Genomic DNA, 102,395 nt, shown 5'->3' on the forward strand with positions numbered 1-102,395 from the left:
AAGATGTTGTGAGTGAGGTATTGTGATAAAAACAGATTACTGCACTGTTTTAGTGGTATGGTGAGAAATTGCACATGATTATATAAAAAATTTTGCACATAATGAGCCTGTTCCAGTAAGAAGGTTCATCTGAGCCCAGTCAGAAACTCTGGGTTAACTTAATCTTAGTTCTCGGTTCCAGATCAGCTGCTTTGAGTTTGTTCAATCAACTCTGAGTATCATTACCCAGAGTTAGGAACCACAAAAAAAACCATCACCGATACCTGGATTCACCATGGCAACCGCTGACAAAACGCTGGTTATTTTACCAGGTTAGAGCGAGAGGTTCTTATTGAAGCATACGGACGATACGTAGAAGTATTTGGTAAAGGAGGGAACATTGCTGCTGCTGCTAAGGAAGAGAAGCAGCATGAAGAAAACTGCTGCCTGAGTCAATGTGGAAGCTGGAATCCACTGATCCACTGACTACATATTTATTAAAGTGTGTGGGTTCAAATATTGGTGGATTGAACAAAATCTTAGTTTTATGGAGGTTCAATCCCACCAGGAAAAATACACATGGAGGCAACTAAAGATGAAGATTAAAGACGTCTTTTAGAAAGTTAATGTCTTACAGCATCTGAGCCTGTGATGCTGTGCATTTCAAGCTCAATACAGAATGTGGTACAGTCTATTTTTGTTAAAAGAACACATTATTTTCCATTTAAATGTCTCAGGCACTGAACCCTGTCCCAAATCGCACCGAGTCTGGCGGACTATCCTGATGTGAATGCATCCCAAATGTGCTGAGTTGCTGCCATGTGGTTGGGCAACTAAAAAGATGGAGCTGATAAAGTGACTGGATAGAGTATACGATATGTAAAACAGATAGAAAGTGAGTATTATCAAGTATTATCAATTGTAAAAACAAACAAACAAAAAACAAAACAGTTCCAACTGCCCACTTCTGAGATGCAACCTAAGCAGCATGAAGCGAAGCTGTGGGTGGAGATGAAGATGGAGAAGGCTGGATTAATTCCACTCTGCACTGGTACTATGACGATTGAGTACACAGCAAATCTGATTGGCTGATTGTCTTTGTGTTTTTTTTTTTTTTCCTTTGTTGGTTGTTATTTTAAACAACCACATTTATGCTCTCAACCCCTGAAAAGAGATACGACCGAAGATGTCCTCATTAAATCTCCCCCTAATGTCGATCCAGCTGAATCAGCTTTCCTCTTAAAATAGCTTCCACAGAAATGGAAGATTTCAACTACGTGAAGGGAGGAATTAGAGCTGATATGCTGGATTAAAACTGCATTTCTGTTTTTAGACGGCACTTCTGAAGGACCATTTGAACATCCTGTGTAGCCTAACATGTCACAAACACTTTAACCATCAACATCACAGGCTGGAAACGCTCAGGGATCACAGCCAGAGTGTTGTGGGTGGACCAGGGAGACCTGGAAGTCACAGGTGGCTCAGCTCGAGGGAAACTTATCACAGGAGACGATCTAAACTCCAGGGACCAGCTGTGTCAGTCGACCTGAGAAAAACATGTCTGGTGGTCATTATTTTGGGGGGGTTAGTTTTAGTTGGTGCTTTATCAGGCTGGGGTTGAGGGGAGCTGCAAGGATCATTATACTTTGACATTTCTTAACCTATCAAGTTTTACCCTTCATTATCATCGTTCATCTCACTCGCTTCCATAGCATAAATATGATGCAATAATTCTGTTACATCACCTGAGTACATGAGTAATTCATTAAGTCAACAAACACACCTACTAGTATGGAATAGCATGAACACGTGCTCATATGATACTGGCTCAGCGAAAACACATATCAGCACACTCCCACACATGCACAAACTTGAGTGTATCTTTGTATAAAACACTGTTGAGACACCGTGGAAGAAGGAGATGAATCGTTGATGCAGGCAAGTTGCATTCATCTTCTGCATGCAAGGCTGCTGCGTGTGTCTGTGTGGGTGCGTTAGTCCCCTTGGATGAGCACACACGGCTGAGGATGCAGCTGGGAGCATGAGTTCTGACCGAGAGGAGTATGACATGGTCTGTCAGAAAGCTGTGACCCTAATTGTTGACCTCTGCCTGCACAACAGCACCCTGTTGGATCCGAGCACCTGTCAGGATTTCCTCTTTGTGCTGACCAGTCAGGGTTCTGACCACAAGGAATTGGGTAAGTAATATAATTAATTCCTGCTGTACAGTATATTGTGTAGAAGGCAGTAGCTTTCCTTGTGTGCTTTGTAGGGCTCCACGCTCAGTTGTTCCCTGGAGGAGAGCTAATTGTAAACGATTTGTTGAATGCATTTTTTGGATGTGAATGGCAGAGATGAGCTGCAGTCAGCTGTTTTTGTCATTAAGCATGAGGTTTTCCTGTTTTCCTTTTGTTCACACGTGTGGTCAGAGATGCTTACTCGGACAGAGCTTTGATTGAACGCTTTAAGCCATTAATGCAACTTAATGAGTTTTCTGACCCTCGAGGGGCCGAGGAAGATATAAGTCCACACAACAAAATCACATTTACTCCCTGTTTACTCCTGAGAGGAGAGTTTCTGTAACCTTAACAGATCAGCTAGAGGCAGACTAATGCCAGATGAGGTTTTCCCAAACACTAAGACTTACACAGAAAAGAAGGAGAAAACAAACCCTTTTCAGGATCTTATGTTTCAAGCCCGTGTTAATAACTGTAAATATTACCGGAAGCAGCAAGGTTCTGCGTTTAATTTGCTCTGCAAAGTTTCAGCACCCTGAAAGGGATTTCTGACTTATTCATGAGGGCTGATTTACACATCTGTTGCAGCTTTGAGTATCTGTTGCTTTGGCACTTGTTGTGAGCTTCACCCTCTCTAAAAGAATAATCCCTCCCTTTAAGTGCATTTTAAATGCAGCCACTCTGCTGTAAGCCGCTGCACTTTGTGTCTTTAATTAATTACACTCCTTGGACACGGACAATGTTAGCTGAGTTTTTGCTGAAAGCAGAATCAGTTTAATTTGATATTACAATGCAAATAAAATGGTACAAAATATGACCAAAAGCTGTTTGAAGGACTGTACATGAACCTACAAAATATGTAGAAATTAAAATGATCCCAACATCAAACATTTACATATAGTGTGAAAAATGGATGCATCTCACAAAAAAGTCAAATTTATAGCTGCAGCTGTTTTTAGAACACAAATAGAAGCCAATCAGGATGATATCAAACCAATTAAGTGATTTGTTGCTGATTAAAAAATCAGAAACTGTCATCTTAAATAATTTTTTTATTACTCAGTTTTATATTTTCTTCTAACTTGATTTTTAGGTTTTGTATTTGACAGAAAACTAAGTCTTCAGCTTTGTCAGCAGGTGCACAGCAAAGACAAAAAATTATTCTTGGCAGCTTTTTTTAAAGATGGTTCCCTGTTCACTGAGTGAATGTCACACCAATCCTGACCAAATCCACTGTCACCTCACATCATCCTCAGCGGAGGAATTGAACGTACATCACAGTGCCAGTGGCATCCACTACTGAGCTGTGGGGACACTAAATGCCATTGCATGTTATGAAGTCACTGATGTAAATTCCTTCTGCCACGTGGAAGCTAAAGACAAGCTGCTTCTCATAATGTTGGAGGATGTGTAGGTTGGGGGGTTTGTAGAAAATGTCGTCTCGCATGTATTTTTTATGCAACAATGCTTACATCCCACAGAGAGCAAACCTGAGTCAGACCAGCAACGGAGGCTGGCAAGAAAAAGAGACACTGAAATTAAAAGGTTTCTACAGATTGGGAAGGTATGGCAAGAAACAGTAGCTCAGGAAGCATATTAGTCATCAAAAGTCACAGTGACACAAAGGAAACTATTGCCACCATTTTTATTTCCACAACAGAAAATTATAGTAATATAAGCCTGCTATGTATTTTAGCTGTTAAATAAGCAATTAAAGAAAAACAGATTATATAGCTCAAGACATGGAGTTGCACTAACCTTAAATAAAAACAAATTCTGAATATTTTTTTCAGTTGCATGCAACTTAATTATTTATTTTTCCTTAAAAAGGTATTTTAACCCTTTAATAGCCTGACTTTGACTAAAGATTTGTGAAAATAAAACTACTTGAGTCATCTCTACTACCTGGTTTGGGTATATAATTCAAGTGTTTGTTTTCTCATTACTGTTGTCATTGACTGTTATCTCAACAAGTAAAAGTAAAAGTAAAAGATATCCATCTCTGTTATTATTATCCAAAGGAAAAAAAATACAAAAAAACATTTTTCTCTTGTTTTTTTCTCAGTCTGAGCTTTAAAGTTTTAAGGAGGACTGACTGTGTTTTGCTTAGATGTGCTGGTGTTGTTCCTCAGTACTTTCAGAGCAAACGTGAAAAGAAAATTTGTACTCGCAGAATTTCAAAGGTAGAATTGTTTTGTTTCATCTCACGGTGCAAATTTCCCCCTTTGGTTTGATGGTTACCATCACAGATATCATGAAGCTGAACCTCGCTTCTCCACGCTGTTTGTTTTCTGTTTTTTGTTTTTTTTTTCTTTCTTTTTTTAAACCATCAGGTAACATCAGAAGAAAATATTAATATTCTTGTTACAGATTACTTATGAGTGGGAACCAGAAAATTAAGTCATGGCTTTGTGTTACTAATGCGCCAAGAACTAACTCATCCACGTAAATGGCAACTTTCATTAAAGTGTCAGAAAAATGTAATATAAAATTCTTTTTTTAGACTTTTTTCTTATCAGATCTTTTTAAAAACAAAACTATTAATAAAAACATACATTTAATGTTTTTATGCCCTTTTTGTCATAAGGAATCCTGATTTTTTACGGGAAAACACAGAAAATGCATTAAAATATGAAAATTATAGTGTGTCAAAAATATATGTTTCCAATGGGAGTCAAGGGGACAAAATCAGACCCTAGGTAGAGTGTTGGCATTATGCTTGTCTCCTCTTTTATACAAAATTCAATAAAGGGGAAAATGGAATTTTAAACAAAATTATAAAAGAAAATTTCTGGCCAAGTTTCAGAGCCATTTCTGACTCCACCAAACCGAACCTCCTCAACACGGCTGCACCTAAATTCTGCACAAAGGGCGGCGGGCAGAGTCCAACCCTCATTGGAAATGGATCAGGCTTACTGCTGGCAATGCGGATCAAGCTCTGACACCGGTTGCACAGGGACTTAACGGTCCTTATCAGAGGGTTTTACACGCCATCCTTCTGAAGCAAGATCAGGGGTGACAACTCTGGTCATCAAGTCCTGCAAGTTTTAGATGTTTCTCTACTCCAACACTGAATCAAATAAAACAGCTCTGCAGCTTGTTGTCAAGTTCTGCCCAAGCAGGGTGAACCATTTATCTGAGTCAGGTTCGCTGCAGCTGGAAACATCTAAAACCTGCAGGACTGCGGCCCTTGAGGACCACCTTTTCCCATCGCTGAGTTGGATCAGCATATTCATGAATCCGTATTTACTGATTAAAAAACAAACAAGCAAACAAAATAAAATAAATAAAAGAACAAACAAAATAAAAAAAAATGTAGACTCATACCCCAAATCCATATGATGCCTATTTGTTGAAAATTTATTTGTATAGCGCATTTCATGTACAAGACAACTCAAAGTGCTTTACATAAAACATTAAACGCATTACAGCGAGTTGCAGGAAGCAATAACAAATGCATTAAAAAACAAACATAATAAATTAAATTAAATTAAAACAGGAAGAAAAAGCTAAATTAAAATAGATAAAATGCAAGAAATAAAGTTCCAGTGAAGGGAAAACAGTACTAAAACATGATGAAGTTTAAAAATTCAAGCTTAAAAGAAACAGATGCAGATTTGGACTTCTAAATAAAAACTATTGGAATGCAGCAGAGAACAGGTGGGTCTTTAACTTGGATTTAAATATCCAAGATGGCCTTTAACATAAATAAATATTAAAGACCAACTTCCACCAGGTGCGTGTGCCCTGCGTTATGGCTGTTTGTGGCTGTTTCAGTCAATGGTTTGGTTCACATCAGAAGCGTGCCAGAAACGCCTTGATGAGCACACATCCCGAACGCGCCAAACTCAGCAGTTCAGATAGAGGTAGACAGGAAATCAGACACAGGGGCAGTGTAAAAGCTTCTGGTAATTTTTCAAAATGAAAGCCCCCAAGCAGATGTGTGCTTGCTGAACCAAGTAAACATGACATCATTAACCGATCAGGGTGTCTCACTGCTTTGTTTCCATCATGGACGATCAGCTGTTTATAATAGAAGTACATAATCACAAGGTTCTCCTGTGATTTTGTGATCTCGCTGATCCAGCTAGCGGACTGCACTCGCTGGTGCTCCGCATCTGACACCCCCCCGTGTGGATTGACCCGCCGAGGAGGTCGGGATGAAACCGCGGCGCAGCTGGAACACGGTGCACACGCACCTGGTGGAAATTGGGGGTAATAAAGGTGTATTTTGGCATGTGACCCAAAGTTTTTCATCATTGTGTCTTTAAAGCATAAATGTTTTTTGAATTTGACCTTTTCTAGTGCATAATAAGATACTTTTATTTTACCCAAGTAGAGATATTTGAGTGCAAAAGTAACAAACAGTAAAAGCAGTAAAGTCATAAAAAAAGAAAATTAGACATAAAGATATAAAGAATTACATTAAAAACTAGAAAAAAGTTCAATTTTCAAATTTAATAGTAAATATTATACTATACTTTATATAGTCATTTATAAAGCCTTTTTCTTTTTTAAAAAAGAATATTTTATCTCATTTATTGCCTTGGTGCATTTTTCGCCATATAATGCCAAATGTATCATATTTATTACCCCATAATCAAAATGCTGATTAAAATTCTGTTGTATACAGTTTGATATGTCTTCTGCCGCTCAGAGGAGGATTACTTTACTTCCGCAGTTAAAAACAATCCTTTGGGAGTCATTTTTAAAATACCTGTCTTCAATGGTTTTACAAATTGATACTCATAACAAAATGTTTGGGTTATATATATATATATATATATATACCATTTACCATTTTCTGTCTATTTTCTGACAGACAAGATTTATAAAACTGAATTGTTTCCATTAAATGAGCAGAAACATCAGTTTCACTTTTATGTTGTGTTAAGAAATGACTTTTTTACCCCTTTTTTTTCTTTATGACAGCCCCAAAAGGAGACACTTGACTGGCGAACATTCAGCTGGTTACATATTTCTGCAGCTATCATCTTCACATTAGGAGACTCAACCCACCATAGCAAATTTTCCCCACAAACTCCCCGCTGTTGGCCGAGTAACCCCTCACTTGCTGCAAACCAATTATGATGAAATGAGGAGGACTAATTAGAAAGCCGAGGACTTCAATTCCTTGTCCTGATGTGGCAGGAAGATAATAAGCTGCTGTCTTTATTGAGCAATTTGTTGAATCCAGAGCTGGCTGATTGTATTCCAATCAAGTCACCGTGGTTTGCTACCCCCTGTTAAAGCTAACACGTGATTCTTAAAGCCAGATGAATGAAAGCTTAGATCAGTGTCTCACACTCTGCTGAGTGAACATTTCCCACAGATCAAGCACCTGCCTTAGATATTGATATTCACTTCAGAGCCCTGATAAAGGTTACAAAGCCTATCCCTTAAGCCTGTGTAGCTTCTAAATGGCTGAATGCACCTTTCACCCCCTCCTCCAAACACTCAACCTTATTATGAATTCCACTTTCATTTTCAGCTGCCGTTTCAGGTGTGTGGGCTTGAATCGACGGGGCTTATTTGTGATCATGTTATTTCTTGCAAGCCTGGCTCATCCTCAGGTTTATTAGGCAAGACCTTAACTGGCAGAGGACGTTAGCATCAGCAGATCATTCATTTAGTTCCCACTGGTCTGCTTTGTAAGAACGGATGGTGCATTGCAGGTTGAATCCAAAACAGAAAAACAAGAACATCAAATTAACTGCGCTGTGGAGATTAGCCGAAACCACTGTGCCTCTCAATAATTCATGCCCACTGTCTTCTGTCCTGGTATTTTATTGATACAACATTTCACTGTGGATCACAAAAGAAACTGGAGACAGCCCATTCCTGTTATGAGAGATAACATGTAGAAAAATGTCTGTCTCAGCTGCCATGAAAAGACCACATGCCAGTCCTCAAAGGCTTGTGCTATTATTGCTGCAAACATTAGAATAGTGGAGCATATTTATGCACCTTTTGTAGCATTCAGCAACACTTCACCCAGCATTTAATCTCCTCTGTGCACCGTAAAGTGAGGAGGTATAAGATCATCTAATGTCAGGGTCTTTTATTGACCTGGAGTTAAAGTCAGTTAGACATGGCAGACATGGCAAAGCACTGATTTGGAGTCAGTGAGGCAGTTCAGTGGGAGGAGAAAATAATGATAGGCCATGTGGAACACATTTTTCATTCAAATTAATGCTCTAAAGACAAAAGTCCAATAGTGGCTGGAATACAAACCAGCTGCTGTGTAAGAGAAATCTGTGAACAGCATTATAAACGGAAACGCCTTTATCTCTTTCTCGGAGAGCTTCTTTGGTGTTTTCTTCCCCCACATTTTAATCTCGAAGCTCAAAGGCAGCATGGACGTCCCTGAAGGTGTTAATTTCAAGCACTGCTATCTGTTTCATGGTTCAGTATCTGCAGAAGGACACTGAATGTGAAGGAATCTCCATGAATTAATGATAAAAAATCCTTCTTCTTGGACTCGTTAGAAAGGGCAGCGGCACTTTGTCTCTTACTTTTCTGCAGTTTGTCACAGAACAGTGATTTCTACATGTTTTTCTCCCATCAACTTATTCAAGTCTGTTCTGTTTCTGTTGTTATTTGAATTCTTAGTTTCATGCATTTTTTTCAATAATGATCTTTAACTCATTTATTTAACAAGGTTTTTAGAGACTATATTTCTTTTCAGACATTTTAATTTTGATCACACTACTTTGTTTCTTAAATTATTGGTTGAATTGGTTTGTCTTCGTTATCAGATTCAGTCTCAAAGTTATGGACAGATTTGAATACGTAAAAGCAAAAGTTTGGCTTGACATAGAAGTGACATTTAACTGTGTGACTATCATGTCAACCAGCACCCAGTAGTTTTTATTGATGTGTAAGTCATGAAAAAAAATCCTTCAGTATTTGAGAAATGCTTTGTTGACTTATGAAATACGTTTTCTCATCTCCACTGATTCACTCACTGACTCGTCCCTGCTACCGTTGGCTATGGTGACCATATTTTTATTTCCAAAAAAAGAAGACACTTGACCCAGCCATGAAAGACTTTAATACTCTGTTTACTCCGTGTGGAAGAAGGAGGTCAAAGTTCTGATAGAAACATGAATCAAAGACCGCTAGGATCTGATGCAGCTCCATATTTTGCTCTTATGTGGTGGCAACAGAACTTGTTCTGCATTAACCATTCGTTGTTTTAGGGCAATATATCGAGATTTTCAAATATATCGAGACTTTATCAGACGCAATACAGAAGGGCAGACAAAACAAAACAAAACAAAACAAAAAAAAAAAAACAATACTTGAGCAAAAATAAATAAATAAATAAAATCGAGATATATATTGTATATCGTGATTCAAGAAAAAAGATTGAGGTAAAATTTGGTTCATATTGCCCAGCCCTACGTTGTTTATCTTGTCTCCTTCAATAATTGTCGATGTAGCTCTGCCTCTGGCAAAGACACTAATAGTCACAGTACAATGTGAAAGCAAATTTGGATCAAAAGAATGTGGCAACTCCAAATTGTACCAAGTCTAGTAGACTAATAAGTGTAAATGCAGCCTAAATGGAAAAATAAGAACATGTGTACCTGGCAATGCTAACAACATGGTGTTAGCTAACACAAAACACCTGCCAGGCATGGGGATATATGAAGAATGGTAAAGTGATTCTCAGTGGTTTTCAATAGTATTTTTGCTTGAAATGAACATGCCTTATCAAAACCACAGTCATTTTATTCAGTATTAGCTTAGTTTTGTTTAAGGCCCATTTATGATCGACGCAGAAAACGGATTCGCAGAGTTTCGTTAAAGTCCGTTTCCAGGGAGCTTCGCTATCTGTTGCTTGACGCAGAAGATACAATACCACCGGAAATCGCGGAGGCAGTGCTGAGCAGAATAGAGGACATGCGACCAGCGAAATAAACAAACCAGAAAAGAAGAGGAGGCTCAGGAAGGGGGAAAAAAGGCAGAAGAAAAATTAAAATGAGGACAACAACTGTGGAAATTGCATAAGCGTTTGAATAAAGACTGTATGCAAGTGTTTAGGACGCGTGGGGTGGTTGGAAACAACTTTATAGTGATGCATTACCACGGCCAAACGGTGTCTGAAACCGCTTGTGGGAGTGAAGAACAACCATGGCAACGCAAAAGATGAATGGAAGTATGAGGATGACAACGTATGACGTTTGAAACGGACGTCGCTATTTACTCATGTAAGGGAGCATAAATGAGCCTGTGTGCAACAGAGATGTTACACTGCAGAGGGTTGTTTTATCAAAACTTCCTTCTGTATCTCTTGTGAACAATAAGCTCTGGAGTTCCTCTTCTTCCTGTTAAAAAGTCACCATGTTCCTTCCTTGTTTAGGAAATGCCTTGCTACAGCAGAGAGGGACAAACCTTAATCCTATGAATGGGTGTGCAGGCAAAAATCTTAATAACTGCACATACAGACAGAAACCACAGGATGACTTTGGAAATGTGTAGCCCTAACTAGAAACCTGCTGTGTTACTCAGACCATCACAGTGGGCAAGGCTTCTGCTGAGCTATTGAGCAGTAACATCGGTTTATTGATAAAGAATCAGGCCCCAAGCGAGCAAAACAGTGTGAGCCAAAGAAGATGGAGAGAGAAACAACAGGGCATGAGAAAATTAGTTTTTTTTCCCTTACATTTGCCCTAATAGAGCTCAAAAACTAACAATAAGGTGCACATCCAGCAGCTCTCTTTGTTAAGCCTGTTGTCTGCAGGTATTAGTTCTCACATAGTAAGAATTTACCATTAAAAATCCTTGTATTTTTTTTTCCTCAGCATTTACTTCCTAATCTCAGACAGAGATGCACAAAGACAGGATTGTAACCTTTAAGCTTTTTTTCTGCTCATTTTACAAGCTTTTACACACTACACATCATTATGTTGCCACACCAAAAGCTGATGAGAGAAAATATTGTTGATAAACTTTTTTTTTTCATTTTACCTCATATGACATCCTTGTGTCACTCTCTGTGCACCTCATCTGTCTCTGAGTTTCACAGCTGATTCAGTTCATGCAACTGTTTTGTCATAACGACTGTTAAGCTGTCCGTCACGGTGAAAGCTTCAGGCCTCCGTGGCCGACATTCTTTTCATGCTCATCGGGTTGATGGCGTGGAAGTAGACGTGGGGTCTGCACACTTCATCACACAAATTAATGGGCACTCTTACAGGGTAATATCACTAAACTGCTGAATGCCAAAAGTGCTTTGTTGTTCCCAGGAAGACCAAAACTAGAAGTGACACTGGACAGACAAACCAGCACAAAAACTTGACGGATGTTGTTGAAAAGATGTATAACATGGGATATATTTCATAAAGAAAACATTAAATCCCTACATATGAGAGGCTTAAGCCAACAAATTATTTACTTTATAGGGTGTATAATTTTAGAGCCCAGCGTGACATACTTGATCCATACGTTTCTGAAATAGTCTGCTCCACTTTATGGTAAAAACTTTGCTCAAAATCCTGTTCTTGTCTTCTGCGCCCTAAAAGATACCAGCAAGCAAAGGATTACATTATAATTATTTTGACATATCACATAGTAATAAATTGTAAACCCCCCCCCCCAAAAATTTGATTGTTGTTGTAACATTTTGTTAAAGGGTCCAATAGAGACCTCATATTGAAAAACTTGAACTTTCCTTACCATTTTTTTCATCGTTGGGGCCTAAAAGACATTCAGATGGTATATCAATATATATATTTCCTCACCCACCCTCCCATCTTCCTTGGATAGGCATGGTGGCAGTTCATCTCTAGCTCGGGTCCTCCACCAAAGACCTGGGAGCTTGAGGGTCCTACGCAGTATCTTAGTTGTTCCTAGGACTGCACTCTTCTGGATGGCGATATCTCATGGTTCTCCAGGTTTCTGTTGGAGCCACTTCTCCAGTGTGGGGGACACGGCCCCAGTGCTCCGATGACCACTGGTACTACTGTTGCCTTCACCTTCTAGGCTTTCTCCAGCTCTTCCTTGAGTCCTTGGTCTTTCTCCAGTTTCTCATGTTCCTTTTTCCTGATATTTTCATCGTTGGGGATGGAAACATTGATCACTATGGCTTTCCTTTGCTGCTTATCCATGATCACAATGTCTGATTGGTTGGCCATCACTATTTTGTCGTTCTGCATTTGGAAGTCCCACAGGATCTTAGCCCTCTCATTCTCCACCATCCTGGGAGGTGTTTCCCATTGTGACCTATATATATATATATATATGTATATATGTATATATATATATATATATATATACACACATGGGGGAGATTGCTTTAAACATATCTTGTAAAGGAAGGACATCAGTTCTGATATTTCTTCCTCTGGATTGGATGTGCCAAAACTTCCTTCAGTTAAATAAAGAGGTCAAGGAAGAAAGATTAAAAGTCAGTACTCAAACAAAACTTCAAAACTAATAACCAAACTAGGACTCAGAAAAACAAGGAATCACACCTGAATTTTAGCAGTTATATTAAGGCCATTGTGAAGTCATCTTATTATCACTTAAAGAACATTTCGAGGATTAAAGGACCAATGACTCCTCAGGATAAAAAAAAATTGCCCATGCATGATATCTTTAGTAGACTGGACTATTGTAATGCTGTCCTCACAGGTCTCCCAAAAAGTCCATCAGATAGCTGCAGTTAGTCCAGAACGCTGCTGCTCCAGTCCTCACTAAGACCAAGAAAATGGATCCTAGAACTCCAGTTAGTCAAAGAATTGACTTCAAAATCGTGCTGGTAATTTACAAACATCTGAATGGTTTAGGACCAAAATACATTCAGGATCTTCTGGTTCATTATCCATTCCAACCATGAGCTCGAATAAAGGTATAAACACTTTTCCGAGCTAACTTAAAACTCCCAGCATTTACTAATGTATTTGATACTATAGATGTATTAGAGGTCTTTTCACTTTGGTCATCTAATTAATTAATGATGATTAACATATAAAAAGATAGCAAAGAATATGTCATTTGTTTCCATAAAATTAGGGTATACAACACAGTCCTGCATATACATTAAACACCTAAACTAAAAAAGTAAGCCTGCATTTGTCAATTGGTTATTAGGTCTAAGAAATGATCTTAGGTACCTGAACTTTCTCTATCAATGAGATTTGCAGCTTCCTCCAGCTGCCGGTGGCCAAGGATTCATCATAAGGTTCATACAAAGGGGTGTGTGGTTGTATGGCTCATTTAGATTCACCAATTAAGCCAAAAGGCATGCTTTTGGACTTTGGGAGGAAACCGGAGCAACAAGAACCCACACAAGCACAAATGTTTCCAAGTGAGCTGCAAAAATGTGCCTCATCAATTCAGTTTGGATGCAGTCTTTTCTTCTGTTCCAGAGTCTTGGTGTTTATTATTGTCCAAATTGGCAGGTTCACAGCACTTAATGATGTTTAAAGACATACAATTAAATTTTATTTATTACAATTTAATTTCACCTTTTTTCTATTTTCTTTTCTTCATTGTATAAATCCTTAGGAGTGTGGTCCAAAATATATTTCTAAATGTATCCGATGAAACGATCTTTTTCTTAGAGGAAGATCTCTCCAGTCATGAAAAATATAGTTATGTTCACGCAGACGGAAAGCCTTGAGACATCATGCTTCTCAACCAGATATAAAGTAAAACAGGCTTCACAGAAGTGCATGAAATCACAAAAATAGAGTGAGACTCATTTAATTTTCCACTTCGTTTGAGACAGCAAAATGCGCTCACACTGCCACATACCACAGTGATGGAAAAACATTTGACTGGAACTTCATTTCCAAATATATTTCTGTCATCTGCAGTTCAGCCTTAGACATTTGGTACTAAATGTTTAGGCCCAATGGCTACAGTGGTATAACAACCAGCCAGCTAGTTCATATAACAATCAAAGATCAAGATGTAATTCCTCCATCACATATATAATCCATAAACCCTGCTCCTATGAGGAAGTTTAATCAATATTTATTCATTCGTTTTTATGGCTTAACATTGGTGCGCTTCAGATGATAGAATTCAAGTGGGCAGTTGAAAGACTTCTGTATATGAGAGTATTTAGGGCGTGTTGGACAGTTGGAAACAACTTTATAGCGATGCATAAAGCGAACTCTGAGAACTCTGAGAACTCAGCCCTGCCCACTAGTGGAAGAAATGATGTTACAACCATGGCAACGTAAAATATGCATGGAAGATGAGGACGGTGACATATGACGTTTGAAACAGACGCTGCTATTTACGTATGGAAGGGAGCATAAATGGGCCTTACACCAGGAACACTCCTCAAGACCTGTTTTTTTGAAGATGCTCTGACCCATCTAATTACATAATTTAGCCCTTGTAGATGATCTGAGCTTTTGTGACATGGTGCATTATCCTGTTGGAAGTAGCATCAGAACATGCTGCACTGTGGTTATAAAGGGATGGACATGGTCAGTAATGATAGTCAGGTAGGCTGTGGTGGTTAAACCATGCTCAGTTAGTACAAAAGCCCCGTTTCCACCAAGGCAGGGGTAGGCAGCTCCAGTCATAAAGAGCCGCAATCCTGCAAGTTTAAGACGTTTCCTTGTTTCAACTCACCTTTTACTTTCAACCAAATTCTGAGTCTACCATCTGAATATGGAGCTGCTGTGTGTGAGAATCCCAGAAGATCAGATATTAGTGTTAACAAACAATTGAACAGCTGTACCTAATAAGGTGGCTGGCGAGTGTACCTCATTAGTGTTACTGAAATAGTGCTATTTTTACACGTGTCATGTGTGAGCAGAGGAAGTCTAGTCAACAGTTGTTTCATCTGCTGCCTCTAGGTGGTGGACATGAGGGGGTTTGCATTCTGGTGAATCTCTTACCACCTACTATGACAAGATAATGAGGTGGTGGTCTTATGTATTAAAACTTTACCAACTAATTAAATAGAGACATTGCACGCATGGAGGGCTAAGCAGAATATAAATATCAATGCTTAAGGGACAAACCAAGGATGAAATAAACATGCAGCAGAGCATGTTTTGTACCATGAAGCCTGCAGTGTGATGAATTCTGCCGCCATGTATTCTGACAGTGATTGAAGATGTTTTTCTGAATTTATTTTAAGGTTAAGCTTAAGGGGACAAGCAGCAATTTTGATATTAAACATTGTTTTAGTTCATCACACAATGTGTGGAATACCCCACATAGGTTGTAGATCCTTTTCTGTCTGTGTCAGTTCTGTTTGTGAGCTTTTCAGATAGAACATAAGGTGCCTTAGGCCCTCCTTGGGTTCAGACTGTATCTTTCCCATTTCCTGGAATCTTTTTGTTTTCATTTATACTGCCATTAACTACCCCCTGAGGTAGCGTGAGCCACACAAAGGGGGTGGGGGGGCAAATTGAATAACAACCTCATGACAAAAGATTGGGAGGCACAGGAAAACCGGTGTACACATGTACTTATTTTGTTTTGAGCAACTGACTTTCTTATGTAAATGTGCAGGATTTTATCAGTAGGTGTGGTCAGTGTGTCGACCATGTGTGGCTTTGGAACAAGGAGATGATCATCTTTCATTTTAAATAGACAGAATTAGATTTTTTTTTCCCCCTTCTTTGCGTAGAACAGAGGAAAAGAGGTGCAACTTCAGATTTGCTGTGACATTTCACCCCGTGATCGTATTAACGCCCTCTGTGAAGCAGCCACTGCCTAATCTGAAATGATGTTACCTAAGCTGACAAGAATTGATGGGATGACCTTATAGATTGTCCACTGGTGAAAAATTGCTCTGTGGTTTCACGTGAATGTCTGAAGATCAGAAAACAAAACTCATTTTACTTCCAATTAAAACTTAAAGGCTCTTAAAAAAACTCTCCAAGAGCTCCTTCAGTGAAAGTCTTCGGAAAAGTGAATTTATGACATGTTTTAGGCAACAAGTAGTAATTATTTACACACAAATGTAGACAAACACACACACTCTGGGGGCTATTTTCCATTATTCAGATGCTTCCATTAAATTACAAATTTTATTTTATTTATTCAGTGCAGGAAGGAAAAGCCACATATAGATTGTGTTCTGTGACAAAATGACTTAAAATGCATTATTTCTGAGAAAGACAATCAAGTTTTACCCAGAAAACTAAGTGAAAACAAATATGAGGCAAATGCAAATGGTGGAAGTTTAACATTAATCTAACCATAAATAATTTCCACAAAAGTCCTGCGACAGATGTGCTGAAAGTATAAAACGTTGAAAAGCAAGAAAACATCAATATAAATATTTTTAACAGTATTATTCAACAGAGAAATGAGGCTGTAGGTGCTTTTCAGTCTGGCTGTTTGTATTTAAAATGTGTTTTTTTCTTTGGGTGATGAGTTTTCTCGGCTGGCATTCTGACTTGTTAAATAATTTGTACCATTATCTTTTAAAATGTGGTATAAAATCAGCTGTGATCTACTTGAATAAAATCAAATCTAATCAAATTGAATCAGAGCTGATTAACACCTGCTGAAATATTACATCTCACTCTTAAAGTGTAAGATGTTTAAATGGCATCATTCAGTAGAATTCTCATCCCGGCCACATCCCATTTGATTATATTTTTGTTTCGTAGCTTGTAGCTTTTTCTCTTTATTTATTTATTTCTTTGTTTGTTTATTAAGGAATTTATTTTAATAAATTTTTGTACATTTCTAAGCAGTTACCTGCAGATATTGCTTCATCTTAGATATCATCCAAGAATCAATCTGCTAATGTTTCTCAATCCAGGCCACTGCCCTTCATGGTGAAGACATGTTCCTACTCCAACACACCTGAGTCACATTAGCGAACTTCCTCACCAAGTTCTTTGCAAGCCTGTCAGCAAGCCATTTGTTTCATTCAGGTGTGTTAAAGTAGGGTTACCTCTAAGCATCCAGGGCAGTGAGTCCTGAAGACCAGGTTTAAGAAACATTGTGCTAGATGATCCAGTGGATGATGTGTGATCTTTGAATAGTTGGAGGCTCAAGCTTCAGGTATGATCAAATTTACTGTTGTGTTCATTGACCATCGATCCTTCAGTGCAATTTACAGGAGGCTGAAATCATAAAAATATTATCGCTGAGCAGCACTGCTTCTTCTAATGCTGGACAGGTATGAAGCAGCATTAATCGCTTAGCCAGCTAGCACAACATACAGACTACTGTATGTACTTATCGTCATGGGTACCGGGACCATTTTAGTTAAATGTTTGTATTTGACGCTTTTAAGGAGGGTGTAAGTGTGGGGTTATATGGGGTGGAGATTGGAGTAGGTGGAGGGTGGGGGAGGGGGTCGATGGCGCCCTGGTTTCAAGGGTGTGCGGCTGGAACATCGGGGTGTGTGCTGGCCCATGTTGGGTTGTTGTCTGAGGGGGCCTGGTCCTCCTAGGCATGGTGCGGGCCCTCTACCTTTGGGGGGGTGGGGGGTGCGCCTCTGGGCTTCTGGGGCCCTGTACCCTTCACTCGGGCTGCCGATCTTGGCCCACTGGGACCTGTGTTCCAAGACCGTGGGGGGCTCTTGCTGGGGCTCTCCTTTGCCGCCCTTCGGGTGGGGCTGGAGTCGTCTTCTGGGTGGGGTAGCTTGGGTTCGTGCTCTGGGGCTGCTGCTGATGGCCCGGGTCTCTGGGCTGTCCTGGTCTGCATCTGACCTTCGTAGAGGCGTGGTCGCATTGGCACGATCTCACTCATCACTCTTCATCACTGATCACTCCTTATTCCTCAAACTCTGCATGCTGACACAGTCACTGAGTCGTCCAGTAGGTTTATACACTAAGAGATTTCTCTCTTTTTTTTTTTTCCCTGTGAGTTAGTATCTGGTTGTTGTTGTACTACTTTTGTGATATGTCTTTTTGATTTGGTTATTACTCTTAATCACTAGCAGCTCTGTTTTTCAGTAAAAGCTGTAGGAAATCTTCTGGTGTGTTCATGTACAGGTGTAACAGTTTGGTTGTCTGGTAATGGTGCTAATTGAAGGGTCGCTGCTTCTGTCTGTGGTGTTTTTGTCTCCTCTTTCTTCATGTTTCTTCTTTCCCTTTTGCTTCTTTTTGCTGTCTTCCTTCTTTTTCTGTCTCCTCCGGTCAGGTCCAGCAAGATTTCATAGATTCCATAATTCAAAGTAAATAAATAAATAAATAAATGAATCAGAGCATCAAGAGGAGCCTTACCCATAAGCCTCCCCTTGGCAGATCAAATTTGTTCAGCACGATACAGCAACCAGATTATCATTTTGCTTGCTATGATGCTGGACAGGACAGGTTAAAAATATAAATACATAAATAATAAAAAAAAAAAAGCGGATTTATACTTGCACAGTGTCTGCGTGCGGTCAGTTATGGCATAGCTGGCGCTGGTGAGTTTGCTCTCATACTCGAGTGTAGGGGGTGCATGTTGTTTTGGTGTCATGTTGCAGTTTCTCCTCCTAATCTGAAGGTGGCAGCAGGGGTGGTATCGGCCAGTAAACTCACCAGGTCGGAGTTCTTTTGATGGTTCACTTCAGTTCTGGTATTTTCTGTTTGAAAGCAACAATGGCGTCCAGTATGGTTCAGTGTCTTTATTAGCTCATCAACTTGATCCACTGGGTATTGTTTATAAAAATGGCATTTACTACACATATTCGGCTAGAAGATCTAGAAATCCTGAACTCGTAATCCCAAATTGACTAATCATATGGGAATAGTTCCTCGTAACCGTCTGCATAGCAGGAGTGCACGTCAGGTCTGGAAGAGGTGCGCATCGGGCCTCCGCAGAGCTACACAGCACCTACGGCGGTGAGGCAGATGTCACACGAGTATAAATCTGCCTTAAGTATGGATCAGACTGAGTGTAATACAGCTGCAGATGAAGCCTCTGGAGGCAGAGGAGAAGGTGTGGCACATGCATGCATGGTTGCAGCAGCAGTTCGGTAGGTCTCATCACATTGGTGGAATCATCCAAGCAGCTGGAAGTAGTTGATAGCGTGACACATGACAAGTTCCTTTCTTCATGTTATTTAACCACTTTATCATGTCCACTGTCCAAAGGTATCGGTCTATAGCAATACTTCACTGAAACTAGCTACTGACTGAGCAAATGTCATAACTTAAACATACACAGAGTCACACAACCTGCAAATATCTCCGAGGCAATGTCTCACAGCCGTAAAACACAGGAACAGATTCTAATTATGAAAATTTAGTACCTGTAGAAAAATGATTTTTAAATAATTATAAATGAAAAGGTAAATGAAAAGGCTAGCTCCTGGATGAGAGGGCCTGATTTGTGAATGGGCGGGCTTTGCCCTCTGTGCCCTGCTCACAGCGTCAGGTCTGCGTGGACCTTTAATATGCAAAAGTCAAAAGCACTCCCCAAAAAAATGGGTCAACAACATTCAGACTTTAAAACAAAGACCACAACGCTTTGGCCACTAAAATCCTGTCCACATGCGAGAACTGGCATCTACTTATGTGAGATGAACAGCCACTTATCGTGATATAAACTGTTTTCAGATAAGCATTCATTACACATAAAAAATAAATACCTGACTCATTAGTAGTCAACCAGAAATGTGTTTATTGCAATCAATTGAAATAACATTTTAATGAATTTCATTTACATGGGATTAGTATTTCAGCTCTGCAATTTCTACAGTGGATCAGTTTCATTTAAATGATTATGGGTGAATTGTGTTGGGAGTATTACAGAAATAAGACATCCCAATTTACAAGCTGTAAGTGATGACCTGGAGGTCACTTGTAGAAATCTGTCTGTGTACAAGGGTTTTACAGATGGTAATTCGTCTCCTGCCAGATCGAAGCCCCCTCTTTGACAAGCTAATCCCCAGCCAAGCATGTAATTAGGAACAGAGTTGGGTATGCTGGGAACACACTGCACAAGTGTGACATGACAGTGAAGCAGCAGTCTGCAATCAGCGAGGTAACTAATCACCTGCCACTTGATGTTACTGACCAAACAGAGCCACAGATGCCTTCAGTGAACCAGGTTTGGATAAAGACAAAGACGAGGAGCATTATTAAGTGATGAACAGAAAATCATTATCTATTCTACCTCTGACAATGACAGTCTGTGACATGGGCAGGATGCTTCATCTGCATGAGGCTGCAAGGATAAACCAAGGATAAGTCTTTCAAAATGTTACTGAAATGCCAGAGGGGAAAAGTGGTGGTTTGGAGTCTGAGGCATAAAGCTTTTACATTGCTGCATCCATATCATATTAAAATCGCTTAACTGCAGCAGAGATGGTGTGTGTGTATGTGGGGGTTTATCACAAAAACCTAGTCAGCAGTTTTCTTACTTTGTTACATTATGTTAAGATGCCTTTCTCTCCATTTACCTTACGTTTGGTCTTTATAGACAACTTTTCCTTTTCTTGCTGTGCAGCTGTGTCCGTCATAAAACTCTGCAGCAGAATAATTTTCACTGTAAACTAATGTAGTGTTTTTATTTTGTGTTCTTTCATTTGTTCTTAATATCTGACTCACTCAACAAAAAAATACTTTCATACATGAACATTTTATGTGTTGTAATTTAACTTGTGTGAGGGCCAAGTTGGCTTGTATTAAAGGGAGCTTTATGCATGGAGGGGGGGTCCAAATATTATGATGTTACCTTGATTGGCCATCAGCTAAGCAAGGCAACACTCCCGATGTCTGACCACTGTACCTGAACCCTTTTATTGATTGGGTCAAAATGGCACCAAAGACTCATTACAAGTCCCTGTGAGTATCCTATTAGATCCAGCAAAGTAATCTCTCAATATACAATGACCTGGTGGACCACAATCATCTTCTACTTTTCTTTAGTTTAAATACTGTAAAACTTAGCTGTTTTGGTGATAATGATGTTTTTCCTGTTGACATCTGTTTGCACTAAATGTCCTATCTAACAGACTACTAACAGGGACTACTTTATGTCTACAGGTAACTATAAATATGAGTAAACAAAGCAACCTGTGGAGTTCCCCAAGGTTCCATCCTGGGCCCACTGCTGTTCAAAAACTACATCTCCCACTTGTTCAAATTATGAAAAAGAACTACATATGAAACCATAATTATGCTGATAGGACACAAATCTACATAACCATCTCACCAGAAGACTATAGTCTGATCCAAACACTGATCAAATGCATTGCTCAAATTAAAGATCGGATATGCCAGAACTTCTTTCAGTTAAATGACAACTAAACTAAAATAATAGTTTTTGGAACCAAAGAAAAAAGATTAAAAGTCAGCACTGGGCTTCAAACAGTGATCTTAAAAACCAACAACAAGCCAGAAATTTAGGAGTAGTCATGGAGTGAATTTCAGCATCATATTAAGACAGTTGTGAAGTCGGCCTGTTGACTTAAAGAACAGCTGGAGGACTAAAGGACACATGTCTCAGCAGGATTTCTGCATTAATCTTTAGTAAACTAGACCACTGTACCACTGTCCTCACAGGTCTCCCTAAAAAGCCCATCAGACAGCTGCAGTTAGTCCAGAATGCTGCTGCTCCATTCCTTACTAAGACTAGAAAAGTAGATCATAGAACTCCAGTCCTCAGATCTTTACACTGGCGTCGTGTTTGTGAAAGAATTTACTTCAAAATGCTGCTGTTAGTTTACAAAGACCTGAATGGTTTAGGACCAAAATTCATGCAGGATCTTCTGGTTCGTTATGGACCAACCAGATCTCTCAGGTCATCAGGGTCAGGTCTACTTTCTGTTCCCAGAGTCAGAACTAAACATGGAGAGGCAGCGTTCAGCTTTATGCTCCTCACATGTGGAACAAACTCCCAGAAAACTGCAGGTCTTCTGAAACTCTCAGCTGCTTCAAATCAAAGTTAAAAAAGTTATTGGCTTTATTCTTAACTGTTCTTCACACTGTAACTTATATTTCTTACATTTTAACTTCTGTTTTAGCCTTTTCTGTCTAATTTAATTTTATCTTTTATTTTCTAGTTTTTAATGCTTCTTTTGGAACCCACAGTAATGCGTTTGATTTATGTAAACCACTCTGAATGGTCTTAAAGTGTGCTATATAAATAAACTTGCCTTGCCTATAATATTCCGTTAATACCAGTGAGGCTCCTTTTGTTATATTTCCATATGAAGGTGAAGAAACAGACATTGTGATTTTTCTTTTTTTTCTAACCCTGCAAAAAAAACAAAAAACAAAAAAAAAAAAAACAGGAATTTTCAACAGATGACTTAAATAGTATTTAAATTATGCTGCATTCCTGTCATCTTGTGGATAATTAACCAGCACTGATTACCTGATCTTTTTGTGATGTTACAGGATGGTTTTTCTCTGTATTTGGGAGGCCGTTCTCTGAGCTCTCTTTGAACTTCCCTGCATTTCTTTTACAGCGCCGGGATGGCAACTTGAAAAAAGTTGTGTGAACGTATAACATATTGTTTGTCAAGCGAGCTGATTATTTTTTTTTAAACCATCTTTGGAAACAACATAATGGGTACCATGTCTTTAGATCGATAAAAAAATGATAGCATCTGTTATTGCTTTACCATTTTTATATGGTGTAACACTGTACTTCTGAAATTATTATTATTATTATTTATTTATTTATTTATTTTTTGCATAACACTCAGATCTGGCTTTTCATTATCATATTGAGCCGTGTGGTCCCGACATTAATGGTCAAACAAATTAGTTGTGCTACTTGTTATTGTGGGGCAACAGGTGGAAGGCACTGTCAACACAGAACACACGTTTGGTCAATATCATCCTTCTTGGAACTGAAATAATTCCAGATAACTGACGTTGCTATTAGTCTTCGTTTTATGTTATTTTTCTCTTGTTCATTGCTCATTTTTCAATGATGATGCCCAAACGATATGAGTGCTAGTGCAGTGTGTGACAAAATCAAAGGTCAGTGACAGAAAAATGTCATTCATTCATTCATTTTTAGTCTATTATAGGTCGCGGGTAAGCTGGAGCCTATCCCAGCATTTTTAGCAGGTAAAATTGCAATTGTTTTGTAGGAGCTAGAACACCATTTGGGATTAAAAAAAAATATCTTAAAAGGTACATAGAAGACAGTACACATACTGGAAGTTTCAATAGTTACCTGTAGCTCAGTCATTGCTGCATCTGAGGCCTCTGGACCCACTCACAGATGAAAACATGCTCATGTCTGGAAGAATTTTGACCACTGATGGCCACCATCCATTTACAACATAATTTCTATGTCCATCTTTACCACTAGATAGCAGTAATTCTTCCACTCTGTATCTTTTTAAGATGAAATGCTAAATTTATGCTTTTAAGTAAGTAGTTATTTCATCTACATACCAGAAATTCTTCCACATGAGTCCAAAAGTGGAGACTGGTGCAAAAACATGGCTTTTTTGTTTCCCTCTGTTACCTTTCATCGCTCTGAAATCGCCAACAGGTTCCCTCATGCTGTATTCTAACCCCAGGGCAGCTTTATGCAGGTTGTCTTTTAAGTATTTTGACAATGTTTTTTCTTTTAACAACATTATGCAGCTGACAGTGACTGAATTCTCTTTCAAGGTCCGCTGCATTACAAAAGTACTCATGACAGAGAGTGGGCTCTGCATACCAACATGCTCTACATGGTTATGCATCTGTCTTTCAACATCCTATAGAGTGTAAAGATAATGTATTCAATAGGAAGGTGTTTCTATAGCTACTGCCTCTGGGCCTGTGTGGCATTTGGCCAGCACTGAGGGGAGAATGTGTCAGCGTTGGAGAGCTGCCCTGAATTCAGATCAGAGAGGGTCAGTCGGAGAGGAAATCTTAGCACTCTATGGGCCGCCCAAACCTCTAGAAGGAGAAGTCCTGTAATATCCGGCTTCTCCTTGACTTGATCAGGTGCTGATTTGTTCTTCCGTGGCTCTATAAAGAGCTTCAGAGCCTTAGTGTTAGTAATGAGAAAATCAGCAATTGCCCTGTTGGGTTAATTGGCTGGTTCCTATGTCTCACAAACCAGGGTTACCGTTTCCATTCTCCAGTGTCACATGCTGCAGTTATACTCATGATGGACAGATGTTACGGAAAGCAAGTTTTCATTTCCAGCTAAAATGGCTTTCACCCACTTTTTAATTTATTTTTTTATGCCTGGAGAATATTCAGATATTTATAAAATGTTTATTGTGCCTGTCATGGCCCAGTCATTTAAAAGTGGAATACAGACAAACAAGTTCATACCACAGAGACAGCAAAAGCAAGTTTGCTCCATTTATTCATGACTCCTGGCTAAATCCTGAATTCCAGTCAGGATCCTCTGATGCCCGTTGAGACACAGTTTAACCGAGCAGTTTACCCGACATTTACAGTTTGTTCAGTTTTCCAGTATCCTGAAGTAATCCTGGCAGCTGTGATTAACCAGTTTAACAAATGAATTTATCTTTTAATTTGTTTGTAGTTACTGTTATTTATTGCTGTTTTTTTTTTTTTTTTTTACTTTGGATTATAGGCATTAATTTATCTTGCTGTTTATCCAGCCAGTCTGTTTTCTGACTGTTTATTTTGCTAGTTTAATCTTTTTAAAAGACTGCAAGTCATGCTGTATTTCAAATAAGTGGGATGTTAAAGCTCTTTAGCCCTTGCTGCTTTTTTCTTTGCTTTTAAAAACTTTTATAGTTCACTTAATTTAAGAAAGAAAATGAGCTACTAAAGCTCTATAAGCAAGGGTGTTGGTCTGATTTTGATATTGGTAGGTAGGGGCAGAAAGGCGGCCACAGAAACCCGGGAACAAGGTTTGTTTTTTATTTTTCCAGCAAATACAGAACTATCTTTATTTTTGTAATGTTATGATATAAAGACATCTGGTCCAGTACGTCATCTTTATAGTTGTAATAATTTTGAAAAAACAATCTAAGGTTATTTTGGATCATTGCAGCTGCATAGAATTTGCAATATTGAGGAATATTCATGTTTATGTAATTTTTCTCTTTTTAATTTAAAAACATATTCCATTTATTATGGTCCAATTTTTGGAGGAATCTGTATCAAACAAATGTCTTTTTAAGTCTATATAATATTATGTGAAAGCCAGGTAAACCCTTCAGTATGCCATATTATAGTAATTGCTTAAATTTTAATTAATTATGTAGCCCAAGTGACTACTCTGAATACTAACGCTTACCTGCTGCTATCTGCGTGCTTCAGCATGTCCTCTTTTGGCAGCTTTGACTCTGTCACCAGACAAAATATCACTTTGCAGCATGCTAATGGTGCGTTTGAGTGGCCTTGGAATTCTGAGTGGCCGAGAGGGTTGTCATTACCAGGTAGCTGGCGTTCTAGTTGCACCGACTCGGAAAAAGGGGACACCTCCAAAACAACCAGTTTGTGAGCATCTACAAAGCCATATTAAACTAGAAAATCACAAACCCATTGTAAAAATGTGCTTTATGAGAACAAATACTAATTTTGGTGATTTTAATAAATCACATGTAATTATAACTCACTGCTGTTTACATTGGAAATTTAATGAGTACGAAATCTATTATAAAGAATGTAAATAGCTGACGCCGATTGCCTTCACAACCCCTAAATTCAACTTCAATAAAAGTGCTGCAACATAAAAGTCTACTTGAATGCTTTTAGAGTCAAAGTAAAGGGAACACTTGTGAAAATTGAAGAATAAGGGAAGACGGTACACAGCACAAATAAAAAAGGTTTCAGGCTTGCCTTTAAAAAAAAACTTAACACATCTATCAAACCCATTATCAAATCGTAGTAGCTACATTATAGGAACATTATCTCTGCAAAGGGGACAGTTCAGGCCTTAGTCTCCTCCAAAAAGGTCATTTTGGTCCCATCTGTGCCCAACTTCCCCAGATGGGTGACCTCATATTTTAAAAGGTTAAAATGGTTTTTATTTTTCTAATGCAAAATTTCTTAGCAAGTTCTCAGAGAATGTAATCAGTTTTTTTAAGGGAGAAAAAAAGTTTGAATAATGCTATAGTCACTATGTATGTCGTTTGGCAAGATTTGAGATTTAAGTAGGAAATATTTGTTTTAATTTTACACTGTGTTGTCTGTACTATTTAAGCATTCAACTCAGCTTTATTTATTCAGCACCAATTTATGCTAGAGTCATCTCAAGGCACTTTTAAATTCAATCCAACTCACTGCGGTCCAATTAAAATTTAATTAAAACAAATCCTTTATATGATCCACAAGAGTCCAAATTATAACTGTGCTTATATAAGCCAATTAATAAAAGATAACTGTCTAGCTAAGGAAACAAATGGATCGCATCAAATCTTATCATCAATTCAGTGCCTCATCCTGAGCTTGTATGTGGTAACAGGTAACAATGGAGAGAAAAAACTCCCATTAACAGGAAGGAAAACCTCCAGCAGAACCAGGCTCATATATATATATATATATATATATATATATATATATATATATATATATATATATATATATATATATATATATATATATATATATATATATATATATATATATATATATATATATATATATAACTGAAAAAAGGCAGCCATGAGAGACAGGAAAAACAGTGGTTGATATAGGAATTAAATTATTTGCTAATCACTTATTTTTATAGTTCTTTCACACAGTGTAATTTTAAAAGATGCAATTTTGCTTCTTTTTTTTTTCTATTTTTTTCCCTGCATCTTGAGTCAGTTTCTCCTTTAACCTTCATCTGATTTTTCCCATGTTAACGCAGAGTTCCAGGTCAGCCCTGCTGATGGAGGGAAGGATTTCATATTAAATTTCCTCAGGTGAATCTGAGAGGGGAATCACTGTTTCATTTCATTCTCAGCCTCCTTCTCTTTGAACTCGACTTTCGACTCGGATTTTCTCACTGAGCTACCGGCCATAAGCATTTCCACTGTGTTGCTGGGGGTTGAGACGAAAGGCGAAATTTGATTTATGGTTCATTAGGAGAATGACTTGTGCTGAGTGCATACCAGATGACCTTTGAACCTGGAATTAAGAGAGCTTTTGTGCCCCCAGGTTAATTATGTATTCAGCTTATTGCTTTTTCCACTCTCACCTGCAGCACGGGATTACGTCAACTTTCTCCAAGGTTTCCCCATGTTTACAAAAAATTCATATATTTATTAAAATTTTTATCCAGATTTTAGAAACTCAAAATATCTCGGACCCTGAAACGATTTCAGAGAAATTAGTAAAACAGCATCATAATGTCAAGTTTGTCTGATTTTTTTTTTTCTTTTTTCATTTTTTATTACACCAAATGAAAATAAAGCAAATTGTAAAATAAATTTGCACAAATGAGGTGACACAAGTGCACTATACTAAGAACTAATCACAGATGTGTGGATGTGCTTTCTCTCATCCTTCTGTCTCCATGTAATCCCAGACACGCTCAGTGATGTTGAGATTAGGGCTCTGTGGGGGCCATGCCCTCCCTTCCAAGACTTCTTGTTCTTCGTAATACTGAAGATGGCTCTTACTGACCTTGGCTCTGTGTTTGAGGCCATTGTCCTGCTGCAGAAAAAAGATTTGGGGCCAATCCTACGCCTTTTAACGGGAATATGTGTCGTGTGAAAAGAGAAGCTAGCTAAGTAGGCCTAATAAAGTGACTATGAGATTGATAAACTCACAGCTATACTGGTACTGGAGATTCCACAGTGTGTGTTCTTTAATAAAAGACCCTCATCAACCATATAAAGCCCGGCTGGACGGCTACTGTCTTACCATACATAATAAAATATAGCGACACAACACGTTTGTCACAACGAGGTTGAAAAAAAGAAGAGCTAAGCTCCCAAAATGTCTATCCGCAGTCCATGCATGTGCAAAAACGATCTGTTCTCTCGAAACATCTGAATGACATCATCATTAGTAGACGACCAAAGGTACCGTTAAAGGGCCATTCCACAATTACAACTGTTACAGCCTCCCTGATGGTATTGTAATATCTGTCTGTATTTCTCAGCATTGAGGACACCATTAATCCGGACCAAATCTCCAACTCCATTGTCCAGAAATGCAGCCCAAAACTTGCACGGAACCTCCACCATGCTTCACTGTTGGCTGGAGAGACTATTTACTGAACTGCTCTCCAGCCTTTTGCAAACAAACTGCCTTCTGCAACAGCCAAATATTTTGCATTTTGACCCATCAGACCAGAGCACCTGCTGTCATTTTTCTGCACTCCAGTGTTTTCGTGCATAGTTGAGTCGCTTGGCCTTGTTTCCACGTCAGAGTTCTGGCTTTCTGGCTGTAACTCTTCCATAAAGATCACTTTTGTTCAGACTTCTCCGGACAGTAGATGGATGTACCTGGGTCCCAGTGGTTTCTGCCAGTTCTGAGCTGATGGTAATGCTGGACATGTTATTTCGAAGGGAAATGAGCTTGATATATTTTTCATCTGCTGCACTAGGATATCTATCATTTACTACCATGTGATATATTAAAAATATTATATGGTTTTCTGCTTCTGGGTATCTATCAGGGGACAGAAGACAAGTACCAGATTGTGTTCAACAGGATTTTGAGCAAAGTTTATACCATAAATTGAGGCAAAATGTCTCAGAAACTGTAACATATATGTCACTTCGGGTTCTTATGGGTTAAGAACTGATGCTTGTTTGAAGGCAAAGGGAAGCAACATCAAATATTGATGAGATTTAGAGTTCTCTTTTTGCTCACTTTGCTTTTTTTAAACTGATAACAATAAACAATCATTTATATTTGTGAAAGCATTCTTAGTTTGCAGCATTTTGTCAGACCTGACTAAAACTTTTGCACATTACTGTTGAAACTGTTTGAAAGTGTTGAAACACCACAGCTTGTTTCAAATTTAAGTATGTGAGATATCAGCCCAATCAGATTCCTTCCTTATCATTCCTTTAAAAAATCAGAGCACACTTTGCAGAGCCACTCTTTCAGGATCAAGAGCAGTAAGTAGGTGAATGAGCCACAAGAGCTTCTCCCAAGAGAGCATCTGTGTTCATATGTGAGAGGAATCTTGTTGAAAGATTTTGAAATAAAAAAGCAGCAGAAAGCATCCTTTCATTTCTAGCCCATGCACGTATTCCCTGTGCAGGAAATACTTATTCAGTTGAAGAATCAGACAGGTTTAAAATTGGAGGAGGAATACACTGATAAATACGAGTCCCGGTGTGGAAGTTTGATTCTGTGTGGGTCACCTGGTGTTATCGGTGGTGGCTAGCAGGTGCAGAAGAGTATAAATGTTTCTCCACAATGTTTAAGGGAGAAATATTGTACCTTTTTTGTTATGAAAAGATGTGTCTTGGTTGTACAAATATTAAATTAAATTGCATTAAAAAAAGACGCTATTAGCATAGATAAGAAATTAAGTTTTGCTAACATGGAGTTCAGAAGTAGCTTCAACAAAAATGAACAATTACCACGTAATTGTTGCATAAAAATAATTGCTAAAAATGCTTAAGTTGTTCCAATTGGTCTTCCATATTTTCAAAATTGTAACCAGCCCATAACATATAAATAGATGAAATGTCAATATAGCCTTTAAAATATGCACCGATCAGCCACGGCATGTAACCTCTATGTAATGGTTGCTGATATGAGCCAGAAACACATCACCTCCTTTAATTTTACCCTCTCACAAAGCTATCTTCAGCTGTAAAACCACATTTTACCTACACTGAATGCCCATTCTGCTAATAAGAAATATGAAAAATACAAAAATGCTCCAGTGAATGAAGAAAAATGATAGAATGTGGATGACGTACAAAAAAAGCAAAGGTTAAATCATGGTTTTCTTTTTTACCGGTACAAATGAAAAATACTCTCTCTTAGGAAACTTGTCTAAAGAAGTTAACAGTGCACTATTCTTATTTTCATTTGTAAACATTTCTGGATGTAGTTTGCCAGGAAAGGGTCAAAGGAAGGACATGCAGCGAGAGGTCTCACGCTGGGATCTGAACCTGAGCTGGCTACATCCAGGAGCTTCAGGTTCTGTACGTGAGACCAGCTGACCTATGCAGTGCCTTAACTATCATTATGCGTTAATGTATTTTGATGAAATAGCTGCAAGGCCCAGCAACACTCACCAGACACCTTTATTAGGATGATCTTGCTAGTACCCCATTTTCCTTCAAACCGCCTTAATTCTGGGTGTCATAGATCCAACACAGTGTTGCAAACATTCCTCAGAGGTTTTGCTCCATTTTGACATGACAGCATCACACAGTTGAGGCATATTTGGCATTCCACCACTTCACAGTAAGGGCAGTACTAAGAGGACCAAAGTGGACCAAGAAAATATCCCCCACACCATTACACCACCAGCAGCCTAAACTGTTGATCCATGGCAGGATGGATCCATGTTTTCATGATGTTTCCACCAAATTCTGAGCCTAGCATCTGAATGTGGAGCTGAAATGGAGACTCATCAGACCAGCAACGTTTCTCCATCTTCTATTGTCCAGTGTTGACTAGTCTGTGTGAATTGTAGCCTCAGTTTCCTGTTCTTAGCTGACAGGAGGCACCCGGTGTGGTCTTCCGCTGCGTGTTCAGAGTAGATATACTGCATACTTTGATTGTAACCAACCGGCAACCTCTGGAAGTAAAAAGTGAAGCTTATGCGGAAGTGCAAAAAATTGCAGTTCACCCCTCATCCGCTAGGGGCTGGCTCTGAAACGGAATCAATCCCCATAGACTCCCATGTTAAAAAGACCAACTTCACAGCAGAAATAATTAAAGCCTGGTACAAAACATTTTAGGATTAATAGGTCAAGTTTACCTTCATGACAACTGTGAGGGGGGTGAATTTCTTTCTAACTCATCCGTTTGGATGTTATTTAATCTTGAAGTTAGGCATAATTAGGGGTGTTTCCGTTTGACAGGTGTCCAATATCCACGGCAAAAAAGGAGAGTGTAGCACAAACGCAGTTTTTAGTTGGCTAACAGTGCTTTAGCCCCCCTACCTCCTTTAGCTGGTTAGCTACTGTTGGCTCTGGGTTAGCTCGGTTAGCTCTTAGCTACAGGCAGCTCGGAGTTGGGTGGGTGTCAGGCATCCACCACCACCTTGTGGTTGTGAAGTATGATGGAGGTCACGTTTCTTGATAATATAAACAACCACATAATAAAAATTGTATTTCTGCAAAGAAATTTGAGAATAAAGACCAGCAGTGTGAACGTAGTCATAGAGTTGCATAGTAACTTCAGAAAGTACTTTAACTGCTTTGAGTACAGTTTTCTAATCATTTTTACATTTTTTTTTTGTAATTTTAATTAACTTTAATTGAATGAGTTTTACTTCTGAGTTTTGTGAGAATATTAACTGTCTTGTTTAAAATGACTGATATATGTTATGAAGTGAAGTAAAAAACAATACAGACAAAATTAGGAAGAGCACTATCACTAGTGAAAGTTTCGTCTTTAATTTCTACTTTTTATTGGTGTTTGTATTTTTTTGTTTGTGTTTAGTCCGTGTTTGCTTAAGCTCACTATAAAATTGAAACATATTGCAAATAACTTCAAACAGCTTGTAGGTCAGAACCAGAAAGAGCCTCAAGGCAAATGCTAAACACATCATGAGAAATGTCATGGGAGTGTTAATCAAATTTGAGGTCAGCAGGCTGATTAAAAAATGATGTCCTAATATGTGATTAGAGCAATAAAAGTGAAGTGAGAGAAGCCTTGCTTTTCAACATGCTGTGTTTCCTTCTTTTATCTCATGACTAGCAGCAGTGGTTCATAGTGGAAAAGCATGGCTGATTTTAGCAGCAAACTGTAACAAACTGCTAATTTGTGAGCATAATTCTGACCTAGCTGCTGGAGGAGGAGCTGTTTTATCAATAATGATGGTGCACAACAGGAGATCACATCAGTGGTCCAGTTTGTGTTAACGGCCATACTTTTCACTCCTAACTGAAAAACATAGACTAAATGTGTAGCTTTGTACTAAAATAACAAAATTATTCAAGGAGTTGGTGCTGGCATAAATATGGAGAATAAATGGTCTATTTTTGATCTTCCTGGCCAATTTATTTTTCTTTTATTATGTGTAGATTGTTTCCAGATTTCTTTTATAAAGCCTGAAGGGTAAAAAATGGAAAGAAAAGAACTATTAACTTGTAATTTGTGCAGATGCATTTCAGTGCAAATGCATTCAAATAGGTTTCTGCATTACTTGCAACCTGACACACATTTAAGAACATCAGGCATTACCCTGTGAAATTTAGCTGCTACTAGCAACGGACTGAGGTCTACACCTTGGAGCACAACAATCTGTGTTTAAACACCAAAATGAATTGTCTGTTGACATCTCATTACAGGCAAAGCTGAGGGGAATTTACTGATATAAAGCCACACCGTCAGCATAGCTGCGTTGTTACAGACGGCCACACCAAGGTACAATAACCCAACAGACTGGCCATGATTCCCAGCTAGAAGCAGTCTGGACAGATGCTCCTGAAGATTTGAATATATTTTATAATTCAGGGAATTATAAAAATGTTTTTAGATAATGTTACATCAAGTTGACTTTAACTTACAAAATATATCATATTAGCCCCATTTTATATATAAATTCTGATAATTGACTAAGAACTAGGAGCTAGTTATATTTACTTGTAAAGGAAACTTTTATATTTGGGGGCTGCATGGTGGTCACTGGTTTGAGCCTTGGCTAAGGAGAGGTTCGAACAGTGGCCTTTCTGGGTGGAGTTTGCCTGTTCTCACCCTGTCCATGCATGTGTTTGCTCCGGGTACTCCGGCTTCCTCCTACCGAGCATGTTAGGTTAATCGGTCACTCTAAATTCTCCCAAGGAGCGAGTGTGAATGTGAATGTCTCTCTGTGTTGGCCCTGCGATGGACTGGCGACCTGTCCAGGGTGTACCTGGCTCTCGCCTGTAAATTACTGGGATAGGCTACAGTTTCTCCGTGTCTCTGAATTGGAATAAGCCATATAGAGAATGAATTATATTTGGCTGTATGGGTAGACATCAACATTCAGTGACCTCTTTAATCGCTGGCGGTTTACTGTGTGTATGTAGTCAGACGTATGTGCTCAGGTTAGGGCAGCAGCTGGGAGACTTTACTCCAACTGTACCCAGATGTAACTTCTATGCTGTCTGACAGTGAAACTAACTTTCCATTTTAGTCCTCAGTGCTTGTCCTGTGTACTCCTCTGCACCTACATAATCATATATCAAATCCATACTTGCCCAGTTTCCTTAAATAAAACACTAGCATAGCTGTGTGTGTGTGTGTGTGTTTATGTGTGTGTGTGTGTTTTATTGTTTTCTTTTCTTTGGTTGCTGCTGTTTTTCAGTGATTTTACACTGTTGTGAATTTGCTTCAGTTATACATCGTGCTGTGCAGTCTTTTGTTGCAAAGCGTGTAAAATGGCATTATGGAGATGTTTTTCTCCACCAGACTAACAGAGAATATGAATGTATTTTCTACAACCATGGTGGTGCTTCTGTGATAGCTCTCCAGGATGTCTTTAGCATCCTAATTGCCAACCAAAAAGATAATCAAACACCTGCAGTTTGTTGTTGTAAGTTCTTATGTGAAGAGGCGGGGAAATGAGTGCTTTCAAAAGGTGAGTATCTAAACAAGTGATGACTGCATTTGTACCACCACTGAATCTACATACTGAAGAAATTTAGAAATCCAGAGGTCTCATTGAAAATCATGCAGCTTCGTCATCTCCAGCTCACGGGTTTTTCCTGCAGTCCACTGGGGCAGTCTGTGATGCTGTACTTTGCATCAATAATGAGAATGCTTGCCAGAATTATATTAAAACTGGGTATCATCCTGGGAAAGTTGTGGCAACCTTGCATAGACAGAGCAGATATTCTCTAAGCTAAGCTACAATTTCTTCCCCAACTGGATGCATGTTCATACAGTGTACATTCATATCCATTTAGATGTCAGGATCATTTTGCACAATACAGTTTCATCAGGGAAGTGCCAGATCACCTTATGATCACCCTGGAACAGTCATGTTGACAAGATAATGCAGAGAATGGGAAGAGCTATGGCTGTGATCAAATACTGCAGGAAATTTATGCCTAATTATTTCATTAAAAGAGTGAGACAAGTATTAGTCTTGTCAAATTCAGATTATTGTTCTGTAATTTGGTCCAATACAACTAAATGTAGCCTGGCCCAGTTGCAAGTAGCTCAGAACAAAGCTGCTTGAGTTCTGCACTATCCTTACCAGGCCAGTGTCAGTGTTATGAATCATCATCTATCTTGGTTGAGTGTAAAATGTAGGTTACAATGTTCACTGATATGTTTAATAAAAACGTAGTTATGACCAAAACACCTGAATTATTGTACAGAAGATTATCGTTCTTCTCAGAAACACACAAGCATTTAACGTCAGCAGCTCGTTTTGTGTTGCCTATATGAAGAACTAACTTAAAACAGAAAACAATGAATTACAGAGCAATGCTGGCATGGGATGCATTACCAGACTTTTTGGTTTTAGAAAATGAAATGAACTTTAATAAGAAGGTGAAATTACTACTGTTTATTCGGCAGGAATAATGTCTGTTTAGGGGTGAATTACTGACTTTTTTTACATTGTTTTGAGAGCGATAAGATCATGTAATTCCTTAGTTTGCAAAGGAAATGTAGTTACAATGCCATTGTTGGCTTTCTGTGTTATAGTGGTTAGTTTTGCACTTTGAGCAGGTGTGTTTGTGTTTGATGTTTGTGTGGTTGTGTGTATGTTATGTGTTTTAAGGAATGGATGTATTAATGATTTTGTGGAGACCGCAGGAAGAGTAACTGCTGTGAAATGACAGCAGCTAATGGGGATCTAATAAATGAACAAACCCTGAAGTTTGCAGCATGAATGCATTGTGTTTTCTGTTAATGTTGTGATAGATATCACCTGTAAACACCTGTAAACCTTATTTCTGTGGAAAATTATAATAAAATATAGACTCAAAATGCCTGGTGGATAGAAAAATGTCACAAGGAAACAAACCTGAGCTTTGTAATGATTTACAGAAGCTGTAAGATAGTCAAGTCATGATGTTTTCCTAAATATGGCCAAACACTTACTTTAAATGAAGATAAGTTTCTCAGAAGTTTCACTTTCACCCCTCCAACCTCCTTGCTGCTCTTCCCCTTCAAAACTGGTAGAAAAAGCTAGAATGACGTGTTTAAAATGTTCACATTTAAAATGTGGTAAGCTGCAACTAAATGGGATAAATAGTTTTCTGAATCTGACATCATGCAAAAGAAAACTGAAAGAATAAATTTCTATTTGTAGATATTACAACAGGATATAGAGCAAACCTTTCTCCAAATATTTTTACAACTTAGTTATAATAACCAAAGTAAGAGTCTGACTTTATCATAGTTACACACACCAGCTGGACATCAGCGTTTTCCTCAAGTTAAATTAAGACATTTTGGTTTTTAACCAAAGCAAATGGAAAAAATTCTAAATGTTTGATGTGTCTTACAGTGGTTACAGTGTCAATTTTTTCATTTTGGATCAATGATATTGGATGGTTCGATTAATTGTTGCTTTAGTGTGCACGTTACATGAAAATATATAATCCATAACTAAACCATGCATTTTTATCTTTTAACCTTAACTCTTTTGCAAAGAGAATAGTAGTAAAATGAGGAATCACAAGCAGGAGGGAAAGTGGAAAAAGAAATGGAACATTAGAAAATGGTCGGATCTCTTGCATGAGCATCACCAGACTAACACCAACCACTGCCTTGTGCTCCATAAAAGAGACTAAATCAATGTTAAATGCTGGGAAATGGACATGGGCAACATAGTTATGGTACTTAAGACAATGTTTAAGGGGCTTTTTAATGAAGCTGTAACATTTTCTGCTAATCACCAACATAACTATCATTCTTCCAATGCATCATATTGCTGTGTTCAACACAATGAAGGAGCTCATCTACTCTTCAACCATGAATCCAATCATTGCAACAGTGTTTCGTAACCATTTTGGGGGTGTCAGATCAAAGACCTTTTCTTTCTCAAAGACGTGTATTAAAGACATATGTTGTTCAGACTGAAGGATTTGTTGAAGCTTTCCTGTATTATCTCCGGTGCTTTTTCACTGTTCACTCAGGCATTTATGCCAGCTGCTGTGAAATCAATGCATGGCACCAGGGATCATATGCTTAAAAATCTGCCTCAGTAATCTATTCCGTTATAAGACTATCCATGTGATACTGGTTCAACATCAAAAACTGTTGTCACAACACATCAGTGGGATTTTGACTCGCAGCTCTGACATTTTACACTTTAGAAGTGAAATTAAATAAAGCATGTTTAAGCTGAACAATCAAAAGAAGTGCCTAATATTAAATATTAAAGAAACACTGATGCATCCATGAACTAGCGGTTCTCACGTCCAATCACATCACTCAGTTTCATGTGATGTAGCTGCTGCAAACAGCACACGCAACAATATCCTTCAACATTAACAATGCATGACATATTGGGTTAGAAGTAACGAAGAGCGTGACAATCAGCTGACAGCAGCTGGACAGGCTCTTGGTGGGGCATTGATGGGGGTAAATGGGGGGATAGTGAACCTCAGCTTAAGGTGAAATGCTGATGAGTGTTAGCCAAACAAATGCAAGTGTGTAAGTGTGCAAGTGTGCACTAAGTATGAGCCTGTCAGACAAAGAAGAAATGCTGTCCCAAACGTGCTTGATCTTCAATTGAGGGATCACACATGGAGGCTGAAGGGGACGTAATTAACATTTTTATAACTTGGACATGACATCTCAGACGTAAGCAGCCTTATTTTAATTAAATTTAGACAGACATTTTCACTGTGTTCTGGATATAAAATGACATACTATGGTCTTTTGGGAAGAGAGTAATTAAAAGCCGAATATAATTTTGACTTGGCAGCGCGGTGAAGTGTACATGTACATGTATATCCTCCCGGATCACAAAAAACTTGTCTGTCTACTTATAGTGGTAAAATAAAGGGAAAATAATTAAATGTGCACACAACCTTCATATCTCCTCTTATAACCCGTTTAATGTCTGCTACACAGCATACATGCCTTCTACTAAGTGTACAACGACACATTGATCTACATCAACACATTGATTCTATAGTCAGTGAGGCAATAGCATTGATCCTAAAGGAAAATATCAAACATTGATACAAAATGTGCTCATTACAGTGTTTCCCCCAGGCTCACAACCTTGCGCCCCCACCCTCAATAATAATTACACAACTGCGATCACCTGTGTGTGTGTGTGTGTGCTGCTTGGAAACAGGAAAAATCTATTATCTTGTACATTCTAAGAGGCATCTTGTGACCAAATGGACACAATTTCCTGAAATATTGAATGTGCTTTGATTCAAACACCACAGAAAGACAAGAGCTGCCTTTTTCACCATGAATTTACAGGATTATCCACTTAGCCCTGTAATAAACAGAGTGGTCCATTGACTATATCTATACTCTTTGTTTTGTGTGATGTGGCTCTTTTGAAATCAGTATGGAAAGCGTACAGTAAATAGCCTATGAGCTAGCGTTAGCACACAGCTATTTTAGCTTGGACTCTAAACCACCAAACTGAGAGAGAAATACTTGATTGACAGTTTTATTGTCAAATGCATCTCCCTCCTTTAAAGTCTGGCCCTGGACAGTCGGTGCTAATCCCCTTTTTAAAGGAAGAATATCGTCCAGCCAGAAAGTCACGCCTAGCTGGAAGATTTATAATCCAGTCAAAAGTTACGTAAGTCCACCATATTGGCTTTATAAACCCTCGGCTTCACTGTTGGTCCACTCCTGTGTTTTGTTTGAGATCGAGAGACTAACTGTTGCTTATATGGGCTACTTTTGTACTTTTCTACTTTTCTATAGACTACACTTCTGACTGAAAAGAAAAACACAACAAACAACATTCTCATTATAAGTTGATTTCCTAATTAGAATATAAAATTTAAAAAAGAAAAAAAGGCCTGGTAAAGCATTATATACATTTATTTTTTAAGTGATGAGAAAAACAAGAAAAGCAAAAGGATTTTAACATCACGCTGCTGAGATACATCACATGCAGCATCATTTGGTGGAGATAAAGATGATGGAGGCTGGATATTTCTGCTCAAAGCGGGGTCTGTGACATCAAAAAATCTGCTGTAAAATTAAGCTGCTATTTGAATTAAATGTTTTTAAACCTAGCGAGACCCAGATAAAGTGCCAGGGATTTTCAGTTGGCAGTAACTTTTAAATTTATCCTTTGAATCAGATTTTTTTCTAAATATGTTCCCTTTAAATGCCATTGTTTTATTGACCCATCCATCAACTCAATGGATATAGAGGCATCTCCTCATTTTCTCTTTCTAATCATGATTTCCAGAAGGCTTTGTGTTTCTTCTGAGCTGCAGATGCTGCAAGGATGGTCTTAAAAGTTTACTCTTTTTTTTTCATTATTAAATTTATTAATGTAAGATAAAATATGAATCAAGAACAATCCAACATATTGCGTTACCTTTCTGGAGGATTTCCAGCAGTCTGCAGAGTTTCTGACTAATGTGTAATCCATTCGCTACTGTAAGAGTTAGCAAAGAAACTCTTCCTCTTGATAACGTTGTGCTCTTGGTGTTATCTAAAGCAGGATGGCCATTCTTTAAAAATGTTGATATAGTGCTGCCAACTTTTCAATAATCCTCAAAGTGACATTTGGTGGAACCAACCAAGATGTTTCTACATTTACGGCAGCAAGACAAGAATAATTTTGTCTAATTTTGTGCAGGTTTAATCATAAAATACAGCAATCATGAGCAACAAAATGTAAAAACAACAACAAAAAAAAAGTTTAAAAATCGTTTATTAAAAGTACTAACAGAAACTTCAAAATAAAACAGGAAACAACTCAACTACACAAAGGAAGTGACAAAACACAGGGAATTTCAAAATAATAATTTTTCAAAATCTGTGTGTCTTGTTGGATTTGTGGTGGTGAGAAAACATGAAAATGAATACAGCCCAGGGAAAATAAAGACGCCACTGCATGCTCAGACCCGTCCTGCGATGAACAAAGTTTCTCGTCAAATATGCAATTACCGGGTCAGCTGTTCATTGCACATTAAAACCCAGACCCCACCCCACAGTTATCCCCACCCTGTCGCAGACGAAGCTTCTTGTGGAGGATGAAACGACCGAACCAATGCAAACTTTTTTCTTGTTCTTGTGGCCGAGAGTAAGAACAAAGTTCTCGCTTCTTGCAGAGTCAGTAACAAGCTTTACTCTCTGCTACGAGGAGGACCGATCCCATATCAGCTAGACAGATACAAGATTATCTTAACCTGCTTATAGCAGAACATACAACAGAATAAAATGTAATGCAGTGTTACTGAAATCATTTTGTTTGAAACAGCTGCAGAGGATTGACTGTAAACTGAATAACTTCACTGGCTCCATGAGCTCAGAGCTCATCTGGACATGATGATGGACCTGCTGCTGCTGGGTCTGAGACTGAGGACCATGTGGTTCATGAAGTTAATCTTTGCCAACACTGATGTTACAATATTAAAGTGGTGCTGAAAGGTTCAGTATACAAGATTGTTATGCAATAAGCCATTTGCTAGGATACACCAACAAACACATGAGTCATGTTTTGTATTGTACCTCCTGTCTTACTGTGAACTTATTCTACTCTGTTTCTTACAAGATGCAGGCTGGACAGCTTTCTGGTTCATCCATCCACCATTCTCACTGACGTCTGTTTGTTTACAGAATGGCTAATATTTATTACTGCACATTGGAACAAAACAGGAAGCCTTAGTTTTAAGATTGTAGCGAACATCAACACAAAAACTTAAATCTAGCAGCAGGCAGACGTAAATCACTCCTCCAGACAGATTTTCTCTACTGAGAATCCTCCCTAACCTCTCAATTAGCCAGTATTGCTCTTGATATGTATTTCAGCGTGAGAAATCAGAGGTGTGGCGTGACAGTGTGTGAAGTCTCTCTAATGCGTGAGTTTCATGGTCAGTGCTTTAAGGGTAGCAGTGCTGTTGATATTTGGCTGTAGAAGAGATTTTGTCCCTGTGCAACATTATGTAAGGCTGTTAGCCCAAAGCTATAGCAGTGCTAATCTAGCCATAAGGTAGCACTAATAAGTTTCAAGATAATGTGGGGAGATAATGTCATCTTTTGTTTTCAGTGAGTGTATTTAGGGACTCCACATTAACTCAGTTAATCAAGATTTTTACACTGGAGCTGAAAATAAACTATAAATATGCTCAAAGAGAACCTCAGTATCCAAGTTACTTAGCGATGGCTAAACTACTGTAGATCCAGTTTCATTTAAACAGGAGGCTAGCAAGGCTGCTAGCTGAATTTAATGTACGCTATCTAATAAAAATGTTGATAAATCTAGCCTGTAACCAATTTTATTTTATATAGGAAGATATGGAATTGAAAAGGGGATCTTTTAGACTTGTTGTAAAGAAGGAGGAAATCAGACTGAGACAGACGTCAGACCCAGTATCAGCAGCCTGACAGCTCCCACCATGGAGCTAGCCTCACAAATCATGTATAAAAGTCTAGCCCCACCACTGATCCAAATCACACCATATAGGATCAACATTATAAATGTCTCCAACATACACATGTGCAGTGATTCAAATGCAATTAATTTCTCTTTATTTTGTCGATGCTGTGCAGCCAATTGATTTCAAGCTGTTCCTGTAGTCAGAGCCTCTGGCCAGAAAAGCTTCTCCTGTAAAACAGGGGCTGTTGAGAAACTGATGCTAATCATGATAAAGGGTAGAATGGGGGCAATATAACCCACCCCCATCCTTTCTTTGCTCCTTCTCCTCCTTTGTTGAAAATTGTACTGATTGTGCTGCAATATGTCGCATGACCACAGCCAGGACTGCAGACTGGGGAGCTGTGTCTCCCATGCTTATTAAATCAATGGTGTGTGTGCCTCTTCAAGCAGTGTGTGGACCTACATGTGTTCATCACAGCAGCTCACTGCAGTCTCTCTTGACTCAGAACAAAGCTTTGGCTTGCATTTGTTCCTCATCAAAAAAAAAAAAAAAAAAATCCCTTTTGATCCTTCTTGACGCATTTGCCTAATCTCATTCTATGTAGGAATAAAACAACTATCTGAATGTGTTATCTGGACATCAATTCAAGGAGAAGCTTTGATATTAATGAGGATGTCCTCATCAATATTCATGCATGTTGACTTTTATTTGCTGCATCGCTTGTGAATTTTGGAGGGACAGAAGTCTTCCCTGACTGTTTCTCTCTTTTACTTTGTACCCCCTCACCTCCACTACACATTAAGTCTCATTCCACAACAGAAGAAGTTAAAGTGGCTTGCAGGTGTTTAAGGATTGAAGTGAGAGGCTATTGAGCTTGTTTGACTGTTCGCTGGGCTGAATGAAGGATCTGCCCCTAGACATTTGCACTACAGTATCCTGCTGACTTGCTTGCTTGCTCACACTGCCATAGAAACAGGGTTCTTGAGTGCAGTGGAGGCTCATTCTGCTCAGGAGCAAGCAAGGGAGAGGATCGGGAGGAGAGAGTGAGGAGGGGATATAAAAAAAAAAGAGTAGAGAGGCAGAGAGGAACAGAGTAAAAGAGGGAGTGGGAAGTGAGAGTGAAGGATCAACAGAAGGGAAAAGTGAGAAGCGCTGTCACTGGTGAGTACACAGCTGTCACAGCAGATTGAATCAGAGGTTCAAATCTGATGCTTTCAGCGCCCTTTTTTTCTTCTTTGATGGCTTTTGACGATTGATTTCTCCGGCTCGGGGTTCAGTGGTGGTGATGTGCTGAGAAACAGGTTGCATGTTGTCGTTTCAAGGGAGGACGTGAAAGTGAGATTTGTGGTGCTTCTGATACAGAGCAAGCAGTCTCTTTTTATTAATTCATCTCTCTGATGCTGCCTGTAAGCTCCCGGTTAGTAATTTTTATCTTTTTCTCTGACAAACTTTTTTTTTGGCAGTCTTACCACCTACATTACACTCCTCTCTATCATTTATGAAGCACCATGTTAATATTTGATTAGTCTGCAGCTGCACTTTCCACCTCTGTCTCACACACACACACACACACATTGTCAGTTATAATCCTGCCTGAGCCACAGTGAGATTATTGAGATATTGATTTCTCTTCTCTACAGGTTTGTATCAATTATTGAACAGCTGAACAGAGCTTCATCGCTCCACCTGTTCAGCAGAGGTGAAGAAACTCACTCAGCTGCATAGCGTAAAATGTTAAGTCAGGTCACTGCTTTGTGTATGTGCGTGAGAGAGAAGAAGAGTGTGTGTTTTCAGTTTTCTCATGCTACTACTTTTTTTGGCCCCTCTCTGCCCTCCTGCTGTGTTTGATCGACTTGAATTATAACACTTTGAAGCACCAGAGCTGCGGGGCTAATATGGAGGAGATACTGCAGGATAGCCTGCGCCTCATTGTCAGCCTGAGTGTGAGGAAATAGTTTCATTCTGATCCCTGTCTGCCATGTTGTCACTTAGGATTTAAAGTGCTTCAGCTGTGATAATAAGCTATGATTTATCTGCTGCTACAAGTTGTTTCAGATTGAGCGTTAATCCTGTTTATGTTTTATCTCCATGGTGCACTTGGTTCCCGTCACCTGTTCCTACAGTTTTTATACATATTTTTCTTCCTCAGCAGCTTTGAGAAATGGTTGGATTAAACAAATCCAGTCGGCATTATCAGCGTTCTGCTGGCTCCTGCCATGGCTGGACCTGGTGGCCTCCTAGCAGGCTGTGTGTGTGTATGTGTGGTTTTATGAGTGTGCAGACATACATGGCTACAAAGCGCATGTGACCGAGTGCATGCATGCATGGGAGTGTGTGTATTGTGAGCAGAGCTGACATGATTGTGTGTGATCAGAATAGCCGCGGGGGTCGTTTGCTCTCCCTTTGTGGGCAGATTTCAGGATTTCTGGCATTTTGTCTTCCTTCCTCTCTCTTGAGACATGTTTATGACTTCTTGTTAAAATGTCACTCAGTGTAAAAAGCCCCTGCACTGGGGCTTACTGCGTGAACAATACAGCAAGCTGGTGCGATAAACCTTCTAAAGCACACAGCAGGGAGTCCAGGGCTTTAGAGTGTTGAGATAACACTGAGCCCCCCCCCCCCCCCCCCCCCCCCCCCCCCCCCACCCCCCCCATTTTGTATTACAACATAAAATTAGGTTGAATTTTGACAGCACTGCAAGGCTGGATCAATACTATGCTTCTCTGTGGGGGAAAACAATGCATCTCGTAAAGAAGACTATATGCTATGCAGACAATGATTGCACTAGTTCAGTGGATGCACAAGCAGCTGATGTTACATCAAGCACCTGAGAGAGCAGCAGAATCCTGCGTTTATGAGTTGGCCAAATGCTGCACCTGAGAGGAAAGCTGCAACAGAAATGAAAATGGCTGTTTGGCAGGCAGGGATGAGTTCTCATCGGTGAATCCCTTTTGGTAAATTACCTGGATATGTAAAGCTCTGAGGCTAAAGTCTCTTATCATATCTTTCTTTCAGACTCACTAAAGCCTTTTTCACACATGTACCACAGTGTGGAAATTTTCTTGACAGTATCTGGAGGGGCTGCTTCATAAAGACAGGACTTTCCTTTACTCTATACTGCATGTATGTCCAGTCTTTTTTTTATTGGTATTGTGGTTATATTCAACTTAATTTGGAATTAAAGCCATTGCAAAACCAGTCATTATTACAGATAAGTCAGTAGCCTTATCTGCCATGCTTGGCATGCTAGAAATGAGACGGTTTGATTTCCACTCTGTTCCCTTTGGATCATGACTCGTTTCCTGTGCGCTCTGCTCAGGCGACACTCCAACACATGCCCAAACACTATGTGAGAATTTTACTACTGGATGAGTGAAACCTCGATATGAACCCAGCAGAACACTTACTGGAAACCATTTCCAGGCCATTTTGCAGTGTGCAAGCACGGGATGTTCTACTGGCATGAATTTTTCAACATGTAATGCAGCAGAGTTGCAGATTGGAAAAAATCTCATGGTCACTTTTGTACTGCCTTTTAAATTAGTTAACAGATTCTTTGTTTATATGTCATTTTAAATTATGTGGCCTATATTGACAGTGGAGATAGATTAGCATTGTATAAAATTCTTCATTAACTCACAAGAGGGATGCACACCATGAAGCAGATAGTGTCTGTAATTATTTAGTTTTGATTTGGTTTGGAGACCACAGAAAGTTCATTTTTTACATGATAAGTTATTTTTTTCTCTCCTGCCTGAGAAAAAAACACCTACTATAACTCAGTATAATTTATCTTGACATCATGAGATGATCAAGGTGAGCTCAAAAAGGAGTGAATAACATCTAATTTAATTATTATTATTGTTGCAGTTGGTCATTAACTTTATCAGTAAGTTAAGGCATTCATATGGGACCCTGTTTGCTTCCTGGCAATGGCTTTCCTGAAGAAAACAATCTTTGGTATGATGATAAAAACTTTTCAAACAGCTGCTCTGGGCTTCCATTGACCATTACATCATAACAAATAAGCCCTGTTTTTAAGGCATGGATCAGTAGCCATCTTTAAATGTGCAAAATGTCTTCAATTGGGTCACAGTTCTGATCCTACCTGTACAGTCATCCTGATCATGACGTGTGTTACATGCAGCACATGTTTGCATGGAATAAAGCATTTTGACGTGTAGAATTGTAATGCTGACTGACTTTTCAGGAACAGCCTTAGAAGAAGAAACAGGGATTTCTAATGTAAACAATCATATTACTGACTTTACCCCCCCCCCCCCCCCCCCCCACAATTTTCTGAACTGAGAAGATTTTCTCAGTGAGGCATCCATCTTGCATCATTCCTGTACTCTGAGATCTTTCCAGCCAGTAAAAGCCAGTCTTATCTTGACTCTTGCATTATGTCTTGTTTTGTCTCTTTCTTTTCCTCACTTCCTACAATAATGTCCTCCTCTTGTGTTTCTTTGCTGAGTCAGTCACAGTGTGCGTTCAAAACAGCTTGTGTGTTTATATCTGCTGCACTCTAAGAAAAGTCAGATTAAATAGGTTTAAATGTATAAGTTTTTACAGTAGTTTCACCAACAGGGCATGTACTATGAAAGTATAGAATTTCCATTTCCGAATTAATAGACATGTCCATGAATACTGGATTTTCAGATTTTTTTTTTTATTAATGGACATGTTCTTACAGTTAACGGTAAAATATCCTGGTCATTTCTTGCCAAGACATTCTCTACTTTTTTACAGACATTTTTGAGCATAGCTAGCATGTGGCTAGCATGCAACTAACATGTAACTAACATGTGGCTAGCATGTGGCTAGCATGTGACTAACATGTGTCTAGAATGTGGCTAGCATGTAACTAACATGCGACTAACATGTGGCTAGCATGTGGGTAGCATGTGACTAACATGTGTCTAGAATGTGGCTAGCATGTAACTAACATGTAACTAACATGTGGCTGGCATGTGGGTAGCATGTGACTAACATGTGGCTGGCATGTGGGTAGCATGTGACTAACATGTGGCTGGCATGTGGGTAGCATGTGACTAACATGTGTCTAGAATGTGGCTAGCATGTAACTAACATGTGACTAACATGTAACTAACATGTGGCTAGCATGTGGCTAGCATGTGACTAACATGTGTCTAGAATGTGGCTAGCATGTAACTAACATGTGACTAACATGTGGCTAGCATGTGGGTAGCATGTGACTAACATGTGTCTAGAATGTGGCTAGCATGTAACTAACATGTGACTAACATGTAACTAACATGTGGCTAGCATGTGACGCAGTGCGTAAAGTTTAAAACTTTTTAAAAAAAAACTAAATCAGTTCCGTCTTCGTGTGGATATAGCCTCAGGCTGCAGCTTCCTTTTGGAAATTCCTAGGTGTGTTTGTGGTGCTATGTTTTTCAGTTAACTGTAAGACAAGTCAAAGGTAAATTCGTGGCCTGTTATGTACTGGCTTTGGGACCCTTCATCTGAAGTGCAATAAGTTGGGAATTATGAATTCTGAGCCTTACTTTTGTAACATATCCCTTTTTTCAGGCATTAAATGTCGAAGAAAAAATAGTTTGTGTCTATAAAAAGCAAAAATAAACCCATAAATAGTTCTATTTATTTAGTATGAAACCCTTGAGATTCATCCAAATATTTGTTTAAAACACCATCAAAGCAGATTGGGGCAGAAATAAAACAAGCAGCAGGTCTTTCCATCTGGCAAACAGAAGAATTTAAATTTAGATTTCTTTAAATGGTCGATAGCAGTAATTTCCACTTTGGAGGCTGCATCCAAGAATGTTTTGAAGGAGAGAAAAGTGCCTCTCTGGTGCAGCTTAATATTCATAAAGTATCACACTCATATAAACAATAGCATACTTTATATGTGTACATTATACGAAGCTACTTAATTAATTCAGTTTACCTTTATTTAAATAGTCAAATGACAGACTAATGCACCTTATCATGTAAAAATTAGAAATGTAAGGAAACTAAATGACTTGCTTTAAGTAAAAAGAAAAGAGAAATACTCCTTTAATCAGGTGAGGAACCAAAAACACTGTGGGTGGCAGTTTGCTCTGATCGGTTAGGCTGACGGGCGAAAGGAGGAACAATTTAACATTAAATACTGGGAGGGCTGGTCAGGCCAGTGACCTGAGCCAGAGATGCTCATTAATCACGATCCGAGCAAAGGGAGAGGATAAATACGCAGATTCAGCTCTTTTTCTGAGCAGCACCGGACCTGCCTTTAGTCTGATAACGCGCTTCCTACATGATAAAACCCTTTGTGTGTGCCATTTTTCTTGTTAACAGCTGAGCTATAATGCATCATGAGGCTACATGCTTCCACGCACACACGGCCCAAATGTCAGGGCATGCTTGATTTAGCATCTTCAGAGTGATGGATGCATCATGTCCTCATGCTGACTCGTTGTTGCTGCAATCGTTCAGGGCCCCAAGGCCAAAGGTCACGTCAAACTCAACCCCACCCCCACCCCCACATCCTCAAAGAAATCTGATGTGGTGACATTTTTATCAAATGAAGGGGAAATGTAAAGAGCAAATATAAATGCCTCACATCAATAAGTATATAAATAGTTTATTGAATTTTTGAATTGCTACTAGCTGCTGTATTCTTTTAAAGACGTGAAAACTTTATTCATAATCTCAGATTTAAAGACAGTGAAATATCCTTAAATGGTAAAAGGTTACAATAATTAAACTAAACACTTTTCACACTGGTGACCTGTCCAGGGTGTATCCTGCCTCTTACCTGCAAACATGCTGGGTTAGGTTCGCGCTTTAGTGGTACAGATAAATAAATTTTCACTCAATTATTTTTTTTTTTATAATTATTTTTTTACAGAAAATTTGGACCTTAATTTTTTTCTAAGGAGGCTTCATCTTACATAAGACGGGTTCGTCAGATTACCACAGGGTTATAATGTACTGTAGCTTACTCAGCCACTTTTAGGGCATGTGCTGTGTAACTCTAAGCAAGGTTACACTGAAATTATAGGATAAAATATTCCTTATTATTGCAAGCTCAATGAAATTTTGATGATATAGACTCCCAGATGCTAAATATATAAATAAATTTCATATATTACAAGAAATATTACAAGAACGCAGATATAAACAAAAGATATTTGTAAAGACATGGTTAGATAAAAATAAGCAAATGTGCATAAAAGTTTTACTTTAAGGAAAAGGAAACAAGCGATTGGTGGGGTTGTTTTGCACAGAAAGATTTTGTGGGGATTTGAAGCACAGAAAAAGTTTTTTTTTTCTTTTTCTTTATAAAAGCTTCATGAAGCGGTGTGCTCGGATGTTTAGCTCCAATGCAGTGTTATTTAAAAAAAATTACAAATTTAGATGAAAATTTTACTATAGAAGGAGATTCAATCAATTTTAAAATGATGAACTTTTGATGCTGAAACAGCATTTTTTTCTAAAAATATTCAGTCTGTCGAGTCAGTTTGCTCGTATTTACAAACAAATAGAGAGCAGTCTCGTTGTTTTCAGTGACAGGCTCATCCAGTGGCCCTGCAATGGGCTGGCAACCTCTCCAGGGCGAGTCCTGACTCTTGACTTGTATTAGATGGGACAGGCCCTAGCCTCCTGTTTGACTCTGCGTTGGAAAAGCAGGTACAGAAAATGGATGGTGGATGGATGGAGGTTCAACTGGTACGCAAACTTTAATACATTAAAATCTTATTCAACAATTTACTGTAAATGAAATGTAGTGGGCTGCACCTCTGCCTCAGGATGAAAAAACCTGGTTCAAACCTCAGCTTAGGAGGGAGGAGATCGAGCCGGGCCTGCAGTTACATGTGTGGGTTCTCACCTGCTTCCTCCCCCAATCCAGAGACATCCATGTTAGTGTAGCTGGTCCCTCTAGGCGTGAGTGGTTGTTTGTCTCTGAGGTGGCCCTCCGATGGACTGGTGAATCTAGTCCAGTCTACTCTCACCTGCACTGACGACCCAGCACTGGAATAAATTGACATAGAAAATGAATAAAATAACTAAATAGCTTCAAACTTACCTGAAGCCTTCAAAGCGTACGTGTCTGTATATGTACGGGGTAAGGTTAGTGTCAGATTAGACATATGTGTGTATACAAGTTAACATGAGTGCATTTTCATCTGAAGGATGTGTCACGTATGCAAAAGATCAAAAATCTTAAAATTTAAAAAAAAAAAATGGTTGGTGTGTATTTTGTCTGTGTAATTATGTTTTCTGATAACGTTACAAGAAACACCAAATATGAACTTCAGTTGTTTTTATGGTTGCTGTTTTTTCATTATGAACACACACACGTACACACACACACACACACACACACACACACACACACACACACACACACACACACACACACACACAGATCAATTGATTTCACAAACTGCAGAGGAATTTAAAGTCAAACAAACTTCAGACAGAAATTATTTCTCCTGAAACTTTGCTGAACGGTGGGGCAATAAATGACCCTAGTGATGGGGATGTTTTTTCAGGCATAAGTTTAGATAAATCTTTAGACTGCTGTGAGACAGGTTAGATATACCGTACTGATGATTTATTGTTGCAACAGTATCCCTGCTCAGTATAAGGTATAAGTCCCCCCCATACTGTACTACATAGAAGATGATACTGCAACAAAAATAGTCCACAAAAATAGTTGGTCCACAACAAGTCTTATATCCATATAAACCCATTTAAGGTGAAATTTGGAGGATTTAAAGGGGTTAAAAGGTAATTTTTCTTTTCTGCTTTCAGCATGTGCACGGATGGTTAATTGTGCTGAAGACAAGTTGGGATTTACTTTTAAAGACGTGACATATATGAAGCCAGTTATTATAAAATGGACTAATGAGGACCATGTAATGGATTTGTTTTAATTGCATTATAACTGGGTTACAATGAATTGGATTATAATTGAACTGGACTATATCTTAAAAGTGCCTTGAGATGATGTTGTCCCGAATTTGCACTATGCTAATAACGTATATGAATTGAATTAAAAATAAATAAGTGTGCATATTTGCTTGACACACACAGCTTGTTTGACATTTACCTTTGCTCACATGTTCCTCGTTTGCTGCCACTGATGCTGGAGTTTATTAGTTTTGGTGTCTCAAGTTTTCTTTCAGTGTATTTAATAACGGTAAAAGTGTCAGATAATAATTCAACTTTTAAAACACCAGTATACTTTTTTACACCTTGTGCATCTTATTCTTGCATCTCTCTAAATTTTTCTCAGATTCTTTTTTATTTATTTGCCTGTACAATAAAATATTATTATATAATGAAAATGTAAGTGCCTACAAAACAAAGTACTAAGTATTATTTGTCCTCGGAGCCTCTGGTAAACAATCAAATATTTTTAATAGGCTCTTTAAAATGTGACAAATCATTACTGGTTAATTTATGTTTCTCCCATAAATTTTTTCCATGACAGGAAGCTCTGGTTTCTTCCTGCTGCCTCCACATCAATCACAGCCTCTCTGCACACATGAGAGGGCAGCTGCTGTTCATATTTATTTATCATGATTAACGGTGGAATATTTTAAAGGAATGGAGCATTCTGACTGAAGCTAAAGCTTTCATCAGGCAACACCAGGCACCTTTAACTTCTATCTGTAATGGATGTAGCACATCCATTTAAAATCCCTGGTGAGGAAAATTACTGAGACTGAAAATGAGCTTAAGCTGTTTTTACAGAGCCAGATTGCAGCCTATTAGTTTTATTGCTATACCTCTGGAAATTAAGATATCCATACAGTGGAATACAGGAAGCACGGACCAGATCGATAAAGGTCCTCCACCCTTGTAATGTTGTAAATTGCTAGCCTTTATTATTTGATAGCATTGTGTAGTCCACCTGCTCCACTGCTCTCTAGAGTCCCTGTATTGCAGAACTCCTAAATCCAGCTGGTTCATAACTTTCCTTCCCTCCACATTTCATACAAAACACATTCCAATACTTCAGATTTGATGGAATATCATTTCCTTCTATACGGTAAAAGAAAAAAAAAATCATTACTCAGAGTGAAAGGGTGAACCTCTGAGACAAGCGTGATGAATCAGGCAAGAAGCAGATGTATCACAGGTCAGGCGACTGGGGAATGAGGCACGCATCTAACTGACAACGAGCGCAATGATGAGGCGACTCAAGGTCGGGGCTCATAACATGTGAACGATGGCGACGCATCCCTGTGTGTCACTCCTCTGGTGATTGTCTGAACTGAATGAAAAGCCTGAAGGGGAAAAAATAATTTGTCTCTGGTGCCAAACTTTATTGTTGATACTGGAGATGATGTTGTGCTTATTTAGCAAAATGGAATACATCATCATTTTGTCTTGAAGATGTGTTTACATAAACACATAACTTACATGGCTCCGGTTGGACACTTATTTTATTTCATTGTCGCTATAATGCTACAAAAGGAAGTTGCTCATTTCCTGAACAGAACATTTCCTCTCATGGGCCGTACATCATTCTATTTCATTAAGCTACATGCTGAAAGAGGAGGCTGTTCATGGTCTCTTTGTAGCTCTGTATAGTTGATTTGGAGCAGCTGTCTATTAGTTTCTCATAGAGATGGAATTTATGGCTCTTGAGGAGCCGTTTAATTCAAAGAGTCATTCAAAAGACTAGAGATGACGTTCATGAATGAATTGATTCTTTTAAACGGCTCTTTTAAATGAACGATGAGAACCGAGTTGCAGTTGCGAGCCGTTCGTTTGTAAGCCATTTTTTTTATCTACAAATTCTTCACGCTGCCTTCATGTGACACGTGTGTGCCGTCATGGGAGTCTGATATCCAACACGGTCCGGTCATGTGATGCATCTAATGACAGAAAGTATTGGTCGAAATGTTATTAATAACAGAAAATCTTTACATAAATCTGAACTGTTTTATTCTATTTTATTTGTATTTTTTTTTTAAAAATCTTGTATAGTAGATTTTATATAGGTACATTTTTATTATTTATTATCGTTATATATTGTGAGTTTTTTGCATTACTAAAATATTCTTGTGTGTAAAATTTTGGAGTAAAGCTGTTTTACATGGACGTTAATTGCCCCCTTATGGAATGGTTACTATGGAAACACAAACCAAATTAAAATTATAACCAATATCTTTTAATAATTCCTGCCAACTGAGTATATATTGGTGAGGTGTGTACATTTGAATTATTCTGATCCAAAATTTTACCTTATTGTTGCTGTTCAGTTGCTTGTTGATACAAACTTGTAATAAGCCAATCACATGGCAGCAACTTAATGTATTCAGACATGTAGACATGGTGAATATAGCTGAAGTTCAAATTGAGCATCAGAATGAAGAAAAAAAGGAGATTTAAGTAATTTTGAATCACGGTTGTTGGTACCAGACAGTCTAGTCTGAGTATTTTATAAAAACATCCAGTAAGCAGCAGTTGTCTGGATGTAAATGTCTCACTGATATCAGAGGAGAATGGGCAGACTGGTTGGATATGGTAGAAAGGCAACTGGTTCCAACCAAGGTCTGCAGAACAGCATTTCTGAACACACAACACATCCAACCTTGAAGCAGATGGGCTACAGCAGCAGAAGACCACAGCTTTCAGCTAAGAACAGGAAACTGAGGCTACAATTCACACACACTCACCAACACTGGACAATAGAAGATGGAGAAACGTTGCTGGTCTGATGAGTCTCCATTTCAGCTCCACATTCAGATGTTAGGCTCAGAATCTGCTGGAAACATCATGAAAACATGGATCCATCCTGCCTTGGATCAACGCTTCAGGCTGCTGCTGGTGTAATGGTGTGGGGGATATTTTCTTGGCCCACTTTGGGCCCCCTAGTACCAACCTGGCCTGGTTTAACCAGCACAGCCTACCTGAGTATTGTTGCTGACCATGTTCATCCCTTTATGACCACAGTGGAGCATCTTCTGATGCTACTTCCAGCAGGATAATGCACCATGTCACAAAGCTCAGATCACCTCCACCTGTTTTCTAGAACATGACAATGAGTTATTTGGACTCCAACGGCCTCCACAGCCACCAGATCTCAGTCCAGTAGAGCAGCTTTGGGATGTGGTGGAACGGGAGATTCTCATCATGGATGCAGCAGACAAACCTGCAGCAACTGTGTGATGCTTCATGTCAATATGTAGCAAAACCTCTGAGGAAGGTTTCCATGTGAATCTATCACACCAAGAATTCTGAAGGAAAAAGGGGTTCACTCTGGTTTTAGTGAGACATTCCTAATAAAGTGGCTGATTAGTGTACATACAGCATCATGTCACCAAAGCGACAACTGCAGTAAAACAGATATTTAGCAATAAATCAAGTGATGAATGCTGATACGTCATGTTTATTAAGCTGTGGTGGGAGGATCTCTGCCTTCAGCTTGTGTGGTGTCGTTGTTCTGCTTGTGCTTGCTTTAACATTCACGGTTCATCACGGTGCCTCAACAGATGAGTTGAGTTCAGATCTTTTTAGCACCTGTTTCATTTAGTAGGTGCTCTACAGGCTTATGTCCAATGTTTTTCTTCATCTTATGAAATCCCAATGATTTCCAGACATTAGATTTGATCTTAACTGGAAATGCTGTATTTGCTTTTACTTGGCTAGAGAAGACTGTTGGTGTCTGCACCATAGAGGCTGACATCTTTTCAGGAAACCCATGGGTCACTGGATTCCCGTGGGATTCCCACAGGATGGGAGTCAATGTTACTATTAATCACATGATTGGGATGGTACAGGATAAAAAGTTAACAGGAGCAGACGGGAGCGGGAACCAAACGAAAAAAAAAAAAAGACAGCCGGCGCCATTTTGTAGTTTTTGCTAAATAAACCTACACTGTAACCAGGTATAAAAAAGAACTACACTACCCAGAAGCCAACACTGCTTTTGTTTGTTTGTTTGTTTGTTTGTTTGTTTGTTTGTTTTTATAATTGTGATTGACCTCTAAAAAGCTAGAAACACTTAGCAAAATCAAATTCAATGTATTGCCTAAAGACTAAATAAATTTTTAAAAATGGGAGTGGGAGTCATTCTAAATGGGAGCGGGATGGGATCGGGAGTAGTTTTATCGGGATTGAGATGGGACAGGATTTTTTCTTTTGCTTTGGCCCAGGATTGGGATGGGACAAGATTTTTTGCTGTGGGAGTGGGATGGGACAGGAGTAATAATGCACTCCCGTGTCGTCCTCTAGTGCACCACTGTCCCTGTTAGATCAGAGCAAGGCATCTGGCTGATGGGTCAGCTGGTGGAGTGCAGACTGTTGCAACAAAACTACACAAATCAGTTTTTGAATGATGATAGTTAGTTTTTTTTAATAAAATATATAATAAACATCTTCTATCTACCTTTCAAAATCATTAATTTTGTTTTATTTATTTTCAACTGCTTTTACTCAAAAACAGAAGAGAAGCAGTCCAAACCACCATGAGAAAAAGCAATCTGGCTCTCTGAAAGCTGTGCACAGGAAGGAGTTTGTGGTCAACGAGCAGGTTAATTGTGTGATAAGGCCAGTTGCTAACACTGAACTGACCTATGCAACCACAACCTCTAGGGACGCTCCACCCGTGGCTTCTGATTGGCCACAGAACACAACAATCAAATGGCATTTGGCACCATGGAGCTTTTTTTTTCAGGCCAAAATGTATTAAATTCCATAATGAGCTTAATATTTTAAGTTTCCTGCATAGATAACTTCTTTTTTTTTAATCCATTGAGGGGATTAGAGTATGTGGAGGAGAGGAGAGACGGCATTTTGATTAACTTTACACTTGTGGAGGAGATAACTGCTCTCTCAGAGTCTCTACTCATGGATTATTGAGTGTGAGCACTGGCACCATCTGTGAACCCTTTTAAGCCCAACAGCAAACTGGAATCTTTATGTGGGGCGAAGCAGTGGGCGCGCAGGAAGAGTATAGACCGTTTAGGTGTGAAGGGATTGATTTAAAGCATGTCAGTTCTGTAAGATGACAGGACACATGACTCCTGGTTGCTGAGACCTGCAATATGATTCATGCTAAAACTCAGAAGGTATTTTTAAGATTAACTATATTCCATATTTCCAGAAAATAAACATTTTCTGGAAATATCTTGGATGACATATCCTGCTAAGCAAAAGTGTTACGTAGATGGATGGACAGTTTCGTCAGTCTTGTGTACTGGGTATGTGGGTAAAGTGGTCCGTTTTCAGGGAGCTTAGTTGTCCATCGCTTCGTCCATCGAAGACGGAGCAATACCACCAGAAACCGTGGGGGCAGTGTTGAGCAGAATAGCTGATATGCGACCCAGGAAAGAAACAAACCAGAGAAGAAGAAGATCAGGAAGGGAACAAAAAGGCAGAAGAATAATGAAGACAAGCACAACTATAATAATTGTGCAAGCTTTTGAATAAAGACTGTAGACAAATGTTTAGGGCGTGTTGGAAACAACTTTACAGCGAAGCATTACTGTCGCTAAACGGTGTCTGAAACTGACGTCGGCTCGCAGGAGTGAAACCTGAACTCAGCACTGCCCACTAGTGGATGAACTGACTTAACCATGACAACACAAAAGACTTATAGAAGTATGAGGACAGCAATATATGACAACGTTTGAAACAGACTTTGCTGTTCATGCACATAAGGGAGCGTAAATGGGCCTTAAGGGGTAGAAATGGGATTCAGCCTTTGATTGTATTAAATTAATTCAATTAGTCAAGGATTGATTGAAGCATAAGGAAGCAGAGCTAAAATATAAGTGTCATAACAAAGGATGACAGTGTTTTTAAGTATTAAACACATAATAAAACACGAGAACTTAGATGCACTGAGGTTGGGTGTTTGGTGTTTTGCAGTCCAGCAGCAGAGTACGTCTGCCTTCTTGAGCTGTCTGAGTTTAAACATTTTCACTGTCACAGGTTCCTGAGAAAGATATCCCTCTGGTATCTGAAAAAAGAAGAAAAAAGCAGCACCTGCTCAAACTGACAGCTCTAAAACATTGGAACATCTTTTCACCTCACAGCGTAACTTTCAGGCTGCAGCTGTCAAGCAGACAGATTCAGCTGTAAAAACAGGATCATGGTTTCTGTTTTCAGAAAAAGTTTATCCAGTTTATCCCCTTTTTTTCTTGTGTGTTTACTGTTGCACTTAAAATAATGACAGCTACAATATTCAGCTTTTTCTCTTGAGGTCCTATTCAAGCTTTACTGATCACTCTAAAACTAATCTGTCTTCTCAAATTATACAGATTTCCACATTTTTTTGTCATGAATAAACCTTAATGACCTGAAAACAGTTTGGGGTAACTCTTCCCTCTATTCAGTGAATGGTGACATATGATTATGCTAATCTGGCCCTGCCTTTATCCCCACCTCTAGGTTACTCTGTCTGTGTTTGTATGCTATGATCTGTTTATCACTTCTGATTTCAGGGTAATCAATCATAAATGCTCTCGAGAGGAATCTAGAACATATAAGGTTGCATGCAAGTTGAAGCAGCAGAATGGCAATACAACCATGTTTCATTGCTTTCTATAATAATGGAAAAACAGGGTCATGTGTTTCCACTACCCTGCCAGCTGGTTTGTGACTCTTTCAGTTATCACAGCTTGGAGTTCCTGGGGCTTTCGCAGCTTTTATGGGCTCCCTCAACTCTTGCGGCCCCTTGTTTTCAGGCTGAGATCCTTTCCGATTATTCAGCCTTGCTTTAACAAAGTTCTCCACCTTGATGAGTTGCCTCAGTGAAGTGAAAAACTGACTGGATCTAAAGCTTCTGAATCTGAAAAAAAGAAGAGAAATAGTTGTGTTGGGATGTTTAGATCAGCTGAGAGAATGATTTGGGGTCATTTATTTACCTGTTTGTTAAAACCTTGCGTGTAGTTTTTGACAGCACATTAAAACTTGATAAAGACATCAGTTGTGTTGTCAAACTATCTTCTTCCAGTTATAGCTGTAAGTCAAAGTGAAGCCATACTTCTCAGATTGCATCTCTGCATCAGCTTCACTGCTGCTCGTCTGTCGACTGGGGCCAGAAAATGTGAAAATGTGAGCATTACCCCAGTTTAAGTTTCAAAGCAAGTTTTTTAGGTTTTAAATGTGCTGTTTTTTTTTTATTTGTATATATATATATATATATATATATGTATATATATATACGATATCGCTTATATATAGCCTATATAAATGATAAAAAACACAATTATTTCCTTGAATCATGAATTAATTTAATATAAAATGATCTGAAATAAGAGATCCCTGCAGAGCTGCAGTGGAAGTACTCTGAGACATTAGGGTGTAGTATTTATTTATATACTTGATAGCTGTACTTATAGTTACCATAACAGAAATAAAAACAAACAAAAATCAAGTGGAAGAATGTTATTTCATTGGTAGCTTTAACATCAAACAACTATCAACGTTAGCTCTGCCCACCAGGTTTGATGGGTGAAGCTGACAGATTATTCATGATGCACCGCCGCATGGGGAACATGGAATAATTAATTAAATGCTGAAAAACTTATGTGTTTTTACATACAGTAAAATTACACTTAAATTATATTTAATGAATTATTTAAAGCTGTTTTTCATTGTGGCACTTTTCTCCCTCCATATATTTGTTCTCACTTCTAAATTCAGTCTTTCCTCACAGCACATGTACAGCACCCTGCAGATAGTCGGGATTTAGTTCTTCCTGTGTTTCCCGTTATCTGACCTCACCCTACTTAGACTGTAAATGCTGCTCTGCTGATTCATTCACTGATGGCTGATTTTTACAGACACATGCCACAAAGTGCTTCACAAAGCAGAGAAAATTCCCAGCAACATAAAATACACTAAATAAAATAATTAAATAATAAAAATGCAGTCATAAGAGCCCAGGTCGAACTAAGTTCTTGTTAGAGTCCAAACTACGTAAAGATAGAGGTAGAGCATTCCACACATTGATTTCTAGCAGAGGTGGACTAAGTTATCAGGCCTTTTTTTTAAGAGGTAATGTGCCTTTTCATTTACACTGTCAACACAGCTGGGTACTTCAGGTGGAGTAAAGCAAAATGGGGATATTTTATGATACTGAGGATACATATCTTCCCAAGTTGTTAAAGTGTGGGAGTTGCCCCCCCCCCTATAAATTCAGATTCCAAGTCACACCTCGTACTGATCTGCTGGGGTATAAACTCCTCTTTGCATGTGGTGGTGGAGCTTTAGGGATTTGGGGATCTGAGGGATTATGGGATTTTCCGATTGCTCTGAAAAAGACACCACAGGATGCAGAAATCCAAAAATGGCTGAGGTACCCACATCTAGATTAAAGCGTATTATTTCACACCCTGAGGAGGAACGGCAGGATAGCCAACACGCTGGTGTTGAAACAAACATTTAACAGTTTTCAGAGACTGTTGACTACAAAGTCTATTTGGTGTTGAAATCGCTTCTGCCAAGTTGATGCCGTCCAATATCATGAAATGTTATTGCCTGCAGTGTAAGGTGCACATTTCCTGAGCTACTTTCATTTTTCCCTGGAAATTGCAGCCATTTATTAGAAGTCCACTACACTGACTTCCTTGTGCTTTTTATAAGGTTTGAAACTTCTTCCCAACTTGCTGCAAGTTATTCAGAACCAGCAAAGCACACTGTGTGCACAAATAAAGTATATCTGATCCTCAGGGGAGCTACATTTAAATGAATGACCAAGATCTCCAAAGACAGCATTTATTACTTGATCATACGCTGTGGATATCAAGCATTCACATGTTTTTTAGCCCTTGTTTTTTTTCCTGAAAGTGTCAGATTTCAAAGCTACGCCTAATAGGCAGACAGGAAGAGTAATTATCTGTTGCACAGACAGCAACAGCACTCATCATCCTCACACTGACGATCAAAAGAGCACAACAAAGGGCAGTGGCGTTGCTCCTGCCTGCAAACTCTGCAGATCCAAATTCAGTTAAGCGTCCTGCAGGTCCACACTCCACTCACTATATTCCATTGTTCATGTCCTGGTGGACGAGGAGATCCTGCAGGATATTAAATGTTTCTACTGATAGGTTTACATGTAATAACACAAATTCTATTCTGAATTTCTGAGCAGCTCCTTTATTTCCTGAACTTTTATGAAAATTAAAACAACAATATTGCAGGATTTTAATAGAAATTGATACATTAGACAAAAATGTCTTATAATTTTGGCATAAATATCATGTTTATATGCGTTTTAATGAGGCAGCGTCTACATTCATTCATGGATAAGGATGAAAAAAGGAGCCAAATCTGTCTGTGGACAATTTCATGTTGATTTATAAAAGCAGAACTGTGTGTAGATAGAGCTTTATACGTCGGGCCCGGGTCACCTTTGTGTTGGCAGCAACATTTTTATTTATTTTTTTCATTATTCATGGTCCAGTTGCAAGCATCACTGTCTAGACAGTAGACAATATGTGTACCACCATCTTTACCATGGTGTCTCTGAATGGACAAACAACTCTTAAGTGTGAAACGAGAACCCTCTGATCTTCAAAATTGCAGTACTGGCTTTGTTTGATAGGTGCTAGAGCTTTTCATTTTTTCATTTCATTTTATTACTTAATTTATTTCACACATGGCTATGCACAACATCAAATTATAACAGGACAACAACATCAAAACACTTCTTGTTGCATCACCATGATAGAAAAGAAGCAGGAAGAAGTTAAACTTATAATACGCCCCTGTCTTAAACAAAAACTCACATATAAATGTTCTGTCAGCTAATTACATGACAATCAACAAACTGAAAGATATTTACACACATCTTTAATTCAATGTGTAATAAATTCCACAATTTGACACCACATATTAAAATACACATCTGTTTTAAAGTAGTCCTTGCAAACTGGGGTTTAAAATGAAATTTTCTTCTATTATCCTGGACTTCTGAGCTAAAAAAAGTGTCTTTAAAGGACCACAGAAGAAGACAGTACACATGTACACAATGTTGAAGTAGTTACCTGTAGTGCAGCCATCACTGCACCTGAGGCCACTGGACCCACTCACAGATGAAAACAGGTTTATGTCTGTGATGCTACTGATGGCCACCGTCCATTCATTACTGTGCTTTGCATATAAAGGAACTTCTTCGCCCATCTAGATGTCAGTAACACTTACACACTATACTGTTACACTGTTTTGTGGTGATTGTTTAGCATGCAAACATCTTCATGTTTCTCTGCAACAGTCAGAACACAGCAGGTAGTCAAAATGTCACATTGACATAACCTTGATACAGAATTTTGAAATAACGTGATTTCAGGAGAACACGGTTCTGCCTTGTTTTCCGATTTTCTTTTTATTTTACGTCTTTCCTCTCGGCCAGGAAATGGGCAAAGTCGGTCCTTAAGGTCCTGCAGGCTTTAGATGTTTCCTGCTGTAGCACATCTGGACCAGATTATTGGTCAACATGTTTGTGCAGAACTTTACAACAAGTTGTTGAGGTAAGGCATTTGATTCGAATCAGGTGTGTTGGAGCAGGAAAACATCTAAAACCTGCAGGACTATGGCCCTTGAGGATCTGAGTCGTACATCCCTGCTCTAAGCAAAAATATTGTCACAATATCCATATGCTGACAACATCCAGTTATACTGTTCTTTCAAAGCCTCTGAATTTTATAGATGGCCTGGATGCCTGATAGAAGTCAAGAAATGGCAAACTGAGAACTTCCTCCTAAACTCTGATATAACACAAGCTTTAGTTATTTCTCCTGATTCCAGAAATTAAGTAGCATAATAGCCTCTTAGACTCTTCCGTTAAATTGATCCTCAGAAATGCAGGTGTCATTTTCACAATTCAATTCAAAAAACCTGAGCAGTTTCCAGCTTTTTATCATTTAAGAAATGTTTAAAAACTCTTCTGCTAGAGTAGACTGCTAGAGTCAAAGGCAGAAAGACGATTAAAGCAGCACCAACAGAAGGACACACATCACTTTGCTTCATTGGTTGCTGATAAATGTTAAAATTCATTTAAAATTTTTTAGTTCCTACATGGTTAAACTGCAATATGTCTCTGGCCTGCTTCCCAGAGTTTGCTGCCTATTCCACAAACTTAGTTCTACATAAATACATTTGACTTTGTTTGTTATTTTTATTTTTTTCTGTGTTTGTTTGTTTTAACCCTTTCATGTTGGATGCCACTATGGGCACATATTTCAAGATTTTTTCTGGTATATTCATGGGTGTGGATGGTGTATTTGCAATTAGTCACATCAGTGAACATTATTTGAGTCACCCACTACAACACAACTCTGAAAAATAAATACATGATATAACTTGATATAAACGCAGACATTGTAACCACAAAGTTTGCCTCAGTGATAAACAGGAAAAGAAAATGATGAAGCTATATTTATACAATATTTATATTCCATAAAGATAACATATCTTAAAGCTATTTTTATCTATCTATCCATCCATCCATTTATTTATTTACTGGAGCATATCCTGGGTGGGATGTCATGGGTAGCAGCCTTAGCAGTGAAACCCAGACTTCCCTTGCTCCAAACACTTCTTCCAGCTCGTCCAGGGCGAAGTTGAGGTGTATCCAGGCCAGCTGAGAGATGTAGTCCCTCCATCATGTTCTGGATCTTCTACAGGACCTGTCCCCGGTGAGGTGTGCTTGGAACACTTCACCAGGGAGGCGTCCATGAGGCGCCTCCCTGGTGAAGATGAACATCACTGTACTTGTCTGTAGAAGTAAAATAATGTGTAGGAGAAGAATCTGGCACTGTTATTTAGTAATTTATGCATGAAAAGGGTTAAATAAATACACTAAATACTTGGAAAATATAACAAAAAGACTGTTTTTATTTTTGTTCTATATTTTCTAAGAGCCACTAAATGAACATTACTGACAGTAAAAGTGTGACTTTGGCTGAGGGTGCAATTAAAAGTTTTCCTTTGATATATTAAATTTTAACTTGAGAAGCTGTACTTTAATAATGGTCTCATTACTTCCCTACCACCCTTCTCTTTTAGCATTATACCCCTTCCTTTTGCCTTAAAATGATTCCTGAAAGGGTCGACTGGAAGAAAATAATAAAAATAACTAATTAAAACTTCCTTGCTAGCCCCTGCTAGCTGATGACTATTTATTTTAAAAAAAACTTCTTCTGCCTTCAGTTCATCAAAGCCTAAGTTGTTTCCAATCAGAGTGTAAAGCTGAATCACTGCAAAGATCATGTGTCCATGATCTGTGTATGTGTGTTATCTACGGTGGGGTGGAAAATTCCAGCTGAAGAGGAATCAATTCATCACAGCAAACAGAGAGAGTGCACACTCCATCTAATGACCAGGTTACCATGGAAACCAGGTGAGATTTAAAAAAAAAAATGTCAAAAAAGAAAAAGCCTCAGGCTTCACTTTGCTCTCTGACTTCAAAACAAACCTTAATTAAATGCACGCGCCCTCAGAAACAGCTGATAGCACGTTGCCGAGCCATGTTTTGAAGGAACATGGAGCACGTTGCTGCTCAGTGTAACAGAAGCTTCCAGGTGAGGGTGGAGCGAGTGGCCAGTCTGGTTGCATGCCACGGCACAGCGGTGTGGCTCTGCTTCTGGAAAAGGGTATGCATGCCACAACGATTATAGCAGCTACATTAGCAGTAGCATCCTCACTGCATTCGCACAAGTCAGCCTTGTTCAGAGATTTCATATTTTTCTACACACCTGTTTCTCGTGCCACCATTCCTTGCCCTTTGGACCTTGGCTAAAACCCAGCTGAGGAGCTTTACAGTGACATTGATTCATCCTCTGTGGTGCTGATGGTGAAAGATTTTTTTTTTCTTTGGCATGCAATGGCCCTTTTGATTGACTGAAGAATAGAGAAAAAACACTCCTCCATGGCATGGGTGTGATCATTAATAGTGTGCTAAACTCTGAGGTCAGTCTAGTCTCATACTGTCAGAGGAGAATGTGTCTAGAGGTAGTAATATGTTCACATAGCTCTGCTCCATTACCCATCTGTCTAGAGAGGAAGAACTATGGCTTTTCTATCACTCTTTATTTCTCTAACACTCACACCGGCTCTCTGTCTCTGTCTCACTTTTACTGCATCATTAGCTCGCTGCATATAGTTCATCTTCTCCACACTGGGAGGTAATAGAACGGCTGAGAAATTAGCAGCGTTTCAGCTACATCGCTTCTATTTTTGCTTTCATTATGGCAGAAATGACTTACTGTAATGTCTGCACGGCAAATCCGAGTTCTCTCATTAACCTTATCGCACCCGTGGTGATAAGTGGACTTTTTGAATTCGGCTGCTCTGATCGCTGACATCACAAGTTAAAAATAAATATACATATTCATCTGGATTTTCTCATTCTCTTTATATCTTTATCAGCTGTGGAAATTGTCACATTTAGTGCAAAAGTTCAAGAGGTGAAGGTGGCGCTGCAATGAGAATAAAAGATAATACGACTACTCCGGCTTTGCAACAGGCTTCCTTTGACATGTGTTCCTGTCCCCGTTTGTTTTCTTGCAGACTCCATCAGTCTCAGCTCGAGTCTGGGTCAAAACCTGCTTCTAGCCAAGTTCAGGAAGGGTTAGGTGATTTCCAGCCAGGCTGCAGGCTGTTCTAATTTTCCTCTTGGCACTGACAGAAGTCAGCCCACACTCAAACTACATGTAATTTGAAAGCTCAAAATTTAAATGGTGTCAACTATTTCAAGATACTAAGAGAGCAGCAGCAAAACGGTCTTATCTTAAGAATACAGGGAAAGTTAAACAGTTTCTTAACCTTGAAATGCTTTCCACAAGAGACAGGAGATACAGTAAGAAGTTTCAGTTTTAGTCCAGTATTATGGTTCTTATCTCTGCAAACTGTATTTTAATTGGTGTCTAATTACATTTGATTCTCTTAGAATGAGTCATTTACACACTTTGGGTCCACATACATAGCAGCTGCCATATTCATCGCACCATTTTTACTACAGTGTCCTTTGAGTGGACAAAGAACTGTGTGTGTGAAGTGAGAACTCTCTGAGCTTGCAGTACCAGCTTGTTTGAAAGGTCTAAGCTCACCATTTGGGATAAGTAATGCTTTAAAGCAGAGACGGAGCTAGAGGGGTGGCCAGGGTGGGACTGGCCAACCCTCTAGGTCGGATATAGGGCTATAAATGGCTAACACTACTGGATCAAAAGTAGGTTTATTAAATAAAGGTTTGATTACGGCTGCACAGCATAGTGGTGGTTAGCACTGCTGCCTCAAAGCAAGAAGTTTCGAGCTTCGGCTGGGGAGGAGTTCTAAGAGTGACCTTTCTGTGTGGTGTTGCATGTTCTGCCTAGCCCTGTATATTCTGGCTTCCTCCCACCATCAAAAGACATGCATGTTAGGTTAATTGGTCACTCTAAACTCCTCCGAGGATCGAGGGTGAATGGTTGTTTGTGATAGACTGGTGACCTGTCCAGAGGGTACCCTGCCTCTTGCCTGGAAATAGCTAGGATAGTCTCCCCAATTGGACTAAGCGGGATAGAAAATGAATGAATGGTTTAATTACTAAAAAGGGAAAAGAATTTCCCCTCAGGGACAATAAAGTTAATGTTAAGTTAAAAGATTGTGGTAAATATCCTGTCAGTAGGAAATGTTGGATGTGTGTTGTACACAATGTATAAGTAGTTACCTGGAGTGGAGTCATCGCTGCACCTGGATCCACTCACAGATAAAAACATGTTTATGTCTGGAAGAATTTTGCCCACCATCCATTCACAACTGTGCATGGCATTAGAAGTCATTTCTATGCCCATCTTTACCACTAGATATCAGTAATTTTTACAAGCTGTTCCTTTAGGGTCCTCAGCATTTGGGAAATGATGCCCTCAGGTGTCGGGCAGCAGATTGTGTTTGTGTTGTTTGTTGCAGAATGAGGCCCTCAGAGGGAATCAGGCTTTTCATCCACATCCAGCTCAGTCAGGTCAGGATCTCTCATACAGTCTGGAACAGTTCATGGGAAAGTATGGTGGGATTTGCAGTTGGTGGTAAACTGCTGTTGAAGAAGGTGTGTTTAATCTGGAACAATGTTTAGCATTGAAAAATCATTCACATGGCAGATTGCTAGCATTATACTCAGGTGATGATGGAAATTTTCTCTACGCCAACACTTAAATACAAATGAACTATTTATGGAAAAATGTTCATAGACAGAGATACATAACATATTTACTACAGTAACGGCTACAGTAACAAAAGCCTAAAAAATGATAATTACGGACGATAAAAGATGTTTCCTCTCGTCCTCTGGAGGAAGACTTCAACTCCAGATTTAAAAGTGTCATGTTCAAACTGCCACGTAAACAAGTCCTCTGTACTGAGAAATCTGCTCACACACAAACACGCTGTCATTTTTTGTGCAAGTAAACTGCAGACATTTTCAAACTGTGAAAGTGCGTGAGGTGTGGGAGAGAGAGGTGAAAGGATAGGCGTTATCACATTTAGAGCTACAGCAACAAAGTCTCAGAATCTCATCTGAGCACACAGACATGATGCTTTCAGATTTGGTCTGACCTATCATTAAGTCTGATTCACACAGCTACGAATCCACAGAGGAAACATATCTGATTGTGGATTCTGTGCATCAGTCTCTTAAGGCAAATTCTGCATATAAATGATGTCACTTTGAAGAAATGTAAACACTCAATGTTTTTAAATCCAATAAAAAGAGGAATAGCAGAAGTGACAAAATGCATTACTACATCCGTCACATGAGGAGTGGGTGGGTTGTCTGAAGAGATGGAGGCAGATTGTTCTGAAAACCAGTTAAACCAGCAGAACTTACATGCTCTACTATAAATTCCTGACCCATCAACACATTTCATAGTGAGAGATTATCATCACAGACATACAGCAGCGCATCTGAGTGCACGCAGAGGGATCGGCTTCGATTTGCCATGACAGAGGATGAGGACTGCAAGTGACCGTCCAGTCGAGAAGAAGCTTTGTTGAGAGCTGTGTGAAATTTCAGATGACATGGAGAGGCCGGGACTGTGGGCAGCTGAGAAATCCTCCTCAGGAATAAATCCCTTAGAGATGAAATCCTGTCCACTGCCTGGCTAAGCTATAAATTTGCTTTAATGGACATTTCATTTAGCTTGAATTTTGAACACGAAATCTCTCGATTTGTGCAAAATACGATTGCAAATCTTTTCTTAAATACTTTTTGACAGCTGACAGCAGTTTTAACATAAAAAGCAGCAGTCAGATGATAATATGAGTTATTCTTAAAGAGTATGTCCTTTACTTGAGAAATTTAATTCTTGTACAAAGTGTTATTATATGAATTGAATAGCTGACATCAGTACAAAGCTCTTAATCAGGCAAAATGTGCCCACTGTACTGAGGCAACAAGGAGGAAGGACCCAAATGCAGGATGATGAGATTATTTAATGAAACTTACAGCATTGCAATGGCTGTTTAATAAACGATAAAAACGTAAAACAAGTACAGAAAAACAGTTGAAGAGAAAGACACGAGGATGTTGATCAGAAGCTAAAGACCAGCCTCAGACAGAAATATACTCACCTGAGTCCTTTAAACTCCCCTTTTAGACAGTCCATCCAGTGAGCTGCAAGCTAAAGACGCTGTACAGAAGCTAACCAAACAAACTGGGAACCAGCATTATTGAAAAAAGCAAGTTTGAAGCTGGTACGCTTTCTAATACAGCAAAAAGTGATCACATTGTCACTGTGATGCTTCAATACTTGAGAATAGCTCTCCAGTTCAAGTGTGAAAGCTGAATTATCCCAGAATTAGTAGCAATAAAGTAAAGGTTGTGTAAGATCAGCAAACAGTATTTGTAGATCCTCTCTTACCTAATGAGGAAAAAATAAATAAAATGAACTTTTTGATCAGCAGTGATTGTGTAGCTGGTAGATTCCAGAAGTTACCAGCTGGCCAGATTATGTTTTCATCGACTTATTTGCCAAACAAGTATTCTCATCACAACTATGATTTTCAGAGTTATTCATGACAGACAGACAGATACATCAGAGATGCACCGCAGAATGAAATTACGTTGCATCAAGCCACCATGAAAGCAACACGCATGTAAAAACATTGTATGAAAAAAAGTAGCCAGATAAAAAGTAAGTAAAAATAGTTATAAAAATATAAATAATGTTGAAATATAGAAATGGACATATACATGCAAATGGTGATTTTAAGTGCCAGTACTTGGTATTACCTCATGTTTCTGTGTACTGCTGTGTAGTTTTGCCTGAAAGGCTTTTTGTATTAAACATCCACTTTGTCTTTTCCCTACTTCTTTTCTTTTCTTGCAACCAGCATCAGTCTCTCCACCATCCAACCACCTCCACATTTTTTTCTCCATCCTACAAATTATTTTCTTTAAATTTCGCTCCTCATTCAGCTGCATGTTGTCCTGGCAGTAGCTCGTAAATGACAGCACGCATGCCAAAGTAAGGACGCAGCCAATGGATGTGTGATACGTCATGGAATAGTGTTCGTGGGAAATGTAGTGAAAGTACTGCAGGGACAAATAACTGACATGATTTGCTGCATTTATCACCTGCCAAACTGGCCAGTAATTTTTACACTTCTGGGAAGGTTGTAAGTTCATTTAAAGCCATTTTAAGGTCATTAGAGACTTTATTTTTATAGCAAAAATGTCAAAACTTTTTAGGTTATTAATATTTGCTGGGGTGGGATTTAAAGGTCAGCAGATATTTTATTTAAGTAAACATTTACACAACTTAAAAAGAAATTTTTAATATTATAAAAGTCTCATTAGAACAATAAGTTTTATTATATATAAAGAATCAGTGGTGGTGATTTAGAAGAGTGGTTGCTATGATACATAATGTGCAACAATCTAATAAAAACTACTGAACGATGAAATGAATGAGTTCTGCTGGGAAATCTTCTGGGTTCTTCAATCATTTAAATACTACCAACCAATACTGCTCAGGAAGGGCTAAAGGAACAGGAGAAACAAGAAGAAATAAAATCCCAAAACAGGACATTTTTTCAAGACGCAGCAGTACAGCTTCATAGGTCTCATGTCCAGGCCTCGAAAGATCAGAGCTAATCTAGAGGCACAAGTGGGACACAATGCAGTCAAATATGGTTCAGCATGACTCAGTGGAAGTATTTTCCACTACATTATTTATACAGAAAATCTATCATCAATCTATTACTCATATATTAATATATTATGGCTATTCTCATATTTATGTTTCTTCTCATTTAAACATAACATTTATTTAACATTTAACATATTTAAAAATGTAAAATATTTTGCATTTTATAGCTAACTCAGGCTATCAAACATAAATTAGCTTAGTTAGCTTAATCAATCACTGCTGAAACTTACTATAAATTCTATAATAAATAAATTAAACATATTCTTTATGCCTGTAATCTTTAAAAACACAGCATCAGCTGCAGGATTCTGCCTTTGTCAATGGTCATATTTTAATTCTGGTGAGACAAAGCAACTCCTGTCTGCTTCTGAGCAACCTCTTACTGTTTGTTTTCTTTACCAGACTTTGTTTAAGAAAAGTCTAGGAATCCTCTGAGAAGCCAAGAAACGCTCCTCAGTATGCAATTGCAGAGATAAATCAGCACAATCACCGTATACATGCAGAGGAACGCTGCAGCAAAACGTTGAAATTAGATTTCAATCCCAGATGAAGAGAACAAGAGACGCACGATGCATCAGGTGGCAAAAAACAATTACTCTGAGAAACCCAGAGATTTTGTTGAGTTCCCTGTGTTTTCTCCCCTCAGTCCCCAGAATCCTGCAGAGTGCTTGTCAGCATTCTTAGTGCGTTTCCAGCTCTTTGTGTGCGGCTTGTTTCCCGGGAAGCATTTTCATATACCAGAAAATAAACGAGTTTGACTGTGCATGGCTCCTTTTATCTGCTTCATGGTAAAAATCCCCGAGGGAGGATTCTGACACCATGGTCCCTTTTCCCAAGAGTGTTTTTTTCTGAATTCAAACACTTTTTAGTTTGCTTTTTTAAAATCATTCATCCCACTGTAATTACATTGCCCTTTACAGGAAGTATGTCTTAGAAAATTATCTGTATATGTATGCATGAGCACATACTATGATTACATTTGAATACTGTTTACATTACTCTGCCTTGATTATCCCTCGGCTGAACTAATAGGGTTTACTTTAATATTTATGATGCTACAGGCCCCGTTGTACTTGTGTTGTATAAAAACAACCGTTACAGCATCTAACTGTGTCAAAAATCATGTGCTAACAGACTCTCTTTCTCCCTGTGTGTCCTCTCTCACCCTTGCAATCGCCATCTGTTTGTCCATATTGTGTGATCCTCCGTTTCTGGTCCCTGTGGCTTGTCACCAGACGCTACTTTTGGCCTGCTGCTTGGTGTGTTTCTTCTCTGTGGCCTGGCTCTGTTGGGCCTTCTTACATTCGTCTCCTGGAAGCTGTGCTGGGTGCCTTGGCGGACTAAAGCCCACTTCTCCAGTCCATCTCTCAGCCCGCCCTGCGGCCCGCAGAACAGCCCAATTCAGCCGCCTCTCTTGCTGCCTAGTCCCCAGCAGCCAGTGGTCACCATGGCGACAGAGAAGGTGAAGGACCCCATGGGTTCAATGGGTTTCCTGGAGGCGGCAGTGAAGATAAGCCATACTTCTCCTGACATCCCCACCGATGTGCAGCTCTCCATGAGGGAACACTTCCTGCGTCGCACACAGCGCATGCAGAGGCAAACCACTGAGCCTGCCTCCTCCACACGGTTAGTCACACGCATGCAAGTGTGTGCAAATCTGATTATATATCAGACTGTGAGATGTGGTTATCCATGTGTGAGTAAGCTTAGGGTTACATGTGAGCATGAGAGTAGAATTCATGACATGTCGACACTTTTGCACCAATATGAAATAAAATGTGTAAATCAGGATCAGCCTCACTTTTACACACTTCCCAGAGCAGCCGTGATATCTTTAATAAGGGAATGAAATTTTCAGAGCAATTTAGCATTTACAAAGTTCATGTTAATGAATGTGGTTGTTGAACTGTAGCTTAGAGGACTTTCTCTGCAGGTCATTCATGTAATGCTAATTATAGGCTATGCTTTTTTCATTAGAATTAAGTAGTGTGCAAAAAACATTTGCTGAAGCGCTATGATTTGCAGGTTATGCTTCCAGTGAAGGTGACTGTTTTTTTTTTTTTTTTTTTTTTTTTTTTTTTTTTGTTATACCTATGTGTTCCTCAACTTTGGGGAGTTTTTAGACATTAATTTGCTTTTAATTGTTAGTTCCTACATTCTGTGCAGTTTTACCTCAACTTTTGTCATGTTATTTTATTAAATTATATTTTTCCACCCCTTATGCAAAAGTGATGATGTTATCAGGTGAGCATTGTCTGATCTAATAGGTTGCAGTCCTTCATTGGGAAATATACCAGCAACATTTATGTTTCCCAGGGAACCCCACTGCCCATGCGTCCCACTGTAATCTAGCACAGCCTTTCCCAAACTGGGGTTCCCAAATGACTTTTTGAGGCATTAGTGCATAACCAACAAAGTTATTACTCATGCCAGATTAAAAATCTAATTTTGGCATTTGCTCTGCAAGAGAAGTTGATTTTGGGCATGTAGGTGCTTTGTTACAGTGGTGAACCAAATCCACCAAAAAAAGTTTCTGACAGTTTTCAAGCTTTGAATTTAGAGGATGACCGTAAGATGAACCATCACACAATTTACCACTCAGTTGTTGCATGGGAAGTGGGACGGGGGTTGGGGGAAAGTTGCTGATCCATAAAAGTAAACTTTGACCTTAGCTGTAGGACTTTATTTGTACAGATAAGTACAATCGTTAGTAAATACTAAAATATACAAATTCATAATGTTCTTGGTAATAACGTGTGCTTAACCACCCCCAACACATCTGAATGTCAAACCAGACAATTTCCTCCATTAGAAAATATAACACCACATACTTATGACTATTTTAAAATGTGATGATTCTGTGTTTCTCTACGATGTGGAAACTTTTTTTTTCTATACAGTATCATGGAAGAGCATAAAAAGGTGTCTGTGGACATGAAAGAAGAGATTAGTATCATACTTTACCGTGAGACTGGGCTGGTATCTAGGTTGTATTTGCAGTGTGTGTTGTCATTGTCTAAATGCATTGAGTTGCTGCTGTGTCATTGGCTGATTAGCTATTCGTGTTAACCAGCAGTTGAACAGGTGGACCTAATTAAGTGACCAGTGAGTAATTAAGTTGAGTTAAATTGACTGTGCTGTTGGCACAGAAGAAATTAATTGCTCATTGTCAACACTAGTATATTTGAGTGCTTTTTACTTTCAAAACTTTCTAGAGGTATCATCTTCATACACATGCTACAAGCATTCCCTGTCACCTTTGCTTTATTTCTGTCTTTATTTCTGTTCAGGCACAACTCATTCAAAAGACACCTGCCCAGGCAGATGCAGGTGGGCAGTCTAGACCTGGGAAACGACTATACTGTGGAGAAGGACGAAAAGCCCACCAGCATCGGCCGTATCCAGCCAGAGCTCTACCAACAGAAGGCCTTGGAATCAGAGGATTCATCAAAGAATGGCAGCAGCAAAAATTGTGGCAGGATTAACTTCTCTCTCAAGTACGACTATGAAAATGAGGCGCTCCTTGTCAACATACTCAGAGCCGTAGACTTGCCTGCCAAAGACTTATGTGGCACTTCGGACCCTTATGTGAAGATCTACCTGCTCCCCGACCGCAAGAAGTTCCAGACACGAGTCCACCGGAAGACGCTCAACCCCACATTTAATGAGAGTTTTCAGTTTCCTGTGCCTTATGAAGAGCTGGCCGCCAGGAAGCTCCACATGAGCGTCTTTGACTTTGACAGATTTTCTCGGCACGATATGATTGGGGAGGTGGTGCTGGAAAATTTGTTTGAGACATCAGACCTTTCCCGGGAGACAAACATATGGAGGGACATCCAGTATGCTACCAGTGTAAGAATCTTTGAACATTTCTTTCTTCATATACATAATTATATTACTACATGAAAAGAGATACCTCGGGGCGGAGCTAGAGGGGAGGCCATTGTGGCACTGACCACCTCTGAAATCTGATTGGCGATGTCAGGTGCCACCTCGGGTGATTGACAGACCACTGGAGGAGGAGGACAGAAATGTCTTTTTAGACATACACGGATCACCAATATCACTACACCTTTAAATATTAGTCATCCTTTAAATATATTTACATTACATTAACATTTTACATATTTTATTTTGTCCCTGTGCAACTATAATGACTAATGCTATGAAAGCCTAATCTGCTACATAGCAGTGTTAATCTAGCTGTATGCTAGCACTAGATTAGTTTTAAGCTAATGTGGGGAAACCATATAGTGTTCAGTGAGCATATTTAGGGACTACACATCAACTCAGTTAACCAAGATTTTTACATTTGCACTGAAAATAAAGATAAAGTAAAAATATCCTAAAGAGTACCTCAGTATCCACTGACTAAGCTAGTGCTATATATTCCTGTTTAATTTAAACAGGAGGCTAGCAAGGCTGCTAGTTGATTTGACAGTAGCTACAGCATGAAAATGTGGAGAAATATATCCCGTAACCAGTCTCATTTTGTATAGGAATATGTAAGAATGAAGAGAAAGGAAGGTATTTCTGACTTTTTTGTAAACAGGAAGGGCAAAGATCAGACCAACACTGCAGATGCTGTGTCAGCAGACATCTCCTAACATGGAGCTAGCCACACAAGTCATTCTGGTCAGAGTCAAGGATCCAGTATTCCACCACCACCAGACAGTAAAGGCTCAGTTATATTTGTGCAGCATCTGCGTCAGGTCGGCTACGCTGTCACCGCCATTAGCTGTTTGTAGGTCCACAGAGGCTTGACACATCACGCTCCCAACCAGTCCAGCTACGCAAAAGCAGCGGCACAGAAGAAATCCGTTGTGATTGGTCAGTTTGTGATTACGTGTTACATGATTTTCGGATGTTTTTGCTAAACTTAGAAACGACGTCTCCCTCTTCTTCTCATTTGTTTTTGCTGTAAAATGTTCAACAGACAGATAATTTCTCATTCTACTTCTACAATCTCTCGAAGATGCTGCACCTTGTCGGCCACCTTTGTTGTTCTAAAATAGGAAATACTTGCTGGAACTGAAGCGAAACATTGAAGGAACTCTGTGGATTTACCAGTCAATACCAACCCTATTGCCACCTGCTGATCCAGAAAAGAAACAGCATCATGACTTTGTTACCCTCACTATCAGTATTTCTCAGTCCTGGTCCCCAGGACCCACTGCCCTGCATGTTTTAGAGGTTACCATACTTTAACACACCTAAATGAAATCAGATGTGTTGGAGTAGGATCACATCTAAGACATGCAGGGCAGTGAGTCCTGAGGACCTGGATTGAGCAACACTGCCCTACACTCGAGTATATATGCACATTTTATCTGCACCAGCTACGCAGCCCGATCTAAAGCACACAGCATGCGATTATAAATCCAGCTTATATCAGATCTGCAGGAGAAGAAGCCATTGATCTTCCTATAACCACACCAAGCTCCACATTCTGCACCCAAAAACAACCAACTTTCCTTTGTATGAACCTTTTAGAACTTGCAAATATTTCTACTTGTTGATCCAGAATATTAATGTGAAGATATTTTATTTCTCATGCCTCTCTAATGTGTTCACAGTTATTACAGCAGCGTGTCTTAAAGAGAGAGAGAGACACACAATAATGTCCTTTTTTTGCCCACCCTCTGGCCACCCCGTGTATAAAAGTCTAGCGCTGCTTCTGTTCATAATCAAAAACTTATTGTTGATGTGTTCCAAGGAATTTCAATGTTTTTAGTTTTCACTTCTGGTGGTGCAACTAAAAACAAAAATTCTAACATATTTCTCACCTTGAAATTCATGTTGTTAATTAATTATTTACTGTAGGCGTGCACCATGCATTCATACTAAATGTTTAAATGCACACCACTACAAATTACTGGTTGTCACTGGATCCTGAAACTTTAAAGAAGTGAGCTTTAAACTCATCTGTAACCAGCTTCTAATTCCTGCTTCAGGCTAACATTAGCTGGTAGTAATCAGTCTCTGAATTACTTTTCTGTTGCAGAATTACATGAAATCCTATTAAATAAATGGTTTTTTTACTTTCTATTTGTCCCATTAACTTAGACTGAGCAGCTTTCCGTGTATCCAGAGAAGCAGCAGATTACCCTTCCTGTGGCTCTGCCATGTTGCAGCATCAATTTACTAACATAGCATGGGTCTTGTAGCGTGCTCTGCAGCCACTGTTGTTTGGTTATAGGTTCGGTGGGAGGGTGACGATGAGGATTCATTTTAATTTACAATATATCCTCCAAGATGTCACCATATTTCAAACTTGGACCTTCAGCACTAAAAAAAAAATAGCTTAAGCCCATTTAATTTTCCAGGGAGCTTGTAAGAGTTGCTGCTCCATCTGCAAACACCATGAATACACAAGACAACTGACTGGTAGTTTCTTTATACAGCCGTCAAGTTGCATTACAAGTAATGTAGAGACCAATGTTTTTGAAATCCTTGCTGACATGTTGTATCCCAAACACTGATCAGCCCTGACAGCGTTAGCTGATCAAAGGAAACATATTTGGAGGTTTTTGGCTAGACAGTTCGCGGTATAAGACAAGTAGACAAACAGGTGTGGGTTGAAGGAACAGAAATGTGTCTGTTTTCCTACAAATCCTTATTTTGATGCCTTAAAACAAAATCTTACATCTTGTTTCTACATGTCTGTGTGTGTGTTTGTGTCTGTGTGTGTGTGTGTGTGTGTGTGTGTGTGTGCAGTCATAGGCAAGTTAATCAAAAATCCATGAATTCATCCGTGAATCCCTAAAATCCTTTCCAGAAATTTAGCATTCTGTTATATTTCTTCTAGATTTGCCTTCAGTTTCTTAAAAATTGTAACTTTTGTTGTGGATTTCAGAAAGCAGTGGAACCATGTGTCAGGAATCGACACAAGTTCATCCAACACAAAACTTCCTGAATTATATAGGATTAAAATCCCTTATTAATTGAATTAGATAAATTTCCTTTTCTCAGCAGGACTTGAAAGATGTGCATGCATGCCATAAGCAGCAGCATACCAGACTGATATGAAATGCTCCAGAATGAACCAATCAGGCTGCACCTTAGTGGTTAAATAATGCAAAAGGATGTTAAAGGATGGTTTAATATTTGAATTTTACTCATTAAATCAACTAAAAACTAAGTACTAAAAGTACTAAAAATGTGCATGCACATTAACACCTAAACAATAAACAGATATTTATGAGCCATGTTTCCCTCATTTTCCAATGCGTGTTTTCACACACGTTTTTCAGGAGTGAAGTGTTTCTTGCCTCTGGCACCACATTAGGAACCCAGAGCCCTCGTTTCTTTGTTACCTTCACAGAACGTCTTTATATGACATCCCCCACGCCCCTCTCCACCTTCCACCCTCTTCAGTGACTCAGCTTCTCCAAAGTTGTTAAGTAATCTCAGCATTATTGCTTTGTGGCCAGAAAAACTGGCTGACTTCTTGGCGCACAAACTTCATTGACCCACCAAATGATTTTACAACAAAATCTCTTGCTCACATTAAGTCCAAGGTAGGCAACATCAAGAATGGAAAGATGCAGAGTGTTCTGCTGAAACAAACAACAGAAAAAAAAAACAAACGTAAAGTCATGGTAAATGTAAACTATGTAAGACACGATGCAGCTTAATGGGCGTCAAAGACGCCAATATTGAACAGAGGAAGGAAAAGAGCCCAGAGCTCTCTTCAGTTCTATCCTCAGTGAGGAATATTAATCAATCCCCAAGCTTTAACATTATAATTGGAGAGTAGATGCTTCAGACTTCAAACTGTTTGTCCTGTGTTGGGTCAAAGTCACCTTGGAAGGTTTTCAGGGGCCAATCAGTGGCATGAGGGAAGGAAATTTTTGCGGCTGCAAGTCTGACGACACAACTACAAAGCCGATCATCAAACTGCGGCCTAGAGTGTCCTGGTACACATGTGGACACTCTTATGTCTGAACAAGTTGTTTGTTATGGACAGTCTATGACGAGCACAGAAGTCCAACAACAAAGCATCACTTGGATTTAGATTAGGGGGCCGTTCCTCCCAATCACGCCCCTGCAGGTCTCTGTGTCATTGCCCACGTGAGCATTGAAGTCCCCCAGCAGAACGAGGGAGTCCCCAGAAGGAGTGCTTTCCAACACCTCCTCCAAAGACTACAAAAAGGGTGGGTACTCTGAACTGCTTTTTGGTGCATAAGCACAAACAACAGTAAGGACCTGCCCCCCCCACCCGAAGGCGGAGGAAGGCTACAATTTCATCCACCGGGTAAACCCCAGCATACAGGCGCCAGGTTGGGGGGCAATGAGCATGCCCACACCTGCTCGGCGCCTCTCACCGGGAGCAACTCCAGAATGGAAGAGGGTCCAGCCCCTCTCAAGGACAGTGGTTCCAGAGCCCAAGCCGTGCATTGAGGTGTCTAGCCGGAACCGCTCAACCTTGCGCACCAGCTCAGGCTCATTTCCCACCAGAGAGGTGACATTCCACGTCCCTAGAGCTAGCTTTTGCAGCCGAGGATCAGACCGCCAGGGTCCCTGCCTCTGGCAGCCGCCCAGCTCACACTGCACCCGACCCCTATGGCCACTCCTGCAGGTGGTGAGCCCACGGGAGGAGAGGCCCATGTCACCCTTTCGGGCTGAGCCCGACCGGGCCCCATGGGCAAAGGCCCGGCCACCAGGCGCTCGCCTCCGTGCCCCACCTCCAGGCCCGGCTCCAGAGGGGGGCCCCGGTGACCCACGTCTGGGCAAGGGAAGCCTTGGTCCTTGCTTTCTCATCGTCATACGGGTGATTTGAGCCGCACTTCGTCTGGTCCCTCCCCTTGACACCTGTTTGCCATGGGTGACCCTACCAGGGGCATGAGCCCCCGACAACATAGCTGCTAGGATTGTCCGGACGCCCAAACTCCTCCACTACGATAAGGTGGCGGCTCAGGGAGGAGAATAATAATAATAACAATAATAATAATAATAATAATAATAATACATTAAACTAGACAGAATTAATAAAAGAATTAAATAACATTTTTTAAAATTATTTTGTGTTTTTTATGTTTTTAAATAAAACAACAGACAATAAAAAAATAAAGTGTGTTTTTTTTTCTTAGAGCTCCAAGTTCATTCATCAATACTTAGAACACCAAATGCTTTTATTGTGATTTACTCTTTCTTACTTTTTTTTTTTGTTTGTTTTTTGTTTTTCTTTTCTAGGACTGAATTGGAGGTTATGTTTCAGCCCAGTCTTTAAGACAAATTAACAAATGTGAATAATAATAAAATAATAAAATAACTTTACATTAAAAATCTGGATCACCAAGTGAAAATATTTGCAACATGTTCATAAAGGTCCATAGAAAGGTGAGTTGGTTGTTTTGGGGTGCAGTGTGTGGACCTTGTTGTGGTTATAGTTGGATCAATGGCTTCTCCCCCTGCAGTACTGGTTTATTTTCTGGTGATGGTGGTAGACTGGATCCTTGTGTCTGACCACAATGACTTGTGTATCTAGTCACACATTATACCCCTGTGTGTAACTGTGTAACTCTGCTTATGAATAATCTTTGTAAGAATGGGTGTTCCCTGCAAGTTCACACCAAGATCAGACTGTGCTCTGCTCAAAAATACAGACCTCACTTAGGTTGTAATATATTCAAATGAATGACAGTACAATTAGAAAAAGGTAGAACAAGCATGGCTTGTTTTGAAAGGAGTTCAGTTGCAAGTCTTTATATTTCTAAAACTTCACAAAATAAGAAAACGTCTGGATCAATTTCCTTTGGTCTGATGGAACCAAAGTGGAAGTGTTTGGCTATAAAGCAAAGCAGCACATTTAGCAAAACTCACAAATGCATGCAGTCACTGAGTTGCCATGAATAACCATGAAATATGAGGCCATCTGTCCAACAGATAAAGCTTGGCTGAAATTGGCTCATGTAACAGGACAATGATCCCATACACAGCAGCAATATCATATGTTACCAATTCTCAGGTCTAGTTAGGACTACATTATGCCTCATATGTTCTGTTTTGGTATTCACATGAGCTTTGTTTGTCTATCCAAACCTTCTGCATCCTGGATTTCATGGAGCTTTGCCTCCATAGTTTTACCAGTTATTTTGCAAGTCATAGCAACAGATCATTCAACTTTAACAACACTTGTGGTCCCTGTTTTTTTTCCTTTCATGGATACTGCCATGGTGCAGCAAAAAATGATTAATGCACTGCAGTGCACCAAAACAGCTGTATTTCCTCACAGACAAAGTGTCATTTAATGCTTTTACAATACTTGACATTTTGCTGTTCTGTCACATTATTAGCTGAACTTTCACACCCTTCAAACAGAATCCCAGAGAAATCCAAATCACAGCTTTGAGTGTGATGTTAAGGCTGCAACACTCAGGCAGACAGGTCAGGATTTGCCAAATAAGGAGGTTCTCACCAAGCTCAGTCAGGGAGATTAAGACTCGCTAAGACCTTAATACTGTTGATGGGGCTAAGAGCTCACACGGGGCAGATAACAGGACACTCATTCCACTTGAGGCTATTAGCTCAGCGGGTACTCTCCCAGAACTGTCTGTAAAAAAGTCAGTTTATTGTTGAGCATGTGGGCAGATTTTGCCTAGAAGCCGATTTGCCTCTTACTACCTCGCTTGCTGACTCACAGGTTTACCAGCAGTACATCAACTTTGTCTTCTTTAATTCTGCCTCTGCACTGACACACACGACTCCAATGCGCAACAAAGTTGCATCATCCCCACTTAGAAACTGACTGTGTGAAAAGAGCTCATGACTTAAGATGAAGAGGCTCAAGGTTAGAGCTTTTGCAGTGTTTGAGTTTATAATAAAATAATGGACATTTAATGAGGTAATGACGAAGCACTCTCCACTCACTCAGTACGATGCTCCACTTTACTTGAGAAGACATGAAAATGGAAGATAATTGTTAGAAAATGAAAGTAATGCAGGAATACTTTATCTGCTGTAAATTAAAAAGTATTTTTCTTGACTTGAGTGAACACAGTTAACTGGAATGATTTAAATTTGTTCAACTTATAGTTTGCTGTGATTTATCAAGTGTTTGATGTGATTAATTCCACATAAAGGCTGGGCCAGCTGCTTTATTGTAGAGGCACATTCTTGAAAAAATAACACAAAGACAGCTTTCAGGGATTTCAAAATTTAATTTATAATTAAGGCAAAATTATAACATCAATTCAATTAAAGTTATATTTTTAAAACATAACTATTTGACTAAATATAGTTTTTGTAAGTATTTGTCTCAGAATCTCAACTTCAGATAATTAACTCAACTAAACACATTTTTTCTTTAACATAAACATAATTAAAGCCAGTGTTGTGTTACTAGCTACAGCTTTGGCTCTGCATCTCTTGTCAGGTGAAAGTATTGCAAAGAATGAGTGCCCTCAGCAGGGGGGCCACAGGGGGTCCATGCCTGCGTTTAGGGCAAAACTGACCAATCCTGGACCCCCTAGAGATGCCCCTGGGACTAGTAGCTTGAGAGAGGTCACATGACACAGCCAAAATCAATTAAGTGATTCGTTTTCATCATAAATCAACATTCTAACAGTTGTTTTTATGTCAGAAGGAGTAAGACAAATTGGCAATTTCACAATTTCTTCATTTAACAAACAAGGTTTTGAATCAGAGAGATTTAAGGCAATCTCTTGGCTGTTTTTATTGAATTATAATTGGGCTACAGTGAATTGGATTGTATCTGTAAAAATGCCTTGAGATGACTTAAACGCTATACATGAATCTGAATTAAAGTGGCACATCGATCCGTCCCATGCATGTCTACTTGGACATGGACAGCGGCCCAATTAAACAGCATATCAAACTCTAGCAGAGGCTCAATTCAGCTTTTTCTTTTGCACTTTCAAGTTGGAAGTTTGACAGATAAAAAGAGCGGGCGATAAATGAAATGCAGGCATTGATTCCAGACATGGACCCTCAGGAACAAACCCCACATTCATGGTGCATCACTTCAGTCTGGATCGAAGCGTCAGTGTTTGAAGTGCTGTGTGTCAAAATGTTGTTTGATTGTGTCCGCAGGAGAGTGTTGACCTTGGGGAGATCATGTTCTCGCTATGCTACCTGCCCACCGCAGGCAGACTCACACTTACTGTCATCAAGTGCAGGAACCTGAAGGCCATGGATATTACTGGATACTCAGGTGTGTTGTGTTTTTCTTAAAGCTGCAGTGTGTTTGGCATGTTAGATAAAATAAATTGTGTAAAGCTAAATTCTGTTTATTTCAGCAGTTATCAATATCCTGCGCTTGCATTATCAAAACACTGTCAGCAAATAGTTGCAGGCGGTCTGTTGATTTAATAGACTCCCATTCCACTTTTCTATTATACCTTCCCCTACAATTGGAACATCGCTTTTAAAATGTGGCATTTATTGTGCAGTAAATGCCATGGTTCAGGAATAATTCTGAATGAATGTGAGGTTTTTATCCCCCTTCATGTTTAATGACATTTTACTATTTTAATGTGACTCACAATTTTTATCTCCTGAGCCTTCAGAGTTCCAGCAGTCTTCCATTATTTTATTCTTCGCGTAGTAAACCTGAATCTATTGACTTGCTCCTTCAAGCATATTGGGCTGTTTATGGATTTAGAGCAGCTCATATCTGACAAAAAGTAAGCATAATGGATCATACAAGGCGATTTATCACAGGCAGATGAAGACTGAAATCAGCTTTCAGGAAGCTTTTTTCCATTGTGCTATCTTAGACCGCCCATCCTCTTTGTTTACACCAGGCAATGACTCACTTTTATGTACGTTACTGATGCCAGGTCCTCCAGGGTTGCTTTCCAGTTAAGTAGAAACACACGCTGGGTGATATAATTGGGAAGCAATGCTTTTTTCTTCACAGAAGACAAACACTGAAATCCTGTTGTTGTGTTTTATAAAATGCAAGAAGTCGTCATTATTATTGTTACTCTGACAGTTTCTAAATGAGATGAATAACTTGGAGAACGTCCAAACATAATGACTATTAATACTGACATTTAGCTGTTTTTGTCATCATTCTTCCCCTCCTCCTTTTTTTCTTTAGATCCCTATGTAAAAGTATCTCTTATTTGTGATGGGAGACGTTTGAAAAAGAAGAAGACGAGCATTAAGAAGAACACCCTGAATCCCACCTACAATGAGGCCATCATCTTTGACATCCCTCCTGACAGTATGGACCATGTCAGTCTGCACATCTCTGTTATGGACTATGATCTGTACGTAAATACTATAGATTCAACTTTTTAATGAGAAACTTTTTTGGTAGAAATAATTGTTTACTGAATATCTTTGAGTTGGTTGGTTGGTTGTTGGTCTGAGTATTTACTGGGATTTTCACACACAACCATCTCTAGGGTTTACAGAGAATGGTCAGAAGAAGAGAAAATATCCAGTGAGCAGCAGTTGTCTGGACCAGAATATCTTGCTGATATCAGAGGTCAGAGGAGAATGAGCAGACTGGTTGGAGATGATAGAAAGGCAACAGGAAGTCAGATAAGCACTGGTTCCAACCAAGGTCTGAAGAACAGCATCTCTAAATGCAACCTTGAAGCAGATGGGCTACAGCAGCAGAAGACACACCGGGTGCCTCCTGTCAGCTAAGAACAGGAAACTGAGGCTACAATTCACACACACTCACCAACACTGGACAATAGAAGATGGAGAAACGTTGCTGGTCTGATGAGTCTCCATTTCAGCTCCACATTCAGATGCTAGGCTCAGAATTTGGTGGAAACATCATGAAAACATGGATCCATCCTGCCTTGGATCAACGCTTCAGGCTGCTGCTGGTGTAATGGTGGGAGGATATTTTCTTGGCCCACTTTGGGCCCCTTAGTACCAGCATGGCCTGGTTTAGCCACCACAGTCTACCTGAGTATTGTTGCTGACCATGTCCATCCCTTTATGACCACAGTGGAGCATCTTCTGATGCTACTTCCAGCAGGATAATGCACCATGTCACAAAACTCAGATCATCTCCAGCTGCTTTCTAGAACATGACAATAAGTTCACTGGACTCCACCAGATCTTAGTCCAGTAGAGCAGCTTTGGGATGTGGTGGAACGGGAGAGTCTCATCATGGAATGAATGAAACAGCTGGCAAACCTGCAGCAAATGTGCGATGCTGTCATGTCAATATGGAGCAAAACCTCTGAGGAAGGTTTCCACCACCTTCTTGAATCTATGACACCAGGAAAAAGGCAGTTCTTAAGGAAAAAGGGGTCCAAAACCTGTACTAGCAAACCTGATAAATAGTTTGTGAGTTTGTGAAACGGTAAAGATTTGCTCCGTGCTGATTTTAAATCCAAGCTAAAAATGATGACGATGCAGACAGATCTGTGCATCATTACAAGCCAAAAACTAAATGTGGTCCATTAAAACTGCATACTTGAAATGAACTGGATTAATTTTTTAATAAGCAAATGTAATAAATGAGTTTTATTTTTCCGTTTTTGTGGAGACCAGATAATTGAAACCAGTGTGTCTGAAATGAGATTCTTCATAGCAAAGTGGAGCAAAAGCATTGTTTGTTGACAGTGTGTGAATCTATAAAAGGAAAGTGAAAAAGTGGCTGCAGTGCAGACAGCTGACAGAATGAGAGCATACATGTGAAAGGTCAGACTTTTTTTTCTACTCTTTAGTATAAAAAGAGTGTATACCAGGATTAGAAGCTTTTCCTTGTGTGTTTTCTCTGCAGCTTACCATTATATAAGGATTTAATCAAGTTGCACTACTAATCCAGGGATTATATTTGGTCTGCTTTCATTCACACTTTCCATAATGTGAACAAAGCAAAGAAGATCTGAGCTTTAATGTTTTGGTGAAACGAGTCAGTTTAAATGCCACAGGGACAATAAGCTGCAGATTCTCTGCATCAGACAACACATCATCCACATTCAGATTAGTTTATCCTTTGATTACAAAATACCCCTCATGCAAATACAAACAATGCAATCTATCAGATGTTGTGTCAACTTAATTCATATGTATTCATAGTTTTATGTGTGTGTGTTCCCACAGGGTAGGTCATAATGAGATCATCGGCGTGATGAGGCTTGGAAGTCATGCAGAAGGTCTTGGCAGGGACCACTGGAACGAAATGCTGGCTTACCCACGGAAGCCTATCGCACACTGGCATCCTCTGCTGGAGTCCAAGAAATCTGAGAAGGAGGTAAGTTTGGGCCCAAGAGTAGCACACATTTGTTTGGATAGGACTTTGTGATTTTCAGCTTCAGCCTAACTTTATTTACAGCTGTAAACCCTCTCTGAACCCAGATCAAAAAAGCAGTTAGAAGAGACTTTCATCTGAATCTAAAGGAAAAATGACATGTGGTATCAAATGGGGAGAGAAATGATATAAGGCCAAACATTTTAAAGCTCTCTGGAAAAAAATGGAGAAAATGATGAAACTCAAGGTGAAAACAAACCCAATAATGTCACATTTTCAGATGTGAATAAACTTACTTTTCCAGTGAAGTTCTGATCTCTTAAAGATTGCAAATATTCATAAATCTGACAAAATTCATCAAGACAATACAAACCTCTGAGCAAAATGTCCTTGAATTGTCTAGTTGAATCAAATGAAACACGTCATGTTTACTTCCAGGTGCCATGATGGAATCTGCTGCTACAAGAAAATGCACTTTAATAATCTTTCATTTCCAAGTGAACAAGCAGGAAGTAAAGCTGATGAATACGACTGTCTTTATCTTCATGTGGTTGTCCAAATCTGCTTTGTCAGGGCCACTGCCCTGGAGGTTTTTAGATGTTTCTGGTTTTAAATGGATCTCTTCACAACCTGTCAGGTGGTTTAGTTAAATAGTCGTTTTTGTTTAGGAACATTCCTAACTGAATTAAAGCTGAGCTGGAAATAAATCTTTAACCACAAAACAGCAAAAGTAAGAAAGTGGCTGCTAGCTCCCAGAGTTTCTGTCCCACAGTGAGGAAACAGACATTTTTGTAATCAACAGAGTCTCTTGTTTGTGTGGTTCGCTTGAAGTGGAGAAATTAGTAGAAGCTCTAAAGTGGACGGTGCTGTTGTGCTACATTTCCATATAATTGCTTGGGGTGTTTGAACTGTGCTTGATTTGGATGGCAATGCTTGGGAGTGTTTTAGCTAAGCTTCTCCCTGCCATTTTGCTGTGCTACATCTTAGGATTTGTGCTTCCTAGTGTGTGCAAAGATCTTCTGCTCTGCGTGTAATTAATGCAGCCTCCTGTACAGAGATTAAGAAAAGAGATAATTCCATCCCATAATTCCCTGCATCTACAAATTTAGAAACAATTTTCGACTGTATTTATCCAGTTGTACTAACTGCGATTGGTGTGCATGAATATGAGAGCAGTGGTATGTGGTATTTTCTATTATATCTTAAGATACTAATAAATGGTTTCTGTGTAATATTGCAATAAGACTGAATTAAATTAAGTATCTAAAACTGTATCTATTAAATAATCATTGAATATGTGCAGTTTCAGTGCTGTAGACCCACACCACAGCTTAGTCTAAGTATTGTATGATGTACATTGCAGAGCAGTCATCTTTTTTGAGTCCTTCCACATTTTTCCAACACTACGACATTTTCCAAAGAGACTCAAGAGTTATAGAAAAGATGAGAGGAGGATTTTTTTAATAGTTTGGCTGTGTCTAAGTTCTCCACAAACCTGTTAATGACCCAGTCATTGGAGCCAGGTGAGTGTAAGCAGGGAAACATCTAAAACCTGCAGGGCAGTGGCCTTTAAGGACTGAAGTGTTCTTAAGATTTACAGCCTACCTATTAATGTTTTAGTGTTTGTGAGCATTTTTCCATGAAAACAGCTGAAAAAAAGGAAAATCATCTAGTAAAATATTACAATAAAGATATACCTAGCCACACCTACTTTTTCTTTTTAAGTAAACGTCCAAGTCTTTGAATTATACTTTACTATAAAAACAAAAGATTACAGCTATAAAGCCAATGCAGGTACAAATTTATTTAATTTTCCTTGGTTAAAAGCACTGTTTCTTTATTGAATGCTTTTCTTTACACACATATTTGCCTTGCAATGGAAATGACCAAAGCAACATATGCCGAATGAATCACTGCTTTGTGCTTATGTGTCCTGCAGTGGAAGGCGAGAACGGCCAGCTTCGACAGTCAGGGCTCCTGCCCCTCACCCAGGCCCCCTGCTAGTCCCTGAGCAGAGCCACCTGTGACCCAGCAGCCCAGAAGAGGGTTTCCTCCCTCCTGCTGATCCACTTCCTGTTTGTCTGATCGAGGAGAAACAGAATCCCACTGTCTCTTCCTCTCTCTCTCTTTCTCTCTCTGTTCCTACCTTATTCAACTCTAGTCCCTGAGCACTCCCAAGAACTGATCCAGGACTACTGTAAGTCTGTTGTGTGAAGCACAGCCTTTTGGGGTTAAAATTTTGGGTTGTCGATTTGGCTGCTGTGACGGCCCAAAGCTGGCTTTGTTGTCTGTGAGATTTGCTGGAGATCCAGTCGACAGACATTTTGTTGTTGAATTGTCCAAACGGAGGTGTCCTCACAGAGGACTTAGCTAAACTGGAGAACTAGCTTTGAACTACAGAGACTTATTGATGGAGAAACTCTCGAATATCACTCCATGAAAGCAGCGGAAGCTTCACAGAGGGAAGCTGAGGACACATCCAGGAAAGAAAAAGAGAAAAAGCTGTAAAGAAATATTTTCAAACTCTATGGCTCTCTCACATTTAATTATACATTTGTCTACGATAAAAGTGACTATTTTGTGACTCAGATGGATATCTCAGTGGAGTAACTTACATGGGAAATTATCTAGATGAAGCAGATTAAAGCCAAAATTTTCTCAACTTAACAATTTGTGTCTTCAAAAGCTGCCATTTGACAGAGCAAAGAGGATTGATTCACAGCAGAACAAACAGGCTGTAACAGGTTGTACATTCACATGGCCTGAGCACAACTAGCTTACACTGTAAACTAAAAATCACTTCATTAAAAATGTTTTTACAGAAGAGAATTAAAGCAAGGAAACTGAGAAAGAAGCTTCAAAACATCCTGTAAACTTAGAAAATTGCAAGCACACGTCACCACATGGAACAAACCCTTACCTCTTTCTCTGTTTGGTGTTCACTGTAGAGGAAACTCACCATTTCTTCCATGAGAGAATTCAAAGAAATGCTTCTTTTTCTTCCATAATCCTATCTTAAAAGGCACTTTCTGTCTCTTGTTTTGTTTTATTATGATTTAGGTGGATGTAAATAGCTTTATGTATAGATGTTTGCTGGTTACTGTATGTTATTTTGTTTGTTTGTTTGTTTTTGTCCTAAACTAAAATCCAGAAAATATAAAATTAAATTAATAGACAACATAATATATAGATATATATTTTGGATTTATGTAGACTTGTTGGTGGTGATGAAAAAAACTTAAATGAAAAAGGTGAACATGTTTCTCTTGATGCAACCTTTTAGATGTTTAGCTTCTTTGCTAAATATGCGGTTAGCTCAGTGTGTTGGGATAATGTGTAAAGAAATTTCTTGATCTGCAAAATGATTTTGAAAAATATTTGATGTGATGAAGAAAAATAATATTTTTCTTTGTATTTAAGGTGTGATTCATTTAGTGGTTCTTGCCAAGTCAGATAAAAGATGCACAACATGCCGGCTTCGGTTGCTGTCCTGAGGTCGATACAATACTTGTTCAGTATGATAGAAGTACTTGTTCAGGTTAAAAGTAGCAATGCAGTAATTTTTTTAAAAGCTAGGTTTCCAAGCTCTGAGATGTGCACACTCAGGGTAGAAACAGAAACAAACACACAACCGAAGGTATGGAAATATTCAAGGTCTAAAGAAAAAAAACTCAGTTTTGAGCAATGCTAATCATTGTCATGTAGCTTGTAAATGTTGGATCTCAGTTTGCAAAGTAATCAGAAAGCAAAGAAAACTTTTAAGAACAGCCACCTCAGCCATTAAACTGCTAACATGCTGCCATTTTTATTTTTAAACAAAACTGTGAGGCTTCATAGCTCAGCAAATAAATAGCAGCAATTTCATTTATGCTAACGTTAGCCTTCTACTATGTATGCTAACATCACATACATAAGCAAGGGATTAGAAACCTGCATTAAATTGCAGTGTAAGAAAAAATAATATAAGAAGAAAATAACCTCTAAACTATCATTTTATTGTTTTTCTTCCGTTTTTTCATGTTTAAATCCTGAAAATTGTCAGAAAAAATCAGGACGTGTTATTTTCTAACTGTTTTGCATGTATGCTAATTTTCAGTCAGTTGTAAATTAGAAATCCATGAATATCTTTTATTAAAATATATGGTTAAAATTTAAAATACTGTCATATCCAAAGTAATTCCATTATAAAATTGTAATAAATATCCTACTTATTTTAGGATAATCTTCAGTAGCAGTAGTTTGTTTTATAATAATTGGCAAGCACAGATACAGTCAGTACATTTATAACACAACACAATAAGCCACGGATTAAATGTGATATCAAGCGAGACAGCTGCCAGAAGAGCTTGAACAGATACATTTTGCTTTATGCTACACACAATTTGTGAGCATGTCTTTTAATAACCTGGGCGAAACATCAAGACAGATGGACTCTGCAGACCCAGAGCGGTCTGTTTTAGTCATTTCCTTCATAAGCAGGTTTACCCCGAGTGAGCCATTTAATACTTCAGTGTCTGTATAAGAGACTGAGACACGAGAACCTGGGACAGATGATGGTTGAACAGGTCAGCAACTACAATGGGAGAAGTGGCATTTCTCTAGTTGTCACTTGTCATAGCGAGAATGAGTCAGTGCATTGTTGTTTGTGTTTGATGTAACCATTAACTCCCAGTTTGAAAATCACTCTAATTCACACAGTTGTTTCATTGGTGAAGGTCCTCCCCTAGACTACCATTATAAGATTTCTAACATCTTATTTATGTGTACAATTTGAGACAAGTGTTTGAATAATATAGTAGTTTCCCTTCCTTCTTTATAAACTTGTATTTTATGATGGTCATATTTCTCTGACTGTGGTGTGTTTTCATAAAATATGTTTCAAGACTTCTACCTTCTAGCTTTGCCTAATATTATAATGTTTCTTGATATGATCTCGTGTTCCTTCCGACTGTTATGATAGCACTGAATTTTCAATTTTTTATTAAACATTTTGTATTTGTAATTATAGAAATGTTTGAGAAAATGATAGTTCAGACAATGTCTATTATGAGTTCCTTTTAGGTTCTAGATCATTATCAAGACCATTAATCTGAGTTATCTAGTGAAATAAACTAACCCAGTATAAGAAATACTATTCCCAGTCCTTTTTTTTTTTTTTTTTTAATGTTTCTTACAAGTTGAAGAGTCGGCCCCAAGAAAACTGCTTGTTGTTTTTTTTCTCCCATGGAGCGTGATGTGTTCTGTGATATGATTTTCATTTCTTTGATTAAAAAACTTATGCAAAAAAGGGGCTGTCTTTGAAGTTTGTCAAGCACACTGCATAATGACCACACAGCAGGACTGGGCACCGAGGCAATTATAGCTTTTGTCTGTATATAATATTCAAACTAAATTAGAGGAGGACACCTGTACCACAGAGTAGTGCAGCTTTTGGTAAATAACTTTAATATAAAAAGAATTTAAAAAAAAATAACTGTCATAATCTTTTGATAATTTAATAAAAATGTGTAACATCTCTTATTTTATTGAATTTATCACAAGTTAAGGGACTGTGGACTTAGTATCTTTTCCACCTTTTGAGAATTTTGAACAAAACCTCTTGAGAAAAACCTCTTGGTGCAGATATAAAACAAGAAAACCACCTGGAAGAGTTCTTTGAAGTCAGAGTAAAGCAAATTCAGATATTTGCATGGAATGAAGTTGTAGGTATTAGAAGTTGCTATAAATAAAAGTAAAAAGGTGGAGAACTGTTCTAAATTGTGTTTTGTGCTCAGGATATTTTGGGCATGTCTGCCATTATAAATCCACAATGCAGAGGGAATGTTTGAAAGTGATTCCAACCACTGTTTAATCTTGTAAATAGGCCTACTACTACCCATTAGCCTCAGACTAGCAACTTGCTAGCTAACAGTTCTCCCTTGCTGTCTTCTTAAATAGCAGAATGAAAATGAGCTTGGAAAAAAGTGATTAATGTGTAAAAGATAAAGCTGCAGCACTAACCACAGATCTACTGATACACCAGCATCGTAGAGGCTTGAGTCAGCAGTTGTACTGAGGCAGCTGAAGTTTCAGGTGTAACTGTAGAAGCTAACCTTGTGAAGGGCTGTAGTGATAGAAAGCTCAGGATAACTGCCAACATCCACCTCCATTATTTACCTTGGACATCACTATTTTTTTACTGGAGACAGCTGGGCAATAATGCAACAACTTCCCTGTGGGATTAATTAAGTATTTCTGATTCTGATTGTCAGATGTGCTGACACACTGCTATGGCTATCAGCAGTCTTGCTAGGAACCCTATGTATATCAGCTGAATCTTCATTAGCAAAGAGATATTCACCATGAGAATTAACTAGCATAATTTAACAATAGCTAAATTTACATGGACAAATATTTTATCCAATTGAAATTAATCTGATCAGAGATTCCAGCTGACGTGTTCACGTGGACTCCAAGTGATCCAATCGGTTTTGTGTTTACATGATGAAAAGATTTAATACAGTCATAGTGCTTTTGACATCCCCACATGGTCATATAAACCACAGAAACGATCAAAATGAGTCCATACACGGTAACATTTTCCTGTTGATCAGATTCTGATTGAACTGGATCAAGTGCTCCATGTAAACACACTTGCTGTTAACAGCTTAATCCACATTCGGAAGGTGACCAAAGTATTTCACCTCCATGTCCATTGTGGTCTGAATGCAACAATCCATAAATAATTAAATAGGCCTTTTATGCATTTTCATGACTAGAATAAAGGTTTCCCAAATCAAAAACTGTGTCTCAATGAATCTACAAGCTCTGTAGGATAATTTATACATAAATATATAAATAAATAATAATACATGGCTGCATATTCACAATTCTCCTCCCACCAGTGGACAGACAGTGTTTGGCAGATGTGGCGTTGAATAACATATAATAACCAGACTTCACTAACTTACCCCTTATCCCGCTCATAAACCAAAGCACGGTAGCCTGCTTCCAGGTTTTCATCAACGTCTCTGCTCTATCGTATCTGTGGTCTATCGTACATCTAAACTGCAGCTGGATCCCTCAACCCCACGTTTTCCCCGCTCAACCTTTGATGTGTTTATCTGACAGTAAAGCTGCATTCCTCTCACACTATTGGTAGATGAACTCAACGTGACAACGCTCCATATTAATGTACACATCAAGAAATAAATAGTCTTTTTCTTCCTGTTTTTTCACTCCAAAATCTTTGCACACCAGAGATCCGGCAAAGCGCCAGAATATCTTGAGTGCTGTGGAAAGAACTATTTGCCCATCACATTTCATTTGAGCTGATCTGAGATCTGTCAATCAAAGAGTTGTACGTACGAGATTCATTTTCATTTCTAATTGTTTTAATCGGCATCACTCAGTGGGTAGAGTGGTTGTCCTGTAGCCCGAGGGTTGTCGGTTCGATCCTATCCCGTCGAGCTGATGTCGAGATGTCCCTAAGCAAGACACCAAACCCCTAGTGGCTCCTGATGGGTCGTGGTTGAGCGCCTTGCATGGCAGCTTCCACCATCAGTGTGTGAATGTGTGAATGGGTGAATGTGATTTACATGTAAAGCACTTTGGATAAAAGCGCTATATAAGTACAGACCATTTATCATTTACCATATGTTTGGCTGTGTGATTAATGTGTGGATCTGTGATGTGAGAAATACATCCATTCCATAATTTTTTTCCTTATTTGATTTATTTTTGCTTTACTCAGACTTTAAAGATACTGGAAATTCAACTGAAGAAGTGACCTTAGATAACATTGGCAGCATATTTACCCAAAATGACTTTTTTATTAGGAAAAGATGTCAGGTTTATTATTTTACACAAAAAAATTTAGCTTGTTTTATTAACCAGCAAAGCACAACCTTGTTTCTCTTGAAACAGGACTGTTTCATGCTAAATATATTACTGCTAACTATTTTTGCTAATGCTCTCTCAGTCCACTTCTTTATTATCAAATTTCCATCCCTCAGTAGTACCATGCGGAGGTATGTTCACTATGAAAGTTCTAGTGGTTTCACTGTCACATTTCTGGTATTGTGACATTGCTGCTGATTATATTATCCCTTTTAAAGAAAATGTTTTTGGGATAGATTGACAGGAAATCCAGATTCACTGCTCCTATCCACTCCACTCCTCTGCTGTTAAGCCAAAAGTTTCCTCTTCATAGTGAGTCTGTAAATTATTTGGTAGCCATCGTCCCAGCCGTAAAGCTGCTTCTCCTCAGGGTTGTATTTCAGACTAGCGTGGGCTCCATACCTCCTGGGAAAGTAGAGCAGAGGAGCTTCCTCGTTGATCACCATGTCATTGACGTCAAACACACACTGAACTCGAGAGCGGCTGGCCAGACGGGTGTTGTAAACAACATAGACAGTCCCGCAAACTACAAAAGCCGCCTCTGCATTCTCCCGAGGGCAACGAGTGTCCCAGATTTGCTCTATATCGAGAGTGGCAGGGTCCATCTTTGCAAGGCTGATATTTGGTTCACTGTCACTGGGGGCGTAGAGAAGCCACAGACCCTGGTTGTCTGCTGCGAGGTCTGCAACTGTCTCTGGATTGAGGTTGTAAAGACTAGTGTGGCTCTCTACAGGGAACATGGCAGTTTCTGACACTGAGCCACTCAGCAGATCATATTTGACGACTTGTGCATCAGTATCAGTGTCCTTCTTTATGTAATACAAATAACCATTATACACAGCACTCCCAAGACCATTCCACTCAGAGGGAAGCTTGATATTTTTGCTGCTTGTGGCTCCCATAGAGCGAGAAAAGTCACGAACAGAGTTGAACTGATAGATAGTGTCTCCTGATGTGCCATTAAAGATGTAGACCCTGGATGACCTGGGGTCTCTGGTCCACAAGCCTTTGGGGCTGCCCACTCTCTTCAGGATCTTCACTGATCTAATGCCAGAGATGATTTCCACACAGTCTACAGACAAAGACACAAAACAGAGAATCAGGATTTTTTTTTTCTTTCTTTCTTTTTCTTTTTTTTTTTTTTTTAGCTGGCCACATCAAACTTTTCATAACTTAAACTATGAAATAGAAAGAGCCATTATTTACATGAAAAACAGTGCAGTTCTTAAAGTAAAAGTAAATACTCTGAATACACCACACATTAAACCTTGGGGCGCTAAGATTTTTAAGTGTCTGTAAGCCTTGAACACACCACTGTATTCTGTATTCACTGGTTGATTGGTCTGTATTGGCTTCATGCAGGATAGTCCACTTGCACTCTAATATATGAGATTATCTCTCATATAAACAATAAGACAATATAAATATAAACTTTTAAATCAGAAACTTTGAATATCTTTAGTTAGAAATTAGTGCTTCCTGAATATCTTTGAGTTTTGGCATGGTTGTTGGTCTGAATATTTAAGAAACTGCTGATCTACTGGGATTTTCACACACAACCATCTCTAGGGTTTACAGAGAATGTTCTGAAGAAAAGAAAATATCCAGTGAGCAGTAGTTGTCTGAATCACAATGTCTGTTTGATGTCAGAGGTCAGAGGAAAATGGGCAGACTGGTTGGAGACCAAGGTCTGAAGAACATCATCTCTGAACACACAACACGTCCAACCTTGAAGCAGATGGGCTACAGCAGCAGAAGACACACCGGGTGCCTCCTGTCAGCTAAGAACAGGAAACTGAGGCTACAATTCACACACACTCACCAACACTGGACAATAGAAGATGGAGAAACGTTGCTGGTCTGATGAGTCTCCATTCAGCTCCACATTCAGATGTTAGGCTCAGAATTTGGTGGAAACATCATGAAAGCATGAATCCATCCTGCCTTGGATCAACGCCATGCTGCTGCTGGTGTAATGGTGTGGGGATAGTACCAACCTGGCCTGGTTTAACCACCACAGTCTACCCAAGTGTTGTTGCTGACCATGTCCATCCTTTTACGACCACAGTGGAGCATCTTCTGATGCTACTTCCAGCAGAATAATGCACCATGTCACAAAGCTCAGATCATCTCCACCTGCTTTCTAGAACATGACGATGAGTTCACTGGACTCCAACGACCTCCACAGCCACCAGATCTCAGTCCAGTAGAGCAGCTTTGGGATGTGGTGGAACGGGAGATTCTCATCATGCAGCCGACAAACCTGCAGCAGCTGTGGGATGCTGTCATGTCAATATGGAGAAAACCTCTGAGGAAGGTTTCTGTTACATTTTGAGGTCTGTACATCAGGGAGCTTACAAAAGAACTGTGTTGGTTAAATTAGAAAACCACCCAGCCCCTTTAGTGTGTTTTCTCCCCTCTGTTGAGCCTGTTGTTGGTGTCCTGCAGAGAAATAAATGTTTCTCATTGTTTCCCAGACCGGATCTCCATGATTGAATTTCACTAAAGAAACAATTTACAGTGATCTTAGACCTGCCCGATCATAAGTTACAACAATTTCCAACACTTTGTTTAAGATTCAAGGACTTTCTTTCTCATGCCACATATGTTTTCACATGATGTGGTTCAAAATTCTGTACTGAGCTCCAGATACTGCAGACGGTCTCTGCAGCATAAATATGATTTAAAATACTTTAAAAACAATAAATAAAATCAGATAAGAATAAGAGTGTAATGAAGAATAAAGAAGTAGTTATGAAGGTAAAAAAGGGTTCAACTTGGTACTAGCAAGGAGTATCTAATAAATGAGTGCAACTTTTCTTCATCTCACTCTAGATGGCTTTCTGTATGACTGAAGAACCTTTCTTTTTTGTTCTTGTTTTTATTTTGTTTTTTTATTAGGACTCCTATAATGAAACATTGCACAGCTAATAAGTGTTTACTGATGTAAATATAATCATAATATTTAAACTAAGATTTAAATTTCTTGTCAGGAATATCTCCTGTAGCATGTTTCAGAAAAGTGCCATTACTCAGGCGTAATTTTTTTCAGCCTTTTGAAAACCACAAACAGCCTGCAGCCAGTTATGAGTTTCATAATGAGAAATGGTTTGTATGCAGCTCAAAGACAGCCTAAAGATGCACTCTGGAAAAAAAAAGAAAAAAAGACTAACACCACACAGCCTCTGAAATACAAAAAATATGAGGTCGTCTCAGCTGCCTTTACCCTGTTTTTGTCCAGGAGCAAAATTAGCTTTATATTTGCAGATGTGAGCTGGCTCTCTATTATGAAGTCAAGTTTATTCTGGTTCACTTCACAGTCATTCACAATGGATCACTATGTACAGAGCTCATTCCTGCGAACATGAGCATGGAGAGTAATACCGCTGGCCTCTAGCCAGTTTCCTGTCCCTCCAGAGGCATAGTTTGCACATGCAGAAGTAAGAAAGGAGGCTTTATTGGTATTCTACCCTCACTGACTTTGTATTTACTTGATGTGTGTGACTAGCATTATGATCCTTCATAATTCTTGATATGTTATTGATCCTCTCATTAAGTCAGCCTGTATGATCAAGAAATCAATAATTCTTTATTTGCTTTGTGAGAAGATTAAAAGGTACCAAAGCGATTTAACCATCCATCATCAATGTTTTTGCAATGTTAACATGCAAAAACTGTACAGCTTTGCTAAATATATACATTGAGTGAAATCTGCCATTAGAATTTAAGTCTATCCAGGATTTAAAATCTAATCTTACATGGTGTCAGAGTAGGAATTTTATTCATGAGGTGGCCAGAGGGTGGGCGAGACTTTATCATGGGCATACGAAGAAAAGGAAATTGTGTTCCTCCCTCTAAAACACACACCCTGCTGGGATATCTGTGGTCACATTAGAGAGACATGAGAAATTAAATTTATCATCAAGTGGAAATATTTGTTCATAAAGTTCACAAATCCATAGAAAGGTTTGAGAAGCTTGATGGTTTCTCCATCTTCTCAGATGTAAGTCGCTTTGGAGAAAAGCATCTGTGAAATGACTGTAATGTAATATAAAGGAGCCCCCAAGTCCACAAGAAATGTTGAGATATTGTAAATGAAAAGAAAAATTACAAATAAATCATCAAACAATTTAAATAAAAATAGTAATGCAAATAAAGTTTTTATTTTTCCACTGTTTTCATGATGGTTGTGTGTCAACCATGAAACTTTCTTGGTTTAAACACAAATAATGCTGGTTTAAACAGATGTCAGACGTTGCAGTGTGTTACAGATTTTTTTTGTTTGTTTGTTTTTGTGCTGCAGAGTAAAACATTTGAGGTAAAATAAATTCTGCTTAGCCCATAGAGGCTTGGACCGGCTTTGCTAATATCAACATATCTAAAGCGTGACTAATTAGGAAACTACTTTGAAATTTACTTTAAACTGGTGGAGTGACTGGTGATTCATGCATGTCTGGAAAGACTTTTCTGTCCTCCAGTGATCCAGTCATGTCTAAGAGGTAGAAAGTGCCACCCTGGTGACCCTACTAGCTCTACCTCTTATGTTACCACTTCCAGCATCCTGATTTAAGCAGACTTTAAGCCTGGACATTACCTGAGTAAATTATTGAGCAGCAGCACGCCTTGGGATATGAAGATTATGACAAATGCTGTTTGCAAGCAGTGCAAACAGGGGAGAAGCTGTGCAGAAATAAGTCAGCTGCATCAAGCCACAGTTCGGCTGGAAAACATGACGGCATGTAGACTCAAAGTACATGACTTGTAACAGTGTTTCAGTTGTTTCCCATTTTCCAGAGCTATGGCTTTTCCAAGACAGCACCTCTGTGAAATGAGAGGCATCTTTCCTGCTGGGATGTGTAATATGTGTTTCTATAAACTGCATATGTTAAACATTATATAGGTTCTGACTGCATTGCTTCAGCGATTAATAAATCTGAAAGTTTGCAGATGTCCACATGACATTTTGTTGATGTGATGTACTTCCCATAGCTCACCAGAGACTTTGGAGTGCAGTTCCTCCCAGTCTTCCTCCTCCTCTTCCTCTCTTTCCTGCAGTCCCCAGGCCTCTTGCTCCACCACCTTGTCTGCCTTGTTTGCACAGGCCCGTGGAGAAGTCTGGGTCTCCACATAGTCCATCTCTCGCTCCACCCGGTCCACTTGAGCTGAAGCTCCTTCCAGGTCTTTGAACATCATTTTGTGGTCATTCCTCAAGCCCTCTACAGCCTGAGCTGTAAGCTTTTTGAAATCCAGCATCTCCGTATGGTACCGATGAAACTGTACGTCCCACAACTGCATGCGGTCCTGTAAGCCATGGAGAGAGAAACACAAGTTATCAAATTCACTGAGATGTTCTTTTTTTTCTTTTTTAATTCTGGGGGTGTAAAAATCAGCACCAAGATGGACTTCCAAGAAATTCTCTCCATTCTATGGACTGATTATAAAGATTTCTTTTACCATTTTGAAGTCTGAAAGTGACATTTGGAAAGGTTGACTCCTCCAAAAATGACCAAGTTATATGTGGTTATCAAATACAATTAACATCAACTTTTCAACAGTTGCTAAATAAAAAAGGTAATAAGGCTGCATATCATTACCATATTTAGAGCAAATAAATTGTGTGTTGCTGTCATTGGGCTTTGGTAAAAGTTTGTTTATATATGGCTGTAACATGCAGAATGCAATTCACAAGTAAAGAAGTTTTCTAAAACGCAATCTGTAATTTGACTGGTTAGAATCTTTATTCAACATTTCAGTTTACATGTTTACATTAGACAAGAATATTCCATCTGATATCAGGCAAGAGGCAGGATACACCCAGCGTAGGTACCCAGTCCTTCACAGGGTCCATCACGTATGCAAAAATATATGAACTGATCTCTTAGCAAACCCTTCTTTCATGTAATTGATTACATTAATTTATTTAAAAGCGAAATATAGCAACACACATGCATATAATTAGTAGGACACAAGGAAGGATGACAGAAGGCAGCAGACTAAATGATAAACTAAATATTATAAATTAAAAGTGATAACCACAGTTCACTTAGATCTTTCTGTACTGGTACTGTGCTGACTTGTTATGCCACTGATTTTAGCTTCACTAACGAGATGTGTTGGGTTGAAAGTTAAATGACTTGCCAGACAGATTCTTTTAAAGTTTGGAGCATTTCCCCTCAGGATAAATTTTTATCAACTTCAGTGATCTTGTGAGGATCAATTTGCCTCAGATTAATGTGTAGGGAAGCATTTTGGAAGCTGACATATGAGGGCAAGCACATCTCTGGAAACTCCTTTAAGAAACATTTTAGGAGCACACATAGTGTTACTATGTAGTTTTTTAGGGGCCATCCCAAAATAGTCAAGCTCTCAAACTTGCCATTGGTTCTTAATGCATGTTCATTTCCGATGCCTTGAACGTCATTTACATTACATTAAGTAATTTCTGCTCTGAAAGGGGTTTTTGTTTTTATTCATCCATATAAATGGTGGCCACACTGAGGGTTTGGGTGCACATGAAATGTAAAACTTGTGTTACTTTGATTTGTAAACTTTCATTTCAATGAGGAGATGACAAAAAAACAAGCAACTGTTGAACCTTTTACAAGAAAATGTTGGACATGTGGGGGACTGAGGTTTACAGCAGAAAACCTAAACACTTTTCACAGAATCCACTTTCATTAATACGTTTAATCTTAGAATGAGATTTCTTTCTCTCCAATATTACAGTCAGAAATGTTAAATTAGTAAAAAAAATTAAACCTATTACCAAAATATTCTTTCAGATCATCCAAAAGCAGCAGAAAAGTACATTCCTTTCTACCATTTTAGGAAGCTGCTGCAGTGTGGATACAGAGACACAGCTTAATCTCCAGATAAAGTGCCTTTATAGTCTATTTATTAAACATCAGCGAGTTATCATTTTCATTTTAAGTGTGTTAGCATAGCAACATTAGCATTCACCTCAAAGAACCTCAGAGCAAGAACAGCCTGGCTGACTTTTAATCGTGTTTCCTACCATAAATCTCAGAGGGGAATATGTCTTTGTTTCCATGAAAGCATCTTCCCCTTTCAAATGAAAAATAGCAGTGTTTCTCAGAGTTAGTAACACAGGGAGACTGACAGATGAATTATTTCAGAATGAGATTTAATAACTGCTGCCTCTGCCAATTTCTGCTCCACCTCAGATTTCATTTCCCTCCCTTTGCTTGCTGTGGGCCTGTGGTCAAATGGAAATGAAAGTACAATGGAAGCTTGCTAAAGAATTGCTGTGTTCATCTTAATGCAGGAGTTGAGCCAGCATATTGGAGCTGAAACTGGAGAAAAGCCACTGTGAGCTTTGGCAGTAAATAGAAAATTTATTTTAGGTAAGTTTTATTTTTAATAAAGTCCAGTCACAAGGATATGAAATAAAAATTAATACCCTGTAAATGTGCTCCAAAACCCAACAATAAAGAAACTATTTATAAAGTAAGTAGTCATATAATTTCTATGACCACAACTACAAATTGTGCTCAATCTGTAAGCAAGAGGCCAGATTTACTTATTTATTTATTAATTTTATGAGAAAGCTTGTTCTGTGTTTCATACTCTGCTTTAAGTCAAAGTGGTATTGACCAGTCATGCTTGAGCTATTTGTGCATGCAAATATTAGTGTGGAGAGCAAAAGACATAAAATGCAACCACCCATTTAAACTTAAAATTTAGCTGCATATAAACAATAAATAATAAACAAGTGTGGGCCTGGATACATTCAAACATTAGCTGACTTTCTTGTAAACACCAAAACATCAAATGTTGTCAGCTCACCTGAATTTATACTTTAAAAAAAAACCTTGCTTGGTTTGTTTGTTTGTTTGTTTTTGTTTAAACCACAGACCTAAAAGAAACAAAAAAGAAAAACCCCTGACACATTCTGTATCATCTTCTTCTCAGCAGGCAGCCCGTCCTCCACACATCAGTGCACATGTGCAGCTCACTCTGCGAGCAAGATGACAGATGACAGTTTTCATCGTTATGGACGTTCTTGCACATCTTTGAGTTTGCAGGTTTAAAGGACTGAAGCAGCATCATGTTGATACTGTAGGTCTATCAGCAGCAAAGACCTGCTTATATGCAACAGCCTAAAAACAATGGCAGCTAGCTTTCAATACATGAAGATGCCACTGTGAAGGAAATGAACAAACCTCTTCTTGATGAGAGCCCCATGACCAGGAGGCAGCATGAGATACATGCAGTACAGAAGATTTTTGTCCAGGAAGCACCAATCCTAACCTGTAGCAAACCAGAGTCACAGGGAGGCCCTGGGCTAAAAGACTCCTCCAAACATTGGCATGCACACAAAACACAATTCAAACCTAAAGCAGTTATATGGCTTCACTTTAAAGCTTCTGTGGAGCTTTCTGATCATTAATCATGTCTTTCTTGTGCTTGTGTGGTGAAAAGTTTTATTTCAGCTCTTAAAAACACTGTTAATGTGCTCTCCTGTGACTCTGTCTTTGACATTAATTTAGAAGGTCCTGGAGCTGGGTCCTCATGGTGAAGTTGGGGACTATTCCTACATTCTCCTGGTCCTGATCATCAGCATCAACCAGTAGCTTCCTGAGATATTTACCTGCGTAGCACCTCCATTAAAACATTTTCTTTGTTTGTTTTTTGCTTTTGCAGTTTCTCATCAGACAGTACTGGACTCATTCTTAGATGAATTGGCCTGCTGTTTTAATACTGTGTTTAATCTAATGTTCTTTCTTTCTCCTTTCTCTAATGTTTAACATTTAAATCAAACTTTTTTGTGTGTGTGCATTTTATCTTATTTTACTTCAGGCCTTTTTTCTTTAAATTATTTTATTTCTTTATAAAGTTTGTTTTAGTGATTCTTCTGCACCCCACTGTAATGCTTTTAATGTTTTATATAAAGCACCATTTGAATGGTCTTGTACATGAAATGTGTTTTACAAATAAACTTGCCTTGCGCTCTGGTTTTCACTGAAAGTAATGTGGTTTTCTTTTAGGAGGAGACAACCATTTACATTTTCTACTATACTGCAGCTGAATTTACTGACACAGTAACACATATCTTGATGCTGGCACATGTGTAGTAATCTAACATGCCTCAGCTTTCTGTAGAGACTAAGATTATATTTACAGCTCTTGTAATTGTGAAGATAAACTTTACTTATTTGGGATATGTCATTTCAGACAGGAGGCAGAGAAAATAGGCCTCAACAAGAAGAGGTTAAACATGTTTCTGGTTACATGATGAATGACATAACATCAAGAGCAGACTTGGCATCTTTTTGTAAGATGATTAAAAAAGTCCCTTACAACTTTTTATATTACAGGCACTGAGTTTTCATATTTTTGTGACAACCTTACTCTTAATAAAGTGCTAAACATGGAAGAACGTTTCTCTCATTCTTGTTATTATTGTAGATTTTTGTATTATACACCATAGAATATGTTTAGTAATGAACACTCAGTAATTTGACATTATATGTCTGGAAATACTGTCAAATAAGTATTATTTTTATTACGTTTTCATTTTTTATTTGACAATTTCATTGGAAGGTTGTGTTTGATGTATGTGACTGGAGATTTTATTACTTGATGTTGTAATGTTTTACTTTGAGGACCCATCTGTAAAACAAGTTTCCCATTAGCAACAATAAATAAATGACTTGAACTGAAAGTGCATAAAAATATTCTTTCTTCCAGCAAGTAATGTAGAAACACACATATTTACTTGATAAAGCCAGTAAGTTTCCAAACACTCCTCACATGTTAGCTCAAAGAAAAAAAAAGCCAATGAGCTATGTTTCACTTCACACTCACTTCATGCCACCGAATCATCAACGTTTGCTTGCTCTTTCTCCGAAAACCGCCTCTAACATCACTTATAAACACAAAACTGAACTCTCAGCAGTTTTTTTCTTTTCTTTTAGTAATACATCTTCGTACTATCTTGGCAGATCAACGCTCTGTTAGGCAGCTGGATGCTTGGTGCAATACTAACAAAGGCTGAGATTGTACTCATTAATAATGTGTCATTAGTCTAAAAGATTATAGATACTGTAATTTTGTTGGACAGGAGCTGCTTGTTGCATGAGAAGGCGAGCTCTGCATGCATCATCTAATATTTCCCTCGAGGCCCCTGTAAAGTTGATGAGCCTGGCAGAGATTGCATTAATTGGTTTGAATTAGTTAAGACATTAAATTCAAATAAAAAGAAGAAAAGAAGGGGCTCAACCGGTGTCTCTCATTGTTTAATGACTGCAGAGAAATCCGTGCTGCAACTTATAGAAAGTCATTTGTCATAAAGTCATTTAAAGAGGGCTTTCTTACCTCAATAGCCAACAATCTGTTCTCCAGATAATCCATCAGACCTTGGTAGTAATTCTGGGCTCCAATTAAAGTCCAAGCAGTGGAAACGAGAACAACGAACAGCGGCTTCATTGTGAGCCGATCAATGGGGACGCTGAGTTTCTTTGTCTTCCCAGATTTCAGAGGATTCCTCAGGTTTCCCTCTTTGATGTGTGCTGCTGCAGAACTGCCCTCAGAGTGTCATGAAATGTCTAAACACTTGACTGCAGCAAGTCATAGAGGATAGACTGTGCTAAAAGGTGAGGGGATAGAGAGAGTAAGAGGCCGTTCTGAAGGTTTCCAATTCTTTGACCGCTCTCACTTTGCTGGAATGTTTTGACAAACTCTCAGGGAGGAGCCTTGTGCCTCTTACCCCTCTCTATCCTTGGAAAGTAAATGTGTTCTCCTCACTTTGTGCATGTAGGCTTGTTGTACACGTTGCACGTACTGTCTCAGTCCTGCAAGCTGAATTTGTGCAGCATTTCTAGATCTTATCATGATTTTCTATAGTGAACTCATAATTACAGCTAATAAAACACTGGGCCAACATCACAGCTGAGTAAACCTTTTTACTTTTATAGCAAGCACAGGTGAGGCTTTTTGTGTCCCACTAAGTCCATAACAATGAACCAGCATGAACAGCAGCAGGATCCTGGATTTAGCTTGCATAAACTGAACCCTGCTGTTTAAATGTAATCAGTTCTTCTTTATGTCAATGTGTAAAATGCTATTTAATTAACCAAGACTGTAGACAACTTATAATCTGATTTTCTGGGCAGAGGCTTCACAGAACCCCCCTCCTCCCACTGGAGACTCCACTTAAAGCTCACATCAAGGAAGATACAATACAAGCTTGATGTATGTAACCCAAACCCAGCAGCCGTTCCTACCTGCGGTGTGTGTGCGGTGTGAACAGCAATGATTTGCAGGAGGAGTATAACTAAAAAAGGAATTTGTAGCCTCTCAGCCATAAATTTTTTAACTGCAGACAAAGGAAATGTACCCAGAACTGCCTTAATTTCTAATGTCATAGATCCAACAAGGTGGTGGAAACATCCCTCAGAGGTTTTCTCCATGTTGACATGACAGCATCACACAGTTGCTGCAGGTTTGTCGGCTGCATCCATGATGAGAATCTCCCGTTCCACCACATCCCAAAGCTGCTCTACTGGACTGAGATCTGGTGGCTGTGGAGGCCGTTGGAGTCCAGT

At 38.9% G+C, this 102,395-nt stretch overlaps 2 protein-coding genes across 2 annotated transcripts; one reads left to right on the forward strand and one right to left on the reverse strand.

The window, feature by feature from the left end:
* The first annotated feature begins 1,935 nt into the window (after positions 1-1,935).
* Positions 1,936-86,200, forward strand: syt6a (synaptotagmin VIa). The gene is made up of 7 exons (XM_042004971.1): positions 1,936-2,177; positions 68,996-69,386; positions 71,051-71,612; positions 79,815-79,935; positions 80,827-80,998; positions 82,803-82,953; positions 84,890-86,200. The coding sequence occupies exons 1-7, from the start codon at positions 2,021-2,023 to the stop codon at positions 84,959-84,961; spliced, it is 1,626 nt and encodes a 541-aa protein (XP_041860905.1). The 5' UTR covers positions 1,936-2,020; the 3' UTR covers positions 84,962-86,200.
* Positions 86,201-90,620: 4,420 nt separating this feature from the next.
* On the reverse strand, positions 90,621-101,392 carry olfml3a (olfactomedin-like 3a). Its single transcript, XM_042004227.1, has 3 exons — positions 101,167-101,392; positions 95,823-96,129; positions 90,621-91,900 (listed from the first exon to the last, which is right to left on the reverse strand). The coding sequence occupies exons 1-3, from the start codon at positions 101,275-101,277 to the stop codon at positions 91,116-91,118; spliced, it is 1,203 nt and encodes a 400-aa protein (XP_041860161.1). The 5' UTR covers positions 101,278-101,392; the 3' UTR covers positions 90,621-91,115.
* Positions 101,393-102,395: the final 1,003 nt, after the last annotated feature.

The sequence above is a fragment of the Melanotaenia boesemani genome, chromosome 13, assembly GCF_017639745.1.
Source record: "Melanotaenia boesemani isolate fMelBoe1 chromosome 13, fMelBoe1.pri, whole genome shotgun sequence".
In the NCBI taxonomy this organism is placed as follows: Eukaryota; Metazoa; Chordata; class Actinopteri; order Atheriniformes; family Melanotaeniidae; genus Melanotaenia; species Melanotaenia boesemani.

Bases quoted from the DNA above. Each gene is read 5' to 3' on its own strand.
- syt6a (XM_042004971.1), top strand. From the start codon at position 2,021: ATGAGTTCTGACCGAGAGGAGTATGACATGGTCTGTCAGAAAGCTGTG. The intron at 71,613-79,814 runs GTAAGAATCTTT...TTGTGTCCGCAG, and splicing joins ACATCCAGTATGCTACCAGT to GAGAGTGTTGACCTTGGGGA. The intron at 80,999-82,802 runs GTACGTAAATAC...GTGTTCCCACAG, and splicing joins TCTGTTATGGACTATGATCT to GGTAGGTCATAATGAGATCA.
- olfml3a (XM_042004227.1), bottom strand. From the start codon at position 101,277: ATGAAGCCGCTGTTCGTTGTTCTCGTTTCCACTGCTTGGACTTTAATT. The intron at 96,130-101,166 runs GTAAGAAAGCCC...CATGGCTTACAG, and splicing joins ACAGATTGTTGGCTATTGAG to GACCGCATGCAGTTGTGGGA. The intron at 91,901-95,822 runs GTGAGCTATGGG...CTTTGTCTGTAG, and splicing joins ACTGCACTCCAAAGTCTCTG to ACTGTGTGGAAATCATCTCT.